The following is a 121896-nucleotide window of genomic DNA, read 5'->3' as shown; positions in this document are numbered from 1 at the left end:
TATCCAGTGGTCCGTTTGTAACTAGGGGTCGTATGTAAGTCGAGTGTTCTTAAGTAGGGGACCGCCTGTACATACATAGGTGTGTCTCTTATAAATTCAGATGTTGCAAAAGATATGATCATCATCATATGGGCTGTCCAAAATAGTTTAAAGGCAAAGTACTGTAATCTTCGTGTAATGTAAACTTTTGGCTTAGCAGAAAATCTCTCTCTCGTGTTATTCTGGCATTTGGCAAATATAAATGATTTAGTGAATCCTAATTGACCTAATTGAGTGGTGACATACTACCAGTGGTCAGAGTCCCAAATCTTAAGAATTAAGTGTTAGTCCGGTGCTGATTTAGTTGTCAAGATTAGTAGGATTTCCATGAGTCAGACCTCAACCAACCATATAAAAGACAGGAATACCCATTTAAAGATTTATCCTACTATATTTTATATATGCAAATCAATATCTCAATTATCAATTAACTACAAAAGTGCAAAAACAACAGTGGACATTGATTTGTCAGTTTACATGACTGGTAAATTGGGCTGATCCATTAGCTCATCTAAGATTAAGGTTTTCACATTGTGTAGGCAGTAAGTCTCTGTCATGGCGAATGACCATAGAATACACATTAAGGTTATAGGGATTGCTATTTCATCTACTACCACAGATGAGTTATAGAGAAGAGAAGAATATGAGTTTTAATAATTAAGCAGAATGGTATAAATTATTAATTCCCAAACTTTTTTTTATTTCTGCCTGTCGACAGCTTAAAGTGACCTGTCATCATAAACCAGGAGTGGATGGGTAGAATGTTATAATACTGGTTCAGTTCATTCTTAGATTTTAAGCAGTGGGATATGTGCAAATTTTAATGTGACAATGAAAGGCTGTACATTGTGCTCACAATCCAGTCTATTGATCAGCCAGAGCCTAGGTCACTGTGCTTTGATTCATAGGGGAAAAGAATGATGCTTCTGAGATTGGCATACAAACCCCAGCGGAGATGGACATAGTCTTATAAACCCATTCACATTAAGATGTTTGTACCAGATTTTATATTTTGGGCCTTTTTGAAGCAGAAAAAGGTGACATATTTTGGCTCCAGTAGTCAGTTGATACATAGCGTAGTGCAGGTATCTATAAGGTGCTGCAGACTAGGTACAAAACTAGGTAGAGAACACTTTGCTGCAGTCCACATAGCAGTGGTTATACACAATCCACAAAATTACAGGAAGGTTATTGCAAAGGTAAACAGTTTATGGTGTCATCTTTATAATTTCTATTTCAGACTAGTATAAAATTATGGTGGCTACCTTTAAGGCCGTATAAAAGTAGAAAAACTGCTGCTTTTACAGATGTGCTAAGATTTGGTTTTCATATCAGTGAAAAATGGAAGACTTTTAAAAAATGTTTTTAATACAGTAATCTATCCCCATATGGTCTGGGGTTTATCAGGTAACAGAATTAGAAAAGAAAGTCTACCTAATTTTGATTTTATTGCTTTGAGGAAACGACGAAAGAATAAAACTAAATATGAATAACTGACTACCATAATTGTTCAAACAACCTGATTAATTGATCTTTAGCAGTTGTGACCACCTTTATGAAAGCAAAGGTTTTGGCAGTTTGCTGGTCAGAAACATTGGAGGGAATTTATAAAAAGTGAATTTTGATATTCCCCTCACTATCATGTGCTTCCCTGGATATGCTAAGAAGCTCAGGCGTGGACTAAGAGGATTGCACTCCCAGATGCCTAGAATTGTGCTATAACCTGGCACAAGGTTATAATAAATATAGAATGAAGAGATTGATGGATCCAGCACTCGTTGAGGATATGTTAAAAATGCATATTCTTTATTTAATCCATTTTATGGCTTTTTTGTATTTGTATAAAATGGATTAAATAAAGAATATTCATTTTTAACAAATCCTCAACGAGTGCTGGATCCATCAATCTCTTCATTATATGCTATACCTGAAGCGGCAAAGGCTTTCTTTTTCAACCAGGACCCGAGCACCGTTCACATTTGGACTTTGGATACCGCACAATAAGTGACCTACATGCAGAACAGGTGAGCTGGATATTTATAAATTAACTATCTTTACCTATAATAAATATAGCCTGGCACAAGCTATCAAAAATTTAATATCCCAAGGCCCCCTCTGTTGCTGCCAGGGGAATAAAACATAAAAAAGGCATAATAAATACCCCCAATGCTGTTGCTTATCAATTTGGTAAGGGTCATAATTCCATTTCCAAACAATTTTTTTCATTGCTCTATGGCTAATAAAAGTATTAACAATGGGATGACAGCTGATAGCTATCACACTAGAAAATTTAACCCAGCATGTTATATGCTTAACTTCATGACATTACTAGGTACAGGGAATAAATGTTTGTTAAGAGGGGTTAGACAAATGTAAAGCCAGCCATCAGCTAAAGTGTGGCCTAAACCAGGTCAAGCAATATTAAAATAATCCACAGCACAGCAGCTTGTATCTCCATACTCTGACACCCATTACCCTATTAATGCCTCAGTTTAGGGGTCTGTTTAAAGTGTAAGTGTTTTTGTGAAACAAGATGAACTTTTCAAAATGTCTTTTTGAGAACTGTTTGACCTTTTGATCACTTTTTACAACAATTTTGAAGGGTGGCAAAATGACGGAAAAGTTTATCTTATGGAATATAGTACAGCAGACACCTGCCATGTACAGAGAGGACTCATCCAGTGACCCTCTCCAAACACTCTTAACAGTACCATGACTGTACTCAGTGACACTTTGGGTTTAAGAAAGATGTGCATCAACAAGAATGAACTAAAGAAACCTGATCAAGTGGGACAAAATTCCTTCAGTATGCTGTGAAAGACTGATAAAGTCCTAAAAAACAATTACTTTGAGTTATTTCTGGTAAAGGGCATTTGACACGCTATTATTCCATTGGGAGTACTTATTTTTTTAACCTTGGCTTTAATATTTACCTTCATTATGGTTAATTAATAACACAGTCTGTATGTAGTGTCTTTTCTTTAGCTAAAGTTATTTTCACCTCATTTTAATTTTTGATTGTTTTTATTGTTATTTTTTATGTCCAGATAAGTCAAACCATAGAATACAAAGAGGGTGCACTTTTTTTCCTCCTCACGAAGACTGTGGTTGTTCGCAAAGCAGCAAAAACAAAGTGAATGGATGTGTTTGCTATCTACGATGACGATGGCTAGAACACATTCATGTCACACAGAAATGTAAATAAGGCCCAGCATTGATCACATATTTATGGCACAAATTATATTTCATATTAACAGTTACATTACTATAAATAAATATTATTAGAAATATATGCACATTAAATACAGAAAAATATACCGGTATACAAATGATCCATACTAATTTGCAGCCAGTAATCCATATGAATTTGTAAAATTTGCATCGACTCATCTATTCTGGGTTTTATTTATACCATATTAATTGGATTATTTCTAAAGCTTTTATTGTTACCATCCATTCATTTTAAATGAACTGTACCATGAGAGTAATTGTTTGAATGATGAAACATTTTCCAACATATTTTCTGCATCAATTCCTCATAGTTTTCTAGATCTGTGCATGCAGTCTTTCTATACAAAGCATCTATGTCTACTTCCAGTGGATTTATATTATAGAATAACATCAAGTAAACATTCCATGAGGAATTGATACAGAAAGTATATTGTAAAATTGTATAACTTCTCATAATAGAAACAATAACATTTATTTGCTAAACAGGGGACATCCCTTTAAGTGGTTTCCCAGGAAACAAGTTAGGCCCTATCCATGGGATATAGCCTAACTTGCTGATCGGTGGGTGTCTCAGTGATGAGACCCCACAGATCATGAGATGGGGTCAGAAGTACCTCTGTCAGCCCCCTCTTCGCTCCCAGAGATGAACAGAGTAGACATTCACACACGTCCGTTCTGCTCCATTCATTTCTATGGAGCTGATGGAGATTGCCGAGCACCAAGGGGTCTAACGGAGGTACCTTGGACCCCATTGGATCCCCCGTTCTTGTGATCTGTGGGGTCTCATCACTAAGACCCCCACAACCAGCAAGTTAGGCCCTATCCTGTGGATGGAGCCTAACTTGTTTCCCTGGAAAACCCCTTTAACTCTTGCTATATAACCTGAGTAATACAGATGCCATTTCAGATGCATGTTATATTGCTACAATAACAGATTACAGCACGTGACATCTTGCACTTGATATAAATGTCATGTAGTATAGCATTATTTGTACTTGTTTGTTGCTCTGTACAATGAAATGTTACTGAAATGTGTAACTAAACGTAAAGAAAATTACCACAAAGATTCCACTTTATGAGAATGTGTAGGCAACCCCCTCAATGAGGGGGCAGCCAATACCAACCCATGCAATACTTTCTGAATGATTTGGTACTTCTTGTAACAACAGTCTAGTCATATCTTGCTAGCTTCTCTCCACTAAGCTCCTAAAAAAAAAATTGTACTTGATTATGATTATGCTGTTGAGAACCAAGAGGCACAAAATGGCACATGCATATACTTATGACGACCGGCGATAATGTTACATCTTTCCCCAACAATTAATATTGAACACCGATTATTTGCTATGGGCAACATGGTCATTCTCTCTGTAACGAGTCAACTGTTTGAACAACCATAGTGATGGTGGCCATTTTCTAAAGAAGGATGAAGAACAGTTCTCCAGGATTTCACAAATATGGCAATGGTGGCGCCCTAATCTAGATGTAATACAAGGCAAGGCAAAGTTATCAAAATAGTGCTTGTTTAACTGAATGTTGTGCAAGCCACAAAACACGTTCATCACTGGTGTGCTTTACACTAAAAATTAATGTACAGTATTAAGCAATGTAGTCCAATCTTATTAGCCACATCTTGTAAACAAAACATTAAACAAAAAAAAACATTAGGATGGGAGTAGGGAGAGGTCACCTACACATCCTTTATATTTAAAGAGGGCCTTCACCATGTACATCCGAGTTGTCTCTTATCATCCTTTAATTCTGTCTCAGCTGGAAATTTTTCTCTAGCCTCGACTGTTCCCCTTCTCATAGTTTTGATACCCCATGACCTTGATTTATTAAAGCCCCTGCGCCGACTGCTTGAACATGTATTTAAGAAGTGTCCATGACACACTGGTGTCGCTGCTGCACTATTCTGCACACAAATGGGCATTCCTGTGCAAGTTGGACCGTGCAACAGATTTATCATGCAGTGTCCGACACAATTGTGTCACACGCTCTATGTGAAAGGTGCACCAAAAAAAAGTTGGTGCACTCTGTCAGAGCAATGCAGGGGGTGCCAGATTCATGAAGAACGTGCAACATAATTCATGAATCTGTTGCTCACTGCACACTCTACAGGCAAAGTTCACACAGTGCAGTTTGAACTATTTTTGAAAAATGTGCGCCCTTATGCTTATCAGGTTTTCTACTATAAGTTGGAAAGTCCTGTACTTAAACAGATAGCCTGGTACTCCCCACCTAAACTTAAAAAAGCCTAGTTAATAAAATAGGTGGAAAAACTACAGCTCTGGAAAGATGGGGCTAGAGAAAAATTCCAACTGTGCCAGGGCTGAAGATAATGGAGATGGTGAAAGGTGCTCTTTAATTAAAAAGAAAGTGAAGATGATACAGACATCTGCTTTTCAGAACCTAGACCCATAGAAATTAGCCTACACCATTATACTTCCTCACACACAGAATTTCAGTGAATTCCAAATTTCTACTGGAACCAGTGAAAATACATGTTGTTTGAGAATCATGGCATTTGGAGAGCTGAAACAGTATTTGAATCTATGAATTGAAAGATCTATAACTACATTTACTACAGAACCACATGTAAGAAAATATCCATATATTTTTAAATCATAACCAGGCACCTCAGTGAGCCTATGGTAAGTCATTTAGGTGCCTGAAAAGTAAAACGTTTAAAAACACACTTTATTATGCAAGTTAAAAACTGGGCCCCATGTACCCAAAAATATTTGATCAGAATTCAGGCTTTCATGCACGCTAGCCGGAACGGGAACAGGTAAATGTTGCGTTCTGCCGCTCCACAATAGCACACGTGCATGAAAGTAAATTGGGTACAGTGCCGGAATGGCAGACATGGACAGATTGGTGTCAACACTCACATAAAAGTACCAGATCAGCACATTCATCTTACCTAATTTAGTTTCCTGCACGTGTGCTATTGTGGAGCGGCAGAACGCAACATTTACCTGTACCCGTTCCGGCTAGCGTGCATGAAATCCTGAATTCTGATCAAATATTTTTGGGTACATGGGGCCCAGTTTTTAACGTGCATAATAAAGTGTGTTTTTAAACATTCTACTTTTCAGACAGATTCATAAATTCTGAGAATGTAAATTTCATTAACCAAAACTAATTATCTAAATCAATTAGGTGCACTGGGCACCAGTGGTATCTAACTGTGGAAGTAAATTGGCAGTGCAAGATAAATTCTGTTCATAAAAGAAACCAAGATACAAATGAGACACAGAGCCTAAGTGCAGTTCACATGTAAACAACCATTCCCCTCTTCATTCTTGTCTATGATCATGGCCTCCAATATAAGAGTTTGGGGACCATTGCATATCAGAAAGCTATTAAACTACTGTGAATAACTGCTAGCACCTAGAATGTAGCAGCAGACGTGAGTTTTACTAATAGTCACAATACATAAAGTTCTGTGTATGGAAGCATGAGATGGAGAATCACATACTGCTAATTATGTTTTACATAGTCAGACCTCAACATCAAGAGGCATTACATTGTCCTATATGTTCATGTAATTGTAATCTTGTGGCAGATGTTGGGCTGATAAGTAATGACAACCACAGAGGTAAAAAAAAAATAAAAATATACAGACAAACAGTATATGGGTGGTGGGGGCTTTGAGAGAATTACGGTATCAATGCTATTTTTTTCTATAAATTAACAGTATTTTCTGTGACTTATCTAGGATTTTGTGACATGAACAATAAAGCACAAGTGTGGTGATAATGCAGGAATTGATATTACTATCTGGTAGGACTGTAAACAACAGAATATTTCCCAAGTTGCTTAAAATGCCCTGTCTTTTTGTCCCCACCGTTGTATTGCTCTGGGATTGCATTTATCCAGCACTTTCACCACGTCCAGAGGAAGCCATCTCATTCTTATATAACAAGCCCAGCATATATACTGTAACTGCATTAGGCTTGTGTGGAAGACTGTTTCTTGTGCATCTTAAATATAGTTCTTTGCTGTAAATACTGTGGATATCTGAGAAGTAGGGATCTCCTGTAAAGGCATTGCACAAAGACATAAAATCCATGCAGACGTGCTCGGTCTCACAGTCAGTGAACCCTTTAGCTGCCTGTGTGGGTAAACAGATGCCTTGCAATGAATGGTTAACACCGTTACTTTAAGGATTTAGTGGTGCTAGTGCAAACAGAAAGATGGCATTTCATTTGGTGTGGAATCTACTGATCAAGTAATCTTCCAGTCCTAAATTTTGTGCCATGCAAACGTTAAAGTTACAGAAGGAAACATATAAGTTATATAGGATATTTGCAGAAAGAAAATGTGGAATATGACTAGCATACTCCTCTACTGCAGTTGGCAGATAAGATGATGGATGGCAAATCTGGATTAAAAGGTTAGGCCCATCGGCAGAAGGTTTCATAATATGTCAACCTACATAATTCTGTAATGTCACCCAATAATTGGTCCATCTGTTGGGTACCAGGTCTACATGTTAATCCCAATGTTTTTGGATACTTAAAAAAAAAAATAATAACATCTTAGCTTATGAAAGTTTGACCACACAAACAGCCAGTACGATAGCAATGAAGAGGACTGCACTAAAGACCACCGCAGCCAAAAGTTTACTTAGGTCACAAATAGCCTTGTGCTCTTCTGTAGATATGGTCCCAGGAGATGAAGCACCAGCGCTTGTTGCACACTTGAGTTCAGCTCCCGGGTTCTGCTTAGCTTCAACGGTCCACTGAGGAACACCAACTTTCATTTCCATCTCATGCATCATCTCATCTACTTGTTTGATCTCATTTTCCAAATCCATTAGGTCCATCACATCTATATTGTGCTCCCCATCATATTTCATGTTCTGAACACTCATGGCCCGGGCTGCCACACCTGAAGTACCCCCGCTCATGCCAGTCTGTATGATGTGCTTTTTGGGTATGTTAAGAGGGAATTCTTGACCAAGTTCCAGTGCTCTTCTCATGTCCGTCTCAAGCAGATCCATGCAAGTGGAAAATATAACCCATAGTCTCTCAAACTCAGCCTTGTCTTCTTTGCTAAGACTGTTGTCCTTCAGAGTGGTGGTCAGCTTGTTCCTGTTGGCAACTGCTAACTCTTGGGCTTTCTGTCGAGTCTTCTTCAACTCCTCCCGTAGGTTCTGGGAGTCTGCGGTGCCACCGATGGTGAGTACCAGATGTCTGTAACATGCTGTCACCTTATTCAGAGCATCTAGTAATGCCTTGCATTCCTCCTTCAACATCTCTACTAAGGAACCGTGCAATCTCAGCTGATAAGGAAACAGATGGAACCTTAAAAACTGCTGAGAGCACAGGACTCCATCAGGAATATACTTATAAGAATGTCCTTGGAGAAAGCTGAAAGTTTTGAATCTTTTGGTGCTGGAAGAACAAAATCAAAGTCAAACTCTATGGAGAAAATTGAGATCATTGTCCTGTTGCAATTGTTGCATGAAAATAACCGGAAAAAATAAAAATAAAAGATTTCAAGATGAAATTGGTTTTTTTTCTGAGTTTGATTGTTTGCAAATCCTAAAAATCGAATTTTCTGATGCCTTAGACTTCTAGATTAGTTGAAAGTATGTCCCATAACCATCCACAGCTCTGCATTCCTGCCTCCAGCTCCAGCAAAAATGCAGAGTCTTTGGCTGCAGCCTCTTGGCATTCAGCAGGGAGCTGTCCAAGCATCTCGCTCTCAGCTCTGCACAGCCTGGAATAGCCACCACCTGCAGAAGTCACGTGAGGACAACACACATTAAGGAGGAGGCGACATATGATCGACGCTAATTCAGCAGTCGCCATCTTTGCTAAGGGCACAGCGATGCTTTACTAACTTTTACTTCAATTGTCAAACAGAATATGCAGTATTTGAGTAACAATACGTGACTATTTAAATACAATGCTTTCATTTATTTCAGTCATTTGGCCATTAAATTATACAGCTTTCTCTCATGTTGTAGATTTTACATGAATACCGAAACAAACTTTTGGTATATTACCTTTCAGGAGTACGTCTATTATATGTTCTGTTATCATTAAAAATACTTTCAATAATACACGATTCGTTATCAGTAAAAACTGGAGGAGTCGGGGTTTACCGCTTTAAAAATGGCCGCCAGGACTTGCGTGTCACCGGTACAGCCAGTTCTACGCCCTCTAGAGGCTCAGTAATTGACCGACCTGCCCTTGGCCGTTTTTCATTGGATAAGAAGAGTGTCAGTTACATTGAGACCCGCGTTCATTGGCTGCCTTCAGTGTTGTCCGTCTAGTTCAGTGCTATGCTTAGGAGAGCTGGGGGAAAGGAGAGCGTCTACTGCGAAGGAGTGTGGAGCGGTATGTCACCGTGAGTGAGTATGGAAACTCTCATTTGCTCATGGGTTCTCCTCCTCCTCCTGTTTATTTTCAAGACCTCTATGTGGGAAGGTGACTGTCCAGGGGATAGGGGCCCATTATGAGAAGAGCTCCCAGCATAAGGGTCGGTGACATTATCTTCTATATAATAATGTGTTTACGTGAATGTAAAAGTCACATAATACATATGCTGAACCAGGACCTGTAGTGACTAAGGCTTGGACTATGTGACCACCTGTGTGTTGTGGCCTTGGTCACATGATGTCTCTTATACAGGGGCTTAACTACAGCGATAGCAGCCGCTATGGGGCCCACAGTGTCAGGGGGCTCCATCATCCGACCTGACACTAAAGAATGTGCATCATAACATACATATTATGCTGCACATTGTGGTATATATATTGTTTATGTGTGTGTATATGGTGTATAAATACAGTATGTTATGTGTGTATGTAAGCTGTATGTCTGTATATGGCACTGTATGTGTGTATATGTGAGGTGCTCTATATGTGTATGTATGAGTCATGAACTGTATGTTTATGTAAATAGGAATGTAATATATGTATATTTTTAAGCAGGGAGTCCCCTTCAGAAGTCTGCTATGGGGCCCTGCCTCTCCTAGTTACGCCACTTCATTAAAAGTGAATGAATTACTCCTTACCATCTCCCCACACACATTTGTCTGTTCTACAAATCATTGATGCTTATCAGAATGCACTGGATGCTACTGATGGTAGAGACATCATCTGCTTACAAGGGATTCTCTCACCCTAAATACATTGGTGGTTATATGATCTCTGCATGAGTTTCAAATGCCCATGCCCCCAAACTACATTAATACCCACACCATTTGTCGTATCTCCTTGATCTGCCACTTTTGGTATAGATGTGTGTTACAGACTCAATAGCACCCCACAACTATCCTTCCTGGGTGGTTGAGTGGACATGAGTAAAGAGTAAGTTTAAAGAGTAATTAACCCCTTAAGGACGCAGCCTGTTTGCAGGTTAAGGCTCGCAACTTTTTTTTGAAATTTGACCAGTGTCTCTTCCTGTGGTAATAACTTTTGAACACTGTTACTTATCAAAGCGATTCTGAGATAGTTTTTTCCCCACATGTTGTACTTCATTTTAGTGGTAAATTTTGGCTGATAAGTTTTGCGTTTATTTACAAAAAAAGGGAAAAAATGATGAATTTTTAGAAAAATTTGCCATTTTTGAAATTCAAAATCACCGCGTTTTCAGGCAGATAGATTTACCACCTAAATAACTTGCAGAATAACATTTCCCATTTGTCTACTTTACATTTTCATAATTTTTGAAATGTTTGGATAATTTATTTTGACGTCACGCGGCCTACAAATCGAATAGCGATTTTCCGTATTTTCGGAATTGACTATTTTGGGGATAAATACTGTTTGAAATCAAATTTTACATATTTAGCAACAAAACCTCCTATATAACCAACCCATTTTCAAATCTGCACCCCTCAAACTATCAGAAACAGCATTTACAAAGATTATTAACCCCTTGAGATCTTCATAGTAATTGAATCAAAATGGCGGTGAAATTTAGAAATTTCAAATTTATCAAATTTTGTCGGTTATACGTTCATTTAGCCCTAAAATTTACACATTTCCAAAAGAGAAAAAGAGAAAACTCACCATAAAATTTGTTCTACAATTTCTCCTGAGTGCAGCGACCCCCCACACGTGGCCGTTACTTGTGTTATGGGGGCACAGCGAGGCGCAGAAGGGAAGGAGCACCCTGCAGCTGCCAGGATTTTAGTTTTCTGGTTGCCCCCTTTTGAAGGCTATAAAATTTTCGCTTTTCCGTTATTTGGGTCATGTGACGGCATTTTTTTTGCGCGATGAGATGCTTTTTCCAGTGTTACCATTTTGGGGTTGGTATCACCTATTGTTGAAAATTTTGGAACTTTTTTTGAGGTCATGAGTAGAAAAGCATCAATTCTGTACTGGATTTTTTACTTTTTTTTTTTTCCGTGTTCACCGTATATCCTAATAATCCTGTTATCTTTATTCTATGGGTCGATACGATTACGGGGATACCAGACATGAATATTTTTTCTTATGTTTTACTAAATTTGCCAAATAAAACCCTAATGTGGGGAAAAATCTATCATTTTTGCATTGCCGTCTTCCAAGTGGCATAACATTGTTACGTTTTTGGCTACAGAGCTGGTTGATGGCTTGTTTTTTGCGGGACATGTTGTTCTTTGCAACAATATCATTCTGGAGTACATATGTTTTGTTGATCACTTTTTATTGCATTTTAAGTGGGATATAATAGGTAAAAATCATAATTTTTGGCGGGTTTTTGACGTTTTTTTTTTACGGCGTTCATCATATGGGTTCAATAGTTATTTAGTTTTATTCTATGGATTGTTACGGACGCGGTGATACTATATATGTGGGGTTTGTGTTATGATTTAGACTTTTTTGAGCGTTATATGTCTCTTTATATGTTTTGGGGCTTATGGGCATTTTTAGTGATTTATAAAGTAATTTTTTATTGAAAAACATTATTTTTTACATTTTTTTACATGATCCACCATGGGATATGAACAAGCAATCATCTGATTGCTTGTTCTTGATAATACTCTGCAATACTAATGTATTGCAGGGTATTATCAGTGCCAGCCTATGCAGATGCATAGGCTGACACTTTGCCTTTAAGATGACGTCACAGACGCCATCTTAAAGGTAAACCCTCCAGGCTTCTCTGGGGTCCCGATCGGACCCCAGAGGAGCCAAAACAGCGATCGGCCCCCCCGAAAACGGTGCGGGGGGGCCGATCGTGGGGTAAAGACCCCCAGAAGGCATGTTAAATGCCGCGGTCGCGTTGACCGCGGCATTTAACGGGTTAAACACCCGCGATCGGAGCCCACTCCGACCGCGGGTGATAGCCGGGGATGTCAACGGTAGATTACCGTTGAAATCCCGCGGCTAACGATGCCGGTTCGGCTGCTATACAGCGCTGAACCGGCATTGTCTCTGCGCAGTAGCTGTACTGCGCTGAGCGCTATTCGCGGGACTCAGCGCAGTACAGCTACGGCGCAGAGCGCTAAGGGGTTAAAGTGCGTCTACCATCAAAATAAATGATAAAAGGGGCACTTACTTATAGCTCCAAGTACCGAGACTGTGGTAATCTTCTTAAATTCCATTCCAGGGCCTCCTTTATTCTAAAGTAAACTTTTAAATTGTGCTAGTGAAAATTAGGGGATATGGGGGGGGGGGGGGGGGGCATTTCCAGAGCCTTTAAGCACTGCAGCCTCAAAGGATGTTACAATGAGCAGAACATGTCTCTCCTTCCCAGAGCAGAGGGGAAACCTGCTCTGCTCATTGTAACAAACAGTGAAAGACATTGCTGAGGGGCTCTGGAAACAAACCCCCCCTGAGCCCCTCTGGCTCATTACCATACTTTTAAAAGGAAGGAGGCCATGGGTAACAAATATAAGATCATCACCACAGTCATAGTGCCTCAATCTTTCGGGTTTATCATGATATATTTTGATGCTAGATTTTCTTAAAACAGTTAAGGCTATTTTTTTAGAAATGAATAGAGCCGGTGATAATTGTAAACTTTGTAATATATTTCATTGTGTAAAACAGCTTCTCTGTGCCTCCTGCAGCCAGCGGTGTATCTGAAAGCCTTCCATCACTTAAGACAGATAAGGAGGCTAACGATTAACTCTTTTCTTACCATATTTCCCTTGACGATTCAGCTGTCTGAAGTGATTAGACTATCCAGAGATGGTATGTATAGAGAGAAGTATATAGATGCTGCTTTATCTCTTAGCAGTCAGTGGATATAGGACACAAAGCTGGTTTACACAAACTGCTTATATAAGATAGGAAGAGGAAACAAAAGAAATACAGCCTTTATCTTCTGGACTATTTACACAATTTTGATGAAAGTTTACATATGCTTTTTAGAGCAAAAATGAGAATAAAGATGGAAAATGTATCCTGCAGAGGATATTTTTCCATTACAGAACAATGTTTCTTGGATGAGGAAGTTACATTATACTTTCACCAGAAAGTCTTTATTGGTTTCATTCAATTTTCACATTTTAATTTTTTTTTTCTTTCAAGACTTTGCCGAGAGGAAAATCCTTTTTGAATGTGCTCATCACATGTGAGAACAGTCTTTGCAGCTTCTTACATTCCTCACATAGTCTGTTACTAGCGTTGTGTCTCTGTGCTGGAGGTCCTGTGACATATCTGCATAACTAGCCATTCATCATTGCCTGTATAGTGGTGCAACACTAGATATTAAGTGGTCAGTTTCTTAGTAGTGCAAGGCCCATCTATATGAGCCAGTACATTTTAAGGCTATTTTAGGATTTGCAATAAGTCCAGTAACTTGGGGGAGCACTTTATGATTTTATGACTGGGATCTTTGGAATATCCACTTTGGCACTAGGAATTGTGCATGTCAGCAGGCTGTTTATCTATTTGCCCTTCTGTAGCTCAGTCTATGCTTTCAGGTGGGCTACATATAATAATTTTAAGTCTTTTAATCATTTGACTACTTAGGCCTCCTTTCACAGGTAATAATAGTTGGGTGATGCCTACAGAGTTTAGGTTCAGATGTCCACTCGGGGCTTTAAAGGGAACCTGTCACCACATTTGAACATAGCACAGCCAATGACAGGTTCCTATAGAGCTCTATTAATTGACTAACACCATTCTTTTAGCTAAAAAGTGTTTCGCTTACATCCACATAAATCCCCTTTTATCTTATATTGCCTGGCATCAGAGAGGGCTTGTCCTGCTTGGCCGGGCCCTCCCGGCCTCCTCTAATCCTCCCCATGCCTTATTCCTCCTTACTGGCCACAGTTTGTCATGTGACCAGAGTGACATCATCTCTCTCCATGGACTTCTACTCCTCTCCATCCTCCATGGAGGCTGCTGTGATTTCATGTAATCACATACGTAGTGTACAGTTTGCTATTCTTAGAAGGCTGAAAGACCTGCGATGAGGTCACTTGTCATGAATGTAACACAAAGCACGGTTTAAAACAATTGGTACAATATTTCCCATCTGTACATACACTCACTGGCCACTTTATTAGGTACACCTGTCCAACTGCTCGTTAACACTTAATTTCTAATCAGCCAATCACATGGCCAAGACAATCTCCTGCAGTTCAAACCGAGCATCAGCGCGAGCGCCTGCGAACATGGCGGGGCACGGGTGAACCCACGATTTTGGTCGCGGGAGCAACCGTGATCAGCCCTTTGAGATTACAGCAGTTATGGGAAGTCATGAAGCAGCTCAATAATGTAGAAAACCCCTTAAAAACCTTTTCTTGCATAGACACATGTACAAGACACATACACTCACCGGCCACTTTATTAGGTACACCAGTCCAACTGCTCGTTAACACTTAATTTCTAATCAGCCAATCACATGGCGGCAACTCAGTGCATTTAGGCATGTAGACATGGTCAAGACAATCTCCTGCAGTTCAAACCGAGCATCAGTAAGGGGAAGAAAGGTGATTTGAGTGCCTTTGAACGTGGCATGGTTGTTGGTGCCAGAAGGGCTGGTCTGAGTATTTCAGAAACTGCTGATCTACTGGGATTTTCACGTACAACCATCTCTAGGGTTTACAGAGAATGGTCCGAAAAAGAAAAAACATCCAGTGAGCGGCAGTTCTGTGGGCGGAAATGCCTTCTTGATGCCAGAGGTCAGAGGAGAATGGGCAGACTGGTTCGAGCTGATAGAAAGGCAACAGTGACTCAAATCGCCACCCGTTACAACCAAGGTAGGCAAAAGAGCATCTCTGAACGCACAGTACGTCGAACTTTGAGGCAGATGGGCTACAGCAGCAGAAGACCACACCGGGTGCCACTCCTTTCAGCTAAGAACAGGAAACTGAGGCTACAATTTGCACAAGCTCATCGAAATTGGACAGTAGAAGATTGGAAAAACGTTGCCTGGTCTGATGAGTCTCGATTTCTGCTGCGACATTCGGATGGTAGGGTCAGAATTTGGCGTCAACAACATGAAAGCATGGATCCATCCTGCCTTGTATCAACGGTTCAGGCTGGTGGTGGTGGTGTCATGGTGTGGGGAATATTTTCTTGGCACTCTTTGGGCCTCTTGGTACCAAATGAACATCGTTGCAACGCCACAGCCTACCTGAGTGTTGTTGCTGACCATGTCCATCCCTTTATGACCACAATGTACCCAACATCTGTTGGCTACTTTCAGCAGGATAATGCGCCATGTCATAAATCTGGAATCATCTCAGACTGGTTTCTTGAACATGACAATGAGATCACTGTACTCAAATGGCCTCCACAGTCACCAGATCTCAATCCAATAGAGCATCTTTGGGATGTGGTGGAACGGGAGATTCGCATCATGGATGTACAGCCGACAAATCTGCGGCAACTGTGTGATGCCATCATGTCAATATGGACCAAAATCTCTGAGGAATGCTTCCAGCACCTTGTTGAATCTATGCCACAAAGAATTGAGGCAGTTCTGAAGGCAAAAGGGGGTCCAACCCGTTACTAGCATGGTGTACCTAATAAAGTGGCCGGTGAGTGTAGAGCTTTATATGTCTGTAGGTAAATATTAGCAGACTGTCCCTAAGTACAAGGAAGCAGAGCAGTCATTAGAAGAGACACAGACCTGTCACTCACAATAATTGGGCGTGGTTCACTGCCAGCCTGAGAGAGGAGAGTCACAAAAGCTAATTTGCATATCAGAAAAACGACTGTAATTAAGGTATAGCGCCCCACTGGCAGCTAATTTTATGTGCATTAGGGAGGACTTGTAACCATTTATCACCAGGCTTTGTTCGTCAGAGTGGTCAAAATCAAGACTGGTCCTCTTTAAGTAATTATGCTCCATTATCAGAGCACAAAACGGAAGGCAAAACATAATGAGACTTATCAATGTATCATACATTAGACCAGCATAGAACAGTATTGACTATTACAATGTCTGTGATGCCTTGCATCTGTATGATGCATGACTCCTGTCCTGCACAGTATATGCAGTCCATATAGAACCATTTAGCCTTTAAACGGGTTGGGCACTAATAAGAAAATTTTACAGTGTAAGCACAAGACCCTGATAGGGTCACCCATATTGTACTCGCCTGGTTAACTCTCTGTAGTTCTTCAGGGCTGCACATAACGTGACCCATCAGCAGCAGGTCTCTGAACTTCCTATATCATCTCTAGCCCTCGAGACTTCTGGTGGATCAAAGAGGGCATATACTCATCACTGTACACCTTGCCAAAATTAGAGGCTGGATGGGCATGTCATGGATGGGGATGTATGCAGAAATGGCTGCACGTCACAGGACACTGCTCGGTGCTGGGCTCTTCTCTGCCTCTAGCCCCCACCCTTGCAGTCCAGCATGAGCTCACACACACACTGCCAGTGCAAGAGGAGAGTAAAGCTACGGGCAGATAAGATCTTTATCCGTGGGAGAGGGAGGGAGGTATATAGTAGAGCTGTGATAGTAGAGGGGAGAATGCCATGTGTAATATGCATTTCATGGATCTAATCTTTCATCTCTGATCTGTCTCCTCTCTATTTCCAAGTATCAGATGCTAGTGTATATTAAGAAGCTAAATGAAAGTGTATATAAACCTGTACCCTCATAATGTAAGCACATTCACTGAACTAGCGGAATCATGAAGTATCTGCATAAGAGTCCCTGCCCACACTCTTGGATTTTACACTGACTATGGAAACGCCTGCGATCGGGAATGAGACGCCGGTGTTTTGCGTTAATCTAATGCAAAACACCAGCAGGTCGTTCCCAATCGCAGGCGTTTCCATAGAAACGCCGATGCGATCTGGCCGTGACCCGCCCCCGGTGGCAAATGCAGACAAAGCAGCACCTGTCCCATCACCCTTAGGGTGATGCCACACGTCACATTTTTTGACCGTTTTAAAGCATGTGTTTTCAGTCCGTTTAAAAACTCATGCGTTTTTAAAACGTTCACCATGTGTTTGCTGGTTTTAATGTGTTTCACAGCTGCCTACATTTCTAGAAATTAAGATAAACGGGTTCAAAGCAGGCAAACGCATGCTTTAAAACCATCCAAAAATGTGATGTGTGGCATCACCCTTAGGCAGGCGGCACACGTGGCGTTTTAAACCCGTTTTTAAGCAGTCCGTTTTTAAAAAAACACGTCCGTTTTTGACCTGTTCTAATTAAGATAATTGCTAAAACCGGTCAAAAACGCATGCAGTTTTTAACTGACTGCTTAAAAAAAAAGGCCCAAAAACCGGTTCAAAACGCCACGTGTGCTGCCAGACTTAGAGTGCTGTCACACGGTGCATTCTTGGACAGTTCTTGGTCCGCTCTTGGTGCATTTTTAAACTCGCTGAAAATGCATGCTTTTGGCTAGCTTAAATCAGTTTTTCTTCCTTTGTGAAAGTGAAATGTTAATACAGGGTTCAAACATGCAAAAACGGACCAAGAACTGTCAAAGAACAGGCCGTATGATAGCACCCTTAGCAGGAGGAAAATAGTTTAGGCATAAAAGAAGAAATTGTGATGACAGCAGTAACGGCTCCTCAATTCTTATTCCTCAAGCGCTTCCTTTTTTTTTTTTTTTTTTTTTTTCTTGCCCCTCTGAACTTGAGGAACTGTTCTATTTTTGTCAGGAGACTTAAAATATTTAGATCCTTTATAAAATTCTTTCTTTTTTTTTTTCTTTGTCAAATGTTGCTGCGAATTCTGGGAGTTCAGGGGCGTAAATAATTTATTCTCTGTTTTTGCTGTACCAGGGGAAGTGCTGCTAAAGTGGAGTTGTTAGTGGTTCATCTTCATAGCGGTGCCAGCATGTCTTATCACTGTGTGCACTTATAAGACCTAGACGCTGCAGGAAAATCCTTTCTCTGGTGAAAAGAAGTTTGTATCTGTCCTGAATAATGAGGTTTGTTGCATATTGATGCCAGTCAGTTACCATGGCAGTGATATCGTAGGCACAGCCTAGACGTCTTTTGATAAGACCTTACATTGATGGTTACAACTAAATGGATCGCTTGGCTTCTGTTCCCTATTTTTAAAGGGAACATGTCATGGTTTTTTTTTTTTTTTTGTGTTTCTATTTTTTACTCCTCTCATTCCAAAAGCAATAATTATTATTTTTTTTTTTATATGGATGGAAAAAATGGCAATTCGGACAATTCGGCACTCTTTTCTGTTTCGGTATTTTCGGCCGAAATAATCTTTAAAAAATGTTAATAGAACCGGCATTTTGGGACATAGACCTAACATATTTATGATTTTTACTGTTTATTTTTATGTGTTCCAGAGTAAAAGGGTAAAACTTTTACTTTTTAAAATTTTTATTTAGTATTATTTCAGACCCTCTAGGGTACTTTAACCCTGCAGGGTCTGATTGCTCATACTACATATTGCTGTGTTGCAGTATATAGCAATTTTATTGCTGCTCTTTATAGCCTGCCTTTTTTTAAAGAAGGGTGTCTGTTATTTAATGGGGTTCTACAGGAACCTGTGAATATCTGTATATGTGAAAATGTGATGACAGGTTTCGCGTTAAGCTGCACCCAGATCCAATTTTGATGCATTATTGGTTATACTGGAGCATGCCTTTGGTTGCATGATCCTGATGTGTATTGGTCTTGGCCACAACGTCATAGGTGGAATAACCTTTTTTAACAGGCATGGATTACCGTAATACTTTATGGTTGGCACAACATATGTCAACTGTACAGCGAGATGTACTGATAATGGATACTGTTGGGATTGAAGAAGGATATATGTTCTGTTGTGTTAAATGAGTTTACCCACGAATGAAAGCTATCCCCTATGCAGGGAATTGGTAGGAGTGTGGGTTCATATCACCAACAACAGTGGGGAACAGGGGTCCCTTGTACCCGTGGCCGGGTTGAAGCTTTTCACACAGGATTGTCTCTGCTGAATAAAGTTAACATTTTTGTTTGTGTTTCCATTAGGAGACTCCTATTAGTGCGGCAAAGATAAAGACCCCACTACAGAAACACAATAGACCCCATAGGACCATCACTCTCTGCTGGTGTCTTTTCTCAGTTTGCTGATAGATCCATCTGTGACTGTTTGGCAGCTCCTATAGGGGATAGTGTGCATCACAAAAACACTTTTTCTTGCTGATAGATTGGTGGAACAGCAAAAAAACCCTGAATCCTCAATGTTGGTATGAGCCTCCTAGTCTTGCAGATTTGCCTACTCTCAATAGAGCAGAACTATATACATGTAACCCATATATTGTGTTTATATGATGGATTACATATGTAGTTTCTGGATGGTGCATGCTGTTATCTGGTTCATTTGGAATATGATTGAAGAGCAGAAAATTCTTAATTGTCGTTCTTCCCTCGGGAATACTTTAGTTTTTTGATGGAATTATTAAATCTTGAATTAAAGAGATTGCCAAGCCAGCTGTTAATGGCTTTGCTTCCTTTTTATCGCTAAGTGACTCTGAAGGTTAACCCTTAATTTTCTTGGATGCCCAACAAGAGGAACGGGGAAAATATAAATCTTGTTCCTAATGCCCAGGGCCTAAAAACAATAAACAAAAAAAAAGCTATTAGCTTGCATTCTGGGTCTCTGTTAATTGGGGTCACAGTGTAACCTGCAGTGCTATTGGAAGCGGCTAGAAATCGTCCCTATACTCTGACAGCTGCACTTGTGCCGGCAGTAAGAGGCTTACAGCTAGTTATTTTGTCATGTGTAATCTCCGATCCCAAAACAAAGGACTGATCAACCAAATAACCTACTTTCCCCTGGGCCATCTGGTCAATGGGAATTGAAAGGAGATTGTGTCATTTAGCTTCTTTTTTTTTCTTTTTGCAGTATGGCTCATTAAAGGGGTATTCCCATCTGGGCATTTACTTTTCATTTCATTCATTTGCCTTATGTAAACATTTCTTCAATTGATGTTATTAAAAAAAAAAATGTTCCTGTGTGAAGATAATTTCTCATAAATGCAGTCATGTTGTCCCTTAGAAACGAGATGGCTTCCTCAGATACGACCACCTCACATTTTGGCAGCGGTGGTCAGACATGCGCTATTGAGTCCTGCCTGACCTCCTGAATTCAGCATTCATTTCCACAGGACGGCTGTGGGACATGCAGTAACTCCCGGACATTTCATATACGAAAACTTTTTTGTTTCTTTGTGCAATCTCTCCAGCAGAGGTGGTCGTATCCGAGGAGTAAGCCTTGTTTCTAAGGCTGGCGGCACACATGGCGTTTTGAATCCATTTTTGGTCTGATTTTAAGCAGTCCATTAGCATATTCAAGAGTCCAGCCTATTCATGAGTGGGAGCCACAGGCACACCCCCAGTGCTTGACTGACAGCCTGTATAATGAGGTGAGGTATAATGATGTAATAGCTCCTCCATGTGCTTCCTGGTGCTGGCGCCCCCTGCAGCATGTGTGTGTATGGGAGAGATACAACCGTTCCGGGCAGCCATGTTCTAGCAGAACATGTCAGGTACTTGTGTAGCTGATGTCTGTGTCTCTGTATTAGGAGGGAGAGCATGTCAGCAGGTAAAGCACACACACTAGCAATGCTTTACTATACATTACACACAGACATGAGCAGGGGGAGGAGAGGGGAGGGGGAACAGCGGTGACATCACTGCCTCTGACCATGTGATCAGTCTCATTAAAATAATAAAGAAAATTATGATTAATGTATGAATTGACTAGATAGACTGGGATGGATCCTTGTGAGCTGCTCCAACAGGTAGTGGTGAGAGACCTGATGACAGGTGTCCTTTAACATATCCAGGTAATTTTGAGACAGGTTTTTTTTTTTTTTTCCTATCACTAATTGTACTTCATGTTAGTCGAAACATTTGGATGATATCTTTAGTTTAGCTATGAAAAAAATATTTTAAGTTTTTTTTCAAAAATTCTCCATGATCAAAGTTCTAAATTCTCTACTTTACCACCTAAGTAACTTGAAAACTAACATTTGACAAATGTCTGCTTTATGTTGGAATGGGGTTGTCCGAGTTCTGAAAAAAAATTAAAGGTGGCCGGGAGAGGGCTGCTTAAAAAAAATAAAGTCCTACTTGCCTTCCGCTGCCCTCCGGTATCCAGCGCTGCTGTCGATCTGGTCCGGGCGCCATGTAAACTAACATGGCCGCTGGAGCAGCCCTGGACTCAGCTTCCGGCCGGACCCGACAACCTTCCGGCCCCCATTCACAATGCTGTGAATAGGGACGGGTAGGCGTGCCCGGCCACGGACGGCCGGAAACTAGTTTTTTTTTCCACAACTCTCGGACAACCCCTTTAATGTATTTATAAGCACTTTTAATCCCTTAAGGATGCAGGGTTTTTTTGTTCATTTCTCGCTCTCCACCTTCAAAGATGCCTAACTTTTTCATTTTTCCGTGTACAGAGCTGTGTGAGAGCTTATTTTGTGCGTAACAAATGTAACTTTCTTGTGATGTTATTTATTATAACATGCTGTGTACTGGGAAGCGGGGAAAAAAAATCCAAATGTGGAAAAATTTAAAAAAAACGCATGTGTGTAACGTTCTTGTGGGCTCAGTTTTTACAATTTTCACTCTTTGCTCCAAATAACACGTCTACTTTATTCTTTGGTTCGGTGTGATCGTAGTGATGCCAAATTTATACAGGTTTTATTGCGTTTTAATACATTTTCAAAAATTAAACGAATGTGTACGAAAAAAGGATAAAATTTTTTTGCCATCTTCTGACGCTAATAACGTTTTCATACTTTGGGTTATGGAGCTGTGTAATGTGTCATTTTTTTGCGAAATGATCCGACGTTTTCATTGCTACCATTTTGAGGTCTGTGCGACATTTTGATCACTTTTCATTTAATTTTTTTTGTCATGTAAAAAGGTGTAAAAGTCGCATTTCGGACATTTGGGCGCCATTTCCCGTTTTGGAGGGCACCGCTGGTTATAACCGTTTTTGATCGGGCATTTTGGGCCACTGGCTCATTGTAACGAAGCTGCAGAAACCATTCAGCCTCGGGTCAGACGAAGACCTGAGGCTGTCATGGCAACCGATCTGAAAAATCTGCTTTATCGGCAAGTTTTTTTTTTTTTTTTTTCATGGAGGGGCTCTGGTAACATTTCCCAGGGCCCATTCAACTCATTAACATAATTTTAATAGTTGATTTCAGAAGGAAGGAGGCCATGGATAACAAACGTAAGAAGATTTCCACAGTCATAGTGCCTGGACTAACTAGTAGGTGGTCCTGGTTTATCATGCTGGATTTTGTTGGTAGACTTTCTTTAAAAGAGGTGTAGTAATTGTTCATTTATCCTCTGTCAAAGACAGACCTAGTACGACTATATTTTTGACACTAAACCAGCGGCCAGTAAGTTTTTTTTTTTTTTTTTTTTTGAGTCCATTCAGCCTTATAGTAGAGTCAATACGGATCACATGAATGGCTTGGAATAGACTATGCTTTACGGACTGTATATAGGGGGTCATTACTTTTGGCCCCTCGCTTGGCATCCTAAGGGGCACTTGGTGAATGCAGTTGTATTCAATCGATCATGCTTCTTGGAACAGTTTAAAGATTCCATAATTTACAGTGAATGCTTTTTGCCCAGTGGTTCCCTCTTAAGAGCAACATTCTTGAATATCTTACTAGATTTGTTGAACAATAACCTTTAATGGTTGCTGGGTTTCATGAATGTAAAACACAAGAAAAAAAAATCAATGTTCAATCCCATATGTAAATCGCAAACCATCATTTAACCTTAAGTGCAAGAAACCTCCTAGTGTTCACTTCCAGGACCTATGTCAAACCATCTCGGGTTGGTGTGGCAAATGAGTCACGTTCTGCAGAGTAAGCTCCATTAAAGAATTATGATACAGCTGAGAAAAACAGATCTTCCTGTGAGCAGAGGGAACAATGCACTCCCATATATTATGTATTTCATGGCTGTATATCATGTAGCCCCCAATAATCCCCAGAATTAACTGTTGGTGTTTGCTGTGCTTTTTTTATATTGATTTTCTGTATTCTAGCCCTGTCAGACTGCATTGTGGGAAATCTAGTGCTTGTGTAATAAATGGTTAAACTGTAAAATAGCCTTCACAATCGCCGCTCTTGAATAGGTTTTTTGATCTGCTACCCAGCTACAAAGCATCATGATGTCATTTTGTTAGTGTTGCAGCCTGCTTATAAATGTTGTTGGTAGCACAGAATTGGAGAAGCAGATAACAGAATTTTGGATGTGGAAGTGGCCACCATGATTGGTTCTTGAAAAACTGATCTTGTGTGGGCCAGGTTTCATGTATCAAGCACATGGAGGCCTCTGCTTCCCCGCAAAATACAAGCGCCAAACTATAATCATGTTCAATTCTGCATGCAGGGACTCTATACATTTTATTTCACAGTCCAGGCCACATCACCTATATACGGTTGTGCCGTAGTGCACAAAAGAATTTCTCTAAAAAATGTTAATAAATTTTGCATTTTATCCTATGGATGTGCAGGAGATGGAGCCGCAGTTAGGGCCCTATGAAAAAGGAGTATCTCTTCTTTCAAATGAATCTTGAATTTTGTTTCTAGGTGCCAGGGATCCAGAGATATTCAGGTTTAAAGTGAGAATATCAGGAGCCATTTTTATATAGAAAAATTACTTTGTTGGGTTTACTTTAATTCTTTTTGCCGTAATTTTGATTTTATTTTTAAACCTCAAAACTGTAAAAATTGCTCTGGTCAATAACGCGATAAAATATCCAGAAATACCGGGCGGTGAAAGGGTTAATACCCCTTGGTTGAATTCCTGGTTGAAGATGTTTATCATCTGTCTAGTTATCTATCGAATATATACTCGTGTATAAGCCGAGTTTTTCAGCACAAATGTGCTGAAAAACGTCCCCTCGGCTTATACACGAGTCACAAGTTAAAATACAACACTTAAAAAATAATAAACTTATATACTCACCCTCCGATGGCCCCGATCTGCAGCGCTGCTCGTTCGCTGTCTTCTGTACATCGCGCTGGGCGCCGCCATTGCTCACTCCCGGTCCCGCGATGTACAGAAGACTGCGCGGAAACCAGAAGAGGATTCGCGCGGACATCGGGGGAGCAACGCTGCAGATCGCGTCCACCGGAGGGTGAGTATATAAGTTTGATTATATATTTTTTTTTTTAAGGCTGGGCAGCGCTGTATACTACTGGGGGCAGGCTGGGCAGCGCTGTATACTACTGGGGGCAGGCTATATACTGGGGGGGGGGGGGGTCTATGACCAATCCATTTCCCCCCCTTGGCTTATACTCGAGTCAATAGGTTTTCCCAGTTTTTGGTGGTAAAATTAGGGGTCTCTGCTTATACTCGGGTCGGCTTGTACTCGAGTATATACGGTAATCTGACCAATTATACATCTTGCTTTTTCTCTATCTATTTTTCAATCAATCTTCTATTTCTCTTTTACTGTATTTATCTCTCATATCTCTCTTGTATATAACATCTACTTAATACTTCTGCATCTAGAAATCTCTATCATCTTTCATATTCATCTTTTATCATAATAATAATGAATAATTCTTTATTTATATAGTGCACACAGATTACGCATCGCTGCACAGAGCTTACCAAATCAGTCCCTGTCCCCAATGGGGCTCACAATCTATTCAACCTATCAGTCATTTTTTGGAGTGTGGGAGGAAACTGGAGGAAACCCACGCAAACACAGAGAGAACATGCAAACTCTATGCAGATGTTAACCAGCGCTGCAACCACTGAGCCACAGTGCTGCCCATCATCTCCCTGTCATCTATCTCCTATAAAATTCGCCCATATTACAGTTTTTTTTTTTTATCATACTAAAGGGAGCCTCTTACTGGCTGTGACTGGTCATAAAATAGTTTTATTTTGGGGCCCCACTTTTAGTTTTGCCCAGGGCCCCACTTTGTCTAGAAACGGCCATGGCCACAGTATTAATAGGTCTAGTTTGTGTCCAGCGTACAACCTAAAAATCTCTGACCTATTACACAAATTCATTTTCAATTCTAAGGACTTGTATGTAATAATATCTGGAAATGAAATTGTATCAAATGTTGAACTAAATGCCTGTTTAATATTGATGTACATTTTCCATATCTTCCCAGGAATGCAGTCACTTTTAAAGACCATAATCCTGAAGTCTGTTCCTAAGAAGATATGGAGAGGCAGACATGATTGAGATGACCCCGCTGCCACCCCACAGCTTTCAAAACTGACAGCCCTTATGGCTTTATATGATGAGGACATTTTGAACAACGCTTTCTACCTGTCTATCCAGAGACAGAGACCCGACCTTATCACTAACGTCGCCAGAGTTCATGGCATTGTAAGTATTCTTAAACCATAACGGTTTCTTGCATTTGAAAAACGATTCTGAAAATATATCACTAATGGAAGCCTATTATATTCTAGCACAGAGAAGGCAGTGTTATAGTAGTTATAGAGATTATCAGTATAGCGTTTTTTGTTTTAGTTATATACCTTTTGAATATACCTATGTACACAATTGGTACTATTAGAAGTCAGGGTTTTTTTACATTAGGACGGTTATATATTTTACATAAAAGAATATATTTTAGTAGTTCTATGCTTTCCTGGGAAGAAGACAGCAAAATGGAAACATGTAGGTCATTACCCATAATGGCAACTTGTTATAAGATGAACACTTAAAGGGATGTTGTTGCCAGCTTTTACTCTAGTGTGCAAATAAGCTAAATAACGCATGAAAGTAAAATTCATGCTCCACTAAGTTTATCAGCATTTCCCCATTTGCAGATGTGTCAGCATTGTCTACTCTAAGCAGTTGATGCCACATTGTTTGCATACACATTATTTTTTATTTATTTTTGTCATTTTAATTTTGGAATATTTTTAGACATTTTGAATTCTAGAACCTTTACAAATGACAGGTACCAGTAATGATAGTATCACAGACCTTCCTTTGTTAGAGACGTAGTTCTGACTACAACAAATTACCGGTATTTCTATAAGCTGTATAAATGAAAGAAAAAGCCTACAATGCTGGCTCTTGATTTACTTACAATTTGTCAGCTTATTAATTTGTTAAAGGAATACACCTCCTTTCTTCTGAATGATTTATGGGCATAAGGTAATGATTCCTCTCTCCTGACCTTTACAATTAGACTTTTCACCTGTTATCCCTATTTAACTGTCTTCAATTTTAATTGCTTGCAATGTACTTGTTATGCGGTTGCCCTTTAATTTTTGAGTTAATTAAAAGACACCCCCCTCGTTTATTTCAATGCACAGCTGGTGGAGCCCTGTGACGCCAGGCAATTTCTTCCTGGTTGTATCAATATGTATCAAAAAGTCCCTTCAATGAAATGATTCTCTAGACAGGGTTTCTACTATGGAAATGTATCTCTTTATATTGTGTAGGTGAAACAGGCAAAGATTAAACCCTTCTATAAAGACGTCTAAGAATTCCTTGGACAGGGGAAACTAAATCCTTCATTTAAAGGAAATCCACCATCAAAATCCAGCATGATAAGCCAGGGACACTTACTCACAGATCCAGGCACTGTGACTATGGTAATCTTCTTATTTTATGTTAACCACGGCCGCCTCCTTTCTAAAATTTTGCTATTGAGCCAGAAGGGCTCTGGGGGTGTTACCAGAGCACCTCCGTGCTGTAGCTTCACAAGCTTTACAGTTTGCAAGGAGAACCCACCCCTCACCCATTCACTGTGTGAGATTATGAAATTACATCAGGCAGTGGGAGGGGGGGGGGGATGCTGAGGGAACCGGGGAAGGAAGAGTGTAAAATAGTTGATTATAGACAGAAAAAAAGCAATGGATAACAAATATAAAAACAGTTTCACAGTTGTGTTGCCTGGATCTATGAGTAAGTGCTTGATTTTGATGATAGATTTTCTTAAAAGATAATAACCCATTTCTTATGATCTGTCAAAAATCTGTGTGATAGTGAGGATAGACATATCTCCAGGGTGTATAACTAGCGCTGGCTGTAGCTGTTATGGTCATAACTGGTGCCTCATTCCCTTTTAATCTCCAGTGTGGCCTGATCGCATATATTTCCAATTTAAACAATATAAGACACCAGGTGCTGTTTACGGATCACATGCATTTCACTGGAAACTGCTATGCGATTTGGCTAAGCCCCACCCCCGGGCACTACTGTTGTGGCATGTGTGACCATACCCTAAATGGTTTACTTCCTTGTCCAAACCAATTCACCCTCCAGACGATCAAATGGCAAAGCTCTGAAAATAGGGCTGTCACTGGTATGACCCCACAAGAGAGGCTAATGAATGTATATAAATGGCTTGCACATGCCCCATTTACTTCTCTCGGCTCATACACATGGCCATCGTGGGAATCACTGTATTGGAAGATCTGATTTTAATCACATAACAGTAATGTATAGAATATTGTTTTGGGCATGTAAATATCTCCTAAATGACTTATCAGAAATGTCTTCTCCTTCCCTTACGTGCCCTCATAGGCTTAAGGGGGGAATGATTTGATCCTTCTTCTTGTCAACATTTTCAGCCTGGTCTTGTGTTTAATCTTGTGACTATTCAAGTGTGTAGATGAGACCTAAGACTAAGGACTTCTCTGTTCTACTTGAAAAGAGTGATCATGCCTACATGCCGTCTATACGGCGGATAATAAGTAGCATCTTCACCCCCTCCTTATGACTGTAGATAATTTCTAAATCCAGTGTTAAATTATTTGTAGTGCTAGAGTTATCGTGTTTTGTTCTAAGTGTCTTGCGCTTTCTGCCATCTCAATCTTATTTGTACTTGGGGAAAATCCAGCTGCGTGAAAAGTATTTGGGACAAAGTCGATAATTCTGAGACCTGATGTGTCATGTGATCTATGTCACTTCATGTTTTTGGAAGATCTATATGTTTTTTCCAAATAAACAGCAAGTTGATGGGCATGAAATGATCAAATTTCTCGCTGTATTAAGTTCAGAGGAGGCTTCAAACAACTTAAATATGTTTGCGAGTTCTGGTTCATTAAGACATTTCACATTATTTCAGGGATGCTCTGTCTGCCAATATTAACTATAATTTCTTCCTGCAGGAAATAACAAGCTGTTCAGCTGCCAAGCGCTGAGAATTAGACAAAATTTTGGTGCCTGAAGCCCTTATTGTCATACAAATCAAATCTCTTTCCAAATATAGGGCAGCACTTCTTGTAGACAATGTCTCTGGGATTGTATTTGGGCATTGATTAAAATGGAATTTCTATATTCTACCTCCCTCTTTAATAACCATCTTATTACTGAACTTTTCACCTTGGCTTTCACAAGGGCTGCATTCCCTTTCTTCATTATCATCACAGATCCTTACATTTGGTTGCCACCGTATTTAGGCTCCGCTCCTTTCAGACAAACGTATGCTATGCCCAGGACCCGGACTTTCATTACTGGGAGAAGGGGAGGGTTAAGCGTTCCTCTCCATAAGAAGCCAGGCAGCCGGCTGTACATACGTAAAAAGATAGTCTGCTCTATCCCTTTTTTTTTCAGCGGCACATAAAGGTGGGCAATAGGGCCTTTCAAATGTATGGTCCATTAAAGAGAATGTGGCCATGTGCTCCCCATGCTGAAACTGTGATTAACTTTAAAAATATCCTATTGGGAAGCTGTCGGTTTGCAGATTGGAGTCTGTCTTACTATAAGCATAGAATATCATTCATTTTTTTTTTATTATATTTTTTTTCTTTTTTTACGACACAAAGAAAATACATACTAACATGGCATAGAATATAGTGTGCGCCATAGTATTGTATATTTAAGTAACATCTATAAACCCTTTTCTCTTTCTTCCTAAAGGTTCTGGTCCCACGTAAAGAAAGTTTTACAAGTAGCTTGTTCTCGACCTGTCACTTTGAGTCCTATGTACTCAAACCCAGTGAAGGGGGGTTCCTGACAGAAAATGGAAGGGTAAGGAAATTGTTATGTAGCTGGTCACCTAGCTTTTTAACAAATCAATAATATTACTGAAACCAGAAATTTTTGTTAACTTTCTACACTTTTTTACTCTCATCCTCATTTTCCTTATCTTATTTTCACTCTGAAATTCTGCTGAATTCTGTCTCGCTAATAAGACAGACAGAAGCTCATTAAGGTGGCAGATTACATAGAGACTCAATGAAAGAGGGAGGGGGAGCAGTGAGTCGCCAAAGCTTAAGTATCTGTACAGGATCTTTAAGACCATGGAAAATTTACAGAAAGAATCTTCATAGAGCAGCAGCAGCTTTATATTTCCTAATCTCACATCTCATGCTGATGTGTATAGAAGTCATGATAGTGCCACACTTCAAACACGTATCTCTTCTGTACCGTAGCACTTGGAAACTAAGTTCTGGTGGCATATGTCTTTCTAGGTGCCACAGAACCGCAGATATCCATAGTTAAATTTGCAGTCGAACATAATAAAATATATACAGTAATTATCATAATTTTTTAATTTTTTTTTCATAATTTGCCATTCTCTACTGTAGCCATGGATATCTCTGGTTCTGTGGCATCTATGAACATTTTGAGATTCCCCTCTTTTATAGAACACTGGAACTGGGTTTCTAGCCTCCTCTGTTTTGGAAGATGTGACAATTTTAAGTTTTCCTCCTTCCCATCCAGTTTGTCAGCTGAAAGGAGAATGGAGAAGGAGCTTCAGGTAGACAGATATTATTCCAGAAGTACTTGGACACACTGGAGATGTATTAGTGTGTAGGTTTTTAGACCAGTGCAGAGTAGAACTAGACGATTCTCTGCTGCACCAGATTAATCATTGTATATGGTGCAGTATAAGACTGTGAGTTGTACTTTACACCTCCTATTAGTTGGTCTCGTTTGCTGCACCACAATAAATATTCTATTCAATTATCAGTCCAGTCACGCTACCTAGTTATTGAGGACGTGCATATTAATAAAATAACATTTTTAGTAGCGAATATAAAAACAAACAGTTGATGTTGCCATGAGAAATCTATCATGGGATCTACTTTATTAAGTAGATCGGGGATGGTAGATTTCCTTTAAAGGACCTCTACAATCAGGATTATGGATTATAAACCAAGTACACTTGCATGTTGGTGCGTGCCCCCTTTGTAAGGATCCGCTGTTCTTTAAGCTTTTTATGCCTTTAAAAAAACAAACAAAAACAAAAAAAACTTAAAAATGAGCCTTAAGGGTTTCACGCTCCATACAAGTCAATGGAGCTCGGAGCCCCTCAGGCTCATTTGCATAGTTTTTAAACATATTTCAATAAAAAAGGTATAAGGCATCAATACTGGGACATTCTGACTTTAGCCTGGGTCGTGAGGACTCTGTATTTAGTCAGTGGAGACGGGCTGGCAAGTTTAGAGCTAAACATTTAAGTAGAGACTCGGCTTGGTTAACGACTCAACAACTCATGGAACTCACAGACCCATGCCCCCAGTAGCGTGGAGAGTTCCGCAGCTAGGACACTACTTGACCTCCTTCCCTCCCTCCCTCCCTGCTCTATTTTCCAAAAACCCAACCTCATTTGAAAGTCTTTGTTCCAACACGGGGACTGTACGACACGCACTTTCCTCCTCTTGCACGTGTCTCCTATCTGTTCCTGAGGACCCTGGTCCTCAGTACTTGGCCCAATGGGAAATGGACCTAAATATCACACTCGCACATGAACAGAAAGAGAGCATCTTCAAACTTTGTCACAGCACCTCAATTAGTCCAAAATGCCAAGAGGCAGGGTATAAACTTAGGTGGTATAGGGTCCCTACCCTATTACACAACATCTTTCCGTTGGTACCTCCTACGTGCTGGAGATGTGGAGAGGAGGAAGGATCTTTCTTCCATGTGTTCTGGTCATGTCGGATTCTTGCCCCTCTGCAAAATTTGCAGCGTTTTAACTCCTTGGTCTTGCTCCAGAGCAAGTTGGATAGCTGGAGAAGGCCTTTTAGATTAAACCCCCATTGGCTGGCAATTATTACCACGAGAGATGAACTTTTTATTAATGAATTACTTGAATTTTGGCAACACAATGTGGACACAGCAAATATCGGCATTGTATGGGATACCTTGAAGGGATGCATCAGGGGTTGGTGGCATAGGGAAATCAAAAGCACTAAAGCCTTATATAATAAAAAGGAGTTGGGATTAAAGAGCGATATCCAACATTTAGAACACCTACATCGTGAGCATCCTACACCACACAATAGTCAACAATTAAATACACTGAAACAGGAATACGATGAATTTTTAACACACAAAGCACAACAAGCAATTTTTTTCAGGGGTAAGAATCAATTCTGTATGTCAGGTAAGCCAGGTAAATTTCTCTCGGAGCTTATTTCGGAACCAGGTAGGGGTAACAAGATTCAACAGATCCAGGACACAATAGGCGACATCTTAGCCGATGAGGGACAGATCAGACACACCTTTGAGAGATACTACGCAGATCTGTATAGATCTCAGGAGGGAGTTGGAGAGGTGGATGTTAATAGATACCTTGACTGAATTAAACTTCCTAAATTAACGGAGGAACAGATACAGGTACTAGAGTCCCCACTGACGGTCGAAGAATTAAAGGTGGCAGTTCCATTCAGGGAAACACCAGTCCAGGATCTGACGGACTCCCCTTTGAAATATATAGAAGATACGGCGATGTTCTCCTCCCTATGTTAATGGGGGTCTTGAATAAAGCTAGGGATGAGAACTCTCTCTCGAGTTCAATGAGAGAAGCTATTATAATTTATAATTATAAAAACCCGCTATATTGCGATTCCTACAGACCTATATCACTGTTGAACACAGACATTAAGATTCTGGCGAAAGCCTTAGCCCTCAGATTACAGAGAGTGATTGGTGACTTGATACACCGAGACCAGAGTGGGTTCATGCCGGGGAGGTCGGTTAACAACTTTGACAGGCTGTTTATAAATATTCAACGATGCGAACCCGGGGGCGACCACTCCATCCTGTCACTGGATGCCTCAAAGGCCTTTGACAGGGTGGAGTGGTCGTTTCTATGGGGGGTGCTGGGTAGATATTGTTTTGGTGAGAGTTTTCTGTCATGGACAAAACTATTATATAGGAATCCTACCGCCAGAATTGATGTCAATGGCAGATGGTCCGAGCAGATTAGGTTAGAGAGGGGCACAAGACAAGGGTGTCCCCTCTCTCCTATGCTGTTTAATTTATTTTTGGAGCCACTTGCGTCACTTATAAGGGAAGATAAGAACATACGAGGATTTGAGGGTGGGGACCCCACTGACAAAATTATATTATATGCAGATGACATACTATTGTGTTTGAAGAATCTTGAAGTCTCCATCCCTGAGGTGATGCGAGTGGTCCAGGAATTCGGTGGGAAATCTGGGCTGGCCATCAACTGGGATAAGACCATGCTCCTACCCCTCGGTCATACCCCCCCAATAAGACATGGACCCATAACTATCATTTCACCTGAACAAGAAATGGAATATCTAGGCCTTAAGGTCTCAACCAAGATAGAGGATTATGCTAGGCTTAACGTCGTTCCTGTTATAAACAAACTAAGGGGCAAAGTAGCGATATGGACCAAGCTGCCATTGTCCAGAGCAGATAGGGTGGGCCTTCTTAAAATGATTATGCTACCACAGCTGTTGTATGTATTGTCGGCCTCCCCGGTATGGATCCACGATAAGTTCTTTCATCTAATAGAAAGACTCATAAATGAACTAATATGGGGACGCAAGCATTTAAGAATCAAGTTGGACTATTTATACAAAAAATATAAGGAAGGGGGTCTGTCTATCCCCAATTTCAGACTTTACTTCCTAGCATCCAAAATATGCTTCTTGTCTAGATGGAAGGACACTGACGTGATGAAGGAAATAGTAGGTAAAGCCAGTGGATTGGGACAATGGATGGAAGTATTAGAGTCAGGCCAGTGGGGTACCGGGGAATTTCGGAAAAATCCTTTTTGTAATATGCTCAATGAAACATGGAGAACACTAAGGAAAGTAGGGCAAATAAAAGGAGCGATAGAATCTACCCCCTTATGGTATAACTTAAACATTAGAGAGTTTTGGAAAGCACAGGACACAGGGAATTTTTGGTGCAATTTGGGGATAACTAAGGTGGCACAAATATTCACAAATGGCAAGTTGATACCATATATAGAACTACAAAGAGATTATGGGATTGATAACAAACACTATTTACACTATATACAAATCATGGATGCATACAGGGGATCCACGAGTAAAGTTTTTTTCACAATTGAAGAAGACACGTTGATAGATAAGATTTGGGTTAATTGGACGGGTAAATATACGGTATCTAAAATATATAACATGTTAAATAGTGAAAATACACGGAATATGAAATTCAAAGCACAAGGGCACTGGGAATCAGAAGTGGGGGATATGACTAATGAGCAATGGCAATGTGCCTTTCATAATATTAACCACGCGTCTATAACTATGAATCACAGGATGGTGTATTTTAATTATCTCCATCGTTTATATTACACACCCCGGAAAATAGCTAAAATGGGGAAGCAAGGCACCGCACGTTGTTGGCGATGCGGCGCCGCTGATGCGGGGTTCTATCATATGGTATGGAGCTGCCCGCAGATTGGCCCTTTTTGGGCAGCGGTACATCAAAAAATAGAAGACCGAGTTGACATTTCTATAGAAGCCTCAGTAGAGATATTAGTGCTTAATGTAATTAGCCGAAAACTATATCCAGCTCTGAGGAAACCCCAAATAGAAGCGATTTGTAGACTCTCCCTAATAGCAAAAGTTGTTATAGCTAAAAGCTGGAAAAACACGACTCCACCAAACATAAGTCACTGGGAGGCCCTATGTCGCAAAGTGGAACAGTATGAGAAAACACAATACGCCCGAAGGGAGAAAAACTCAGGTAGGGATAAGCCCTGGCTATACCAAATAAAATCAATATAGTGGTTCCCTGTCCGCTGATGGCCTTTTTTTTTTTTTTTTTTTTTTTTTTTTTTCTCCCTCTCCTCCCCCCGCGGCAAAAAAAGGGGGCATAAAAGGCTAAAAGAAGAGCAGATCCTGATAAAGGCGGCACACACCAGCATGTTAGTGTATTTGTTTTATAATCCATGATCCTGATAGTAGATTTCCTTGAAAGCTAAGCTAGATTTTCTGATCATGACTATTTATTTTCCCATTTCTAATGTTTTTCAGGAGGTTTTCATTCAGGGAAATCTGGTTAAACTGGGAGCAGGTTTTGGATATCATCTCTCTGTATCCGTTCTATTTGAGGAGACTTTCTACAATGAAAGAGAAGAAAGTTTCAGTATTTTGTGTATTTCTCGACCTTTAGAACAAGATGAGAATCTAGGTATAATTGCTGAATTATTTTCTTTTTCCGGGGACTCCTTAGAAATTTTAATGGGACGCCCCAAGATCTGTTTTATGATTGCTGCATTTGTGTATTCTAGAAGAAGTTTCGGTTCCGTCCACTACATGCACTTTAAAGAACATTGAAGATGTTAAGGAATTCCTAGGAAAACATGTGGATAAATTTGACAAAAGCATCACTTCTTACCGCAGCACATTTAAAATACATGAGAGAAAGAATCTTCGACATTACATAGTGAGTTTTCCATTTTGTTGAATGCAGTGGGTTATGTTGCTGTCAGAGCTAGCTTTATTGAATGTGCTTTGTGCAATTATATTTCACAAAGAATATTTTATTTTCTAGGATTCGGTCAGTACTCTTTATACAAAATGTCTTCAACATTTACTACGAGATTCTCATTTGGTAAGCTTTTCTACTTCTTGCCGTTAAGGTTATTTGTTTTAGTTTTTTTTTGTAGAATTTTAATTTCTGCAGAATAGAGGCTAGCAATTGGATCATTAGAAACAAACCTCTGGGCCACTACCATTCACAAGGAATTGGGGTTGTGCATGCATCCTGCTACTCCATTCATTCTCTGAGATTGCTGGAGATAGACTAGCACAACACTTGTCTATTTCTGTCAGTCCTATAGAATTGCGTGGCACATAATTAACTTGCCACTCTATCAATTAAAGGGTATGTGAATCTTGTTCTCATGATCACTTGAAAGTAGATAGCTATCCCAAATGACCCTGTTACCTATCTTCAGTAGTCTCAGACTACTGGGCGCTTTAATGCTTCATTTATATGGAGTTCTCTGGGGCACTGTTTTCATGATTCATAGCTGGGTAAGACCAGATCGGGATAAAGCATAAGGGTGGAAATCTACCATCAAAATCGAGCATGATAAACTAGAAACACTTGCCCATAGATCCAGGTGCCGTGAATGCGGTATTTCTTAAATTTATCCATGACCTCCTTCCTTCTAAAATCAACTTTATCAACAAAATTATGCTAATGCCTCAAAAGGGCTCCTGGGGGTGTTATTAGAGCCCATCTGTGCTGCCGCTTCACAGGTAGTTACACTGCTTCACCCTCCCCCCTGCTCAACAAACAACATCCTTCACACTCCTTCACACTTACAGAACTGTATTAGAACTACAAAGAACAATAGATGTCTAATACACTATGCTGGAAAAACACATTGTATGACTTGATTGTATGGCACACCACCACTACTGTTAAGGCTGTTACTTATGTTGCAGAGAACGATTGCAAAGCAAGAAACACAGATGAATTTAATGAAGCAAGCAGTAGAGGTAAAGTGATTTTTCTGGACCTGTATTTGAGACTCTACACCTGTTATACACAGATAAGTGTTTTCCGTTATCATTGACTCTCTCTGTCTATGCAGATGTATGTTCACCATGGTATTTATGATCTAATCTTCAAGCAAGTGGGGACCATTGAGGCAAGTGAGGTGGGTAACAAGACTCAGGACTTTGTTGCTCTTTTCTGATTTCCTTAGAGATTTTTAAGGATGTCACATGCATCAGTTGTCAGACAGCAGCCATCTCTCCCAACCCTTCTTTTATATTTTCTATTGTATGCTTGGCCAAATTGGTATTTGTTTCAGACAGCTCTGGAATGGCTTGTTTCTCTTCAGAGCAAAAGGTTTAGACATTTTCAACTACCCAATCTTCTTCTTCTTCTTCATCATCATCTCTCATCTGGTGTAGCAATCCAAGAACCCTATATGTTGTCAAACTTTTTCAAGGCTTTTTTCTTTTATTATTTACTCCTTTTTCTAATCTAATTACATCATTAAGGCGTTCCTTCAGCTCTTTAGTAGAGCTAGGGGTTGAATCCACTTGGCTGGTTTTAGCTTTCGGTCCAGATAACATTATAGGCCTGCCTCGATTACTTTAGGTGTTATGACTATATCATCACCCAACGGGCAAATCTGCGGGGTTGCCTCCAATCATATTAAATATACCTTAAAGATGAGATCCAGTACTTTTTGACAAGTCCCTCTCTAGTACCCCATCCCTGAAAATGTTTCAGCTGTGATGCCATAAAATAAGCCCAGGGGTTTGGGACTACAAGACCCCAGCCTCCTTGCCTCTCCAAAGGGACTCCAGTTTAACTGGTTGTGGCTGACGTAAAGGAACTGTGACACTAGTACTATTTTAATAAGATTACACCTGCCTACCTCTGACAATGGCAGCTTGCACCAGGTATTCACTTTGACCTGGAAGCGATCCACCAATGGGCGCAGATTATTCTGTACATAGTCTTGGGATCTGCTAGACACCACCACCCCCTGAAATTTGAAATGGAAAATGAGTCAAGTGTTGCATCCAGGTTAAGCCCATCCACAGGGAGAAAGACAGACTTGTCCAAGTTGATTTTTTGAGACCAGAGTCTCTGCCGTATTCTGTGAAAATTTGTATTGACGGTTCATGGAACTGTACATATCTCCTAAGAGGTCATCCGCGTAAAGAACTACACGCTCTTCTATGGCACTACATTTAAATATTCATCATCTCTAACATCTGCCAATGTGGACAATCGAGAGTCCCCATCCTGTGGTTTATGGCCAGCCTAATATGAAGCCCTATGTAGTGTTGTGGAAAGTCTTAACCAGACGCCTTTAAAGGAGTATTCCCACAAAGACAAGTTTCTTATATGTACTCAGGATAGCAAAATAACACATTCTCTAATTCACTGTTATTAACAAAAAATACATCATTTAACATATAATTCCAACCTGTCTATCAGTCCTGGTATACACAATTTCAGTTGCCCCTAGACACAACCCTGTATCTTCTGACTTTGGGTCGGGTGGCTGCCATCTTGGATTTCTGTGTGACTCTGTGGTTGCTGAGATTGGTCTCTCTGCCAAGAGCCTGTAGCCACGCCCCCTACACGGAGCTCACACTCTCACTGATCACTTCCTGCCTGTCTGTCAGCCAAGCATCTGTCTCCTCTCTCTGTGTCCGTACAATGTCAGAAGCCAGATAAAGGTGTTTATACACCTGTACCCTGATAATGTAACCACATTGTCACCCCACAGAACTAGAGGGATCACAATGTGTCTGCTGAGAGAGTCACTGCCCACACTCTGGAATTTTACACTGACCATCACTGAGTGATAGGAGTTAAAACAGCAATGTAAAACAATTGTAAAGTAAGGGGTTAAATTTATCTTTGTGTAAAGGGGATTGAAATTTGAGAATTTTTTATTGTGGGAAAACACTTTTAACCTGCAAACTGTTTGTATGGGAAATCGTGTCCTTGAGACTGCTTCAGTGTTTCCCTGTTAATCAGTGCTGTGCAGTTCCTCCAATTATCAACTAGTGATGTTATAACTCCTTAAGATGTCTTTACAATGTTACTGCTGCAGAAGTCTGTCATTTAGTAGTTTCTTTGGTGCACCATAAGTATAAGGGTGCTGCCGGTTTTAAACAAACTGAAAACATGTCTGTTTTGAAACGCATGCATTTTCAATTTGTTTAAAAACAGTCCAATAACTGTCCAAAAATGCCACATGTGGCATCACCCTAAGGAGGGTGAGTTAACTATGATATGTTTTATTCCATATGTTACATGGCAGTGCACTTGTTTTTGCTAAACAAAACCTTGTAAGATGTGGTAAGAACGACTGAATAGAACACAACGGTTTTTTTTTTTTTTTTTTTCCTCTCTCGGTAATTATTGGTCTGGGTTTAATTGTCAGGATGCAACATTTAACAAGATTACAAGAAGCCTTCAAGACCTACAGCAGAAGGATATAGGAGTTAAGACTGAGTTCAGGTAAGGAGGAGCTCTTATAAAGGCAGCCGAGGTGACACAAGGAGAAGTAAATCCAGATCTACAGTAGCTGTGTGTTTTGTTTTTTTTTTTTTTTTTTTTAATTTGATCTGCATTGTAACAATATATTCCAAGACTGTACGCTCCCTTTCCATATTGTAACCCTAAGTGTTTTAAATATGTTGCATGGAGGGTGTTAACTGGTATTTGATGTTTCATATCTTCTACAGTATTAATATTCCTCGTGCTAAGCGAGTCTTGGCTCAGCTGAACCGTTGCACTTCCCCTCAACAAAAGCTGCTCTGCCTGAAGAAAGTGGTGCAGACTATCATGCATTCTCCCAGCCAGAGAGGTACGAGGTGTTATGACTGTGCCTCACACTACTGAGACACGGGGGTTAAGAATAGTAGCATTTCTGTGCAGGAGTAGGGCAGTGGTTTTCCTAAAACCCCTCTGTGAACCCATCGTAAATAGGATTTTCAGGATTTATTATTTATGGCCTGACCTTCAACGGATTAACAGGAAGTGCTCACTAGAGTCCAGTGGCCATTTTCTCTCTGTAGATGTGCGGCAGGTTGGACTGGAGGGCCTAGTGCCAATTGGTTCTGGAGGCCCACTTACACCTACATGGAAATGTTGTATATTATAAAAATTAGGTTAACTGACTTCCATTACCCACATAAGATGAATCAGTTTGAATCAGTTTTTTTCTAGTTGTGGTGGACTCTTTTGGTGGGACCAGGGCATGGGTGGCAAAGTGACTTTGTCTGAGTGGCTGTTCAATCTGGCACTTGCAATGAGAAGCCCCGAAGACCACCCATGGTCCAAGGGGGTCACTCACATGCACACATACTCTCTCCTTTTTGATATTCCTTATATTCCCAGGTTATTGCTTGAAAGTATGGAACTACAATAAAAGAAAATAAGCAGAAGACACTTGATGAGTGCCATTGTTATTCTATATGAAAGTCAAGTTGAACTTGTTATCTATTTTGATTGAAAATATTCAAAATAGTGGTTCACTATTACAACCTGTCAAAAGACTGTATGGTGCTCATATCTGATAATAAGTTTTCCATGCACAAGGAGGAAGGGAAGACCTGCGCATCACGGGGTACCAAACCACAAAAGCTGCATTAAGAGTTGTATGGAGAGTAAATAAGTTCACACGTCCCAAGGAGTACATGTCAATTTTTTACCTTCTACTAATTAGCTTATATCTTTCATACTGGCTGTATGTTCTCATGCCTGTCCTGTGGATTTAGCCATAAAAATTGGACAAAGAAATCAACAAACACAGGGAAAAGTATATATTTCTAAATAACTGTAGCTCATAACCCATAGTTATGAGCCCCCGCTAACCGGATAGGGTCAGGGGGGATTGTTCAACATTTCTTTTGACTCTAAGGACTATATCTTTCCGGGAACCCCTTTAGATCACATAACCCTCTTATAATACATATACCCCCAATTCTGGAATGAGGTATGCAGTCGGTTGAAGATGGTTGCATCAATCCTCTGTGAAGTATTTTGTTAGTTATAATAACAATCGACTTACTAAATGAACCTCACTGATGGGCAGTACACTTGACATTAGCAGGGGAACAATCCTTTTTCAGTGATTGTCATGAGCCAGAGGGTGGGAATAAAATCCATGCTGCATAAATTACTGGGCTACTCAAATGTTTGTTGTCAGTGAATTTGAGACTCAATTATCCTGCGGATAGGCTGTCCGAAATTCCATTTTGCTGAGTTCCATAGCACAAGTAACAATAGCATCGATAGTATGGCTATTCGTTATTATCCCTTTTTAATTTCATAATTGTTTATGTATGTATTGAATGTATGCTCTTGTAACCATTTTTGTTCATTTATCTGACAACTGTATGTTTTATGTCTGCACTGTACAAGCGTATATTAAATCTTTACAACTTAATAAGTCTCTGCTTGGAGCCTTAAGAACTTAGGTTTACGAAGAGATTGTGTGAGGTATTTATGTAGACAGGCGCCTTTTGCGTTCTTATTATACATTAATAAGTAAAGTATAGGTGATTTCTATCTCTTGCACTCACGCAAACATTAGATGCGGAGTGGAATTTAATGCAAAAGCACCATCTTGCTTACGTGGGCGAGGTTTTATGTACTAAATTCTAAGGCTCTCTAGTGAACCTCGTGACCTCTGAGTGGGGGGGGGGGGTTGTCACAGGAGGGTCACTTGTATATCTCCATTTCATACCTCTCCTATTCAAAAATTGATGTGCAATTCAACCAGTACCGGATCCTTAAACCATGGGCTGCACCATTGGATTTTGTCACACAGCTGCATCTTTAGCATGTTAGAATTGGTCATATGACTGTTTTCAGCAGGAATAGACAGCTCTGCACAGCATGTACAGCAGAGGCTATTCCGCTTCTATGGATGAAATGAATGGAAGCTAATCATGGACAACCCCTTCGTGACCAAGGGTTATTTGTGTCTGAATGTCCAGGTCAATTTTTGCAGTTTTGTACTCATCTTGAAAGAAAATGTACCATCACAATTAAGCATGATAAATCGGGGAACTTACTTATAGAACTAGGCACTGTGACTGTTGTAATATTCTCAGATTTGTTATCCATTGCCCCTTTTTTCTAAAATCAACTTCTAGAAGGGCTATGGGCGTGTTGTAGAAGCCCTCTATGCTCTTGCTTCAGAAGATGTTGTTACACTGCAGCTGCATATCAGTCTCACCAGCAATGAGCCCACAAATTTTATAAATCTATACCAAAATATGTTATACATTTGGAGCGTTATTCAATCGGGGACAGAGGCAGAGGGTGCATGTACTTTTTGAAAGTGCCTTTGCAGCTCCTCCTGCATTCTGCCTTCAGCTGGCAGGCTGGAGGGGGGCTCACTTCAAACGGTCATATCTCCTGTGTGTAAATAGAACGTCTATAGCTGCATGGCTGTCGTGAAGGGGTTAAACACTTGTTATAGCGTTCAGGCTAGTGAATGACTTCAGTTTCCTTCTGTTTTTTGTTTTTTAGTGAACATGGAGACAATGTGCGCTGATGATCTTCTGTCTGTGCTACTCTACTTGCTTGTGAAAACTGAGATTCCGAATTGGTAGGTAATCAGTGGCTGCTTTTCAGCATGTTTTGCTTTGAAGGATTGAAAACAAAGCTATAAAGGCCTGGATTTGCATATAGCTAAAGCACTTTTTTGATCTATTACAAAAATCCATTGTATTTCTTCCCTGGTATGAAATGTATTGTACTATGGTTGGGTACCTGACTACAAGGGAAAGTGATTTTATAGCCTGTGTGTTTAGCAAATTGAAATGGTTAACTAGAAATTAATTAGATTTACATCATTGCAACATATCTCATGAGTTGTGTTTGACACTGTCCACCAATACCTCAGTTCTGTCATGCTGAAAACTGCACAAAAGGAGTGTTGTGGGCTATGTGTTCAGACGTTACCATGAAATCACATAACGCCCATGTCACAGATTTACAGTTGTCTGATGCAGGAGAGGAGCATAATATGAGGACGTGTCCTGTGTCCTTCCACTAATCCCCTGTATACAGTTCCCTGCTAGTGGTGATCTAATGGCCAGCAGGGTATTATCTGTGTACAGAGAAGTGTGGGAGGAGGTCAGGGATCAGGTTATCCCAGCTTCCTTCAGACCCAAGGGCAACAAAACAGTAGAATTGTAATATTAACAAATAATGATTTTTGAAAAATCCAATAAAATATGTAACTAAATCGATTTTTAACAAGCCTTTAAAGGGAACCTGTCACCAGGAGACCCCTTTTTTTGCAACCCCCCTGTCCTCCTAGAGCATCACACATACACTGCTAAACATTTTTTTTATGAAGAAATCTGTATTACAGAACAAAAGATATCTTGTATATTACCTTTCAATTACATGTACTGTGTAACTAGTCTAGTTGCCCCCTGGGCGGAGCTGAAGAGGAGTAGTTTCCCCCCACCCTTGGAAAACCGCTCCTCCGTGTGTGAGATTTTCAAAAGTATACTCCCTCACCCGCCCTCCTCCTTTATTCTTTCGGCAGTGTATGTGCAATGCTCTATGAGGACAGGGGGGGGTTGCAAAAAAGGGGTCTCCTGGTGACAGCTTCCCTTTAAGCATTAACTATAGCAAAAACGACACCATCCAAATCTCCCACGTTGACTAGTCAGGTTTTTAATGCTATGGGTGTACTTTAAATGGATGTCTTGGATGCCTATAGTAATATTTTTTTTTTTTCTGACTCTCAATGGGACTAATTACCATCGTTCACCGGTCTCCATAACTACTTTTGTAGCTGCTCTTGCACCTACAGTAAAGATTTTTGAACATTGTTAACTTGCACCATATGCAGATCCCACACATTACAGAGCACGGAGCTTGGCGGTCTGTACCACTCTTGTTCAATCTGCTTGTGAGCGCCTGAGATGGCAACATTTTTATGCTTGGACATGGAGCAGAAGGTCACCTTTCAACCTGCCATTACTTCTGTTGGCGGACCCAGCAGTCAGACTGCCATTTATCAGATTTGTTTTTCCCTAAGCCAGGGAACTCGGCCATGTAGAAGGGAAGAGTGGAGAATGTCATGTTATTTTCCATTTAGATACCAGCTATGAGCTTCTGCTGTACTAGTTCATGTGAAATCAAACCGGCTTACAGGGGTTGTCCACCTTCAGCAAATAATTGACAATTTTCCAATATACTTTCTGTATCAATTCCTTGCGGTTTTCTAGATCTCTGCTTGCTGTCATTCTATAGAAAGCTTCTAACTTTACTTTCAGTGGATAGAAATCTGTCCATGGTCTTGTTGTGCCGTTAGTATCACCGCGAGTAATCAGAGCTGTGCACCTGTGTGACCATGGTCAGATTTCTGTCCACTGGAAGTAAACCAGTGGTTCTCAACCTGTGGGTCACGACTCTGGTGGGGGTCGAACGATCAAAACACAGGGGTCGCCTAAAGCCATCGGGGCCACGATTTTATAGCATTTTTTGGCACAAATACAATATTCTTGTACATGGTTTGGGGTCACGGCAACATGAGGAACTGTGTTGCGGGGTCACAGCATTAGAAAGGTTGAGAACCCTTGAAGTAAACGGTGAAGCTTTCTATAGAACTACAGCAAGCAGAGATCTTGACCACTGTAAGGAATTGGTACAGAAAGTATATTGGACAATTGTTTCAATTATTTGCTGAAAGTGGACAACAAGATAACATGCCTGTCTTTAGGGAATCCTCAACAGCCAAACGAATTATGGGAATGATTTACGAATGTATGACCAGCTGTATGCAAAGAAAACCGCTAAGTGCATCTTATTTTACTACAGGAACCTAGCATCATTTGTGTTTATTGATTTCTCTTGCATGAAGTGTTCCGTTAAAGCTGGTGTAGGCTGGTCCCGGATCCACCATATGTAATCCATTTAGTGAATTATGAGTACTGCATGTTTACTTTTTTATGGTTAGTTTTGTGTTTTATTGCCATGTTTGCTACCTTATTGATATTGCTGCTATGATTTACATCCCATAAATGAAATGGTGTTTTTGAAAAAGACTGATGGTACAGTAGGACAATTCTCCATTTATTTTTATAATTTTATCCTCTGAATACTGGGGCTAGTTGTTACACTGACCACTCTTATCCTTTCTCCTTAACAGCGAGCATTACCTATAACTACAATTTCTTGTTTTTATTCTCCACCCCAAGGATGGCAAACCTTAGTTACATAAAGAATTTTAGATTCTGCAGCACAACCAAGGATGAACTGGGTTATTGTTTGACATCCGTGGAGGCCGCTGTTGAATATATCCGCCAAGGAAATCTTACCCAAGCAGCTGCAGTGAGTAAGATGATTGATGTGAGAGAAACTGTAAAAATTACTTCACCTTATAGGTATCTTCTAACAGATTAGAAGTGGATAATAAATGCATGATCTCTAGAGTAATGAGGTCCTGTTTTTTTAATCCAGCATAACTACAGTGAGGATGAGCTTAAACGAAGTAACAAAGAATTAAAGGAAACCTACCACTTGAAGTGGCAGGTTTCTGATGGAAATACCGGGCACCAGCTCAGGGTGAGCTGGTGCCGGAGATTATTTTTGTTAGTGTTTTAAACCGCGGTAGCGCGGTTTAAAACACTTTTTAAACTTTATAGCCGGCGCAGGGAGGTATGCGCTTGGCGCTTACCATGCGCGCGACCGTGCACGCGGCTACATAGGAAGTGAAGGAGAGCCGCACGCATGGTAAGCGCCAAGCGCGTCCTTCCTGCGCCGGCTATAAAGTTTAAAAAGTGTTTTAAACTGCGATACCGCGGTTTAAAACACTAACAAAAATAAGCTCCGGTATCCAGCTCACCCTGAGCTGGTGCCCAGTATTTCCATCAGAAACCTGCCACTTCAAGTGGTAGGTTTCCTTTAAAGGGAATCAGGGACCTCATTTTCACTAAAGACCGGTTGCAGAAGCCCAATACATTTGCATTGCAAATATGCCTTTCTGTCTTTTCTAAGCATTTGCATTACAATATAATTGTGTGTTTTATACTACCTTAAACCCAAATCCTCTGCTCTCAGCCCCCACCTTTGTGCTCCTGTACAGCTCCTGCTCCTTTACTGAGCTCACAGCCTGATAAGCTGACATCAGTGGGAGAGGGAGTAGCTGCATAGGAGCACAAAGATGGGAGCTGAGTGATCTACACAGACAAGTTGCATATTTTTTTTTAAATGCATCCAAATCAAAGCCCTACCCCTAGGACTACACAGGGGATTCTTTCAGGGTGCCAGGTAAATCAAAACACACAATTCTATTGTAACGCAAATGCTTAGAAAAGGCTGACATTTGCAATGCAACTGTGACAGGCTCCTGCATCCTGTCTTCAGTGAAAATGAGGTCCCTGGTGACCGGTTCCTTTTAAAGCAAACGTCACCAAGAATGTAATTTTAAGCTGGTGACAAGTTCAAACAACCTAGCCTATACATTCGAAGATTGTAAGAAAATGTCTTTGTCAGCATTCTGAATATTGCCACTACTATATAAAACCCGCTGCTGGCAGGGAGCCAGGTAATGAGTGCCAAAGTGGGGGTGGTTCGGAAGGTCCACAGTAGCCTGTGTCTCTCTTGGATGACTTCTTCTACACTGGATGTGGAGGAGAGGAAGCATTCATGAGGATACTGAGACACAAGCTACGGCAGCTGCCCATCCCTAGGGCTCACCACGTGGTGCTGGAAGGGAAATAAAGATTTATAGAGGCATAATACAGAATGCTGACAAAGGCATTTTTAATAGCATAGGCTATTGGAAACTGTATACATCTAAAAATGACATTTGTGGTGAATGGTTAGCTTTAAAGTGTCATTTTATTTATTTTATATAATCCAACTAATGTCAACATTATCATAACCAGTGTAATTCCCCGGTGTAGAGGAGCATAACAGAAACTAAAAATGGAAGAATGGAAGGTCTTTAATTCATTTTCCATTCCCCATGGCCTTTATTTACCTTCCGTTAATAGCAGAAAACAAACATGGTATGCATTGTGTAACAGAACCTGCCAAAGTCAGGTGTGAACTTTCTGACTAAGAGACCCAAAACCTGCAAAATGTGCCATGATTTGGGATGAAATTACACATGTGGCATTTGTTTTGATTCATCACTTGCTTTGACACAATCGTATTAATAATTTGAAATTATTGTTGTCATATTGAAATATTCCATGTTGCATTCTAGGATCCTGATGGGAGTGATAAATCTCTGTTATGGCGGAGAATGGACTTGCTGTCTCGCACCTCCTCTGCCCCCATTGACTGTTTATTCCAGGTGAGTGGCCTATGGGTGAGGTACGCTTCTGCTTCTGTGGTACTAGTGCATGGTAATTGTGTTCTATTGAATCTTCACCTTCTATTAGGGTAATTCTGCTTTCCATTTATTTTATTGTAGCACATTGCCTCGGGACATCAAGAAGAAGTGGAGAAAATGCTGAACCAAGGAGAAGCAGATGAAGAAGTTGTACAAAAGATGTGTCATCCTCTCTGCTCCTGTGATAACTGTGACAAGTTGACTTCTGGGTAAAGATTTTTATTTTTAGAGTAGTTTTAAGTCAAAAGAGAATCCTCAAGGAAGGAGGATTAACATAAATCCCGGTCATTTTTTGCTTTTCTCTAGGCTTTGGCTTGAAGATAAATTTTAAGAGTGATGAGGGTTTTTGCTGAGTAGGCATAAATATAAACATTCTTGTGCTGGTCTAGAACCTGCAACTCATGTCCCAGTATCAGCTGAACGTTTGATACAGTGGTAGCCAGTAGGGCTCATGGAAGATTTTCCAAACATCCTTGACTCCAGACTTCAATGTATCAGTGTGCTACTGCTGTATAAAAAAAAAAAAGTATATGTTTAGGGGAGGCCATAATGGCCTACAATTGAGTGATGCCACTGTATAGAATCTGTCCCCAGTTTATGTCCCAGTGTTGGAACTGTCCACATAACTCCATAGGGAGACACCCTGAACATTGACAGCAACCAATCACTGCCTGGGATTGATGTTCGTTCCTGATGTCAGCAGGGGAGGGGATACACATGGGAATGTATTAAACATATTCACTTATTCAGTAAGATATTTAAAGGGAAACTATCAGCAGAAATTGACCTAATAAACCATAAAGCCTTTCATTCCATGTATATGTTGGGAATCCTCCCCACATATATTTACAACTGAAGGCAAAAACATGGAGAGAACGGTCTGAAGAGGAAAACTATTTATAGAGCTGGCTTCTAGCTGGTTCCTGGCATGTAATTGCTTCCAGCCTCAAGAACTCTAAATTTACTGCCTGAAATCTGTACGTATGAAATTGCACGTATATTAATAGTCCTAAGTAATAATGTAATTTGTTCATTTCCATTATTATTAACAGAAGGCGAGTAGAAGGTAACTCTCCATAGAGGTGTCATGTATGGGGGAGCTTCCATCGTACTTCCATTATGTATAGTGTAAAAAACATTGCAGGATCTGTTTGAGTTACTTCTGTTCAGCAGTGCCTTGTAGTGCAAGTTATGGCTTCTAATATATTTTATTCCTCAGTAGATTTTAAATCTGCTTTTGTAGTTATTTTTAATAGGCATATTTGTATCTAAGGATCAGTTAAGTTTTTTTTTTTTACTTGTCTCTAGGAAGTTGAATGATACCTCAATTGTAACTCCATTATCACGAGATGATCGAGGATATACCCCCCTACACGTTGCCGCTATTTGTGGTAAGTAACGCTGACTATGAACCTGATATAGATGTCCTGTGCATTATCTCATTCAGCCAGTAGCACATGCCGGTAACAAAAATTGCTGTGTGTTTTGTTTTTAAACAGAATACATTTGAACTGTCAGATGATACTTGTAATGTATTGTTTGATGCGTTAAAGGGGTATTCCAGGAATAAGGATAATCTGTATTTAGAAAGGTCATTAAAATCTAATGTAATGTGTAATTGATTGTTATTTTCAATTCTGCTTGGTTTAGCAGAAAAAGGATTTTGACCTAATATTTCACAGTTTAAAAAAAACTACTGGCCCTTTAATCCGTCCTGTGCCTTCCCTCCACTGGGAGAGGACACAGGACGGAAGATGGCGGCTGCTGCTGACGTCAGACGTTTGTGTCAGCAGCGTGGGGTCAGCTCTGCCTCTTTCACACTCTCTCTCACGTTCTGAAGCTGGGCTGGTCACATGACCTGCCATTGCCTCACACAGCAGAGAGCACAGCTTCCAGCTCCTCTGCACCTGCTGAGATTGTTACACAAAACAAAGTTTGCAACATTGTATCATGTAACCAGGTAAAATCTATCTCCTGTATCTTTATTTTTTTCAATAAATAAACTTCACTTGTACCTCAGAGAAGTGGGTACAAGGCATATCATGCATAATAACATACTATAGTATATAATAACATGTATATATATACTGCCATATGTATACATATATATACTCTATGTATATATAATAACATCTATAGTAATGAAGATAATTGACCATTTATCACTAGATTTAGAGTAAATATGAATATAGAATGTATGTAGAATATGTGTGTATATATATATATATATATATATATATATCTCCTAAATCCATATACAATACATATCTTCAGACTATATATATATTCATATACTGCAAATGTCTCTACACCCGATAAATATATAGTGTCAAGATGTGTACTGTACATGGATTTAGGATATGAATAAATAAAGTGTATGAACATATAGTACATATCTATATACACTGTCCATGTACTGTATATATTTTTTTTCCCTATCCATACTGCATATATCTCTAATCCTATCTCTATACTGTATATATCTACACCCTACCCATATATTGTATATACACTATCCACATGCTGTATATATGTAGTATATGGATAGGACATGTAGATATATATACAGTATATAGATAGGGAATAGAGATATCCCCTATCCATATACTGTGTATATCTCTAATCCTATTTATATACTGTATATATCTCTACATCCATATATTCCATGTATCTACATATACTATATACACTGTCCATATACTATATGCTCCTTGCGGATCCGGGACCAGCAACGCTCAGCTGGCTCCACTAGTTGGCTACTACCATATAATAACACATAATCAATTGAAAAAAAAAAATCAACTTGATTGAAATTTTTAAAAAAAATGGTATACTCGGTCTAAGCATGATAGAGTGGAGCAGTAATTAATAATGTGGTGCACTCTGCACCAATGGCCCAAATTTATCAAATGTAGTGCAGTTTGCCTCACTGTGTCGCGTGAACATAGCTTAAAGGGGTATTCCAGGAATATGAACCTCTGCTAAAAAAAACAATAATGCTATAAATATGTTACTACAATAATACACAGTGTCAACAATCACAAAATAAAGGTTACTTAGTTTGTTTTTATGTTCTGAAAACCTTTATAGGGTTTGTTAAGTAGGTGGAGTCATATCCAAGATGGCCGACACACAGTACTACAAGTCCCATGAGCCTTTGGTATGAGAACCTGTCTTCCTGACCTTTTACTTATCTTCACAGAGATGTCAGTTATAGCCCCTCCCTCTCCTGCTCCCAGTGGTTTCCAAGGTGATCATCTCACAGAAGGGCCTGCTCTATTACTCCAGTAATAATAGCTAATAAATCACATTATTCCATCTACCATTATTTTGTTTGTCTGTGATTATCATTTCTTCTTCCTGCCAAAGCATGTATGGTGTCCATGTTGCAGTGTCCAAGAAGTCTTACATCCATGGGTGCGATCACACGTCCCATTTAATGCATGTGTTTAAAAAGGCATTGGAATAGCTGAAGTGTGATTTGCCTAATTAAACAGCTGTTAACATTTGCGTTTACAAAACGCAAATGTTAACACCTGTGTTAATGCATGTGTTAACATTGTGTTAATGAACACATGTGTTAACCGCTATGTTAACACATGTGTTAACAACGCATTAATGGTTGCACTTTGTAAACACATGTGTTAACTGCTGTTTAATTAGGCAAATCACTCTTCAGCTATTGCAATTCATTTTTAAACGCATGCGTTAAACATGACTTGTGACCGCACTCCGTATCCTGCTTAGTACTTTGCATCAATATTAGAAGAACAAAACCAAGAGTCTCTGTTTAGCAATTGCTCTTGCTACTCAGTAAGGGCGCGTTCACACGTTGCGTTTTGACCTACATTTTCATTGCGTTTGAAATGCATTACAACAGATGATGAGAGGTGATTTGCCTAATTACATCACTGTTAACATTTACAAAACATTAACATGTTCATTTTGTTAACATGTGTTACAGTAAAGCAAACAGTAATGTAATTAGGCAAATAAACTCTCATCAGCTGCTCTAATGCATTTCAAACGCAACCAAAACGCAACATCTGAACGCTCCCTAAGGATGCTGCCACACAACACGTCTTTGTACCGCCTTAAAGCAAGTGTTTTCTGTCCATTTAAAACCGCATGCGTTTGGCTACTTTGAACCAGTTTATCTTCATTTCTAGAAGTGTAGTAACAAACAGCAGCTGTTATGTGCATCCAGTTATTTTCACTACTATGCTATGGATAGGTGATGTGGATGCATGTGTAGAGTGTATTTGAGAATATGGAATAAGTGTGTGTTGAGTTGTGTTCACATATATGGTAAAACTACATAGAATCATCATGGTTGGGAAGCATTTTGGTGTATATCTCTCAGATATGCAGTGTACACCGCCAGATGGGTTCATATATCCTTTGCAAGTTTGGGACATAATATTTTAATATTGAAATTTTTAAAAATAGTGAATAGTCCTATTTAAATAAAATTAAATTATACAATTAAATTCTATATAACTGATTTTTTTTTTTTTGTATTCGGCTGTAGTAATAATTTAAAGGGGCATTCCAGGAATCAGCATAATTCATATACAGGTGGGCACTCAAAATATAAGCTAATGTGTAATTAGTTGTTATTTAAAATGTTGCTCCCCTTAGCAGAAAATGCTGATGACATAGACTGTAATGAAGAATTAAAATGCTACTGGCCCTTTAATCAGTCTGTTAATTTCCTCCGCGCGGTCCGTCGCAGCAAAGAACATGGCCGCTGGTCACATGTCCACATCACATGTCCTGTACCTGCCTGGGCAGGGTCATGTGATCACCACTACGTTTGGCTGTAGTCGGTTGGTTGCAGTGCATCCAGTATGATCAGTGTTGTGGTGATGGCAGTTACACATCATTACTATGGTAACAGAGCAAGAAAACCTGTTACATCATCACTGTTAGCAGAGCATAAGTGGTAGGAGGAGTTACTGAGAACTAAAGGATCATGGAACTTGTAGTTTCCAGTGGCGGCCATCTTAGTGATAACTCCACCTACTTTAGAGAGGCCATACATTTTGTAAATCATAAAATCATATTATTTTAGCTCCGTTTTGTGACTAATGACATTGAGTATTGTTGTATTCATTTATTTATATCATTAAGGGTTTTTGTGTGACGTTCATATTCCCGGAATACCCCTTTAAGAGTTGTTCTGTACTTCCCATTGGATAAATAAAACTGTATTGTACTAAAAATCCCACCCCTCGGCAGGCACCATAGTCACCACATGATTATATGTGTGTTTTTTAACCATGTCCACAGTGTAACGTTCTCTATAAAAAGTTGTGGAACTGAACCCTATGATACCCACTTCCATGGCTATAATTTTAATTGGATTATTATTTATTTACATAGGGCAGTCTCAGTTTATTGACCTGTTGATCTCTAAAGGAGCAGCAGTGAATGCCACTGATTACCATGGCTTTACCCCACTTCATCTTGCCTGCCAGAAAGGTCATCAGAAGATAGCGGTGAGTTGATGATGGGCAACTTGTGATATTGAGTGCAAGCAACCCTGTGCTCCCCCAATAAATCCGTAACCTATTCCTAAAATACCTATTCCTTCAGAAGACGGGTCATTGCCTAGAATTGCCAAAGACGCAAAAAATACATTGGTGGGGGAAATTCATGAAGCCACTTTGGCCAGACATCTGACTTAACTTGCTGTCTGGCCAAGGCTTCTAGATCATTGTCCTCTTTCTCTAGTTGTTTGACACTGTTGGAGTGGTCTCAGAGTGCCAAAAAGATGAGGAGGACGCAGAGTTGAGACCATCTGAAATCAGATTCAAAGTAGAACATAATCATAATGACTAGTATATCCCAGCAAGACTAAAGTCGAATTCTGCACTGTTAGGAGCCGGCAACACATTTATAAATCCCCTCCCAGAGTATTTCTGCTATTCATGATTGTGCCAGTCTTCCAATCCTCAACACTGACAGCTTGGCCAAAAGTGCTAGTGGTCATGGGAAGTAACAATCTCTCTTAAGTGGTGTCATATATTCCAAGATTCTTGAAAAACCCCTTTAAGATTGGCACACTAGTCTCAAGAAATTTTCTATGTTGTTCGCTGCACAGCCTCGTTTTATTATGAGCCAGAAATATCAACTTTGTTTTTTTTCCTAAAGCTTCTCTTGTTGCATTATAAATCAAGCCGGGACATACAAGATAATAATGGCAACACCCCTCTACACCTGGCTTGCACTTATGGACATGAAGATGTAAGTACAATATGGCTATAGCTGCATATGCTCATTGGGTAAATTTATTCATGTGGGACAGTAAAGCAATAGTAATATTTTCTACCTAAATGCATTACGTGTCATTGCAAAACTCAAATCACAAACTACATTGCAAGCACTAATTGGCTAGAAATATATACATATGTATGCCATAATTGTGTTTCTCTGCTGTAACCTATAGGTAGCATGCTTTGTGTCTAGATTTGTATGTGTGCTGCAAAAAACCATAAGGTGTTAACTAATGAAGCAAGGTGCTTCATTTTAGATTTATTGGGGGAATAACTCTGTTTATGCTGAACCTCAGTGAGAACACCCACTGCTTATGTTTGTCAACTTAAGTGCCACTATTTGTTAAAACCAATAGTGCAGATGATAATGGTAAATTGTAAAAAAAAAAAAAAACAGGGATGTGGGTGTGCTTCCATGAATCGATTTAAAGCGTAACGGTACGTTTTATGATTTTGCCAAATTATTATATGTCATTTCCCCCTTTAAAAACAAACCGAATGATGCCTTCTTTGTGTTACTCGTCTTAATTCTTTCCAAAGTTATTGCATTTTCTGTTCTAAAAGTGTTTCACAAAAATCTTTCTCACCACAGGCAAAGTGGGCAGAGACTAATACCTGTCAGTCTATGCCCTTGGGCTGAGGCTAGCTAGCTTTCCCACATATCCCATGACGCCTTGTGTTCTCTGTTAAAGTAATTTTGGGTTAAATCTATTTAGTTTCCCATAAGTAAATCCACTGAACACTGCACAGTGCACTTACATGATGTATATGGTGACCAGCCTGGCAGCTTCCATCACATGGAGGAGCAGGGAACATGTAATAAGTGGTAGAAATCATAAGTAAGTTACATGAAGACTATATCCTGTGCTGTGTGAGCATGAAGGCTTAATGGCTTATTTGCACAGTAAGGGGACAATGTGGGGGATGCGAGCAGGATGAGGTGCAGAGAGAGACAGAACTTATGTAGAATTACATACTGGGATGGAGGTACTGAAAGGGGAATAGGGGATAACTTGTACCTCAAGATTCTGTGCAGGAGACATCTGTATCCACAGATGTCACAGCAAGACAAATTAACAGTACATTGTCTCAGTATAAACAATACAAAAAGCCAACAATTTCTATGACATCTGATGCTGTTCAGTCGCATAACACACTTTCATTTTTTGAGCGCTCATATCTGTTGACTCATCTCAGATACAGGAATACATAACTGGGATAGATTTGGTCATAAAGGAGAGGTGGGGGGCGGGGGTTGTAGTAGGGTCTCTTATCTAGTGTCCATGTGAGTAGCCTACCGATTTTTCTTTTAATGCTTACTACCAGCTTTCTTTTCTAAGACCTTTTATCCCCCCTGCTTTTCTTCCTTGCTTATGGATGTGTTTTCAGTTAGTTTAAAACAGTCCAACAGCGCAATGTGTGACAGCAGCCTTCGTTATTTCTGTATCCCAAGAGTCCTGATTTATGTAGGTATAAAAGTTGTGAACCCTGTAAAATATCATAACGCCACTTTTTCACATCAATGTTGGCAATGAAAAAGTTATTGTGTCTTGCAAAAAAAATTACACCTTACATAGCTCTTACATAAGCAAAAATAGGAAATGCAAAAATTAAAAAAGAAACACGTTAACTAGAGGGAGTGCCATACTTGACATTACTGACCTTTCTAAGGCGTTGCAAAAATACTAACAAAAGTAAATTCTAAACCATTACAAATTTTATTTGTTGCCCACTTGCACCGGTTTTCCAGCTCCGTTTTGGGGTTAGAACTCCTCCTACTCTAGGGTTCTGAGTAGTCGATATAATACAGTAAGACTCAATCAAGGAATAATTGGGCAGATTAACTAACTGTGTGTGGAGAAGATAACTGGGATGGTATTACTTGGGAGAAGGTTGATGTGTAAATCAAGTATTTTAGTGAATTTGTCTGTTTTACCAATTTGTATTAATAATTTCTGTTCTTCCAGTGTGTGAAGGCTTTAGTCTACTACGATGTAAACTCTTGTAAAATGGATTGTGGTAATGAGAAGGGTGACACAGCACTGCACATCGCTGCCCGCTGGGGGTATCAGGGGATCATTGAAGTGCTGCTACAGAATGGAGCCAACACTAACATATTAAACAAGAGGAAGGAGACCCCGCTGCAGTGCGCTCTGAACTCCAAGGTAGTTATGGATGCTGCAGTCTTCTATCTTTTCATGGGATTTTTTTTTTTTTTTTTTTTTTTTGCTGAAGTCTACTTTAACTTTTAGATGCACCAATTTTACTTTCACTAATGCATTATATCAAGCTATCATGAAAGTCTACAGTTATTGGCTGCTAACATTTTACCTCACAAAAGATCGCTTTGACTGAAGACAAATGTAAAAATCTTTATTGGTTTTAGCTTCAAGATGGGGGTAAGAAAGTTTCCTTTCACTCATAGAAATGGGAAACCTGTGCTTGATTAAATCACAAGCTGTACAAAGTTGTTGAATAAAAGCCGGTGGTTACATGCATGGCTGGCATTTTGGCGGAACAAATTGTACGCCAATGCTGTGCCCTTTTTTCGAATTTCCATGTTTTATCTATGTTACAACCATCATTTTATCCACATGCATGGGTTTTCCCAGTATTGCTGCTATTAGGAGTGTCTTGGAAAACCATTTTTGTATAGCTGATTTACCATTAATACTGTTGACGTGATCCCTCTTTCTTACATCCCTGGGCAGTTGTTTATTTTCTATCTTTTCATGGATTTGGAATTAAGATGATGATCCCCAATGTTATTAGTGCAAAAAAAAAAGTTTACAACATAAATCCCATAGGAAGTCGTGCAACATAAATTTAAAAAAAATGGTTTGCTCCTAGATTCTGTCCATCATGGAATCTGCACAAGTGGAGGACACGGGGAGACCAAGTAATTCAGAGGTAACCTGTGATTACAGAGCAATAAAGCAAATAGGAATTCCACTTTATTCCTATTAATTTTGCCTCTTTCTTTCGTTCTGTGGGTCTTTGTGCAGTCCCTCAGCCAGTCTTCTCCTCGATCTGCGGACACCATTAGCCAAGACTCCTCAGAGTCCAGCCTCTCCTCCCCGTCCACCAGGCATGATGACGTCAAAAGCAAGTATAAAGATGTAAATGTCTCATTCAGTACAGTTTATGACCACACAATACAAACTGAATAATCCTAACTCCTCAATTGCATAATCAGGAACACCAGTAGCTATAATGTTGCCACACAATTTGATCAAATCGCTTGGTACAAGTGCAGGATTATAAGAGGTTCAGCTGTGACCATAGGTGGCTGGCCAAAGGCCCCAATCATGTTTCTACTGGAAGTTCATGTACATATTTGCAGTAGAGATCAGATAAGCGGCCATTGACTCCCCCAGTTCTCCTTATCCTGGAAGAAACAATGATCTAGGACAGTAAGAATTTACCAATAGCAGCTGTAATTGGTGACTTTCTTTCAGGTCAGAGCCACACAATGCTTTTAGTGGTGCAGTGAAAGGATGTTTTACCATATTAAATGTGTGGTTTAATTCTCAGGTGGAGAAACTATTACGAGCTGTCTCTGATGGTGACCTGGAAATGGTATGACACTTAAGAAATCTCTAACTGTTGATTATGTTCTTATATTTGCTTAAAGGAAACCTACCGGAGTTGCCCCCACCAATTAATAGGCACTGACAAGAAAATATAAAAAAATTAATAAGACAGATCAGAGAAAGGTTGCTCTTTCTCCATTCTTGGCTATTCTCACGCTACCTATCACTAATAACCTCAGTTGCAATCTAAAACCAGCTGAACTTACTTAGTAGCAAGACAAAAAATTAAGGTCCCTATGGTGTCAGATCACACTGCTCCCCTCTGCATAGAGCTTCGAAGTCTTCACCCACCAGCCAAAGTAAAGCTGGAATAACAGAGAAATGTTTCTTTAAAATGAAGAATGAAAGAAACATAATGGCCACAGACGGTGGTATTCCTCATGAACGTGCAGTCTGACACCCAATTTACACGACTGCTAGTTACAGTGGACCGTTCTACCCTATGTGACCTCTGATTAAATTCTATGTGGTTAAGAACAGAATGCAGACAGCTGATCATTGCAGTCTGGGGCTAAGATTTTATTGTTAATCTTAATTTTCATGACAGCCCTAAACTTTGACAATTGGATTTTCAAATTCTGGAGTTACAATTATACAGGGAAAAGGAAACTAAGAATTTGCTGATTTTCATACAAACTCAACTTAAAGAAGACCAGTCACCAGAATTTTGCCCCAGTAATACGTTCTGGTAAAGGGTTAACTCCAGCACCTGAAATTATCTGCCACTGAGGCACTGTACCTTAATTGCAGGTGTTTTCTGATAAGCAAATGAGTATAGAGTCAGCTTCTGAAGAGAAGAGTCATGTTTGCTCTTGGTTGCCATTGAACCATGCCGCCTTCTTTTTGACAGCACGGTGTCTTTAAATCTCAGCCTGAGCAGACGGGAAGTCTTCTGTCTGCACCAGAATGTGGTCCCTCTCACTGCATGGTGCATTTAGCAGTGAGCATGGCGAGGGAAACTGCAGGTTTTCTCACCATTTCATGCATGGGCAGGGTCGCATACCAGTTGGCAGGGCCAACATAGACAAAGGCAGAACAAGTTTGGGGAAGATTTTAATGGCTGGGGGAGGCAGATTTAAGCTGGTACACCTGCGCTACACTGCTAAACAAAGTCACAAAGTTTTTATTGTGTTTTCCTTGATGACCGATTCTTTTTAAGAACAAACCTGAAGAGAAAGAAACCTTAGGGTCATGGTTAGAATTGCATGCCATTTGATAGGGTGAGTCTTGTAAAGATGGTGGTTTTGCTACAGCTGCTATATTCACTCCGCATCTGCCTGATTTGACAGTTTTCAACAGTATAGAAGGGGTTCTAAAAGATTTGATATGGAGAGGGAAACTGGCCAGATTAAATTTAAAATATCTGTATAACCCGACTGAGGAAGGTGGGCTCAGAATTCCCAATTTTTTTATTTTTTTTTTGGGTATTACCAAATGCCACAAATGGGATTTCTGATTACGAGGAGAAAATATACCATTATTTCTTAAATGCTCATAATTCTTTTATTTATATAGCGCACACAGATTACGCAACTCTGCACAGAGCTTGCCAAATCAGTCCCTGTCCCCAATGGGGTTCACAATTTAATCAACCTACCAGTATGTTTTGGAGTGTGGGAAGAAGGAAATCCACGCAAACACAGAGAACATACAAACTCATTGCAGACTTTAACCCTGGGACTTGCAGCGCTGGGGACCTGGGTTCAAAGCTGTAATGCTAACCACTAAGCATGATTGAAGCAGTCTGTAGAGAATGTTAGATTGATGCTGGAATTGTTGGAGAGAGGGGAATTATCACAGCCTATATTCAATAAGTTGCACATCTGCACATTGTTGAAACACATTAAAAAAAATTTAGGTGCCCAAGACGAACATCACTTTACGCCACTTAGGAATGAATATAATCTACCGGAACGATTGTCAATTCCAGATATTGGGAGGGAATGGATATAAGATATGCGTTTCAGATGGTAGACAAGGAAGGAAGGAGCTCCTTAGGTTACCTGAGTATCATGCCCATGATACAAAATGTGGGAGAATTTAGGATATTTCAGGTTTATCATGCTTTTCAGGCTAGGGAGAGGATAAGCCTGTAGGGTAATGAGTGTACAGAGTTCATCAGAAAGGAACAGATGTGTAGGAAAGTAATTTCAAATATCTACAAACCTTTTATATTGAAAAATGTTGTAAAGTGTATTGCCATCTGCAGGTAAAATGCATGGAAAAGTGCAGGATTACTTGACAAGCTCAGGGCTGTTGGAAACCTGTGCTCAGTGATTCTTCTGATGCTTTGTTCATTGCTGAGCAGTCAATAAAAATTACTTTTTACCATTTATAAAAATAAAAAACAGGAACCCTTGTTCTCGTAATTGGTGAGGCTTACAGTGGGTTTAACCTAACAATGAGATTGTTATAGTCTACCCTGTGAATAAGAACATGTAATAATAAAATATTATATTATACAACATTATTTTATATTATGATATCTATATAATGCCATCTCATTCCATACTGCTTTACAGATTCTGGGGAATGTAAGCATAAAAGCAGATAAAAATATGAATGAGGAGTTTCTAACTTTTAGATTCTTCATGTAAATGGCATTTACAGCATATTCACAGGATGTCTAAAAGCTGGGGGTCCCCCCCAAGGTAAGAGTGGAAGACACTTGCTTTATGGGATTACAAGGACTTCTATAAACCTGGAAAAAAATGACTGTGGTCAGTGAAACAGGCATATGACTTTGGTAGTTATGCGGTTCTAGAGCAGTTGCTGTCTATTGTAATATGTATGCTTCCACTCCAGTTATCTAGATATCACAGAAACATTTGGTCCTTAGTACCTGTGGACTTCATGGTTTACAATCTGTCCCTTCAGGTCCGTTACCTCTTGGAGTGGGTGGAGGATGATTATGATGATGACGTTGAAGACTCTTTGGTTGGGAAGAAGGATTTTTGTCACCCTCTGTGCCAGTGTCGCACATGTGGTCCTGTTCAGAAGGTCAGTTCTTTATACAGAAACCCTCTTTCTATATGGAGGTAACTTGCTCCTTCCTCGAGGGTTTCTGCAGGGAGCATGATCCCTGTCACCACGTTAACATTTCTATGCACCGGCATTAGCTTGTCACCATGGTGTTTTTTAAAAAAGGCTTACTCCCACATTTTATTATTGAAATATACACTCACCGTCCACTTTATTAGGTACACCTGTCCAACTGCTCGTTAACACTTAATTTCTAATCAGCCAATCACATGGCGGCAACTCCGTGCATTTAGGCATGTAGACATGGTCAAGACAATCTCCTACAGTTCAAACCGAGCATCAGTATGGGGAAGAAAAGAGATTTGAGTGCCTTTGAACGTGGCATGGTTGTTGGTGCCAGAAGGGCTGGTCTGAGTATTTCAGAAACTGCTGATCTACTGGGATTTTCACGCACAACCGTCTCTAGGGTTTACAGAGAATGGTCCGAAAAGGAAAAAACATCCAGTGAGCGGCAGTTCTGTGGGCAGAAATGCCTTGTTGATGCCAGAGGTCAGAGGAGAATGGGCAGACTGGTTCGAGCTGATAGAAAGGCAACAGTGACTCAAATCGCCACCCGTTACAACCAAGGTAGGCAGAAGAGCATCTCTGAACGCACAGTACGTCGAACTTTGAGGCAGATGGGCTACAGCAGCAGAAGACCACACCGGGTGCCACTCCTTTCAGCTAAGAACAGGAAACTGAGGCTACAATTTGCACAAGCTCATCAAAATTGGACAGTAGAAGATTGGAAAAACGTTGCCTGGTCTGATGAGTCTCGATTTCTGCTGCGACATTTGGATGGTAGGGTCAGAAATTGGCGTCAACAACATGAAAGCATGGATCCATCCTGCCTTGTATCAACGGTTCAGGCTGGTGGTGGTGGTGTCATGGTGTGGGGAATATTTTTATGGCACTCTTTGGGCCCCCTGGTACCTATTGAGCATTGTTGCAACGCCACAGCCTACCTGAGTATTGTTGCTGACCATGTCCATCCCTTTATGACCACAATGTACCCAACATCTGATGGCTACTTTCAGCAGGATAATGCGCCATGTCATAAAGCTGGAATCATCTCAGACTGGTTTCTTGAACATGACAATGAGTTCACTGTACTCAAATGGCCTCCACAGTCACCAGATCTCAATCCAATAGAGCATCTTTGGGATGTGGTGGAACGGGAGATTCGCATCATGGATGTGCAGCCGACAAATCTGCGGCAACTGTGTGATGCCATCATGTCAATATGGACCAAAAGCTCTGAGGATGCTTCCAGCACCTTGTTGAATCTATGCCACGAGGAATTGGGGCAGTTCTGAAGGCAAAAGGGGGTCCAACCCGTTACTAGCATGGTGTATCTAATAAAGTGGCCGGTGAGTGTATGTTTATTCCAGCTTCTATGAATTTTTCTTTGTGTTTGCAGAAGCTGAACAGAATACCCACCAATGGTCTTGGGGTAAATGTGACAAGTCGGGATGGATTCACTCCTCTCCATATTGCAGCCCTACACGGTCACTCCATTTTAGTAACTCTGCTTCTGAAGCATGGGGCTCATGTGGATGCAAAGAATGGAAACCGGGCACTACCATTGCATCTGGCCTGTCACAGGGGGCATTTTGAGGTGAGTTTTAAAACCACAAATAATTGAAGCTAAATCAATGCTAACACAGAGTTCCAATACAAGAGCATGGGCTCACTATTTACCTAGCATAGATTTGCACAATGTACTCGCTGTACTTTTCTGTACCTGCGTGCAGCGGTTTCTATGGCTTCTTTGAATTGACAGATAGTAGCACCTGTTTCTCTTGAGATTATTTTACAACTGTGGCTGTATGTCCATGTTGGGTATGGTCACGAAGTAAGAGTTAGCTTTTAGGAGACAATTCAGGCCGCCTTGTAGGCGTATGGAGGCTTATTGCCATGAACACTCTACTTGGGGATATTAACTATATTACCACATTCGTATCAGCCCACAATAGTACTTGGAATTCCAATATTTCATCTATGGCCGCCATCTTATTGGAGATCGTCGCTCCCCATGACGTCATCGGGGAGCTGCGATCAGTTGCCATGACCGCCTCGGTTCTTCCGAAGACCCTGGGCTGTCTGGATTAAACCCATCCGTTACTACGTGCTAAGCCGTAACCCATCCATTACATAGTGAAAGCTGTAAATTCCAAGCCCACAAGAAAACTCTGTAAATACAGTTTTTCACCAATATCACTGCATTTAGAATTTTTTTTCCACTTCCCAGTACACAGGATGGAATATTCAATACCATCACTATGAAGTGGAATTTGTTATGCAGAAAACAAGCCCAAACACAGCTCTTTACTTGTAAAAAAAAAAAAAAAAGTTGCATATTTGATTGTGGGGAGTGAAAAATAAAAAAACATTTTGATTTATGATCGTAGTTGAGGTTGAAAATTGGATGCAGGTCCATCAAGATTAAAAAATAAGCTTTTGCTGTTTAATAGTTGATATTTTTATTTTCCAGAAAGGCATCCAGGCCTCTCTTGAACATGTATATAGAGTTACTGCTCTTACAGTAAAGAGCCTTTAGTATTACAGGCTGCCATCTACATAGACAAAGTCTTATTCAAGGTGACATTCACCCTGGCCATATTGATTTGGTAATGAATAAAATGAGAAAATAGGATCATTTCTGGTAACCAAGCTACGTATAACTGCAACACCTCAGTATAGAGACAATAATTGTCTACAGGCATTGATTTAATTAAATTCTGCATTACTGGACTTAACCCATATATTTTACAGGTGGTAAAGATCCTAATGGAGTTCAGCACAGGAAAAAACAAGAAGGATATGAATGGGAATACACCACTTATATACTCCTGCATTGCAGGCCACCTGGAGATGACTGCCTTCCTACTGGAGGTATAAGATGTGTAATGTGTCAGATGGAATCTCTAGCTTGTATTTCCCCTATGATCATCAGCTAACTTCTATTATTTCCCAGCGTGGTGCATCTGTTGGCCTTAGCAATATAAAAGGGAACACTGCTCTCCATGAGGCTGTCCGAAGGAATCATGAGGGTTTAGTGAAACTTCTTTTAATGTATGGAGCTCAGGTCGACGTGAGGAACAAGCGTCAGTACAACCCACTGGACTTTGCTAAAGAAGTATGTATCTGGGAGCCATATAATATAACTTCACTATATGGTCATGGCACATTATCAATTTACAATTTTTTATAATTTTTTTTTTTAATAATACAGAATAGTAAAATCTGTCAACTTCTGCGTGCATCCAACCACATGATGACTGATAGTGGGGAGGCTACATCTGAGGAGCATCCTGGGCAGATCTGGAAAAAATGTGAGTGTGTTTTAATCCATGAAATTCTGTAGGGGCCATTATTATATAACCCTTGTCTGTTTTTAATGTCTTCATTGCTGCACATGTAACAATGATTTATTGTTTTTTCATTATCTTTATGAATGTGATTATTACAAGACATTAAACATGGCTGAAATGTTACTTTTTTTCCCTACTTTCAGCAGCCACCTCCAGTCCAACCAGTTCAGGAGCTTCTCTGACTCAAGGAAAATCTGATGTTGTTTCATATAAGTGAGTTATAATGTTGGGTGGGTTAGTATAAATAGGGACTATTTACACAAGGTTACATTGAATATGCATATTATAGAGTAAGATTAAAAAGCTTATCCTATACACATCCTGCACTTTTTTTTTTTTTGCTGGTTTTATTGTTTAATAAGCATATCATTTATGGGAACCTGTCATGAGGATTTGGATCCACAGACTGTTCCAAATTTTTTTTTTATAGATTTTGGAGATTCATCCATACACAGAAAGATCTTTGACACGGGCTTTGAGTATAGCCTTCAAGACATGTGACATTATGGTATGTCACAAAGCTGTTAAGGATGTAATACTGTGGTATTACAGTGTGCAGAAGGTGTGATCAGGGTACCACGCTCTCCTAGTCCCCAGCTGGGAGAAACACAAAGGTAGAAAAAAGAGAAAAAAAAAAGATAATCCCTTTGTATTCCATATACCTTATATACTCGAGTATAAGCCTAGTTTTTTAGCACAAAAAAATGTGCTGAAAACACAAACTCGGCTTATACTCGAGTAAAAAATATATAGGTTTTACAAGGTTTTTGTGGTAAAATTAGGGGCCTCGGCTTATACTTGGGTCGGCTTATACTCGAGTATATACGGTAATCCATTGTATTGGAATATTTACTAAATATTTATATTATATCTTATTTAACCTGAGCATCTTATTAAAAAAATCCCCCAACAAATTGCGTAAAAACGCTGTTTTTCTGACTTTGTAATTGTACCAAGGAAAATTACAGCTCATGATTCGAAATAACCTAACATATCTTACTGTTGCCGTACAATAAACATCACAAAACTATTAATGAAATGATGCATGCCAAAATTATGAGGTTTTTTTTTTCCCTCATCCTCCCCTAAATTATAGGTATTCCAAATGGATACCACCAAAAATTGCAACTTGTTTTGCACAAAACACACCCTCAACCAATGGAATGCATGGGAAAATAGTTTTTCCTTTTTTTTTTTTTTTTTTTTTTTTTTTTACATTTATAACGTTAAAAATAGAATAGTGTTGCTTTGGCACAGGGCCTTTTTTCTGTTTGTATTATTTGTTTTTATATGAATGAAGACAACAGAAAGCGGCACTCACCCAAAAATCTTCTTTATTCAATTACTGCATAGGACAGGGAGGTGCAGCACAAGAAAGGCTTCGGCGACGGGCCGTTTCGCGCACTCCTGCGCTTCGTCTAGCCGGCTAGACGAAGCGCAGGAGTGCGCGAAACGGCCCGTCGCCGAAGCCTTTCTTGTGCTGCACCTCCCTGTCCTATGCAGTAATTGAATAAAGAAGATTTTTGGGTGAGTGCCGCTTTCTGTTGTCTTCATTCATATGTATTCACCTGGTTGAATAAGCTGTGCACCACCCGCACGTCTCGATCTAATCAAGCCCGGAAGTACTGCGCCTGTGCCTAGAAGTCATCCATTACTGATACTATTGGTCTGGCAGTGCCGACATCCCGCTGGGAGACTTGCCGGTCCCCGGCGCTTCTTTCCTTTTCATTGATTATTTGTTTTTAAGTTCCAAAAATATTTATGTGCTGCAGTCTCAGGATTTGTGCATTATCCCTAATGGAAATAAGAGAAGTGCCTACTCATTCTTACTCCCAATCCTAGCAGATGGCCTCATCCAAGAGAAATGCAGTAAATGTAAAAAGAAAACCCCTCCAAATCTGCTTTTATGGAGAATGACTGGATTTAGGTTTTACACATTATGTAACAAAAATCAGTGACATTAAGGTCATGCAAAACCTGTACTTAATATTAAAGAGGAAACAATCTGCTCTTATTTATTTTATTTTTTTTCCTGTACGTATCCTCATGTTAAGGAGACTCCTCTTCATGATCATACAAGGAGCAGTCCCTTCATTGTGACCAGGCTGCCCCTGCTGTTTTGAGAACATGGTTAACTTGGTGACCTCTGAAGCTGGTTTCTGGTGTGAGCGCCCTTCTTGGCAGCTCTGCATATATCATACTTTCCAAATCGGATTACCCGTATAAACTCGAGTATAAGCCGACTCAAGTATAAGCCTAGGCCCCTAATTTTACCACAAACCTGGGGAAAACCTATTGACTCGAGTATAAGCCGAGGGTGGGAAATGCAATGGTCACAGCCACCCCAGTATATAGCCTGCTTGACCCTGCCCCATAGTATATAGCCAGCACCTGCCCCCAGTATATAGCCTGCCAGCCCCCATTCCCCAGTATATATAGCCAACAGCGGGGGACGCCGGAAAGGTGAGTTTTGATAATTTTTTTTTGTAACTCGAGTATAAGCAGAGTTTGGGTTTTCAGCACATTTTTTTGTGCTGAAAAACTAGACTTATAATCTAGTATATAAAGTAATATATTATGCTGTATTGCACGGGATAGGGCCTAACTTCCTGATCAGTGGGGGTCCCGTTCCTGAGACCCCCCACAGATTGCAAAAATGAGGGGTCGGACCCCTCGTTTTCGCAATCTGTGCGGGTCTCAGTACGGAGACCCCCACTGAACTTGTCTTTGTGGGAAAACCCTTTTAAGAATGGAGTTGTTTAGACCTCCCAGTCTATTTTGGAAGGGTTTATTATTACCATGTAACACATTTTTACAAGATTTTATTTTCTCAGATTCTAATTTTTTTTTTTCTTTTTCTCCCAGATGCTTAAAGGAGAAGAAAATTAGACGAGATAAGAGTATGCCCAACTTTGATGAAGATTTAATCCATCAGGTTTGTATTTATTATTAAAAACCATATTTCACAATTTACACCAGATTAAGGTCCTGGGCTAGTGGGGGCTGTCCAGGTCATGTGTCATCTCTAAAAATCACTTGTAATATTACTGCACCAAACAGAATACATTTGGAGGTCTGCTCTTTAAAGGGGTATTCCCATTTAAGCAAATAAACATTATTGTTTGTATAATGAAAAGTTATACAATTTTCCAGTAGACTTTATGTATCAATTCCTCACGGTTTTCTAGATCTCTGCAGGTAATAGAAGCTTTCAACAGAATGACATCAAGCAGAGGACAGAAATCTGACCATGGTCACACAGGTGCGCGGCTCGTTATATAACATGGCTCTGATTCCTCTCTATGATACTAACGAGCCGTGCACCTGTGTGACCATGGTCAGATTTCTGATCACTGCAAGTAAACATAGAAGCTTTCTACAGAATGACCGCAAGCAGAGATCTAGAAAATCGTGAGGAGTTATACAGTTTTCCAATATACTTCCTGTATCAACTTTTCATTATACAAACAATACCATTTATTTGCCGAAATGAGAATACCCCTTTGATCTTGAAAAGGTTCATTGCATGCAACTTAACCCCTTCCCGACGCGCGCCGTACTAGTACGGCGCGCGCCCGGTGCATGGAGAGGGCTCGCGGGCCGAGCCCTCTCCATAGCCGGTAAGTCTTTGCTGCATATTGCAGCAAAGGCTTACCAGTAACACCCGCTATCAGCACATTGTAATGAATGAGGAGTAAAATCCCCATATACATGGAAGTCGTGATGCGCTAGTTGTTGAGCATCTGTCCCTCTGTTACGGTTTCATTCATAAATGTTTTTGTGCACTGTTGGACCTCATTCACCAGTCTGCATTATGGCAGCCGGGAGCATTGCATGTGGGCATGGTTTGGGGAGTGCACTTTTAATTAACCGCACTGTTTTGGAACTGTGCTTCTTTATGGAGAGCTGGCTCACTGCATACATCTGCTGCTGCATATACTCGCTGCTGTGGGAATGAGCATTACAGTGTTTAATTAGACAAGGCCAGAACAAATGATAACTATCAGTCTTCTGTGGAGTTTGATAAAGATGTATAACTACTCCATTCACTTGGATGGTATTTAACAGCAGTTTTTAGGGTGTCACTGTTTTGAGTGTAAGCCATTTGGATAAGCTCTTCTAGAGGAAAACAAAAACATCTGATTTATATGCTGCATAAGAAAAAAAGGATTTGGGTCTTCATTCATTCATTCATTCTCGTCTTTTTCAGCTCTCCATCAATAGACAGGATGATGGGAACCTAAAACCAGATGTTGTCCGGAGTTGTGCTGAATTCACAGAAGGTGTAAAAGACGAGTCAAAGTCTGCGCTAAAAGCTAAATATATTGTCCGGAGGCACAGCCTTGGTATTGCTTGTGTAACAGACACTGATGAGAACATAAGTGACATTAGTGAAACTGTGAATGAGTCTGATATCGGCTCTCCCCTCTCCGAAACCTGTGACCAGGAAATGGAAAGAGAAGCTTGCAACCAGGAGCTGTCTGACATGCTCTCCCGCAACGACGCATTTAATACCCAAAAGCTGGATGACCTGGACTGCTCTGGGGGCCCAGAATGCTGTTGTATAGCTTGCACGTTGGCCCTGGAGTCGTCTTGGTCTTTGGTTGATTCTTTCAGCCCAGTCTGCTGTGATGGCTCTGAACCAGAGGAACCCAGTGGTGTCAGCTCATAGCCAGAGCTTCTAGTCTGAAAACTATAGGGCTTAGCTGACATCAATGCTGCTGTGCATTGTGGGTGTCAGGACACCACTAATGTTGAACTCTCCTGCAATGTATGTAATCTTGTCCGCTTTACATGTGGACACATCCAATGAATGTTTCACTATGCCAAGCACTGGTATGAGTAGTCTATCTACATGTACACTCTGCCACGACACACAAAGCACAAGATCATTCAATTTAGGGAAGTATCAGAAAGTTCTTACTGTAGATGAACTTGGTGGGTGTGAAATAATGAATGACCTATACACTAATATGGCAAGTGTGCATTTAAAGGGAGCCTGTCACAATATTATTCACAAATACAGCTAGTGGTAGCTTTCCATAGAGCCATAGTAACTAACATCCTTCTCTATAATTTTTGGTGTCCAAGCCTGTCTAGTCAGTGGAGGTGGGCATGGCTTCCTCAGGCTGAATCCAGCAGCTCCTCCTTCTCTGTATGCAGCTGTAATGTCCTGTGACATCATCGCTGGTCCTTTAGCCTTCTAACATTAGAAAACTTTACACCAAGAATATCTCATGAAATCACAACAGCCTGCATAAAGAGGAGTAGAAGTCCATGAAGGTGTGCAGTGAATTTTTTTTGTGGTCAGACATATGCATGGGGTACAGTTTGCTAATTTTAAGAGACTAAAGGACCTCGCTCTAAAGATGCATAGATATCAGGCAAGTTTGACTCTGCTTTTGTGGGGATCTGAGGGAAATCATTTTTAGGGGTGTCAGTTACTAGGGCTCTATGGGAACCTTTCACTAGCTGTATTTGTGAAAAATGGGGTGATAGATTCTCTTTAACGACATCACCTCTAACATAATACCTTTGGTGCAGCTTCATTTGTCTGAGCCAAGTTGTAGATCAGTAACTCCTTTAAGATTAGAGTGTCAGGTTGCACCATATCATGTTTTCAGGACTGTAGCTTTGCTGAAAAGGATCAAGTAATATACAATAACCTCAGGAAGTGCTTCATTTTTAGTTCTCTTCTACCCGTTTAGTACTTTATGGCACTAAAGCATATCGATAGTGTCATATGAACATGACCAAAATGTTACAACCAGTTTTCCTTTTCTGCAACCAAATATTGTGAGTTGCCTATCCTAGTACATGTTACCCCCAACAATTAGTAATGGGTATGTCTTGTGTAACAAATTACTGTTTCTAAGGCTAGATGCATGCTTCTGTGCTAAGCCTACTACCAGTGCAGCAGAAATACAAACAGGTCCTCCTTTATAATCATTTCTTCTGAATCCACTTAGGCTCATAAAACAGTGATGCATGTATCCTTTAGGCAGAAATAACAGCAGACGAAAACGTCAACCTTATTCCTCAAGCTCTAACAAATTAATTGTAGTGAGTACATGGGTAGCTATTGGAAGATCACAACCCCCCCCCCCCCATCCTGCCATTTAAGTAAGAGCAAAGGTTGTGAAATTCAATATAGACTTTCAACTGAACCAACTCACTGGACCGCTGTTTGGACCTGTCATTTAAACAGGCACCAGTAGCAAGTTAAGTGATCAAACCCCCTGTTGTAAAACCAGCATAATTGTCTACATGGCACATAATCTGCAAATACAAGAAAAAATTTTTTCCCCCACTGTCTTATCTAAACAATAGTGGTGGATGGATGGTTGGTGTGTTTCGTGGTCATCTAACCTATAAAAAAAAAATTAACTTAACCCTTACCGTTGGCTTCAATCCATCATTGCTGCATGTGTTGTAGCAAAGGTTGCAGCATTGTGATATATGACATGTTTTAGGCTTTGGCTACATTGAGTTACCCTTGTGAAAACAGTCTTTGATGGCATTAACACCATTTGCCAGTGAAATAATCACTAACCATTTCCAAGCTTCATTTTCCCTGTTTCTGAAGACTGCATATCGGATATTTCACTCTGTTCAGACTGCATAAATCTAAGGTTACATTCACACCTGCACTTATGAGCACTCACAGCTGGCATACATCTATTTTTCTACATAATTTATGAATGCAAAGTTTTTTTCAATGTGCCTTTCACTAGTGCCAAATACCTAAGGCTCAACACAATAAAAAGGTTACAATAAAGTTTGTGTTATATGTTGCATAATAGGAGAAAAATCTGTGAAATCCTATAGTTTCTATGTTGATATGATACAACTTTCACTCTACAGTACGACTTTATTACAGGAACACCTAAACCTCATCCATTTCGGGAACACTGGAGGCCTTCCCCATTGTGCTCTCAGCAGTACAAATACCAAGACTACTGAAAACACTACAATCAAAGGGTTTTATAGATTGTTCCTTCATCATACAAACCTTCAAAATAAGCCTCACAGATTAACTCACTAATACAGCACAAAAAAGGTCTTTTAATTTTTGTTTCTGGAGAAAGCATTGACAATTGTCAGATATTGCTGCCCCCCCCAAACCCCTCATGTAGAAAATATTTTCATTACCTTAATCCAAATAACTTAGTTTTTAAGAAGGGTGTAATACTTGAGAAAGTAAGGGCTGTACCATCCGGTGCTGATGTAACAGTATACCTTAATCAGTCCTTACAGCAACTGAAAACCACACTATACCATTGCTCAATTAAAATGAAAAAAAATCATCGCATCCCTTGTAGAAGTGTTTCATTCAGTGCCATGGGTGCAGCATCTGTAATACGCTGGTGTCCCTTCAGTCGTCTTCATCATCAGAGTCCATCACCTTCCTTCTGTTAAACTGAGACATTTAATTGGTGTCAGAATGGCATGGAAGTGGTTTGAGTGGTGAAAAAATAATTGCAATTTATCAAACTTTTTAATGACATTCAAAGTTTTCCCCCAGAACACACTCACTGCTCCTGATATGCATGTAACCATTTAAATGAAACCTACCATCAAAAGCAAGCATGATAAATCAGGGCTGCACGCTCATTGTGGTAATCGTTTTATTTGTCTATGGCCTCCTTCCTCTTAAAACACAACTTTTAAAATTATGCAAATAAGCCCTAAGGTCTACCTTAGCCTATCTGTGACCTGCCTGTTACACTGTCTCCCACCCCCCCGCTTCTTCAGCACTTGTGCAGTGTGTACTTCCTGCTCATTGAACAAGTGCTGAAGGGGGAGGCTGAGACAGTGTAACAGTCTGTAAAGCCAGATCACAGAGGGTAAGGTAGCTCCTCAAGAAGGAAGGAGGTGCCTGGATCTATGCATGCATCATGCTGCATTTTATAATAAAGAAATTTTAGCAATAATTTTTTCTAGAAATCTTGCATCAGTTTTGAACTACAGACACTGAAGGCAGCTAAATATTGAAGTGAACCACAGGATCACATGATTTTTAGCAGTTTTCTGACTGCACTCATTCGTGGGCAAGCGGCTTTAGGCTGAGTGCTCTGGAGGGAATTCCTAGACTGATCCTTATTACTAAACTGACATGTTGACCTTAAAAAACTCAACTGTAATGCACAAAGTCTGGCATCCTAGGTAGAAAGACATTTCTTTGCAGTCTTAATAAAAATTCCCTGAAATGTCCATGTTAATCTTAAGATCCTGCCAGGTTGATTGCTCATGGACAGACAGGGCCACGTGACCCTCCATCTGCAGCCATTTTATGGTCAGAAATGTCTTAGTGATGAAGTAAAAGACATTGGGCTTCATTTTACACATCAAGAAACTGATGCAGAACTTTTAATAGATGTATATTGTTAATTATCTAATATAAGCGACCAACCCTATTAAGGTATGTTTATTGTTAGCAATCATATGTTATAGATACATGGAATATTGCATAACCACCATAGTTTATGCCACAATTTCTAGTTGCTAGTTACCACCTCTTCTTAAAAACTATTTATTCCCTTTATTGATTGTTCAGTCAGATAAAGATCTTACTTTCACGGTCGTCTTCTTTTCTGTCTGTTGACTGACTTTCTCCAAAATCTCTATTAGTCCTTGTTCAGAAAGCTAAGGAGAACAAGTAGTATGGAGTGTATTAGCGAGTTACAGGGCTACAGTAAACATAAGCTTCATTTTTAATATGTCACTTTACATTACAATTTGGAGTACTATTCAGTCCATAGGAGTGTCACAGGTAGGTTACACTACCTGCACAACTATGCCCAAGGAAAATACATTAAAGGATGATCACATGCAAAAAAAAACACCCACCTTGCCACCTAGCTGCCCAAATCTTGCCATTTGTATAAGGTAATTTTCCACAGCTTTGGCTTTTTCAGGCTTTACTAACGCCAAGTTATTCACTGTGTAATAGAAGAATAACAAATCAGAAATTGGATCTAATAAAGGCGCTTTCCAATAAAATGACATTGACCTCAAGGTAATAAATACCAAGTAAGAAAAGGTCTGACCACTGGGACCCCTACCAATCAGCTGAATCAAGCCACATCAACACTGTGCAACCCATTCTCTGTGTAGAGGCTAGCGCCTGGGGATAATGCATCTTAGCTCCTAATACCTATGCATTAGTCATTCATATCATTAAAGGGCGTTTCTGTCTTAAATAGTGATGCCAGGGAATGCATGACAAAATAGACAGCTCCATTCCTAGTGTAGTGGCTAAACAAAGTTGCTGCAGCTTAGCTCCCCATCTAATAAATAGGAGCTGATCTGCAGTAATCTGATCTGACCACTGCATTGGGTACAGAGCTGCTTCTTGTTAAATTCTCTGATTATTAGCCACTGAGAATCTTAGCTAATCTTTGGAAGGCTGGCTGTTGTAACCCAACCAATCAAATACAAATTTTGAGGATATGTTGCCAACACTTTTATCCCAGAAAACAGTAAGGCACAGTAAGACTTGGGGGAGATTTTCCCCTTTTCTGGCATAGAAGCACTGAAATATTCGTAATTTCTTGTGCACTGCAAGAATTTGCATTTACTCTTTCAGCTACACCATCTCCATGCCACATTGGCGTGAAGGGGTAGCAGCCGCTGGGGGATTGGGTGAGCATGGAGCGTTCCTGCGCAATTTAGATAGCTTGTACACATTCAATTGTTTGCTGGTGTGTACAAAAAACTATGCCAGGTTGGGCCTATTGTAGTTTTGGCCGCCAGCACAGCTGGCAGATATATCTGGAGGTCTAAGCCTCCTGTTGTATCTGCCATGGCTTCATCAGCACATGATAAATCTCTCCCTTCTAGTTTTATACTGCACTCAATTTAATAAATTGTCAATGCACTTTGAAAAAAAAAATTAAAAAAAACCAACTTATATTCTCACCCTATGGCGGCCCCGATGCGCAGCACGGCTTCCACCTGCAGGGCCCGGCCATGTCTTCTCCCGGCGCATAGTATGACGTCAGCAGCGGCCGCGTCATACTATGCGCCTGCTGGCCGGGAGAAAAGCATGACCGCGCCCTACAGGCTTTTACAGAAGAAAGAAGAAAGGCACAGAAGACAGAAGAGCTGCGCTGCGCATCGGGGCTGCCGGAGAGCGAGTATATAAGTTTACTTTTTTTAAAGGGGGCAGGCTGGGCACTACAGGGGGCTGGCAGGCTATATACTGGTGGGTCTGTGACCAATGCATTTCCCACCCTCGGCTTATACTCGAGTCAACAGGTTTTCCCCGTTTTTGGTGGAAAAATTAGGGGTCTCGGCTATTACTCAGGTCAGCTTATACTCAAGTATATACGGTATATTTATTATACAGTACAGACCAAAAGTATGGATACACCTCATTCAAATACCTTATATACTCGAGTATAAGCCTAGTTTTTCAACACAAAATTTGTGCTCAAAAACCCTAACTCGGCTTATACTCGAGTCAACTAAAAAAATAAAGTCAAAACTCACCTGACATCACCTGTAGGTCGTCTTCTGTCTGAGACGTCGGAAAGATGGGCGGGCTGGGCAGGCTGTATGCCGGGCGGGCTGGGCAGGCTGTATGCCGGGCGGGCTGGGCAGGCTGTATGCCGGGCGGGCTGGGCAGGCTGTATGCCGGGCGGGCTGGGCAGGCTGTATGCTACAGGGGCTGGGCAGGCTGTATGCTACAGGGGCTGGGCAGGCTGTATGCTACAGGGGCTGGGCAGGCTGTATGCTACAGGGGCTGGGCAGGCTGTATGCTACAGGGGCTGGGCAGGCTGTATGCTACAGGGGCTGGGCAGGCTGTATGCTACAGGGGCTGGGCAGGCTGTATGCTACAGGGGCTGGGCAGGCTGTATGCTACAGGGGCTGGGCAGGCTGTATGCTACAGGGGCTGGGCAGGCTGTATGCTACAGGGGCTGGGCAGGCTGTATGCTACAGGGGCTGGGCAGGCTGTATGCTACAGGGGCTGGGCAGGCTGTATGCTACAGGGGCTGGGCAGGCTGTATGCTACAGGGGCTGGGCAGGCTGTATGCTACAGGGGCTGGGCAGGCTGTATGCTACAGGGGCTGGCAGACTATATACTGGGAGGCCGTAATCAATGCATTTCCCACCCTCGGCTTATACTCGAGTCAAGAGGTAGTCACCACAAAAGGTTTTCACACCACAGGTGCCCTGTCAGGTTTATTGAGTGGGATTTCTTGCCTTATAAGGGCGATGCCACACATGGCATTTTTATTCAGTTTTTAAGCATGCATTATCAGTCGGTTAAAAAGCGCATGCATTTTAAAACTGCATCTGTTTTTGACCGTTTTTCCAAATTATCTTAATAGATAAATAGGTTGTAAGCAGCCAAACTGACTGATGGTTGGACCATTAGTTATGTTGTACAGAAGTCAGGTGGATAAACAGCTAATAGCCCTACTGAATAGACTGTTAGCTGCTTTTTTCAAGCCATAATACAAATTCTAAGAAAAACGAGTGGCCATCATTACTTTAAGAAATGAACGTTAGTCAGTCCTAAAAATTGGGAAAACTTTGAAAGTGTCACCAAGTGCAATTGCAAAATCCTTCAGGCCCCAGGAAAGGAAGACCAAGAGTCACCTCTGCTGTGGAGGATAAGTTCATCCGAGTCACCAGCCTCAGAAATTGCAGGGTAACAGCAGTTCAGATCAGAGACCAGGTCAATGTGACACAGAGTTCTAGCAGCAGACACATCGCTACAACATCTGGTCAGAGGAGACTGTGTGCAGCAGCCTTCATGGTAAAATAGCTGCTAGGAAATCACTGCTATGGACAGGCAACGAGCAGAATTGACTTGTTTGGCCTAAAGAACACAAGGAATGGACATTAGACCAGTGGAAATCTGTGCTATGGTCTGATGAGTCCAAATTTGAGATCTTTGGTTCCAACCACAGTGTCTTTGTGCGAAGCAGAAAAAGTGAACGAACAGACTCTACATGCCTGGTTCCCACTGTGAAGCATGGAGGAGGAGGTGTAATGGTGGGTGGGGGGGGGGGGGGGGGGGGGGGTTGGGGGGCTTTGTTGGTGACACTGTTGGGGATTTATTCAAAATTGAAGGTATACTGAACCAGCATGGTACCACAGCAACCATCACATCCGGTTTGCATTTAGTTTGGCCATCATTTATTTTTCCACAGGACAATCACCCCAAACATACCTTCAGGCTGTAATTTGAGAGAGTGATGGGGTGCTACGCCAGATGACCTGGCCTCCAGTCAAGCATCTCTCAGAACTTGTTTAAGACTCTTGGAAGTTCATTTCAGGTGATTACCTCTTCAAGAGAATGCCAAGAGTGTGCAAAGCAGTAATCGAAGCAAAAGGTGGATAAGTGTATAATTCCACATATGTTAATTCATATTTTTGATGCAATCAGTGTGAATCTACAATTTTAAAGTCATGAAAATACAAACAATTCTTTGAATGAGAAGGTGTGTCCGAACTGTTGGTCTGTAATGTACATGGCCTCCCATCTTCTAAAATAAACTATTATGATTACGCTTAGGAGGCTGAGGGCTCTGGTGGGTGTACCCTCAGTGCTGCAGGCACATCACTTGTTTATTTTAGAAAAAAAAAAAGAGGCCATGGATAACAAATATAAGAAGATTACCACAGTCACAGTACTTGGATCTACAAGTACAGCCCCCTGGTTTATCATGCTTAATTTTGATGGTAGATTTTTCTAGCCTTATAATATCCTAGAACATTGATGGCGAACCTTTTAGAGACCAAGTGCCCACACTACAACCAAAATCCACTTATTTACCATGAAGTGCCAACGTGGCATTTCAAGCAGTAACTTATTGTTACCTGTTCTTCAACATCATTCAATTGTATTGGATCTCCTAAGACCACCAATGCAGTTGAAAGAAGGTGGGCAAATTCAGACCATCATTGTAGCTTCTCTCCTTGAAGGGCTAATCCTCACGTCCCCGCACTTTTTTGTAAACTTTTATTACCCTAATTTTGTTATGCGGCTACTTGGGCATGGAGTAGCCGCATCTGAGGTTACACGAGGCGGCTACTCCACACCCCGGTAGCCACTTTACCCCTCCTACTCACCATGTTCGGCGCGCAGCTGCTCGTAGCTGCGCACCCTCGTCCGCCGATCCTGCCGTCTGCGCATGCGCAGAACAGCAGGCCCGCGCAGCCCCGGCTTCTGAGCAGTGACCGCGCAGGCGCGGGCCTGCTGTTCTGCGCATGCGCAGACGGCAGGATCGGCGGACGAGGGCGCGCAGCTACGAGCAGCTGCGCGCCGAACATGGTGAGTAGGAGGGGAAAAGAGGCTACCGGGGCGTGGAGTAGCCGCCTCGTGTAATCTCAGATGCGGCTACTCCACGCCCAAGTAGCCGCATAACAAAATTAGGGTAATAAAAGTTTACAAAAAAGGCTATCCTCACGTCCCATTGATTCACCTACCACCCGATCTACCTTTATAGGTAGATTTGTGGTGGTAGGTTTCCTTTAAGTGGCCTGAGACTGCAGAAAGATTTGGTGGATGTGGTCCTGTTTGGTGAAATTGGGGTGATGGCCTGAGTGCCCACATAAAGGGCTCCGAGTGCCACCTCTGGCACCCGTGCCATAGGTTCGCCACCACTGTCCTAGAAAGATAAGAGGACACATGCCTACATAAAGCAGACATTCTGTAACTGATTGTTATCGTGTTATTTGAGTTGTATGACTGTCTGGAAAGCAGATACATAAAGCAGACATTCTGTAACTGATTGTTATCGTGTTATTTGAGTTGTATGACTGTCTGGAAAGCAGAAAATTTGGGACTTTAAAAATTGAGAATTTTTCTAAATTGTATCCAAATTTCCATTTTTTCATAATTAAACAAAACATATCACCCAAAAACTATCGTGAAGTACATTGTTTTGTTTTCTGGTAACGCAATCTCAAAATCCCCTAGATATGTTAAAGCATTTCAAAATTCTAACCACTTATAGTGAGACAGGGCAGATTCTATAAAAGGCATCAAAGGCAAGGGGTTAATTTCTGCTAATACACTGATGTTCATTCAGTGTACATATGGCATATAAGAGCCAAAATGCAGTTCCAAAGTGGAGCGGATACTCACATCTAGCACGAGCAGCCTGGCTCAGGACTTGAGATAAGATGCTATTCCTCATCTCCTCTTCCCTGTAACAGAAACCTTTTCAGATGGGTGCCAATTATTTTCAAGCCTCCTAGTATCCCTCATTGTGGTTCAGTCTATTTAGGCTCATCTGCTATATCCAGCCCTCTGATTGCCTCAAGGTTATGTCCACCTCTACAAACACTCCTCTCCACCTCCCCCAAATGAACATGTAATGGAAAGTAATAATGTCTTTGTGGGCCCATGTCCACATAAAGGAATTCTAAGTCTAGAGACTGGTTTAAACGGCTATATTCCCTGCAGCACTTTACATGACATTGTTTCTCCACTACTGCTTATGTTATATCTAATAAACTGATATAAAATTCTAAAAAATAATGTCTTATCTTGTACTCTATAGATGACCCTACAAGGTACTAGAGCCTCCATTTAGTAGTACGTGCTTCCCAATAAACATATCCTTTACAGTATAGTAATGATTATATACATACATATTAAATTCAAACAACTCCTCCTTGGTGTGTGTGTTTGTTTGTAGTTTACTTGCTGCTGATTGATGGATAAGAAGTCATGTGCAGATTCACCAGAGGGAAGTAAACAACTACATGCTGCCTAAATAACCGCCCCAGCCATCTAGTGTTCGAAGAAAGAAGGCACAAACATTTACAGTGTCTTGTCATAAATAGGGCAAGGACAAAGTGCTGCTCATATGCCCCTTGTTTGTGGCCCCCGACATGTGTACATTCATGTGCAGTGAATTATTGGAGAGTGATAAGCTATTGCTTAAGGTCTGCAACAAGGAATATACTACCAGCTGGTGATGAGAGTTGTAGTAGCGCAAGGAGTCTCAAATAAAAAATTACCTTTGCTTGGCTTCTTGCTGGTTCTGCTCACCCCCAGCATCCTGGTGACCAAAAGAAGAAAGTTGTAAGAAACTTATACTAAGGAACAGAAAGATTTAAAGGGCTGGATCCAGAGGAGTATATAGACTGGAGGGGGGGGGGGGGATCCAGAGGAGTATATAGACTGGAGGGGGGGGGGGGGATCCAGAGGAGTATATAGACTGGAGGGGGGGGGGGGAATCCAGAGGAGTATATAGACTGGGGGGGGGAATCCAGAGGAGTATATAGACTGGAGGGGGGGGGGTGGAATCCAGAGGAGTATATAGACTGGAGGGGGGGGGTGGGTGGAATCCAGAGGAGTATATAGACTGGAGGGGGGGGGGGGGAATCCAGAGGAGTATACAGAAATACCAGGGCATGGTGGAATCCAGAGGAGTATATAGACTGGAGGGGGGGGGGATCCAGAGGAGTATATAGACTGGAGGGGGGGGGGGGAATCCAGAGGAGTATATAGACTGGAGGGGGGGGGGGGGGGAATCCAGAGGAGTATATAGACTGGAGGGGGGGGGGGGAATCCAGAGGAGTATATAGACTGGAGGGGGGGGGGGGGGGAATCCAGAGGAGTATATAGACTGGAGGGGGGGGGGTGGAATCCAGAGGAGTATATAGACTGGAGGGGGGGGGGTGGAATCCAGAGGAGTATATAGACTGGAGGGGGGGGGGTGGAATCCAGAGGAGTATATAGACTGGAGGGGGGGGGTGGAATCCAGAGGAGTATATAGACTGGAGGGGGGGGGGGTGGAATCCAGAGGAGTATATAGACTGGAGGGGGGGGGGGGGAATCCAGAGGAGTATATAGACTGGAGGGGGGGGGGGAATCCAGAGGAGTATATAGACTGGAGGGGGGGGGGTGGAATCCAGAGGAATATACAGACTGAAGGGGGGGTGGAATCCAAAAGGAGTATACAGACTGGAGGGGGGGGTGGGTGGAATCCAGAGGAGTATACAGACTGGAGGGGGTGGTGGACTCCAGAGGAGTATACAGACTGGAGGAGGGGGGGGTGGAATCCAGAGGAGTATACAGACTGGAGGGGGGGGGGTGGAATCCAGAGGAGTATACAGACTGGAGGGGGGGGGGTGGAATCCAGAGGAGTATACAGACTGGAGGGGGGGGGTGGAATCCAGAGGAGTATACAGACTGGAGGGGGGGGGGTGGAATCCAGAGGAGTATACAGACTGGAGGGGGGGGGGGGGGTGGAACCCAGTGGAGTATACAGACTAGTGGGGGGTACAGTCCCGTGGAGTATACAGACTAGTGGGGGGTACAGTCCCCTGGAGTATACAGACTAGTGGGGGGCACAGGCCTGTGGAATATACAGACTAGCGGGGGGCACAGGCCTGTGGAATATACAGACTAGTGGGGGGCACAGGCCCGTGGAGTATACAGACTAGCGGGGGGCAGAGGCCCGTGGAGTATACAGACTAGCGGGGGGCACAGGCCCGTGGAGTATACAGACTAGCGGGGGGCACAGGCCCGTGGAGTATACAGACTAGCGGGGGGCACAGGCCCGTGGAGTATACAGACTAGCGGGGGGCACAGGCCCGTGGAGTATACAGACTAGCGGGGGGCACAGGCCCGTGGAGTATACAGACTAGCGGGGGGCACAGGCCCGTGGAGTATACAGACTAGCGGGGGGCACAGGCCCGTGGAGTATACAGACTAGCGGGGGGCACAGGCCCGTGGAGTATACAGACTAGCGGGGGGCACAGGCCCGTGGAGTATACAGACTAGCGGGGGGCACAGGCACGTGGAGTATACAGACTAGTGGGGGACACAGGCCTGTGGAGTATACAGACTAGTGGGGGGCACAGGCCTGTGGAATATACAGACTAGCGGGGGGCACAGGCCTGTGGAATATACAGACTAGCGGGGGGCACAGGCCTGTGGAATATACAGACTAGTGGGGGGCACAGGCCTGTGGAGTATACAGACTAGTGGGGGGCACAGGCCCGTGGAGTATACAGACTAGTGGGGGACACAGGCCCGTGGAGTAAACAGACTAGTGGGGGGCACAGGCCTGTGGAATATACAGACTAGTGGGGGGCACAGGCCTGTGGAATATACAGACTAGCGGGAGGCACAGGCCTGTGGAATATACAGACTAGCGGGGGGCACAGGCCTGTGGAGTATACAGACTAGCGGGGGGCACAGGCCTGTGGAGTATACAGACTAGTGGGGGGTACAGTCCCGTGGAGTATACAGACTAGTGGGGGGTACAGTCCCCTGGAGTATACAGACTAGTGGGGGGTACAGGCCTGTGGAATATACAGACTAGCGGGGGGCACAGGCCTGTGGAATATACAGACTAGTGGGGGGCACAGGCCTGTGGAGTATACAGACTAGCGGGGGGCAGAGGCCCGTGGAGTATACAGACTAGCGGGGGGCACAGGCCTGTGGAGTATACAGACTAGCGGGGGGCACAGGCCCGTGGAGTATACAGACTAGCGGGGGGCACAGGCCCGTGGAGTATACAGACTAGCGGGGGGCACAGGCACGTGGAGTATACAGACTAGTGGGGGACACAGGCCTGTGGAGTATACAGACTAGTGGGGGGCACAGGCCCGTGGAGTATACAGACTAGCGGGGGGCACAGGCACGTGGAGTATACAGACTAGCGGGGGGCACAGGCACGTGGAGTATACAGACTAGCGGGGTGCACAGGCACGTGGAGTATACAGACTAGTGGGGGACACAGGCCTGTGGAGTATACAGACTAGTGGGGGGCACAGGCCTGTGGAGTATACAGACTAGTGGGGGGCACAGGCCTGTGGAATATACAGACTAGCGGGGGGCACAGGCCTGTGGAATATACAGACTAGCGGGGGGCACAGGCCTGTGGAGTATACAGACTAGTGGGGGGCACAGGCCCGTGGAGTATACAGACTAGTGGGGGACACAGGCCCGTGGAGTAAACAGACTAGTGGGGGGCACAGGCCTGTGGAATATACAGACTAGCGGGGGGCACAGGCCTGTGGAGTATACAGACTAGCGGGGGGCACAGGCCTGTGGAGTATACAGACTAGTGGGGGGTACAGTCCCGTGGAGTATACAGACTAGTGGGGGACACAGGCCTGTGGAGTATACAGACTAGTGGGGGGCACAGGCCTGTGGAGTATACAGAAATAGCTTTGGGAGCTCAGGCACATACATGTTGGCCGGTAGAGCGCAGATCTGTGGGTGCAGTGTACGGAGAGAGGGGCACATGTAGATGTGGAGAGTGAGGACCGTGGTGTACAGTGCACGGGTGTACTCGCACATGGCATAACACGCTGCCCCTCCCTATTCTGGCATCTCACCCCTTGCCTCCCCTGCAGCTCTGCCAGCCGCTGCTGCCGTATCGCTTCCAACTCAGGGTCCGCCATCGCCGCCCTCAGATCGCTTGACAAGCCTCCCACCCGTTACCGTCTGCGTGTTACGTCACCGCGTACGCTGACGTCACCGGTACTCTCAGAGCACACTAAAGCATCAGAATAGACATGACTAGTAGATTGGTAATGCCGGCTCTCTGTGATTCAGCAGCAGGACTCGATTCATGAGGCTGTTGCCATAGAAACGCATATTTATAGCTCTTGCTTCATGTTCTATGGAGAATTCCATAGTTTAACGAATTTTCCAAAAGTATCTGAAATTACATGAATTTAGTTATCAACTAAAAGCTACAGAATAAAATTTTACATGTACATTTTATTACATGTTAACATTTCTTTTTTATTTTCCAGGAGATTTAGAGGGGAGACAGAGGTGCTTGCATGCGGGCACGCTCCATTGTAGCATGCTTACCCCGTGTGCTGTTCTCATACCATTGACCCAGTGCCTCCCTGGCCAATCATAGCCATGGGTAGTTGCGAGGGGCATCAATGTGCCAGATTGGCTGTTCATTTGCCATTAAGGCATTGGGGTATATTTACTTACCCGTCCCGTTGACGACAACGCTGATTCGGAATGTCCGACGAGGATTCGGAGCTGCCGCGATTCACTAAGATTGTGCGTTCAATCTCCTGCATCTGTCGCTTCCCCCTCTGAGGTCCGCCAGAGTTCACCTTCTTCTTCCCGGTCTATGTGAGTGCTGATCTTGCGACCCAATTTGTTTTTAAATTCCGTCTAAATGAGTCGGGTTGTTCGACGTCCACGCCCCCCGATCTGTGTTCCATGCAAGCTTGCGCTGATGCGCCACAATCCGATCGCGTGTGCAGTGGCATAACTAGGAGAGGCAGGGCCCCATAGCAGATTTCTGCATGGGGCCCCCTTCCCTCTTAAAAAATGTATGCATACACATACGTTTATACAATGACACACTTTTATACACTTAAATAAAAACACATAACATTCTACACTCACTTTTATGTACTTGTTCACACATACATACGTATACACTCATATGCACACAGTAATGTACTCATATATACATTTATACACTAATTCATACAGTTTATATGCATCAAAGTTTCATACATACTATTTATATACATACATATAGCATACATACATAACATTCTTTTACATATGGTATACACCCACTGTGTACACACATACACGCAGTATAAAAACACCATATACACATACTGAATCTATATACAGCATATGCACACATACATACAGTATATATAGTGTATACATACACTAATGTATACATACATAATGCATATACATACAGCAAACATATATACAGCAGATACACACATACACCATATACATATTTAAATGCATGTGTCTACATACAGCATATAACCACACATACAGTATATACAGCATATACTCACACACAGTATACACATACACACATACTGCATATGAATGCAGTATATACACAAATACATATGGTATATAAAGCATATACACACACATACATACATACAGCATATAAACACACATACAGCATATACTGTACAGCACATACATACAGCACATACATACACACAGCACATACACACACACAGCACACACATACACACAGCACATACACACACACAGCCCGCACACACAAACAGCACATACATACACACAGCATATACACACACACAGCACATACACACACAGCATATACACACACACAGCACATACACACACACAGCACATACACACACATCACATACGCACACACATACACAGCCCACACACACAAACAGCACATACACACAGCACATACACACATAGCACATACACACACACAGCACATACACATACATACACACACAGCACATACACACACAGCACATACACACACACAGCACATACACAGCACACAGCACATACAGCACATACACACAACACATATATATACAGCATATACTCACACACAGTATACACATACACACATACTGCATATGCATGCAGTATATACACAAATACATATGGTATATACAGCATATACACACACATACATACATACAGCATATAAACACACATACAGCATATACTGTACAGCACATACATACAGCACATACATACACACACAGCACATACATACACACAGCACATACACACACACAGCCCACACACACAAACAGCACAAACATACACACAGCATATACACACACACAGCACATACACACACAGCACATACACACACACAGCACATACACACACACAGCACACGCATACACACAGCACACACATACACACACACAGCCCACACACACAGCACACACACACAAACAGCATATACACACACATAGCACACACACAGCACATACACAGCACACGCATACACACACACAGCACATATACATACAGCACATACACACACAGCACATACACAGCACACACATACACACACAGCACATAGACATACAGCACATAGACACACAGCACACACACACACACAGGACATACACACACACACACAGCATACACAAAGCACATACACACACAGCACATACACACACAGCACACACATACACACATACACACACACAGCACACACATACACAGCACACACATACACACACACACAGCACATACACACACAGCACATACACATACATACAGCACATGCATACATACAGCATACATACATTAATCTTACATATATAGGGACTTACACTTACACTGGCTGGTGGGACCGACAGTGGGAGGCTGGTTGATCAGGAAGCCCCGGAAATAGTAAGCCCACACACACAGCCCACACACACAAACAACACATACACACAGCATATACACACACAGCACATACACACACAGCACATACACATACATACACACACAGCACATACACACACAGCACATACACACACACAGCACACACATACACACACACAGCCCACACACACAGCACACACACACAAACAGCATATACACACACAGCACATACACACAGCACATACACACACACAGCACATACACATACACACACATAGCACACACACAGCACATACACAGCACACGCATACATACACACACACAGCACATACACACACAGCACACACACACACAGCACATACACATACATACACACACAGCACATACACACACACAGCACATACACACACAGCACATACATACAGCACATACACACACAGCACAAACACACACAGCACATACACAGCACACACATACACACACACAGCACATAGACATACAGCACATAGACACACAGCACACACATACACACACAGCACACACATACACACACACAGCACACACATACACAGCACACACATACATACACATACACACACAGCACATACACACACACACAGGACATACACACACACACACAGCATACACACAGCACATACACACACAGCACATACACACACAGCACACACACACAGCACATACACACACAGCACACACATACACACACACAGCACACGCATACACAGCACACACATACATACACATACACACACAGCACATACACACACACACAGCACATACACATACATACAGCACATGCATACATACAGCACATGCATACATACAGCATACATACATTAATCTTACATATATAGGGACTTACACTTACACTGGCTGGTGGGACCGACAGTGGGAGGCTGGTTGATCAGGAAGCCCCGGAAATAGTAAGCCCACACACACAGCCCACACACACAAACAACACATACACACAGCATATACACACACAGCACATACACACACACAGCACATACACATACATACACACACAGCACATACACACACACAGCACATACACAGCACACACACAGCACATACACACGCACAGCACATACACACACACAGCACATACACACAACACATATATATACAGCATATACTCACACACAGTATACACATACACACATACTGCATATGCATGCAGTATATACACAAATACATATGGTATATACAGCATATACACACACATGCATACATACAGCATATAAACACACATACAGCATATACTGTACAGCACATACATACAGCACATACATACACACACAGCACATACATACACACAGCACATACACAGCCCGCACACACAGCCCGCACACACAAACAGCACATACATACACACAGCATATACACACACAGCACATACACACACAGCACATACACACACACAGCACATACACACACACAGCACATACACACACACAGCACATACACACACAGCACATACACACACACAGCACACACAGCACACACATACACACACACAGCCCACACACACAGCCCACACACACAAACAACACATACACACAGCATATACACACACAGCACATACACACAGCACATACACACACACAGCACATACCCATACATACACACACAGCACATACACACACACAGCACATACACAGCACACGCATACACACACACAGCACATACACACACAGCACATACACATACATACACACACAGCACATACACACAGCACATACACACACAGCACATACACACACACAGCACATACACAGCACACACATACACACACACAGCACATAGACATACAGCACATAGACACACAGCACACACACAGCACATACATACACATACACATACACACACACACAGCACATACACACACAGCACATACACATACATACAGCACATGCATACATACAGCATACATACATTAATCTTACATATATAGGGACTTACACTGGCTGGTGGGACCGACAGTGGGAGGCTGGTTGATCAGGAAGCCCCGGAAATAGTAAGCCCACACACACAGCCCACACACACAAACAACACATACACACAGCATATACACACACAGCACATACACACACACATCACATACACATACATACACACACAGCACATACACACACACAGCACACACACAGCACATAGCACACACACACACAGCACATACACACACAGCACATACACACACAGCACATACACACACACAGCACATACACAGCACACACATACACACACAGAGCACATAGACATACAGCACATAGACACACAGCACACACACAGCACATACACACACAGCACACACACACACACAGGACATACACACACACACAGCACATACACACAGCACACACACAGCACATACACACACAGCACATACACACACACAGCACACACAGCACACACATACACAGCACACACATACATACACATACACACACACAGCACATACACACACACACAGCACATACACATACATACAGCACATGCATACATACAGCATACATACATTAATCTTACATATATAGGGACTTACACTTACACTGTCTGGTGGGACCGACAGTGGGAGGCTGGTTGATCAGGAAACCCCGGAAATGGTAAGTCGGCTGCACGATTGCGGTAAGCCAGCCGGTCGACCGGGCGCGGAAGCATCAGGCTGGCTGGGTGGCCGCCGATGGATTAGGCCCTGCGGCCGCAGGTATGGCCGGGCAGCCGTAAAGAGACTGGGGAAAATGGACAAAGCCAGCCAGGCGGCCGCAGACGGTGTAGGCCAAGCGGCCGAAAACAGACTGGGGTGGGCTACTGCGGGAGAACTAGGCTGGCGGGCTGCTGGAGCCGTCGGGGCGGTCGCGCCAAAAGAAGTGGGCGGGCTGAGTGACCACAAAGTCAGGCATCCTGCAGATAAGGTGGGCGGACAGGGACAGAGGGACGTCAAAGGGGTCCGTATGACTGTAGAAGGGCAGTTCTATCTTGGCTTTTCATCCCGGGCCCCTGTGCCGCCCGGGCCCCGTAGCAACCGCTACGGCTGCTACGGCTATTGTTACGCCACTGCGCGTGTGCCAAAAACACGGGGCAATTCAGGGCAAATCGGAAAAATCGTGACACCCGACGGAAATGCATCCGACGGACCCTTAATAAATGTGTCCCATTATGTCCAGGTTGCACAACCAAATGCGAACATCATGTCCGCTCATCTCCAGTGACAAGGTCAAACTATAACTTTATAGTGATAACCATATTGGTTATATATACATGTTTAACTATATCAATTGGAATGTGACAGATAAATACAAGAAGTACCAATAGTGGGATAGAAAAAGTGGGTAAAACTTCTATAATGCTATTTCTTAGTGCAACGAGAACCGCTGTCAATTGCATGGGTGAACAGCCCCTTTAACTATTGCTGGTCTATGTAGAGTGGCAGGGATGTTTTTTCTATGTTATTCCAAAAGGCAGATGTGGAAAATAGAGTGCTGCAACTAATATTACTACTTAGTCAGATATGTAGGTAAATTAACACTTGGTGTTTATAGATTGTAATTGCACAGCCATTTGGCAGTATTAGTGGCTACACCAGTTGTGCTTGCTACTCATTCAAGTACAATAATGAGTTATTTGCGCTACGCTATGGTAAGCTTCTGACACAATAAAATCAGCTGTTAATGGTGACCTATTTTGATGTATTTTTTGGTGCAGAATCTACAATATTGTCCATCTCTGCGACAGATAAGTCTGCTGAGCACAGTCCTAGATAAGTCCTAGAGCACATTGTCGCCAAACACTGGATTTATTGCAGCCTATGCCTGTACATGTTGTTAGCTATCTTCACTCTATTCCCTATTCAACTGAGATGCACTCATATGTCATATGATATATCTGGAGTTAACTTGTTTGATGTAAAAAGTGGAGTGGGTTAGTTGGCTCATTCTGCCTAAAAGTCCCAGAAAATGTAACTGCAATTATACATCCCTGCCTCTGTTTCTTAATGCACTGTTCCAAATGTTTGATAGCAGCAAATTATGATGTGTTACACACAGTAGTGGAATATAATATAGGCTGTTTGGGCAGTAGCCCGTGACCCATAGCCAACCAAACCACCCACCAAATATTAGAAGTACCTTCACCCCTGAAATCCTTTTACATCTGTTCATGCTCTCATTACACATGTACACAAGAACACAAGTTCCTGAGACCGAAAATTGAAAGCAGGCAGAAGGGACACATCCTCCATTCTCCAAGAAGCTTGATTCTAGTACTATATGTACCAGACTTCTAGGGGCTATAATATTCATACAGCCCAGGGCCCATGGCCAGGGGGCCCCCACCATCTGACAAAGTTTGCCGACTCATTCGTGCCGGGGATTCAAGTACGCGAGCGGAGCTGTGTCCGCTGACGCTCTGTGCCCCTGTTGGCTCAGTTGTGTCATGCCCACACTGACCAGTGCCGTGCCTGCGGCTGCGAGATGAATGTGGGACCGATGAGCAGCGGCGCTTCTGCAGTGCATCGCTCCCACTTTCAGTCCGCTGACGCTCTCTGTGCCCCCGTCGGCTCAGGTGTGCCATTCCCACTGTCAGTGCCGTGTCTGCAAGATGACTGTGGGAGCAATGAGCAGCGGCGCTTCTCTGCAGTGCATCGCTCCCACTTACAGTCATCTCGGCTGTCCGACTCCTGCTTAAGTTACGGCTGCGCTGCAGAGCTTCGCTCCAGCCTCCCAATCTTCAACTCCGGTGCCCGCCCAGCTCATTATGCATGCAGCGCGATATTAGCAATTACGCCGCATGCAGAGTGAGTGACCCAGTCTGTGATGAACCCAGCGTGGCCCTAACCTAACCTAACACTGATTGGCTGAACCAAGTTCTAGCCAATCAGTGTTAGGTTGCTTCACAGATCACTTGGCCCGCCTTCTCCCCACACCAAGTGATCTGTGAGCTCGCTAAAAGAGGAGAAGTGGCAGTGTGAAGTCCTTCTTTTAGTAACTGTAATTACAAAAAAAAACTTTGAGTAAAAAGACACCCTACACATGGTCCTCCCCATGCCACCTATAACTGAAGGTCTCACCTCACCAAAATAAACAAGGTGCTCAGTTATGGGTGGCCTTTTACACAACCCCTTTTACACAAACATTATGGGGACGTATATTTGGCCGTACAATTTGCAGCAGGATATGTTTCCCCATAGACGCCTATGGCAATAGTACAGTGAACACAAGGTGTGTCTCTGTCCCATAATGTCCACGGAAAAAGAGCTTGCTCTGTCTTTTCCTGTAAGGGTATATAGTGATTGCTGGGGGAGCTGCATATAGTAATTGCTGGGGGGACTGTATATAGTGATTGCTGGGGGCTGTATACAGTGATTGCTGGGGAGCTGTATATAGTGATTGCTGGGGGAGATGTATACCATTTCTTTAGGCGAGCCTAAAACACTCATTAACTGCATGAGGTTTTAACTCTTTTACTAACCCGTCCTGTGTCCTCCTCCCATCTGTTATCCAGCAACCAGCAGTCACCAAGCTTCTCCGGAGTCCCATTCACCCTGGACCTTGTTAATAAGATGACGGCTGATGATTGGCTCAAGCGACAGCAATTCCATTTATTATATTTTGTTCTATTCCCTTAAGAAGAATGGCTTGACCATTATATATTATTTTACCTCTTGTGTCACCCCACTCCTCCTCATAAACTGTAAGGTCTTGCGAGCAGGGACCTCACTCCTCTTGTTCCATACGAAAGTTTGTGCTCTGTCATGTTTTATTATATTTGTATTTGTCCCCTATGATTTGTAAAGCGCTACGGAATATGATGGCGCTATATAAATAAAGATTATTAATATATTATGTGGAGGATTTGGCCCAGTAGAGACCGTGGTAGCGGGGTGCTGTGATGCAGTTCATGACAGTGACACCAAAGTACAGTCCAAAACAGGTCTCGCCTGCGTTTATTTCAGCAGGAACAAAATAAAACAGCCTTCACATTCAGGCATAAAAAACAAAATAATATCCTACCCGTCAGGGTGCTACCTAAACAATGGTTCTCTGACTCACCACTAACAAAAACACTTTTTGTTGCTCCAGGCACAGAGGTCAAGGCTGCGTGCTCTCCAGCCTCCGTCCAGAGAGACAACACTTTCAGCTCTGCTGAGCGGCTTTATGCGGGCTGATTGGGCTGTTCCCACCACCTGTGTCCAAGGTGCTGGACAACACAACCTCAGCACTAAGGCCTTGCATAATAGCAAAACCTAGGGGAAACATACCGCCCATCCACAGTTAACCCCTTCAGTGTCTCACATACCCTCCCCCTCTGTTTGACCCTGGGCGAACACTTTTGGCCATCAGACAGTGGGTACGAGACAGGGCATCGGCATTCCCATGCAGCTTTCCTGCTCGATGTTCCACCATGAATTTGAAATTCTGCAACATTAGGAACCACCTTGTGACCCTGGCGTTCCTCTCTTTAGCCTGACTCATCCAGGTGAGGGGAGAGTGATCGGTCACTAATGTAAACTGTCGCCCTACCAAGTAATACCTCAGGGATTCCAGAGCCCATTTTATCGCCAAGCACTCCCTCTCAACTATGCTATAGTTCTTTTCAGGAGGTGTGAGCTTGCGGCTCAGGAATGTCACAGGATGTTCCTCACCCTCCACTACTTGGGACAGGACAGCCCCTAAGCCCACGTCAGAAGCGTCAGTCTGCACAATAAAGGTCTTGGTGAAGTTAGGGGTGATCAGTACCGGTCCCTCGCACAAAACAGTCTTAAGTCGCTGAAACGCCCCCTCAGCCTCTTCACTCCACTTTACCATCACCGCCCTGCTACCCTTGGTCAGGTCAGTCAGGGGTGCCGCTATGGTAGCAAAATCGGGGATAATTCAGCGATAATAGCCCACTATGCCTAGGAACGCCCTCACTTGCTTCTTGCTCATAGGTCGTGGCCACTGCTGGATCGCCTCCACTTTATTTACTTGGGGTTTGATGACACCTCGCCCAATACGGTACCCCAGGTAACGGGCCTCTTCCAGACCCAGTGCACATTTTTTGGGGTTCGCTGTCAACCCTGCTGCCCTCAGGGAGTCTACCACTGCTTGCACCTTGGCCAGGTGACTCTCCCAATCGTTACTATAAACTATGATGTCATCCAGGTAGGCCGAGGCATATCTCCGGTGAGGTTTTAGCACGAGATCCACTAACCTCTGGAATGTGGCGGGAGCCCCATGTAGCCCAAAGGGGAGTACCACTTACTGAAAAAGCCCATCAGGAGTAACAAAAGCGGTCTTCTCTTTGGCCCTGTCAGTAAGGGGTACCTGCCAATACCCTTTCGTCAGGTCAAGGGTGGAGAAGAACCTAGCCTGTCCAAGTCGTTCTATCAACTCGTCAACCCTGGGCATGGGATAAGAATCAAATTTGGACACCTCGTTCAACTTCCTAAAGTCATTGCAGAACCGTAGAGAACCATCAGGTTTGGGAATCAACACAACAGGACTCGACCAGTCACTTTTAGACTCCTCCATAACCCCCAGGTCTAACATCTGCCTGACTTCTTCGGATATGGCAAGCCAGCGCGCTTCAGGGACCCGGTAGGGTTTTTGGTGTACCCGGATGTGGGGTTCGGCTATGATGTCATGCTTGATGACTGAAGTACGACCCGGTAACTTAGAGAACACATCCACGTTTCGGAGCACAAACTCCTTCGCTTCCTGAATCTGGGCCCTGGAGAGGGACTCCGAGATCCGTACTTCAGGCACCTTGGCATCGGGTACACCTACCTCCGGTGTCCCCTTCTTGGGGACAGGCGCTTTTTCTACTCCCACGGCCATCAGGGACTCTCTTTCCCTCCATGGCTTTAGGAGGTTCACGTGGTATATCTGTTCGGGTTTCCTCCTCCCCGGCTGAGATACCTTGTAGTTTACCTCCCCCACTTTCTCCATGACCTCATATGGTCCTTGCCATTTTGCCAAGAACTTGCTCTCAACGGTGGGCACCAGAACTAGCACTCTGTCGCCTGGGTTAAAGGTCCTGAGTCTGGCTGACCTATTGTAGACCCTAGACTGGGCCTCTTGTGCCCTTGTCATGTGCTCCTTTACAAGGGGCATTACCGCCGCTATGCGGTCCTGCATAAGGGAGACGTGTTCTATCACACTACGGTGGGGGGTCCTCTCCTGTTCCCAGGTCTCCTTGGCTACATCCAAAAGCTCACGTGGGGAACGGCCATATAACAGCTCAAAGGGTGAGAAACCCGTGGAGGACTGGGGAACTTCACGTATGGCAAACATCAAATAGGGCAACAAACAATCCCAGTCCTTCCCATCTTTGCTGACCACCCTCTTTAGCATCCCTTCAAGGTCTTGTTAAACCTCTCGACCAGGCCATCTGTCTGAGGATGATACACAGAGGTGCGGAGCTGTTTAACCTGGAGTAATTTACACATCTCCTTCATTACTCTAGACATGAATGGGGTTCCCTGGTCAGTCAAGATTTCCTTGGGGAGGCCTGTACGGGAGAATACCTGGAACAGCTCCCTAGCAATGTTTTTGGAGGAGGTGTTCCTTAACGGGATTGCCTCCGGGTACCGCGTAGCATAGTCCAGGATAACCAGGATGTACTGGTGCCCCCTTGTGGACTTGACTATGGGGCCAACCAAATCCATTGCAACCCGTTCAAACGGTACCTCTATGATTGGTAACGGTACGGTACCAGAGGACTCCTAAAGTGGGACACCGGGGCAGTAAGTTGGCACTCAGGGCAGGAGCTACAATACCGGCTTACCTCCTCCCACACCCCGGGCCAGAAAAATCTCTGCAGGATCCTCTCTCGGGTCTTCTCAGCACCTAAGTGCCCTCCCAGCACATGTTTATGTGCCAAATCTAGCACCAGCCTACGGTGAGATTGGGGTACTACAAGTTGTTCAACCTCCTCACCCCGTATCTGGTCAACCCTGTACAACAGTTCCCCAACAATCACCATTCGGGGGTATATTTTGTCAGCCCCTGGTATTTGGAGTACCCCATTTATCACTTTAACATTCTCCCGTGCTTTAAACAAGGTAGGGTCCTGTAGCTGCGCAGCCCCAAAATTTTCACGGGAAATCTCAAGGTCCGGCAGGTCGGCTACCTCCTCGTGGCCCTCGACCTCACCAGCTAGGACCTCTAGGGGAGAGAATTCATCACATGGGGTCACCCCTACTGCTGGTGTGGGTACATCGGCCTCAAAGGGTTCAGGGGCCAAGGCCGGACATACCTGATGTCCATTATCTGCAACAGCACCTGAGGTGGGTCTTCGTCTCCAGAGGTCCCAAAACACCAGTAAGTCTCTGCCGATAATAGCCTCATGAAACAGGGTCCCCACCACCCCCACTTCATGGGTAATAGTACCACAAGGTGTATGTAGGTTGATGACAGCAGTGGGATATTCGGGAGTGTCCCCATGTATACACAACACTCCCACTTTCCGCCCACTGTATAGTCCAGGATCAACCAAAGTTCCCCGCACCAGGGTGACCAGACTCCCTGAGTCTAGCAAGGCTTCCACTGTGTGACCCCCGATTGTGACCATACACACTTGGGGTTCTGCATCCGTGACCGACTCGGCTGCCAGAACCGGCCGGGCAAACAGTGACACTCACCGGGTCTGGTTGCAGTCCATTGGCTCCACTGACAGTGGACAGTTGGCAGCAATATGGCCCATTTCATGGCATCGCCAGCACTGGATATGGCTATGACCTCTGTCACGAGCCTCACTGGGTTTCTGGGTATCCACGCCCCCCAATGAACCCCCTCCCAACCTGACCTGTCTCCCCTTTTCCGCAGTAGCAGTCTTGCCAGATGGTTTGGTGACCTTGTCACTGGCACTGCTTCGTGTGGGAGAGGTAAGTAGAAGATCCTCCGTAGCCCGATATCTCTCTACTAGGGACACAAGTTCCTCAGCATTTGTGGGACCGGCCTGTCCAACCCATCGCTGGAGCCGAGAGGGCAGAGAACGGGTAAACTTGTCAAGAACCACTCTCTCTACCATCTGTGCTGGGGTGCAGTCCTCTGGTTGTAGCCACTTCCGGACTAGATGGATCAGGTCATGCATTTGGGAGCGTGGGAGTAGTTTTTCTGAGTATGCCCACTGGTGGACCCGGCTGGAACGAACTTGAACGGTGACCCCAAGACGAGCCAGAACCTCCGCCTTTAGCTAGGGGTACTCACGGGCCTCCGTTTCACTCAGGTCGTAGTAAGCCTTCTGCGCTTCGCCCGTCAGGAACGGTGCCAGGACATCTGCCCACTGCTCAGCTGGTAACCCCTCTCGCTCAGCTACTTGCTCGAACACAGTGAGATACGCCTCCACGTCGTCGGTCGCCGTCATTTTTTGTAAAGCCTTTTGTACTGCAGCCCATGCGGAACGCTGGACAACCGGGTACCCTTGCAAACCAGTATGGGACCCCTCAGTAGTCGTCGCTTGCGGTGCTGCCATAATGCCAGAAAACGTTTCCATCATCAGCTGGAACATGGCTCGGGACTCTTCCTGCTGCTGGCGGGACCTCTCCTCCTGCTGCTGGAACATGGCTTGCTGCTGCTGCCGATTAGCCCTGGACTCCTCTTGCAGGTATTTAATAAAGTCCTCCATCTTGGCTTTATCCTGCAATTTGCCTGCTGCTTTCACCCAGGCCATGCAATGTTGCAGGATGTAGCGAGCCTTTCAGGTGTGTGTCTTTTGAACTGCCCGCAATCCGAAGCACCATATGTGGAGGATTTGGCCCAGTAGAGACCGTGGTAGCGGGGTGCTGTGATGCAGTTCACGACAGTGACACCAAAGTACAGTCCAAAACTGCGTTTATTTCAGCAGGAACAAAATAAAACAGCCTTCACATTCAGGCATAAAAAACAAAATAATATCCTACCCGTCAGGGTGCTAACTAAACAATGGTTCTCTGACTCACCACTAACAAAAACACTTTTTGTTGCTCCAGGCACAGAGGTCAAGGCTGCGTGCTCTCCAGCCTCCGTCCAGAGAGACAACACTTTCAGCTCTGCTGAGCGGCTTTATGCGGGCTGATTGGGCTGTTCCCACCACCTGTGTCTAAGGTGCTGGACAACACAACCTCAGCACTAAGGCCTTGCATAATAGCAAAACCTAGGGGAAACATACCGCCCATCCACAGTTAACCCCTTCAGTGTCTCACAATTATTATATAGCGATTGCTGGGGGAGCTGTATATAGTAGTTGCTATGGGAGCTGTATATAGTGGTTGCTGGGGGAGCTGTATATAGTGGTTGCTGGGAACTGTATATAGTGCTGTCTGGGGGCTGTATATAATGATAAGTGGGGACGCTGTATATAGTTATTGTTGAGGAGCAGTATATAGCGATTGCTGTTCCCTGTGTGGACTATATTCATTGGGGGCCCCCACCAACCTTAATCCGGCCCTGCCCATGGCAGTCTTATTCCCCCCATGAACATATATATGCTATAAAGGCCAGTTCCCATCTGCATTTTCATTTTCTGTATTTTTTTAAAAACATAACGTCATTTAAACAGATTTCTGGATGGATACATTAATAGCAAAGTATCAGTCTTTTTAACAGATCAATTAAAAAAAATCCATTAAAAAATTATACTTTTCTTTAGTGTTAGTTTTAATTTTTCACTATAATATATCCATCTTTTTTTTAAATTTCCAACTATATATTAAACTATGGAAGGTCTAATGGAAGATGTAAAATTGATACTAACGGACACCATTACAAATCCATTGAATGGCAAAAAAACGCATCTGTTATTCTTCCATTTTTAAGAAGAAACTGCAAAATGGAAACACAGCAGGAAATGGCACGACAAGCATAGCTAAATCTTTATAACTATCATTATTTTTTTTGTCTGGAAAACTGCTTCACCATTATGGAGCCATCTATTACTGACATGCTAGTTTTGGGACATTTTTCACTATTGCTCTGAAAAGTGTGAATATAAGATACAATAGGGAACATGTATCTTAAGTTTGGCTTTGTGCTCCTGCCTTTTTTCTTCTTTTTCTATTGCTCAGATGTGACTTAGGACTTTTTCCTTTTTAATAAATTTGAGTTAAGGTCTTAAACGAATTTACAAAAAATATATGGATTTGCAACAAATTTACAACTTTTTAGCAACTTTTTAATCAGGTCGCAACTTCCACATCTGCATTCGGGTGCTAACTCAGGGAACACTACAGAGATTGTTTTAGACACAAAAAAAATTCCCAATAGTGAACGTGTGCCACAAAAAGTCACATAAAAGAAGAAAAAGCCAAAACAAAAGTTCCCTAATAAAGTTAAGCATTATGGATTATAGTGTGGGTGGGAGTCCTTGAGCCCCCTCCATGCTGCCTGCCTCATCCTACCCATCTGCTTCAGAGCAGCACACAGCAGCAGCAGGAGAGCTGTTGCGGAGGAACGGGGAGAGGTTAGTACCTGTGTACGCCCCTACGATTATTAATACAGCCGGGTCCCACCTTCTGATTGTACAGACTGCTGTCACCAGTCTGAAAATCGCAGCCAAAGCCGGCTGCATTCAAGGAAACTCCACCTTATTGTTTATCTTCTTAAAAGCATTTATCTAAAGTCATAGGGTGTTAGGAACACTACTCACCGACTACTCACTGAGAGCTAGAAAAAGTGCAACAGCTATTGTGGTCTCTGGGAATCCCCCTGCTCATAACACCCTATGACTTTGAATACAGGCGGTCCCCAACTTAAAGGAAACCTACCATTTCAGGGTGAGCTGGTGCCGGTGCTTAGTTTCGTTGGTGTTAAAACCGCGGTTTCGCGGTTTTAACACTTTTTAAACTTTATAGCAGAAACTGCTTCGGCGCGCGCCTACATAGGAAATGCCGCAGGCGTTGCGCGCGCACGGCCGCGCTCAGTGCCGAAGCAGCTTCTGCTATAAAGTTTAAAAAGTGTTAAAACCGTGATACCGCGGTTTTAACACTAACGAAACTAAGCACCGGCACCAGCTCACCCTGAGCTGGTGCTCGGTGTTTACAGCTTACACCGACCATTTGAAATGGTAGGTTTCCTTTAAGAACACCAGACTTACAGACGACCCCTAGTTACAAACGAATCTCTGGATGTTGGTAATTTACTGAAGAGGATACAATTGTCAGCTGTAACAGTTATCAAAGGTGTCTTCAACTAATATTTATTGTTAATCCTAGTTCTTATGACAACCCAAAAGTTTTTTGTCACAGAGACCAAAACATTTTTGTCTGGGGGTTACAATTATAAAATATACAGTTCCGACTTACATAAAAATTCAACTTAAGAACAAACCTACAGTACCTATCTTGTATGTAACCCGGGTACTACCTGTATATGCTTTTAAGAAGATAAACAATAAAAGGTGAAGTTTTATGGTGAGTACCACTATCTTCGTTTTTTTTTGACAACACCCCTTTTGGAATCATTTATCAAACTTTTTTGGTTTCTTTTAGTGACGTTTTGCAAAGTTCTCCTCATTTGTTATTTTCAGTGTTGTGCCTGATTTGTTTGATGTATGCTTTGGCGCAAATACGTTAAAAAGTTGCAAAAACACTCCATCTCACTACTGGCGCCTTTCATGGCAAACTATGTCAAGCATCACTTCCAGGTTACTAATATTACTAAACGCATGTGTTTCCGGAAAACCCCCCTCCCACTTGCATTTTGGATGCGTTCAAAAACGCAACGAAAACGGCTAGTGTGAAACCTGCCTAAAGGATTACGAGTTGGTATCTGATGCTGCTGGCTGAATCTCTTGTATGATTAACATTTTTTATGTGAATTTCCTTGGCCGGCCTAAGCATTTTGTCAAGGTATTAAGGTGTATTGAGCCTGAACTGTTTGTAGCGTGCCATTTTCTGTAGGGGTGAAGAATCATTGATTTGTTTCTCACATCTGACACCTCTTCGATCATTCTGTAGACTGCTTTGTGACATTTTGCAGTCGCTTGAGGGCGCGTTCACACGTTGCGTTTTCATTGCGTTTGAAACGCAAATATACAACAGCTGATGAGAGGTAATTTGCCTAATTACATTATCGTTTACGTTTGTAAATGCAATGTTAATGCATGTGTTAACGCGTTGTTAACATATGCGTTAACATCGTGTTAACAATGCGCTTTGTAAACTGAAATGTTAACAGTGATGTAATTAGGCAAATCACCGCTCCTCGGCTGTTGTATATGCGTTTCAAACACAATGAAAACGCAGGTCAAAACGCAACGTGTGAACGCGCCCTGAGACATTCGACAAAAAGTTGCAAAAAAAATAGATCCTATACCAAAAAATAAAAAAACTTTGATAAGTACATAAAACCATGCTAAATGCCTCCTGGTGTTCGTGGACTATTTCTATACATAGTAGAGCACCAGCACTTTCTTCACTATGTTCCACTGCCTCCTCCTAGGTACTTCCCCCATAGTTATTTCTCTATGGCGGTTACAGATGGACCCGTTTCTAGTACACTCTAGTTCTGGGCCCCCTTGCAGGACATACAATTACTGGGGTATATGCGGTATATGTGTTCCCGGTTTGGGACATATGAGGGGTGAGAGGTCACAGTTGTGCACCTGCTCCTGTACACGGTACTATTGAGACAATACACGCTGACGTCGTGCTGCAGCCTGTGGGTGGGCGGTGCTTCGGTGACGCAATCCCATCACGTGGGGTCGTGACGTCTTGTTCCTCGTTTCCGGTCTCTTTCTGTCCTCGTTCCCCGGATCTCTCTCCTCCTGTCCCCGCAGCAGCTCCCCTCGGTCCCTGGACATGTCTAACGTCGCCGACACTAAGCTCTATGACCTACTCGGGGTCCAGCCCGGCGCCAGCGAGAACGAACTCAAGAAGGTGAGTAAGAGGACGGCCGGGAGGGAGACGAGGCCTAAGTACCGGCCCCGGGTAATAGAGGAGGGGGAGGTGCGGCGCACCGGGCTCATGCCTGGAGTAGCAGCCGTGCTGAGGTAATATCGTGGGGTCACACACAGGCCGCGGCTCCTCCTCTCTATTATTACTCAGCTGCTTGTGGCCTGGACCCGGGTAATACGCGCAGCGCCATGTTGTACTGACGGCGGGGCCGCAAGCATAAGTCGCCCCATACTGTGACCCGACCCCCTAAATATACCAGGATCTCCGCTACCGAAGTGACCAAACTGAGCCTCACATCTCCCCCCTTACAGCTGGAAATAACTTGCAATCCCAAATAGTTTCGTACATTTTTTAGCAGTCTCGGGCTTAGTCCACACCTGCATATGGACTTTCTCTGTTACCTTCCACCGAAACAATAGAGCCCCTAGTTACATACGGACCTCTGGATATTGGTAATTTATTGTACTTTAGTCCTAGGCTACAATAAACAGCTGTAACAGTTTTCAGAGGTGTCTGTAATGAAGCTTTAGTGTTAATATTGATTCTTAGGACAAGCCAACATTTTTAAAATCCAATTGTCATAGAGGCCAAAAAAACCTTGGCTGGGATTACATTTATAAAATATACAATTTGACTTGCATACAAATTGAACTTAAGAACACAGAACCTATCTTGTATGACTACCTGTACTCATATTCCTTGCCATATATTTGTGACCTGCCGTTGCTCAATCCAGCAGCGCTTGCAAGTCCATGTATTTTGCTTTTTTACCTTGTTTGGACCTGTGATCTGTGTCCCTGATGGTGGCACTCCTGGAAGTATGATAGGTCAACAGTTTGTTTGTTTATGACACTAGATGCTGTAGCTTTCCCATCACTCACCTGGGAATAAGAAAATGATGTCACTGCAGGAAGGAAAATCCATGATGTCAGGGTTGGCTGCAAGCTCTGCTGGGGATTTAGTAGCATCTGTTGTATCCTAATTATACTCTGCTTGTGCCTTTGGCATTAACATTGTGTGTTCGGACACCACAGTTGTATTACTTTTGGCTCTATAATATGTGATGAAGACACCTGCACAGTTATGTACATTTGTTACAAATGTTTCTATCCCCATTTTACGTTAAATTAAATCTAAAGGTATGTGTTCAGCTGCCAATACAGGACTTTCTGTGGTGTCTGATCACTTCCAAGCATCTAATGAAAACTATAATTATAAGTGTTTTGATGTTGGTTGCTTCATGTGAAAACATTGTGATGATGTTTGTGTTCGTAGTCATATATGTGTCACACTGGAATCAGCTGGATCCACCTTAGGTTATACTTACCTGACCATGTTGAATCTGCAGAACTTCAAATAAAAGCATTAAATGCAACAGATCAGTAACAATAAAGCAGTATTCTCATCTGGTCATTGACATTTAATTCTTCAATTGGATGGTATTTAAAAAAGTACCTGTGTGAAGGTAATTTCCCATAAATGTAGCTATGTTGTCCTTGAGATACAGGATAATTGTCCTTGGATACAACCACCTCTGCAGGCGTACTAGCACAAAGACACAATTTTGCCTATGAAATCCAGGTGCTCAGGCAGGGCTCAATAGCTCATGTGTGGCCACTTCTGCCTGGGTTCCAGGGTGGTTGTATCCAAGAACAGCAAGTTTTCAAATGCCAACTTGGCTACATTTATGGTAATTATTTTTAATATCCAATTGAAGAAGTGTATGTGTTGTGTTTATTAACTACCTTATTCTTATATCTCCTCAAAATAGTCATTTAAGTTGAATGGGCAGTGGGTGACTAGTGTTTTCCAATGATATTATAGTACCACAGGATGGAGTCCATCAGGTGATCTTTCAGGTATTCTTGCCAAATTATAGAGACCATAAGCTTAGGTAGTATAACTTGTTCCACCTTGGGCTAGAGATTTATATCAGTTTTCTTCTTTACTGGTCAGATGGTAGAGATCAGGTTGTGTCCTGAACGTATTTGGACCCGGCAGTGAATTATTCAGTTGTCAATCGGAAGAAATTTGTAAGCCTCCTTACTGGAGTTACCCTGTAGTATCCACTGTGGACTTTATATCAATGCTTTAGAGGTTTAGGGGTGTGCATGTGCCTGTTTGTGCACCCACTTTTGTATATTTCATTTTGAGCTGCTCGCCACCATCATCCCTTTATACAATGGTGGGAGAAATAATAAAGAGTGCATATGACAGCAGACATAGTTGTACCTTTGCTGCACTGTATATATTTAGTATTAACATAAATTGATGTTTCACTTGGGGTGGGGGGTTGGTTTTTGGGTTCTGCTTTAGTTGTGGGTATGATAATATAATAACTATTGTGTCCTCTAGTATTCCTGCTCTACTTTTGGAATGTATCTTACAGTTTTTGGCTGTGTAAGCTGTATTTTATTGTAAATGTAAATAAGATAAAAAAAAGATGTTTCTCAAAAATTATCTTTGTGGTCTACAGGAAACCTATGCCTTAAAAGCTTATAAATTGCCTTACACTTTGTGAGCTGGTAAACTCCATTGACTAGGAATAGATTAAATCTATGGCCTAAATCAGTGATGGTGACCTTTGTGCTGGGTGAGGGCCTGGGTGCCCACAGAGAGGGCTTAGAGTGCCACCTCTGGCACCCATGCCATAGGTTCGCCACCACTGGCCTAAATGGATTAAGCACTGTGTGCCTGTGTAATGGTTGTTTGTTAATAAGGCCCTCCCCTAGTGAATTTGTAACCTAATTTACATGCATATATTTGTTTGGGAGGCATTTGGCCCTCATAAATTCAGCAGAAGATAACACCTGCCACAACTGGTGTACTGCTGAAGTCAATGTACATCATTACCCTCTAGATCAGTGATGAAGAACCTTTTAGGGACCAAGTGCCCGATTTACAGTTGCAGTTACGTATTGCAGAACTCCATAAGGACATTGAGGAAACTTATTATTCTAAGTGTCAAACATCAAAGGGATCGGATCTAAAAAGTCTATGCCTATGTCTGTAAAATAATCATTAATCTTTTATCTTTCTCATAAACAGGCATATCGCAAGCTGGCCAAGGAATATCACCCAGACAAGAACCCGAATGCCGGAGACAAGGTAACTGCCCTTGTCACAACAGTATTAGTTGGAGAGGTTTCCCAGTCTTATGAATAATGTAGCATACAATTATCTGTGGCACATAGGGCTCCCATTGTGCCCTTCTGTGACTTTGGCATCATGTACTGTAAAGTCAGCAGCTGCTGATCTTATGAGCTTTATGATCTTTTTTTTTTGTTTGCCTTTATTTCTTTTCTCAAACACTTCCACTTTCGATATCATTGGTAATGTCGCTGACCTTGAGGTTCCCTTAGAATTCATATAGCAGGATTGTCTGTATCCATACACTTCTAAATGATTCCTTTGTAAAAATGACTTTTTAAACTTGCAAGGATATAGTTTGTTATATAAAATATTTTAAACTCCAAATATACAATTACATTGCTCATCTAAACAGCTCACTATGGAATAAAAAAAAAACAACTATAATGCTGATTGTAGATTCCTGCAACCTAACCTAATCTGTAATCTGTAATAATCCTGGAATTTGTTAAAAACATTATTTTAGTAATATGTAAATCAACAGTAAAGGCCCAGTAGCCTCTTTAGTTAATTTACATATTAGTAAAATAAGATTATTAAATCACCGATAGAGGCAGGCAGGAGGAAGCTACCATCAGATTTTCTTATGGTAGATTCCTCATGGTAGGTTTTCTTAAATCACTTTAAACCAGTTTTTGGAAGGTAGGCCTGGTCTCACGTACTGCTGCTATCATTTACAGTTTAAGGAGATAAGTTTTGCTTATGAAGTCCTGTCCAACCCAGAGAAGAAAGAACTGTATGACCGATATGGGGAACAGGGCCTGCGGGAAGGAAGTGGAGGCAGTGGCATGGATGACATATTCTCACACATTTTTGGTGGCGGGCTGTTTGGGTTCATGGGCGGACAAAGCCGAAGTCGCAACGGTAGACGAAGAGGAGAGGACATGATGCACCCTCTAAAGTGAGTGTCATTATGAATGTTGTAAGTAATAAGGCCGAGCTGTATACTCCTTTGTAACTTCTCTTTGCTGTTTTGCCTTGTAGAGTATCATTAGAAGATTTATACAATGGAAAGACGACCAAACTCCAGCTCAGCAAGAATGTGTTGTGTGGTTCCTGTAACGGGTAAGTCTTGTCTTCAAATCTGCCCCTAGATATAAGGTAGACCAAAATAAACATAAAGCGAGGGGTGTGGGCATGAAGTCTTTATCACATGAACCCCCCACTATTTACATAGTACAACCAAAGTGTTGAACGCTTCAAAAAGACTGATTCAGATAAATGCCAAACAGATAGTTTTTATTGAATAAGCACATAAACGGCAATACAAAAGTAGCAATAAAAGTATAAAAACAGAGAGTGCCAAAATAAACACGCAATCATAAGCCAATTGGGAGAATCAAATCCGGTATATAGGACAAAATAACACTCGGAGCCTTACATAGGAATCCCAACCAGTAGGGGGACACATAGTACCTCATATGGAGTTACCACTGAAACATAATTACCTATACTGGTCAGGCAGGCACACGCTGTACACACCGACACGTGTTTCGCAAGTAGCTTTATCAAGGTTATTAGCGGTGGGGGTTTTCGGCAAAATGCAAAAACCCCCACCTCTGTATGAAGAGGACTCAGCCCGTAAGCCCTCTTCACACATCCCTTATACCTCTGCGCCGTAGAGCTACGGCGCAGAGCGTTAAGGGGTTAATATTGCGAGATGTAATTGTGCTGTGCTTACCTGTTTAGGGCTGGTATTACTTGGCACTATTCTGTATTAAATAACTTGTGTTGGATGGAAGAATTGTATTGTTTACCCAAAGCACTCAGAAGGGACTATTAATTGCCCACATACTAATATTATAGTGGGCACATTGCTGCTACCTTACATCAAGTACTGTGCATTCTGTATAAATGAAACAGCAGTGTAGTATTAACCATTTCTAACGACAAAGCTTAATACCGTAATGTGTTCTTTCAGGCAAGGTGGCAAGACTGGGGCAGTTCAGAAATGTACAGCTTGTAGAGGCCGTGGCGTGCGTATCATGATCAGACAGCTGGCTCCAGGCATGGTACAGCAGATGCAGTCTGTCTGTTCTGACTGTAATGGGGAAGGTAATGGTTTTCACATCTCTAACGCTCAGAAATGTACAATGTTTTGTCTGTAAGGCTGCTGCTGTATTTTGTAGTTTATTTGTGCTCAGGGTATGGGTGTGCTTATATACTTTTTTTTTTTTTTTTTTTTAGGGGAAGTCATTAATGAAAAAGACCGCTGTAAAAAATGTGAAGGCAAAAAAGTTATCAAAGAAGTAAAAATCCTGGAGGTTCATGTTGATAAAGGCATGAAGCATGGGCAGAGGATCACATTTGCTGGAGAAGCAGATCAGGCCCCTGGAGTGGAGCCAGGGGATATTGTTTTGGTTCTGCAAGAGAAGGAAAATGAGGTAAGGGACTTTTTCAGCCACCCTTGTTGTTATGTATTGCCCTTTTATATGTCCCCCTGCATGATTTGCTATCGTGTCCTATGGGGTCACCCCACAAATACTAGCCTTCACCCTACTCTTTCCAATATAATTTTTTGATCTTTTATTCCCTTTTCAGCCCTGTCCTGATTGTTGTGACCTTGAAATAACTTGTATATGTTGTTTGCAGTCTTTCCAGAGAGATGGCAATGACCTGCACATGACACACAAGATTGGTCTTGTTGAGGCTTTGTGTGGCTTCCAGTTTACTTTCAAGCATCTCGACGGACGTCAGATTGTTGTCAAATATCCTCCAGGAAAAGTAATTGAGCCAGGTAATAATCTTGTGTTCTACAGTATATTGACTGTGCCTTGCAACGTTTGGACTTTATTTTGGGCTTAACCCCATATAATTTGTTTAGGTTCCGTTCGTGTTGTTCGGGGTGAAGGCATGCCACAGTACCGGAATCCCTTTGAAAAAGGCGACCTCTTCATTAAGTTTGATGTCCAGTTTCCAGAAAACAATTGGATTAACCCAGAGAAACTCACGGTAAGCTTCACAGCATGACTGTTGCTTGTCTGCCTCAGGTATAAAGTGTTTCCATCTGAAATCCCTCATCCGGACTGAGAGTTTAAACGGCATGTAGCAGCAGTTTTCATAACACAAAGCTGCAGACAGTGTAATGCAGCAGCCCTGAAGATCTGTGTAAGCATACCTTTGTGTTAGTAGCCACAGGAGTGAAAAATGTATTTGTTCCAGGATTGTATCTGTACTAGGATGGTCCTTATATTGCTGTTACTAAGACCTCTGTTTCCATACTTCTCACCATACCCTTTCCTCTTCTTCATTAAGTGAAGAGAGCTCACACACCTGGACCCCAAGTCCAGCTACAATCCTGTATGTAGTTTCTCAATCAATTTTCAAAGACTTGCACTTACTGACCAGACAGGTATTATTAAAATGCTCTGTATGGTAAAGAATATCTTTGAAATATTATATGAATACCTTCAGTGGCCATTAAAGGAACCTTACTGCATAATGTGCAGGAAATCCCTCTGCTTGTGACTGTGGTATTTTTGAATGCTTGGTATATGATTTATTTTTTTTTTTCCTCCATTAGATTAAAAATATTGGCCTCTATCCTATTTAATATATTTTAGGAATGATCTAGTTTTAGATCATATTTTTCTCAAATTTTCACACATACAGCCAATTATTCTGTGTGATTAGTATCAAGCAAGCGATGCAAGACTGATGTGGCTAAGTCATTTATGGTTTTATCAAATGGGGGCTTGCATGCACACGAGACAAACATGAGTTCTGCCGCTGCATAAGTCATTAGTACAGATGGAAAGGTCTTCAGTTTTGGGCTTCAGTCCCCAAGAAATCCAAAATACAGTAGTGTTTTGCGGAGGCTCAATGACAAGCAACTAGAGTAATAAATGGATTTGGTGGAATACTGCAACCAGAAAATCATACAAGTTACAAAATTAGGGAGTTGTCTGCCATAAGCACTGGTGGTTATTATTTTTTTTTTTATTCTATAAATTGGTGCCTGCAAGCTTTTTTTGTGTAGCAGTATTATAGGATAGAGGTTCTAGATTTCTGTTGAGCGGTAATTCATCTAGATATTTATTTTTATAGCTACATTTTTGGAAAATTGTCTTTTTTTATTTATGGGGTTTTTTTTTTCCCTCCACTGGATAGACATCGGTCTGACTATGCAGTAGTTACTGATATTTATGGGATTTGCCATATGCCGCATGAGGTGAACAAAATATCCATTTTGTCTACAGGAACTTGAAGATCTGCTTCCAGCCAGACCAGAAACTACCAACATTACAGGAGAAACCGAGGAGGTAGACCTTCAAGAATTTGACAACACCCGTGGCTCAGCAGGAGGACAGAGGCGTGAGGCGTACAATGATAGTTCAGATGATGAGAGCAGCCACCATGGCCCTGGAGTGCAGTGTGCGCACCAGTAACCGATTCTATACAAAATTGCACAACAAAAGGATTTTCTTTCAAATATTAATTATTTTTTTTTGCCTGTTTTTTTTTTTTGTTTGTTTTTTTTTTTCTTTTTTGTTTTTTTTTGCGACCCAGAGAATCGCCCAAACAATTGTTCTGAAATGACGGACATCTGTCACTGTACGTGTAACTTTTAAATTTGTTTCTATAGTATTTTCGGAGTGTATAATTTAAACCGTAAAACTAACCACACGGCTTTATCTGCAGTTTTGACTGTTCTATAGCGAAAAAATAAAATCCTCAAAAAAAAAAAAAAAGAAGAAGACAAGACCTGAATCTACCGCTCTTTGTACTGAATGCTTGATTTTTCTCAGTCTGTGTAGATTTTACGTTTCCACTTTTACGTTCGGACCTGTAAATGTGTAAGTTTTTGTTCTGGAGCTGTGTATTTGGCTGCACTTACATGACCTGCTACATATAGAATAAAAAATTTTATGGTCTGTATCTCTGCTACTACTAACTTGTTTATTGTCCACCCAAGGCGGCAGAGTGACCTCCTGTAGATCAGGGGTGTCAAAGTCATTTTCATAGGGGAGGGCCACATCAGCCTTGTGGTTGACATAAAGTGGGCTAACTGTTGTTTTATTTCTGTATGAGTGTATCTACTCGACCTGTTTAGTAGTTAGTGTTACGATTACAATTGTCTCTTTTAGGGCAACCACCAGCCCCACACACAAACACACAGAGCCACCGTGTTTATCCCCCCCCCACCCACCCCCCCACCCACCCAGCAGCAGCAGCTGCCCAACCGCATACTGCAAGTTAACAGGACATCTGCTAAATTGGTGGAGCGGGGAAAGGAGTTGGGCCAAATAACACAAGGCTGTGGGCCTTGTGTTTGATACGGATGATGTAGATAATGGGGCACATTTACTTACCCGATCTGGAGTAGATCCCGAAAGTGCATTGTCAGACAATGCACGTTGCCGCGATTTATGTTGCATGTAAGCTGCTGCGATTGCAACTAAATCCGATCTCGTGCGACACAATCGTCTACTAAATACCTGTCCCAGCAGCGCGATCCCCGAAAATGCCAGAAAAGCCGACTGAAATGCGGCAGCGGGACCCTTAGTAAATAAGCCCCATTATGTTAGATTGAAAAGATGTTGGAAGGATCAGTGATGTAGCGTAGTATTGCATGTTGCAGCAACTGAGGAAAAGTAACTAGTTTCTGCATTCACCCCCTTTTGCTATAGCTTCAGAGCAGTGGTGGCGAACCTATGGCACGGGTGCCAGAGATGGCACTCAGAGCCTTTTCTGTTGGCACTCAGGTCTTTGCCGCGAACAAGACCTAATCCACTGAATCTTCCTGCAGTCCCAGGGAACTTAAGCGATGCTGTTCTATTATAAATCAACATTTCATTGGCTGTTTGGAACTGTGGGGAAAGTGAGAAGGGGTTAACAGAAGTGCATTATCTTTGGCGGTCATCCTGCTACACCCACCATTCTTCCTGGAAAGAAGCTACAATGATAGTCTGAATTTGCCCTTCTTTAACTGTATTGGTGGCCTCAGGCAGCCGATACAATTGAAAGGTGTGGAAAAACAATTATTTAGAGCAATTAGTTATTGCTCAAAATGCCACATTGGCACTTCACGGTGAATAGGAGGATTTTGGTTGTAGTTTGGGCACTCGGTCTCTAAAAGGTTCGCCATCACTGCTTAAGAGGTTGACTAGGGGATATTCCACCTCAACCTGACATGTGGCATATCTTCCAAATATGGTCATTCATACAATTTTACAAGTGGGATTGAACCTTTGAGCCTGTGGACTTTTATCACAGCAGTGTCTATAGTTTAACTGTATATGTTGCATGTAAAGTTCATCTTATATGCATTACTATAGTTGACAGAACAGACAGATATATTTTACAGGTCCATTTGTAATGTATATAGACTGCTGTAAATAATTAATCCCTGCAGGATTGGTCACCAATGGGTGCATTCAGTACTCAACTATGCCTGTAGTGCTGAAAGGGTGTTTGTTCAGCAGCTGGCCCTCACACCTTGGAATGCTTGTGTTTCTAGTGTATGACTTCAGTGGAGTTGGCGCAGAGCACCTGGTCTTGCTGTATGGACTATCTGGTTATGTTATGCTGCTCTCCATCATCTATGAGTTTTGCTCAAAGGGATCAGTCAGCAGTTTCATATATATATATATATATATATATATATATATATATATATATATATATATATATATATATATATGTATGTATGTTGCAGACAGTGTAAGGAAGCATCCCTGGAGATCTGTGTAACAATACTTTGTGTGTGTTGTTGAAAGCAGCAAGACTCTGAATAATGCATTGATTTTCCAGGATCACTGGGTGCACTGGTACAATCCTGTTTGGGATCTGAACAGAGCCCCTACCCTCTCTGCGGAGTAAGATCAATAACAGACTTCTGGTTAGATATTACAGCAGAGAGGAGGGGCTTTACAGCTGTATGAATGCAGAGATCTAGGAAAATAGCAGCATGAGGATACTTCTCCTAGTGCTACAATTCCATGATATAAATGTATTTTTTCTACCTCCCTGCTTTGTCTAACACACAAAAAGGTATAGTTACACAGATCTCCTGGGCCAATTTCTGGATGAGAAACATTTTATATGGTGTCTGGAAAGAATTAGTATCTTAATTTAATTTCCAGGTGCTATAAAGCTCATTTGTTTGTATTCCTAACAGCCAACATATCTTTAGTAAAAATATGAGGGGAGATTTATCAACTCTTCTATTCTAAGCACTAATAGTATCACAAATTCTTGCAGTCCACAAGAATTTGCAATTATATTGACTATGCCACCTCCATGCCATGTGGGTGTGGTGGGGCACAGCCACCAGCGGAGTAGGAGGGCATCCATGCCTTTTGTACTTTTTTTTTTTTTTTTTTTTAAAACCCTTAAAACCTAGCTTTACATAAATACCTGTTAATGAAAGCCAGGTTGGCCCCATGTGTTGTTCACCTTTTTAAAGCTTTCTCTGGATCTCAAATGCATATTTCTAAATGATCTGAAAACAAACATTCTGTTTATAATGTACCTTATGTCATGATAAATAGTTAACTTGCAGCATCACAAAGGCTATTGGAGCTATATCCAGGTTTGAAGTTGGCCTTTTACATATATAGGAAGGGTGAACTAAACATAACTTATAATATATTCAATAAAAGGTCATAAAGTACTTCAGACCAGAGCCACACTCCATCTTATAACACCAGAAGAAATGGAGAGCAGTAATAAAATTAAAAAATTTGCATCAATACACAATGGATAGATCAGATCAAAAGATAATAAACCAGAAAGGAGTCCAAAGCCACGGAAATTGAACAGGAATATGGAGCGGGTACTGTCAACAGAAGGGGGTCCCACACATGGAGAAGATGAAGGCACTGCATCCAGGTATCCCTAAAGCTCCTCTGTCCCTGCTCCCCAGAATAGCTCCTGTCCTAACAAGGACAGTCCCAGGAGATCCCTAGGATTGCCGTAGAATGCCTTCTCATTCTACGGCAGTCATAGGGACCTTTAGATTCTAGGGATCTCCTGGGACTGTCCTTGTTAGAACAGGAGCTATTCTGGGGAGCAGGGATGGCTCTGGTCTGAAGTACTTTATGACCTTTTATTGACTATATTAAAAGTTATGTTTTAATAACTTTTCCTATATATCTTTTTTGCTGACAAATTTATACTCATAATTTGATGTCACCTGTTGTAGTCTTCTCAGTCCTGCTTCTTGTATTGGCCTTTTACATAGGTAAAGGATTGTATAAATGAAACATTTACTGATAAATTACTGCTTTAAATGTATAAAGGGGAGTTCACCATACCAAACATGGCTCAATTCATTCAGTTTCTGAATTTCAGAAATGACATTTCATACCCTACTTGAGGTTCCAGTACAGTGATGGTGAACCTTTAAGAGACTGAGTGACCAAAATCCACTTATTTACCGCAAAGTGCCAACATTGCATCTTAAAGAGGACATGTCACCTCAATTTTCGGCACCAGGAGTGCTTTAACAAACGCCGCAGTGTTACAGTGATAGCATTACCGGAAACCTCCGGTAACGCTATCAAACACTGCGGCGGAGTACAATGTAATCATCGGATAGCTCGCAAAGCTGTCCGATGTATTCATGAGGGGGTGGTCCGAGGCGCTCGCTCCATAGGCCGGCAGTGACTGCCGCGCGCTAGGCGGTAGTCACCGCCCCTAGCCACGCCCCAACCCCCGCCCCCTCATGAATACGTCGGACAGCTTTGCGAGCTGTCCGACAATTACACTGTACCCCGCCACAGTGTTAGATAGCGTTACCGGAGGTTTCCGGTAACGCTATCACTCTAACACTGGGGCGTTTGATCGAGCACTAGGAGCTGCTTACTTTAGTAAGCAGCTCCTAGTGCCGATAAATTGGGTGACAGGTCCTCTTTAAGCAGTAACTTATTGCTACCTGTTCTTCAACATCTATTAATCGTATCGGCCCCTTGAGACCACCAATACAGTTGAAAGAAGGAGGGCACATTCAGACTATCATTGTAGCTTCTCACCAGGGTCTCTCTGTACAGTAAGAATGGTGGCTCCAGTAGGATGACCTACAAAGATACTGCAGTTATATCAACACCTTCTCACTTTTACTTTTACCAGTTCCAAACAGCCAATGAAGTGTCATTTTAAAATAGCGCTGATTGCAGCATCTCTTAAATTGCCTGGGTCTGCAGAAAGATTTGGTGAATTTGGTCCTGTTTAGTGAGCTCTGTCTTGGGGTCAATGACAGAAAGGGCTCTGAGTGCCACCTCTGGCACCCGTGCCATAGGTTCGCCACCATTCTTCTAGTATATCAATGGGGTAAAATCTGCCATCGGTTTCTCTTTAAATACAATGAACATTGCTCTGCAGATGACTTAATTTTCATTTCATTAGGTGCTTCATTCATTTTGAGAGCAGCACCTTTTTTTTGTATTTCATCTTCCTTTTTTCCATGACATCCCCCATGACCTCTTCAAGGACAGGAAGAAGAGAGGTTAAATGTCCCCCCCCCCCTCCCTGCATCCCTCTCCAGTGTTCTTCCTGGTCAGGGGGGAAGAGAGGGTGTCCGGGGAGTAGGAGTGCAAGGATGCCATAGAGGCGCGGTATGTGTTACTAAGTCTTAGCCTCGATTGATGTCCTTCCTGGTAACCACACAGAGAGGTGTATTGTGCCAGTCCTGGCAAGAGGCTTAAAAAGCAAAAAGAAAAGCGGGGAATCCAGCATCCGTACAAAAAGAATCCAAGGTAGACGACTGTTTAAAAAGTAATTCCAAAATTTTTATTCTTCATAGTTAAAAAGTCCTTGTGCATTAGCATGGGCACAAGAAAGCAAGCAGTGCGAGACACAAAAATTGGCAGAAGTGCCAATTGGTGCCAGTCCTGCGGTCCATCGGTGGCACCATGTGTTCTGGCTCCTGATGGTGGAACGCATCATGTGTTTGACAGGCCACGATGACAACTTCCGGTTTGGAGCCTTGCACCGGAAGTGACGTCGGCCTTAAGCTAATAGGCGTTCGGGAGTCAGGAATGAGGAGCGGTAAGTTTAAAAAGCCGGATAGTGTCTGCTAGAGGTCTTTCCTTCTACTGAGACTGTGGCAGGATATCTGTTTTTCTATTTGTGTCGCACGGAGAACAGGGAAGCAGACTTCCTAAGCAGACACACTATGGACCCTCACGAGTGGTGCTTTAACAAGGAGGTGTTCTTTCAACTAACCCAAAAATGGGGAACCCCTCTAATAGACTTGTTCGCTACCAGAGAATAGGAAAGTAGACTACTTTTCTCTACCTTCTAGACGCCTTCAGTCACAGTTGGCATGTGAAGCTGGCTTATGCCTTCCTTCCCTTTCCATTAATCTCAAGGACAGTACAAAAGATCAGACAAGAAAATCTCAAGATCATCCTAATAGTCCGTCCCCGGGCCAAAGAAGAGCTGGTTCCCAGCACTGAAAAACATGGCACTGGAAGATCCAATTCTTCTCCCTTGGAGGAAGGATCTCCCGTATCAAGGGGCGGTTTATCATCCCAGCCCAAAAACATTCCATCTATCGGCAAGGAAACAGATATTAAGAGGCAGAGCTAAAGGGCTCTCAGATAAAGTCATTTCTACATTACAGGCAAGTAGGAAACTGGTGACCTCAGCTACCTACTTAAAAATCTGGAATAGATTTTCTTTTTGCCATCCTGAAATTCATAATCTATCTTCTCTAGAGATGAGCGAGCACTAAAATGCTCGGGTACTCGTTATTCGAGACAAACTTTTCCCGATGCTCGAGTGCTCGTCTCGAATAACGAGCCCCATTGAAGTCAATGGGAGACTCGAGCATTTTTCAAGGGGACCAAGGCTCTGCACAGGGAAGCTTGGCCAAACACCTGGGAACCTCAGAAAAGGATGGAAACACCACGGAAATGGACAGGAAACAGCAGGGGCAGCATGCATGGATGCCTCTGAGGCTGCTTAATCGCACCATTATGCCAAAATTATGGGCAACAGCATGGCCATGACAGAGTGACAGAATGAAGCTAGATAGCATCTAAAACATCCAATAATTGACCCTGACACTATAGGGGACGGCATGCAGAGGCAGCGGCAGCAGGCTAGAGAGTGTCATGGCGACATACCCTAAATGGACTCAGGCTTCAAACCAATGGGTGGCAGAGAGGAACCAAAGGAGGTGAGCAAGAAGCGCTCAAATAATATCGGTACATGATAAAAGTTTGCCAGTATATTTTGTGGATTACACAGCAGGGTGGCGACAAAGTTAACATGGAAGCCATGAAAACAACCCAAAATTCTGCCTGACACAGCTCGTTTGATAAGGGGACCATGTATGGAGGCAGTGAACTAGTAGTAGATTAAAGGTGCTGCAGTTAAAACTATGTTAGTTGGATCTTGGCATGGAGCTGGCGCTCCGCTGCCAGGCGAGCTTTCGCCAATCCAAGCCCCTGTCTCTAGGCTACTCCCCAAACAGCACTTCTAAGAACCTTTTGTATAAGATCAAGTGTAGTAGCGTTCTTATAAGTTTAGGATATGGCGGGTGAGGGGAATGTAAACAGATGCGCAAGAAGCGCTGAAATAATATCGGTAAATGATAAAAGTTTGCCAGTATTTTTTGTGGATTACACAGCAGGGTGGCGACAAAGTTAACAAGTTTGTTGTGGAAGCCATGAAAACAACCCAAAATTCTGCCTGACACAGCTCGTTTGATAAGGGGACCATGTATGCTTACAGTTCATGCCAGTCGCTGCACTGGCTGCCAGTCTCCTTTCGAATAGTTTAAAATAATAACCCTCATCCATAAAGCTCTGTATAATGCTGCACCCCCCTACCTCTCCTCTCTTATCTCAGTCTATCGCCCAACCCGTGCTCTTAGATCCGCCAGTGATCTTAGATTAACCTCTACCCTAGTGCGGACCTCCCACTCGCGTCTCCAAGACTTCTCTAGAGCTGCACCAATTCTATGGAATGCTCTGCCCTGGACTATCAGACTAATACCTAACCTCCAAAGTTTCAAACGTGCTCTTAAAACCCATTTCTTTAGGCAAGCCTATAACACTCATTAACTGCATGAAGTTTTAACTCTTCTACTAACCCGTCCTGTGTCGTCCTCCCATCTGTTATCCAGCAACCAACAGGCACCAGACTTCTCTACAGTCCCATTCACCCTGGACCTGGTATATAAGATGACGGCTGAGTGGTTCAAGCGACAGCAATTCCATTTATTATATTTTGTTCTATTCCCTAAGAAGAATGGCTTGACCATTAAATATTCTTTTACCTCGTGTTACCCCATCATCTTCATAAACCGTAAGCTCTGGCGAGCAGGGACCTCACTCCTGTTGTTCCATACAAATGTTGTGCTCTGTTACATTACATTTGTATTTGTTTCCTATGATTTGTAAAGCGCTACGGAATATGATGGCGCTATATAAATAAAGATTATTAATATTATTATGGAGGCAGTGAACTAGTAGTAGATTAAAGGTGCTGCAGTTAAAACTATGTTAGTTGGATCTTGGGATGGAGCTGGCGCTCCGCAGCCAGGCGAGCTTTCGCCAATCCAAGCCCCTGTCTCTAGGCTACTCCCCAAACAGCACTTCTAAGAACCTTTTGTATAAGATCAAGTGTAGTAGCGTTCTTATAAGTTTGGGATATGGCGGGTGAGGGGAATGTAAACAGATGCGCAAGAAGCGCTGAAATAATATTGGTAAATGATAAAAGTTTATTAGTATATTTTGTGGATAACACAGCTGGGTGGCGACAAAGTTAACAACTTTGATGTGGAATCCATGAAAACAACCCAAATTTCTGCCTGACACACCTCGTTTGATAAAGGGACGATGTATGGAGGCAGCTATATGGACGACTTTTGGAGGTAGCAATGGAGACAACGTGTGGAGGCTGCTATGGAGACAATTTAATTTGGATAGTGCCTGTATGTGGCAGTCCCAAAAATTTTTCAAACCAGAGGAGCAGGTAGGTGGCCCTCCAGAAAAATTGAATAGATTGAGTGCCTGTATGTGGCAGTCCCAACAAGTTTTCAAACCAGAGGAGCAGGTAGGTGGCCCTCCAGAAAAATAGAATAGATTGAGTGCCTGTATGTGGCAGTCCCAAAAAGTTTTCAAACCAGAGGAGCAGGTAGGTGGCCCTCCAGAAAAATGGAATCGATTGAGTGCCTGTATGTGGCAGTCCCAAAAAGTTTTCAAACCAGAGGAGCAGGTAGGTGGCCCTCCAGAAAAATTGAATAGATTGAGTGCCTGTATGTGGCAGTCCCAAAAAGTTTTCAAACCAGAGGAGCAGGTAGGTGGCCCTCCAGAAAAATTGAATAGATTGAGTGCCTGTATGTGGCACTCCCAAAAATTGTTTAAAACAGAGGAACGGGTCAGTGGCCCTCCAGAAAAATTGAATAGATTGAGTGCCTGTATGTGGCACTCCCAAAAATTGTTTAAAACAGAGGACCGGGTCGGTGGCCCTCCAGAAAAATTAAATGCATAAAGTACTATAGCTAGAGCCAGTGGGCCCTGTCAAAAAATAGCCAGTTTCCTCTGCTTTACTGTACAAAGAGGAGGAGAAGGAGGAAAATGAGGAGGAGGAGGAGTGGATCAATTATTCAGGTTGAGCTTCCTTCACCTGGTGGAGATTGGAAATTATGAGAAATCCAGGCTTTATTCATCTTAATAAGCGTCAGCCTGTCAGCGCTGTCAGTCGACAGGCGTGTATGCTTATCGGTGATGATGCCACCAGCTGCACTGAAAACCCGCTCGGACAAGACGCTAGCGGCAGGGCAGGCAAGAACCTCCAAGGCGTACAGCGCCAGTTCGTGCCACATGTCCAGCTTTGAAACCCAGTAGTTGTAGGGAGCTGTGTGATCATTTAGGACGATGGTATGGTCAGCTACGTACTCCCTCACCATCTTTCTGTAAAGATCAGCCCTACTCTGCCGAGACTGGGGACAGGTGACAGTGTCTTGCTGGGGTGACATAAAGCTGGCAAAAGCCTTGTAAAGCGTACCCTTGCCAGTGCTGGACAAGCTGCCTGCTCGCCTACTCTCCCTCGCTACTTGTCCCGCAGAACTACGCACTCTGCCGCTAGCGCTGTCAGAAGGGAAATACTGTTTCAGCTTGTGCACCAGGGCCTGCTGGTATTCATGCATTCTCACACTCCTTTCCTCTGCAGGGATGAGAGTGGAAAGATTTTGCTTGTACCGTGGGTCCAGGAGAGTGAACACCCAGTAATCGGTGCTGGAATAAATTCTTTGAACGCGAGGGTCACGGGATAGGCAGCCTAGCATGAAATCTGCCATATGCGCCAGAGTACCAACGCGTAAGAATTCACTCCCCTCACTGGCCTGACTGTCCATTTCCTCCTCCTCCAACTCCTCCAACTCCTCTTCTTCTGCCCATACACGCTGAACAGTGAAGGACTCAACAATGGTCCCCTCTTGTGTCTCGCCAACATTCTCCTCCTCTTCCTCCTCATCCTCCTCCACCTCCACCTCCTCCGATATGCGCTGAGAAACAGACCTAAGGGTGCTTTGGCTATCAACAAGGGAATCTTCTTCCCCCGTCTCTTGTGACGAGCGCAAAGCTTCCGACTTCATGCTGATCAGAGAGTATTTCAACAGGCCAAGCAGCGGGATGGTGAGGCTGATGATGGCGGCATCGCCACTGACCATCTGTGTTGACTCCTCAAAGTTACTCAGCACCTGACAGATATCAGACATCCACGTCCACTCCTCATTGTAGACTTGAGGAAGCTGACTGACCTGACTACCAGTTCTGGTGGAAGTTGACATCTGGCAGTCTACAATGGCTCGGCGCTGCTGGTAAACTCTGGATAACATGGTCAGTGTTGAATTCCACCTCGTGGGCACGTCGCACAACAGTCGGTGAGTGGGCAGTTGGAGGCGGCGCTGCGCTGCCCTGAGAGTGGCAGCATCTGGGCTGGACTTCCTGAAATGCGCACAGATGCGGCGCACCTTCGTGAGCAAATCTGACAGATTGGGGTATGTCTTGAGGAAACGCTGAACTATCAGATTTAACACATGGGCCAGGCATGGCACATGTGTCAGTCTGCCGAGTTGCAGAGCCGCCACCAGGTTACGGCCGTTGTCACACACAACCATGCCTGGCTTCAGGTTCAGCGGTGCCAGCCACAGATCAGTCTGCGCCGTGATGCCCTGTAATAGCTCTTGGGCGGTGTGCCTTTTATCGCCTAGGCTCAGCAGTTTGAGCACCGCCTGCTGTCGCTTAGCGACGGCACTGCTGCTGTGCCTAGAGCTACCGACTGATGGCGCCGTGCCCACGGATGGTAGTTCGGAGGAGGAGGTGGAGGAGGGGTGGGAGGAGGAGGAGGCATAGTAGGCCTGAAACACCTGGACCGAGGTAGGACCCGCAATCCTCGGCGTCGGCAGTATATGAGCAGCCCCAGGGTCAGACTCGGTCCCAGCCTCCACCAAGTTAACCCAATGTGCCGTCAGCAATATATAGTGGCCCTGCCCGGCAGCACTCGTCCACGTGTCCGTGGTCAGGTGGACCTTGTCAGAAACGGCGTTGGTCAGGGCACGGGTGATGTTGTCTGACACGTGCTGGTGCAGGGCTGGGACGGCACACCGGGAAAAGTAGTGGCGGCTGGGGACCGAATACCGAGGGGCGGCCGCCGCCATGAGGTTGCGAAAGGCCTCGGTCTCTACTAGCCTATAGGGCAGCATCTCCAGCCTAAGCAATCTGGAGATGTGGACATTAAGGGCTTGGGCGTGCGGGTGGGTTGCACTATATTTGCGTTTCCGCTCCAGCGTCTGGGGTATGGAGAGCTGAACGCTGGTGGATGCTGTGGAGGATCGTGGAGGCGACGATGGGGTTTTTGTGGCAGGGTCCTGGGCAGGGGGCTGACTATCAGCTGACACAGGGGAAGGAGCAGTGGTGTGCACGGCCGGAGGTGAACGGGCTTGTTGCCACTGAGTGGGGTGTTTAGCATTCATATGCCTGCGCATACTGGTGGTAGTTAAGCTAGTAGTGGTGGAACCCCTGCTGATCCTGGTTTGGCAAATGTTGCACACCACAGTCCGTCGGTCATCCGGTGTTTCCTTAAAGAACCTCCAGACTTCTGAAAATCTAGCCCTCGCCGCAAGAGCCCTCGCCACGGGAGCTTCACTAGTTGACACATTTGGCGCTGATGCACCAGCTCTGGCCCTGCCTCTCTGTCTGGCCCCACCACTGCCTCTTCCAACCTGTTCTGGTCGAGGACTCTCCTCCGTCTCAGAAGCACTGTGTTCACCCGGCCTATCAACCCAGCTTGGGTCTGTCACCTCATCATCCTCCGATCCCTCAGTCTGCTCCCCCCTCGGACTTCCTGCCCTGACAACAACTTCCCCACTGTCTGACAACCGTGTCTCCTCATCGTCGGACACCTCTTTACACACTTCCACTACGTCAAGAAGGTCATCATCACCCACAGACTGTGACTGGTGGAAAACCTGGGCATCGGAAAATTGCTCAGCAGCAACCGGACAAGTGGTTTGTGACTGTGGGAAGGGTCCAGAAAACAGTTCCTCAGAGTATGCCGGTTCAAATGCCAAATTTTCCTGGGAGGGGGCAGACTGGGGGGGAGGAGGCTGAGGTGCAGGAGCTGGAGGAGTGGCGATTTCGGTGACATGGGTGGACTGCGTGGAAGACTGACTGGTGGACAAATTGCTCGAAGCATTGTCGGCAATCCACGACATCACCTGTTCGCACTGTTCTGGCCTCAACAGTGCTCTACCACGAGTCCCAGTAACTTCAGACATGAACCTAGGGAGTGTAGCTCTGCGGCGTTCCCCTGCTCCCTCATAAGCAGGTGGTGTCTCACCCCGGCCAGGACCACGGCCTCTGACCCCTGCAGTAGTTGGACGCCCACGTCCCCGCCCTCGTCCTCTACCCCTAGCCCTCGGGTTAAACATTTTTAAAATGAGAGTTATAACTTTAATTTTTTTTTAACTTTTTTTTGTGTTTTTTGGTTTTTTTTGTGTTTTTGAGTTTTTAAAACCAAACGATGCTATCCTATTGCTACGGCTATTTTCTAGCCAAGTATGAAAGCACACTACTATGCCAGATGAGATGACGCAGAGTTATGAAACAAAATAAACGTAAAATAAAAAAGGAAAAATGGCAGACTGTGCCTAATTGAAATCCAACCCCTACTAAATTTTCCCACTTCGGTCTTTGCAATGGATATGTGCGTCACTAAGCGCAAAACACACCGGTCGCAAGTCTCACTACAAATTGCTCACAATTGGCTAGTAGATGCACTGCAGCAAGTACAGCCACCAGCAGATCAACCAGAAATCAAATATATATAACGCTACTGTAGGCGTAAGTAAGCCGTTCAGATTCTCCTATGGCTATTTTCTAGCCAAGTATGAAAGCACACTACTATGCCAGATGAGATGACGCAGAGTTATGAAACAAAATAAACGTAAAATAAAAAAGGAAAAATGGCAGACTGTGCCTAATTGAAATCCAACCCCCTACTAAATTTTCCCACTTCGGTCTTTGCAATGGATATGTGCGTCACTAAGCGCAAAACACAGCGGTCGCAAGTCTCACTACAAATTGCTCACAATTTGCTAGTAGATGCACTGCAGCAAGTACAGCCACCAGCAGATCAACCAGAAATCAAATATATATAACGCTACTGTAGGCGTAAGTAAGCCGTTTAGATTCTCCTATGGCTATTTTCTAGCCAAGTATGAAAGCACACTACTATGCCAGATGAGATGACGCAGAGTTATGAAACAAAATAAACGTAAAATAAAAAAGGAAAAATGGCAGACTGTGCCTAATTGAAATCCAACCCCTACTAAATTTTCCCACTTCGGTCTTTGCAATGGATATGTGCGTCACTAAGCGCAAAACACAGCGGTCGCAAGTCTCACTACAAATTGCTCACAATTTGCTAGTAGATGCACTGCAGCAAGCAGATCAACCAGAAATCAAATATATATAACGCTACTGTAGGCGTAAGTAAGCCATTTAGATTCTCCTATGGCTATTTTCTAGCCAAGTATGAAAGCACACTACTATGCCAGATGAGATGACGCAGAGTTATGAAACAAAATAAACGTAAAATAAAAAAGGAAAAATGGCAGACTGTGCCTAATTGAAATCCAACCCCTACTAAATTTTCCCACTTCGGTCTTTGCAATGGATATGTGCGTCACTAAGCGCAAAACACACCGGTCGCAAGTCTCACTACAAATTGCTCACAATTGGCTAGTAGATGCAATGCAGCAAGTACAGCCACCAGCAGATCAACCAGAAATCAAATATATATAACGCTACTGTAGGCGTAAGTAAGCCGTTTAGATTCTCCTATGGCTATTTTCTAGCCAAGTATGAAAGCACACTACTATGCCAGATGAGATGACGCAGAGTTATGAAACAAAATAAACGTAAAATAAAAAAGGAAAAATGGCAGACTGTGCCTAATTGAAATCCAACCCCTACTAAATTTTCCCACTTCGGTCTTTGCAATGGATATGTGCGTCACTAAGCGCAAAACACAGCGGTCGCAAGTCTCACTACAAATTGCTCACAATTTGCTAGTAGATGCACTGCAGCAAGTACAGCCACCAGCAGATCAACCAGAAATCAAATATATGTAACGCTACTGTAGGCGTAAGTAAGCCGTTTAGATTCTCCTATGGCTATTTTCTAGCCAAGTATGAAAGCACACTACTATGCCAGATGAGATGACGCAGAGTTATGAAACAAAATAAACGTAAAATAAAAAAAGAAAAATGGCAGACTGTGCCTAATTGAAATCCAACCCCTACTAAATTTTCCCACTTCGGTCTTTGCAATGGATATGTGCGTCACTAAGCGCAAAACACAGCGGTCGCAAGTCTCACTACAAATTGCTCACAATTTGCTAGTAGATGCACTGCAGCAAGTACAGCCACCAGCAGATCAACCAGAAATCAAATATATATAACGCTACTGTAGGCGTAAGTAAGCCGTTTAGATTCTCCTATGGCTATTTTCTAGCCAAGTATGAAAGCACACTACTATGCCAGATGAGATGACGCAGAGTTATGAAACAAAATAAACGTAAAATAAAAAAGGAAAAATGGCAGACTGTGCCTAATTGAAATCCAACCCCTACTAAATTTTCCCACTTCGGTCTTTGCAATGGATATGTGCGTCACTAAGCGCATAACACAGCGGTCGCAAGTCTCACTACAAATTGCTCACAATTTGCTAGTAGATGCACTGCAGCAAGTACAGCCACCAGCAGATCAACCAGAAATCAAATATATATAACGCTACTGTAGGCGTAAGTAAGCTGTTTGGATTCTCCTATGGCTATTTTCTAGCCAAGTATGAAAGCACACTACTATGCCAGATGAGATGACACTGAGTTATTAAAAAAATAAACGTAAAATAAAAAGTAAATGGCAGACTGTGCCTAATTGAAATCAAACCCCTAATAAATTTTCCCACTTTGGTGTTTGAGGTGGATATGTGTGTCACTAAGAGCTAAACACAACGGTAGCAAGTCCCCCTGCAAATTCCTCACAATATGGTACTAGCTGCAAATAAAAAAAAAAAAGTAGAACGTTATTGTAGCCCTAAGAAGGGCTGTTGGGTTCTTGGAGAATCACTCCTGCTTAACAGTAAGCTAATAGAACACCCTAACGCTTTCCCTGACCAGCAGCAGCTCTCTCCCTAGCGGCATCCAGACACAGAATGATCCGAGCAGCGCGGGCAGCGGCTAGTCTATCCCAGGGTCACCTGATCTGGCCAGCCAACCACTGCTATCGACGTGTAAGGGTACCACGTCATGCTGGGTGGAGTGCAGAGTCTCCTGGCTTGTGATTGGCTCTGTTTCTGGCCGCCAAAAAGCAAA

The 121896-nt window shown here is 42.5% G+C and overlaps 4 protein-coding genes across 7 annotated transcripts; 2 read left to right on the top strand and 2 right to left on the bottom strand.

The window, feature by feature from the left end:
• Positions 1–6334: 6334 nt before the first annotated feature.
• RGS9BP (regulator of G protein signaling 9 binding protein) lies at positions 6335–9026 on the bottom strand. Its single transcript, XM_072117221.1, has one exon. The coding sequence runs from the start codon at positions 8534–8536 to the stop codon at positions 7823–7825; it is 714 nt and encodes a 237-aa protein (XP_071973322.1). The 5' UTR covers positions 8537–9026; the 3' UTR covers positions 6335–7822.
• A 463-nt stretch (positions 9027–9489) lies between these two features.
• Positions 9490–69898, top strand: ANKRD27 (ankyrin repeat domain 27). 4 transcript variants are annotated; one of them, XM_072117219.1, is made up of 29 exons: positions 9490–9626; positions 25766–25986; positions 29485–29595; positions 34836–34992; positions 35093–35247; positions 35356–35415; positions 36258–36311; positions 36407–36472; positions 38732–38808; positions 39036–39157; positions 41833–41911; positions 44523–44655; positions 46538–46627; positions 46748–46875; positions 47975–48057; positions 52052–52167; positions 52823–52915; positions 54912–55109; positions 55795–55854; positions 55950–56063; positions 56479–56523; positions 59415–59537; positions 60979–61176; positions 62334–62453; positions 62536–62697; positions 62794–62893; positions 63076–63145; positions 65798–65867; positions 67143–69898. In XM_072117219.1, exons 2-29 carry the CDS (start codon positions 25885–25887, stop codon positions 67602–67604), a joined length of 3348 nt encoding a protein of 1115 aa, XP_071973320.1. In that variant the 5' UTR covers positions 9490–9626; positions 25766–25884; the 3' UTR covers positions 67605–69898. The 4 variants fall into 4 exon arrangements, with proteins under 4 accessions (XP_071973320.1, XP_071973321.1, XP_071973318.1 ...); XM_072117220.1 differs by having other exon boundaries at positions 9494–9640; positions 63079–63145; XM_072117217.1 differs by having other exon boundaries at positions 9494–9640.
• Positions 69899–69977: 79 nt separating this feature from the next.
• On the bottom strand, positions 69978–81442 carry PDCD5 (programmed cell death 5). Its single transcript, XM_072117223.1, has 6 exons — positions 81254–81442; positions 77918–77958; positions 77037–77098; positions 71783–71874; positions 71507–71578; positions 69978–70352 (listed from the first exon to the last, which is right to left on the bottom strand). Exons 1-6 carry the CDS (start codon positions 81317–81319, stop codon positions 70308–70310), a joined length of 378 nt encoding a protein of 125 aa, XP_071973324.1. The 5' UTR covers positions 81320–81442; the 3' UTR covers positions 69978–70307.
• A 17250-nt stretch (positions 81443–98692) lies between these two features.
• DNAJA2 (DnaJ heat shock protein family (Hsp40) member A2) lies at positions 98693–106938 on the top strand. The gene is made up of 9 exons (XM_072117216.1): positions 98693–98892; positions 101959–102018; positions 102741–102961; positions 103045–103125; positions 103982–104115; positions 104248–104444; positions 104653–104797; positions 104885–105012; positions 106260–106938. Exons 1-9 carry the CDS (start codon positions 98815–98817, stop codon positions 106446–106448), a joined length of 1233 nt encoding a protein of 410 aa, XP_071973317.1. The 5' UTR covers positions 98693–98814; the 3' UTR covers positions 106449–106938.
• Positions 106939–121896: the final 14958 nt, after the last annotated feature.

Source organism: Engystomops pustulosus, chromosome 7, assembly GCF_040894005.1.
Source record: "Engystomops pustulosus chromosome 7, aEngPut4.maternal, whole genome shotgun sequence".
NCBI classification, from domain to species: domain Eukaryota; kingdom Metazoa; phylum Chordata; class Amphibia; order Anura; family Leptodactylidae; genus Engystomops; species Engystomops pustulosus.
This window is presented reverse-complemented; position numbering and strand designations above follow the sequence as displayed.

Bases quoted from the DNA above. Each gene is read 5' to 3' on its own strand.
- RGS9BP (XM_072117221.1), bottom strand. From the start codon at position 8,536: ATGTTGAAGGAGGAATGCAAGGCATTACTAGATGCTCTGAATAAGGTG.
- ANKRD27 (XM_072117219.1), top strand. From the start codon at position 25,885: ATGGCTTTATATGATGAGGACATTTTGAACAACGCTTTCTACCTGTCT. The intron at 35,416-36,257 runs GTAAGCTTTTCT...CTTATGTTGCAG, and splicing joins TACTACGAGATTCTCATTTG to AGAACGATTGCAAAGCAAGA. The intron at 39,158-41,832 runs GTACGAGGTGTT...TTTGTTTTTTAG, and splicing joins GCATTCTCCCAGCCAGAGAG to TGAACATGGAGACAATGTGC.
- PDCD5 (XM_072117223.1), bottom strand. From the start codon at position 81,319: ATGGCGGACCCTGAGTTGGAAGCGATACGGCAGCAGCGGCTGGCAGAG. The intron at 71,875-77,036 runs GTGAGTATCCGC...TCTATTACACAG, and splicing joins CCAGGCTGCTCGTGCTAGAT to TGAATAACTTGGCGTTAGTA. The intron at 70,353-71,506 runs GTAAGATCTTTA...TAAATGTCTCAG, and splicing joins AAAAGAAGACGACCGTGAAA to TTTAACAGAAGGAAGGTGAT.
- DNAJA2 (XM_072117216.1), top strand. From the start codon at position 98,815: ATGTCTAACGTCGCCGACACTAAGCTCTATGACCTACTCGGGGTCCAG. The intron at 102,019-102,740 runs GTAACTGCCCTT...TATCATTTACAG, and splicing joins ACCCGAATGCCGGAGACAAG to TTTAAGGAGATAAGTTTTGC. The intron at 104,798-104,884 runs GTAATAATCTTG...TAATTTGTTTAG, and splicing joins AGGAAAAGTAATTGAGCCAG to GTTCCGTTCGTGTTGTTCGG.